Source organism: Bos indicus, chromosome 7 (genome assembly GCF_029378745.1).
Source record: "Bos indicus isolate NIAB-ARS_2022 breed Sahiwal x Tharparkar chromosome 7, NIAB-ARS_B.indTharparkar_mat_pri_1.0, whole genome shotgun sequence".
NCBI lineage: Eukaryota > Metazoa > Chordata > Mammalia > Artiodactyla > Bovidae > Bos > Bos indicus.
The window spans coordinates 60,618,240-60,762,418 of record NC_091766.1 but is presented as its reverse complement, the minus strand read 5'-3'; the positions used below and the strand labels follow the sequence as shown (position 1 = coordinate 60,762,418).

Sequence of the window (144,179 nt, the reverse complement as noted above, 5' to 3'; positions counted from 1 at the left end):
CACCCAAAAGCTTTTGTCTTTAATTGCCCAGCTACAAGGCCTTTCTCACTAATCCCTGTGTCCTCAGAATGGGCTACTTGTTGGCAAGAGACTCAGATGAGAAGGCACCTGATCTGAGATATCTAACCTCTTTTACAAAAACATCTTATCCCAAGGATTCCTTTATTAAAGGCCACTCAATAGATTCTCAACCTCTTCACATTCTCTGATCCATAAAAGCCCTCAAGAAACCTAACGGGCTATATAATCTTCTGCAATTACCGTCCCCTCTCTGAGGCTGTTTCCATACCTGTAGAAAACAAAAGAGTTGGGCTAAATCGACCTCTACTGAACCCTCTAGCCCAGATATTATGGGCGTTTATAGATACCAGCCCAAACTTAACAGTTTCTCTCTTCTGCGCATGTGCCAGACAACTGAGCTTATTATCATCTCAGATTGACTTCAACAACCCTGAGTATTTGGCGGTGTGATATCCATTTTATGACTGAGGAAACAAATGCTTAAAAGGGGTTGAAATGATTAGTCCAAGACCAAGCAGAGACACAGCTGAGATCTGAAGCCAGATCTGTGCACGGTGTAAACCGCAGACCCCAGTCATGACAGATACTTGGTCCCTGTCACCAAAGATTAAAATTCAATAGGTCAACAGAGGGCCCAGGAATCTGCATTTAATAGGTTCCCCTAAATGACTGTGCTGCAGGAAACTACCCATCAGTCAATAGACATTTGATGAGCACCCACTAAGTGCCAGCTGGGATGATGTGAACCATGGATAAATCAGTGAACACAACAGCTGCCACCCCTGCCCACACTCTATTCAGAACAATTGCTTAGTAAATTTTTGCTAGTGAATGGGGGAGAGGGGACATGAGTCTTGATCATCACTGAAGTTTCCTGCCAGCTGCCCACAACTCAGTGATTCTCTGACCCAGGCCAGGGAGTCTGACACACCTATTTCCCACCTATTTCTCCAGTCCCAGGAGGCAGGGACTCAAGCCAAGAGGAACTAAGAAGTCACCCGATTTGTATTGTTAATTTAGAGAGCTGGCTCCGTCTCCTATTGAATTGTAGAACTTGAGAATTGTGGAGTGTATGTTACCCATCAGCTTCGCTGAACACGTAGCAGAATGTGGCCAAAGCCACACACCCCTTCGGGACAGAGCCAGGACTAGAAGCCGGGGCTCCAGGTTGGATGCATCGTGGTCAGGTGTCTTCACAGGACAGACTTCTCATGCTTGAGCCTGTGGAAGAAACCACCCAGCTGTGTCAGTTGAGGGTTTCAGAACTGGGGACTAGAGCTTTCAGTGCTTGAAATTCTATCATGGGACTTCCCTGGTAGTCCAGTGATTATGACTCCATGCTTCCACTGCAGGGGGCATAGGTTTGGGGAGGCTCCACATGCCACACAGTGGAGTCAGAATAAAAAAAAAGAAAGTCCAGCATAAGCAAAGCATTTCTTTATGTTGCCCTCTTCTCCCTGTAGGGCCAACTTATAAACTCACCAGTACATTTAGGGGATACTTAGCAGATCACTGTCTCTTTTACACACTACAAATGCTGAAAAGTGTTCCCAAATCAGCAGATGAGGGGCACTAAACAGCTGTGAAGTTGCCTATGACTGTTTCCCAGTTTTGCAAGTGCAGGTTTTCATTCACTCACCTCTGCCTTGTTAATGACTGTGCACAAAGCATGGGAATAATGAAGTGGGGTAGGAATAGAAACACCTGCTTTTTCTTCATCTGTTCACAGAGCAAAATGATCCTAGACAGGTGTGACAGGTATAATGGTCCCTCATTATACCCATTTGATAGATGGAGAAACAAAGGTCCAGTGATATGAATTATTCTGTTTTTTTACAGAGATGTAAATTCTACCAGGTTACTACATATATATAATATATAATTAGATGTATAAAATACATATATATGTGTATTACATATATAATATAATACAGCAACATTTAAAGAGTTATCTGAATTAAAGGGCAACATCTAAATTTAGTGTCTCTAGCAAATAAGGCAAGCAGATGGTAAGAATGCCTGAGTACCTATTGTTTGTGAATATCTTTATACTCTATCACTTTGGGACCTTTTTAATGATCAACCTATCTGTCCTACCTGACCTAGAATTTTGTGTGGATCAAGTTCACTTACAAAGGACTTTGAACTTCACATTCACTATCCTAAATCATCAATAATGCTCCTTTGGAAACATATCCTAAGGATCTGATTCAAAAACTGGAACTGCTACAGCATAATGTTTATGTAGAGAAGCGGACAACAGAGGATGAGATGGTTGGATGGCATCACCGACTCGATGGACATGGGCTTGGGTGAACTCCAGGAGTTGGTGATGGACGGGGAGGCCTGGCGTGCTGCGGTTCATGGGGTCGCAAAGAGTAGGACACAACTGACGACTGAACTGAACTGAGATAGATAAATAGATAGATAGATTCAATAAATATTTTTAGAACCTGCCAGATGCTAGGCACTGTGCTACAGGCCCACAAATAGTAACCATAATATAATCTTTGCTCTCTTGTAACTCACAGCTGTGATCTCTACAATATGCAGGGGAGAGACTAGTCAACATGCTAGGATGAAATAAGTCTTTTTAAAAAAAGATTATTTCTGAATGCACCAGGTCTCGTTACTGCACTTGGACTTTCTCTAGTTGCAGTTAGAGCGGGGGCTACTCTCTGATTGTGGTACTTGGGCTTTTCGTTGCAGTGGCTTCTTTTGTTGTAGAGCACAGGCTCTAGGCACATGGGCTTCAGTAGTTGTGGCATGGGGACTCAGCAGTTACCGTTTGTGGGCTCTAGAGCACAGGCTCAATAGTTGTGGGGCATGGGCTTAGTTGCCCCATGGCACGTGGAATCTTCCTGGATCCCGATCGAACCCATGTCCTCTGCATTGGCAGGCGGATTCTTAACCACTGGACCACCAGGAAGATCAGATCAGATCAATCGCTCAGTCATGTCCGACTCTTTGCGACCCCATGAATCGCAGCATGCCAGGCCTCCCTGTCCATCACCAACTCCCGGAGTTCACCCAGACTCATGTCCATCGAGTCAGTGATGCCATCCTGCCATCTCATCTTCTGTCATCCCCTTCTCCTCTTGCCCCCAATCCCTCCCAGCATCAGTCTTTTCCAATGAGTCAACACTTTGCATGAGGTGGCCAAAGTAGTGGAGTTTCAGCTTTAGCATCATTCCTTCCAAAGAAATCCCAGGGCTGATCTCCTTCAGAATGGAGTGCTTAGATCTCCTTGCAGTCCAAGGGACTCTCAAGAGTCTTCTCCAACACCACAGTTCAAAAGCATCAATTCTTCGGCACTCAGCCTTCTTCACAGTCCAACTCTCACATCCATACGTGGCCACAGGAAAAACCATAGCCTTGACTAGATGGACCTTTGTTGGCAAAGTAATGTCTCTGCTTTTGAATATGCTATCTAGGTTGGTCATAACTTTCCTTCCAAGGAGTAAGCGTCTTTTAATTTCATGGCTGCAGTCACCATCTGTAGTGATTTTGGACCACCAGGAAAGCCCTGTAATAAGTTTTTTCATGGAAGCTGGGGGAGCTGAAAGCTGGGTGGGGCTGGGAGAAGAGCCCATGGGAGAGGTGGGATCCTGAGCCAAGACAATGAAAGTAGTAGGAGGGATCTGGAAGAGTGAATGGGTGGAGGCCACATTTTAGAGTGCGAATCACTAGGCTTTGGTCATAGATAAGAAATGATGGGCTGATTACAGGGAAGAGCTTCAGTGGATGATGAGTCTTAGAGAAGAGGCAGCTCATAAGGGTTCTCCTGAGTATAACCTCAGATATGCAGATGACACCACCCTTATGGCAGAAAGTGAAGAGGAACTAAGAAGCCTCTTGATGAAAGTGAAAGAGGAGACTGAAAAAGTTGGCTTAAAGCTCAACATTCAGAAAACTAAGATCATGGCATCTGGTCCCATCACTTCATGGGAGATAGACGGGGAAACAGTGGAAACAGTGTCAGACTTTATTTTTTTGGGCTCCAAAATCACTGCAGATTGTGACTGCAGCCATGAAATTAAAAGACGCTTACTCCTTGGAAGGAAAGTTATGACCAACCTAGATAGCATATTCAAAAGCAGAAACATTACTTTGCCAACAAAGGTCCGTCTAGTCAAGGCTATGGTTTTTCCTGTGGTCATGTATGGATGTGAAAGTTGAACTGTGAAGAAGGCTGAGCACCGAAGAATTGATGCTTTTGAACTGTGGTGTTGGAGAAGACTCTTGAGAGTCCCTTGGACTGCAAGGAGATCCAACCAGTCCATTGTGAAGGAGATCAGTCCTGGGTGCTCTTGGAAGGAATGATGCTAAAGCTGAAACTCCAGTACTTTGGCCACCTCATGCGAAGAGTTGATTCATTGGAAAAGACTCTGATGCTGGGAGGGATTGAGGGCAAGAGGAGAAGGGGACAACAGAGGATGAGATGGCTGGATGGCATCACCGACTCAATGGACGTGAGTCTGGGTGAACTCTGGGAGTTGGTGATGGACAGGGAGGCCTGGCATGCTGCGATTCATGAGGTCGAAAAGAGCCGGACACGACTGAGCGACTGAACTGAACTGAATTGAACTGAGTATTTTCAGATGACTGTGGGACAAGAGGAGGCATACAGGAGGAGCACACTGATACCAAGCAAAAAATTGGAAAGAACCTTAGCATCTAGTAAGAAAGAGCAGTTCAATTCCACACCTAGTTACAAACAGTAGACAAAAGCTCACACATGTGTACAGAGAACTGTGTTCAAGGGTGTTCATTGCAGTATTATTAATTATGGTAAAAAAAAATACAGCTTATAGGAAAAAATGAACTGTGGTGAGACCACACAATGGAATATTAGACAACTGTGAAAATTAATAACAGCTGCATGAATCCACAAAGATAAAACACAAAAGCAATGAGTGAGATAAATAGGCAGCCTAAGGATACATGCAATGTTATACTATGCATGTAATGTTTTTAAATATGCAAAATAATTTTCCATTGCATTGGCCAGTACACATATATAAAGTAAAAGCATAAACATGGAACAGCAAAGGCACAGCTCATTTCAAGAAAGTGAGAGGAGAGGGGGGACCTAGGGCTGGCTTTATGGGTGAGCCACCTCACTCTTGAAGTCACACTGGCCTTACACGTGGTTAATTACTCTGCTGCTGCCGACTTGAAATTCATGATGATTTTAAATAAGGGTTCCTGCATTTCATTTTGCACCAGACCCTGCAAGTTATGTAGCTTCTCCTGGTGGGATTACATTGTATGTAAGAGAGTTCCAGTTATACCTGTGATCTTGTTTTTAATCTCAAAAATATTTTTAAAGTATCAGTGTTTGTTAAATCTGTGTAGCGCATTGTTCCTTGTGCTTTTCTGTATGTTTGAAATATTTTATAATTCAAAAACAATGAAGATACTCTGCAGAAGGTAGAAAGCTATATGGAAAATGTACGGGAAAATACGTATAACATTAAGTGAAATAGGGTTATAAAAATGTTTATAAAGTGATTGTAGTTGTGTGCATAAATGTACATTTAAAGTGTATATGTTAGAGTGACCTAAGGAGTGTGAACAAACAAAACATGAGGATGGTGGAAATAATTTCTTTTCATATTTTCATTTGTGTTTTGTTTCAATTTTGTTTTTATAATAAATAAAATTGCCATCTATGTTATTTAAGTAGCCTATCTGCATTGTAACAGGGACATTTCAGAGACTTAAGATCTCAACATAAAGGAGTAGCTCTGATGGAACTGGTAGGAACCCTTCCTAAAATGAGCTTTGAACCGAATGTCAGTTTGGAGTCCCACTTGGGGACCGAACTCACGTTTGGACAAACCTCTTCTCCAGGCTGAGACTCAGATTCCCCCTCTGCACAACAGTGCGCTTGGACTGGGTGGGCCATCCCAAATGCGCCTTGGATGGGTGTGTCCCCCCGAGACCAGGGCCCTGACTGTGAGATGCTCTGATTCCCGCTCCCCTTTGCAGGGGAAATCATTTGGGCCACGTGTAGTTTGGCAGCAGAGATGGTTGGAGTCAGGATCCTGAGCGGAGAATCCAGGTCAGTAGGCCACCCTAGGAGCGTTTTATATGGGGTGGAAGCTCTTTGGTTCCTGGAGCAGCCAGAACTTCAGAGTCCCAGGGAAAGGGGCATGGCCTCACAGGCAGGGCAAGGTATAGACACAGTGTGGTATCATGGGTGCAGCAGAGCATCCTGGGCACAGCATGGTGGGGGCAGCCCTGCGCTCTTCAGCTTCCCTGAAGAATACTGGCAGACAACTCCAAAGATGAAAGATCGGTTGAAAGGGAATAGTCCACCTTCTGTCAGAGTTATTATTTTTCATTGTAATTTATTTTATTACTTTTTGGCCTCACCCTCGGACATGTAAGGATCTCAGTGCCCCAACCAGGGATCAAACCCACATCCCCTGCATTGAAAATGCAGTCTTAACCACAGACCACCAGGCAAGTCCTCCACTACAAATTATTTTAAATTACATGTGATACAATTATTTTTATCCTTGTATAAAAAAACGCAAACAAGAGGCTTCCCTGGTGATCCAATAGCTAAGACTCCATGCTCCCAGTGCAGGGGGCCCAAGTTCAATCCCTGGTCAGGGAACTAGATCCCATATGCTGCAACTAAGAGTTCACATGCTGCAACTAAAGACCCAGGGCAGCCAAATGAATAAGTAAAATGAATATTTTTTAAAAAACGACAAAAAAAATGTAAACAATACAAAGAAAGGACAAGCTTCTGTGATCACCTTCACCCAATATCACTCCTTCCCCATAGGTGCCCACTGTTACTGTTTCATGAATTGCCTTACAGAAAAGGGAAAAAAAAGAGATTTTTTTCTTTGCTTTTTATACATATAAAACCTAGAAACCCTCAAAGTTTCGATTGAGACTTTTAAACAAAATGGAATCCTACTACAATCACTATTTTGTAATTTCCTTCTTAATATGTCTTAGAGGTCTTTCCATATCAGTACATGCAGATCTACCTATTTCTTCAAACTGTTGTTCAGTCACTAAGTCATGTCCAATTCTTTGCAATCCCATGAAGTGCAGCACTTCATGCCAGACTTCCCTGTCCTTCACGATTTCCCAGAGTTTGCTCAAACTCATGTCCATTGAGTCAGTGATGCCATCCAACCATCTCATCCTCTGTTGCCCTCCTCCTCCTCCTGCCGTCAATCTGTCCCAGCAGCAGGGTCTTTCCCAGTGAGTTGGCCCTTTGCATCAGGTGGCCAAAGTATTGGAGCTTCAGCTTCAGCATCAGTCCTTCCAATGAATATTCAGAGTTGATTTCCTTTAGGATTGACTGGTTTGATCTCCCTGCTGTCCTCTTAAGAATCTTCTCCAGCACCACAATTCGAAAACATCAATTCTTCAGCGATCAGCCTTCTTTATGGTCCAACTCTCATATCCATACACGACTACTGGAAACACCATAATTTTGACTATATGGATCTTTGTCAGCAAAGTGATGTCTCTGCTTTTTAATATGCTATCTAGGTCTGTCCTAGCTTTTCTTCCAAGGAACAAATGTCTTTTAATTCTTTCAAATTGCTGCATGGCTCTCCCCAGGGTGAATGTGCCATGGACTTGATTTGTAACTTCTGGCGCATCATGTTTCTAGACTTACATTCTTCAGGTGGTTATATGGTCCTAGTTATATCACTAAAGACTATACAAAGCTGGGGATAGAAAATAATGACAATGGATGCATTCCTTTATTCTTTCAATCAACAAAAGCCTGTGGAATGCTTCCTTTGAGTACAGACTTCATCTTTTAATCAATCAAGCCAGACCTGCATGTATGAGTTTAGTGAATAATATCAATCATTTTACTACATTGTTTGAAACTCATCCATCATTCCTTCATGACCCATCTACTTTGTGCCAGGCATTCTGCTAAGCTTTGTGGGACTATAGAGTATTAGTCGTGGCTGCTTTGGTTGCAATTAATAAAAAAACCCTACTTAACCTGGCTTTAATATATAATATGTTGGCTTCCATTAATTAACACATTTAAAGGAGGAATGTCACCAGGAAGACATGGATGTTCATCTCTCAGCTCTGTTTTCCCCTGAAAGCTTCATTCTGGGACAGGTTCTGTCCTGGTGATGGCAAGGTGGTATGCTCCAGGCCTAAACCCAATCCTCTTAGCAAGTCCAGCAAAGGAGCTGTGCCAGTTGCCTAGCAAAAGACTAGGATTCAGTCTGATTATATCAATTTGGCTCAAATGCCTGTCACTAGGCCAATCCCTGCTCCGATTGGTCAGTACTGGGTTACATGCCCACCTCTAAGTCTAGGAGTCAAGCTGTTTCATTCAACAACCCTGCTATCCCCAAACCAAGGTTCTTAAAAAGAGACCATTAATTTGAATGGGAAATAATTATATCTCTTTCTATTAGCTTCTAACTAAAATTTAGCATTTCCTTCTATTATGAATAGAGCAAACATTTCATAACAGTATTAAAAGTTCCTATAACTTTGGCACTAATAGAAATCACAGATATTTCATATCTCATCACAAAATGTCATTTACATTCATCACTATTTTGAAACTTAGGGTAACTATCAGACCAATTAGATCTTGCTATTCATGTGTTAATAAAGAAATATATATATATTGCTATATCAAAATTTCTTATCATGTGATAACTGTTTCAATATAATTGAGTTTTAAAAAATTATTTGTAGTTGATATTAAGCATTTAAAAACATCAACATGAGGAGGGGTCCATGGCCCACGAAAAAGGTCTAGATATAATATGGGAGAGATATATAATATCTAGATATAATATGATTTCCTCCCCAAAAGGACATCAGGTGCCTTTGCCAGAAGTGCGTCTGCCCCACCGGGAACACTAACCTACACAGCTCAGGAGCAGCTGATCCTCATGACTCTGCTGACTTTATTGTCCCCCAGAAGCCCTGAAGAGGTTCTCCATACCAGGAACCAAAATTTCCTCTGTCAAAGGAGGTGCAAAAATAGAAGGAACAAAATGAAACCTGGATGTCCTTTGTGAAGAGGAGGAGGAGACTTAAGCAAGATGCTTAAGGAGAAGTTCATGAGATCACTTTGCTCTGCAGATGCCTACTTGTCTCAGCATAGAGCCCAGCAATAGGCCTGCCCTTTGACCAGGATTCCCTCTTCCTGGGAGTTCACCTTGGAAACCAGTAGAAGGAAGAGAACAAGCTAGCCAGGCAAAAATATTCACTAAGGTGGGCTGGGGCTAGGGAGGCTGGGTCAGGAGCCTGGAGTCAGGCAGGCCTGTGTTTGAAGCCTTGCTCAAAAGGGTAACCAACACTGCCTGCCACACACGTGAACACTGCTCCTCGGACATCAGGGTGGCGTCTAGTTCTTCCCCTGGATTTCAGACTAGCTTTCTGACTTGATTTGACCAAGAGAACTCAGCAGAAAGGATGCTATCCCAGTACCCGCCCTAGGAGTCAGGACAATGGGAGCTTCTGCTTTCACTCTCCAGGAAGCCAGTCACTGCGTAAAGAAATCCTGCTAACATGCCAGGTAGACCATGTAGAGAGACAGAGGCCCTGAAGGATGCGAGGCCACAGAAACAGAAACCAGCTGACTTGTCGCCATTTTAGCCTCCCCTCCTGCAACACCAGACATCTGAATAAACCCATCTTGGAGCCCCCAGCCCTAGTGAAGCTGCCTCAGTTAGTACTGTGTACAGCAGAGATGACTCAACTCCATCGAGCTCTGACCACACTGCAGAACCATGAACACGTAAATAGTTCTCGTCCCTTAAGCTACCACATTTTCATTTTCTAAGTGAATGAGTCTCTGTTTTGTAAGTTCATTTGTACCATTTCTTTTTAGATTCCACATGTAAGGGATGTCATATGCTATTTCTCCTTCTCTGACTCCTTTCACTCAGCATGACACTCTCTAGGTACATCCATGTTGATGCAGTGGCATTATTTCATTTTTGGTTTTGTTTTGTAATGGCTGAGTACTTACTATTCCACTGTACATATGGGCACAACCTTTAAAAGAATAACATAGCCCGAGGACATGACATAAATTGATTAGAACCAAAGAGGTCCAAGATGGTAGACAAGTCAACTTCCACTAGACTGTGGGCCTCAGTATACACTCATTTAACATATCAGCAAGCTGAATGACAAACCCACAGGTGCCGTAACAGTTCCAAGGCCAGCCATAAAGGTCAAAAAGTGAAAGGTGGCCCAATTCCTGGAAATCCCTGTCGCTTCCCCAAAATAGCTGGAGTATTCCTTCTACTCATTAGCCTATGAAATCACCCACCTCTATAAAAACTGACAACTCCATACCCTGGGGCCACTCTCACCTCCTGAGATGGCCCACACTCTGTCTGTGGAGTGTGTTTCTCTCTAAATAAACCCACTTCTTACCTATGACTGAATTCTTTCTGTGATGAGTTATCAAGAACCCGAGCTTCATTAAGTCCTGAGACCAGGTGTGCGATCTCAGTCCTGGCCAATAGGTTCAAGTCCCATTCTGGGTTTTGGCTGAGTTTGAGTCCCAGCCTGATTAACACAGTTTTAATAGTCAAGGCTATGGTTTTTCCTGTGGTCATGTATGGATGTGAGAGTTGAACTGCGAAGAAGGCTGAGCACCAAAGAATTGATGCTTTTGAACTGTGGTGTTGGAGAAGACTCTTGAGAGTCCCTTGGACTGCAAGGAGATCCAACCAGTCCGTTCTGAAGGAGTGGATTTCTTTGGAAGGAATGATGCTAAAGCTGAAACTCCAGTACTTTGGCCACCTCATGTGAAGAGTTGACTCATTGGAAAAGACTCTGATGCTGGGAGGGATTGGGGGCAGGAAGAGAAGGGGACGACAGAGGATGAGATGGCTGGATGGCATCACCGACTCGATGGACGTGAGTCTGGGTGAACTCTGGGAGTTGGTGACAGACAGGGAGGCCTGGAGTGCTGCGATTCATGGGGTCTCAAAGAGTCAGACACGACTGAGCAACTGAACTGAACTGAACTGAACTGAATAATATGTTATAATTTCCTGCAGGGGCTGAGTTTCTCTAAGTTACTGGAATGACTCTACTGGATAGAATAGCATGGAACCATTAGAAATCATAAGCACAAAGTTCATGAACTTTATTTATTGTATAATTTGAAGTAAAGAGAGTCTGATTCCAATGAAGAAAAAAATTTTCTGAATAAAAGTTGTAAGGCAATAGGAGAAATAAAAACTGTTAGTGTACTTGGGTGGTGGGTTTTATTTACAAATGTACTTTAAAGATTTCTGTAGTGTTATTCTCAACTTCTTAATTATAAATCATTTTAATGCAATTTCCAAATGGGATTAAGTTTTGGATAAAACATGGAGAAATGAAGACTATGTATTTGAGTTTTGATTTTACTGAAAATGTTCTCTACTCAAATTTTCTTTAATTTGATCTTCATAAAAAATAATTTTAGTGCAATTATTAAATAGAAAACTGATCATTGTGCAATTTATCCAGTGCTATTATGAGCCCAGCAGGGAACTAAGTGCTTGTGCTCCTGCATTTATTCAACAATTAGTGAAATCCAGAGCTCAAGAGGAGGGATTTTCATGCTTTGTTCTTTGATGCCTCCCAGCAACTCTATCATGTCGGTGGTGTTATTATCCCCATTTCACAGATGAGGATACTGAGACTCAGAGAGGTTATGTTTCTTGTCAAAATCATTCAGCTTGGAAGTGGCAGGACTGAGATTTGAGCTCAGGTCTCTTGAGACTGTCTTCTCATTATCATTCACTTCTTAGCCCACAGCAGTACAGACTGCTCCGATTAAACAGACTGACTCAGCAAGTCTGTAAGCACTAGGAAGCAGCATGCTTTTGTCATAAAATAACAGCATGGAGTCAGGAGACCTGAACTTGGATCCTGGGTCACTGTGTGGTTATTCCCTCTGTACCTTCATGGCCTCACAGGCTAAATGAGGGATTTGGATAAATACTTGGAAAATTCTGGAAAATAACCCAAAGCATAATGCCTTGGACCTTAACTTTAACTGATTAGAGTAGGTTATTCTTAAAATTGTGATTCAAATGTCCCAATTGTGCTCAGATACTATTCTAAGCAGTATTTGGACTTAAAGTTCCAAGATTTGGGTTCAAAGATTGGCTGTGCTTTTGAGTGATTTGGGGTCAGTTTTCTAGCTCTCTGACTTTCAGTTTCAAGGGCAATAGCAATCCTAACCTCTCTCGTTGATTGTACGGACCCAGTGTGGACCCAACCCAAGTGGAAGAACTGAATAGTCAATAAATAAATATAATATGTATGTGTATATATAGATCTTAAATGAAAGACACTTTAATGAAACCTCACAGTAAAAGTACATAATATATACAATTAGTATAAATCTGTTTTGGTGTTTTATAATCACTTAGGAATTCTTTGACAGGTAGATATATATAATGTGAATGTGTATACTATATATGTGATATAGATGATATATAATATTCAGAAATATATTTTAATATGATAAATGAAAGGTAACATGCCTGCATCTCTGTGATGATAGAATTTCAGTGGAAGCTCCCCCCAGCTCCTCGCCCTACCCCACCTCAAATCTTCCACCCAACATCACACCTGGCTGGAGAGTGGGCTTCCCTGTATCCTAGGCTTACCATGATTAATGCACTAACACATGGAGTGAAAACATTTTCTTCTTTAAGTATCCATTTCCCCCTACAAGACTATGAACAAATCAAGACCAGGAATTGAGTCTTATTCTTAGATACAACAGCCCTCACTGTAAATGACACAGAGTAAGTAAATAAATATTTGTTAAGCTAAAGAAAGTAGGGAAAACCACTAGACCATTCAGGTATGACCTAAATCAAATTCCTTATGATTATACAGTGGAAGTGAGAAATAGATTTAAAGGACTAGATCTGATAGATAGAGTGCCTGATGAACTATGGACGGAGGTTCGTGACATTGTACAGGAGACAGGGATCAAGACCATCCCCGTGGAAAAGAAATGCCAAAAAGCAAAATGGCTGTCTGGGGAGGCCTTACAAATATCTGTGAAAGGAAGAGAAGCGAAAAGCAAAGGAGAAAAGGAAAGATATAAGCATCTGAATGCAGAGTTCCAAAGAATAGCAAGGAGAGATAAGAAAGCCTTCCTCAGCAATCAGTTCAAAGAAATAGAGGAAAACAACAGAATGGGAAAGACTAGAGATCTCTTCAAGAAAATTAGAGATACCAAGGGAACATTTCATGCAAAGATGGGCTGGATAAAGGACAGAAATGGTGCGGACCTAACAGAAGCAGAAGATATTAAGAAGAGGTGGCAAGAATACACAGAAGATCTGTACAAAAAACATCTTCATGACCAAGATAATCACAATGGTGTGATCACTCACCTAGAGCCAGACATCCTGGAATGTGAAGTCAAGTGGGCCTTAGAAAGTATCACTATGAACAAAGCTAGTGGAAGTGATGGAATTCCGGTTGAGCTATTTCAAATCCTAAAAGATGATGCTGTGAACGTGCTGCACTCAATATGCCAGCAAATTTGGAAAACTCAGCAGTGGCCACAGGACTGGAAAAGGTCCGTTTTCATTCCAATCCCAAAGAAAGGCAATGCCAAAGAATGCTCAAACTACTGCACAATTGCACTCATCTCACACACTAGTAAACTAACGCTCAAAATTCTCCAAGCCATGCTTCAGCAATACGTGAACTGTGAACTTCCAGATGTTCAAGCTGGATTTAGAAAAGGCAGAGGAACCAGAGATCAAATTGCTAACATCTGCTGGATCATCAAAAAAGCAAGAGAGTTCCAGAAAAACATCTACTTCTGCTTTATTGACTATGCCAAAGCCTTTGACTGTGTAGAACACAATAAACTGTGGAAAATTCTGAAACAGATGGGAATACCAGACCACCTGACCTGCCTCTTGAGAAATCTGTATGCAGGTCAGGAAGCAACAGTTAGAACTGGACATGGAACAACAGACTGGTTCCAAATAGAAGAAGGAGTATGTCAAGACTGTATATTGTCACCTTGCTTATTTAACTTATATGCAGAGTACATCATGAGAAACGCTGGGCTGGAAGAAGCACAAGCTGGAATCAAGATTGCTGGGAGAAATATCAATAACCTCCGATATGCAGATGACACCACCCTTATGGCAGAAAGTGAAGAGGAACTAAAAAGCCTCTTGATGAAAGTGAAAGAGGAGAGTGAAAAAGTTGGCTTAAAGCTCAACATTCAGAAAACTAAGATCATGGCATCTGGTCCCATCACTTTATGGGAAATAGATGGGGAAACCGTGGAAACAGTATCAGACTTTATTTTGGGGGGCTCCAAAATCACTACAGATGGTGATTGCAGCCATGAAATTAAAAGATGCTTATTCCTTGGAAGAAAAGTTAGGACCAACCTAGATAGCATATTCAAAAGCAGAGACATTACTTTGCCAACAAAGGTCCATCTAGTCAAGGCTATGGTTTTTCCAGTGGTCATGTATGGATGTGAGAGTTGGACTATGAAGAAAGCTGAATGCCAAAGAATTGATGCTTTTGAACTGTGGTGTTGGAGAAGACTCTTGAGAGTTCCTTGGACTGCAAGGAGATCCAACCAGTCCATCCTAAAGGAGATCAGTCCTGGGTGTTCTTTGGAAGGACTGATGCTAAAGCTGAAACTCCAATATTTTGGCCACCTCGTGCGAAGAAGAGTTGACTCATTGGAAAAGACTCTGATGCTGGGACGGATTGGGGGCAGGAGGAGAAAGGGACGACAGAGGATGAGATGGCTGGATGGCATCACCGACTCGACGGACATGAGTTTGATTGAACTCCGGGAGTTGGGGATGGACAGAGAGGCCTGGCGTGCTGCAATTCATGGGGTCGCAAAGAGTCGGACACGACTGAGAGACTGAACCGAACTGAAGCTGAATTGACACGCTGTAGAGCTTGGAGACTCTTAAAAGCAGAAAGTATTTTTAAAATTTGATCTATTTTATATGAATATCAAATAGGCACATGGAAAGATGCTCTATATCATTACCAGTCATTAGGGCAACATAAATGACCATCACAATGCAATACCACTACCCCTTCCCTGTGATAACTGAAATTTCAAAATCTTGCCATATTCAGCATTTGTAACAATGTGGAGCAACTGGAACTCTCATATAATATCGACAGGAATGAAAAATAATTCAAATACAAAATGACACCACTTTGGAAAATAGTTTGCCAGTTCTTTAAAAAGTTAAACATATACCTTCCAAATGATCAAGAAATCTCACTCTACGTATTTATACAAAAGAAATTTTTTTTTAAAGTTTACATAAAGATGCATAGGTGAATCATCATAGTAGATTAACAATAGCCAAAAACTAGAAAAACTCCAAATGGCAGACCAACTAAACAAATTGAATGAATAGACAGATCATGGTAATAGTTATTCAATGAATACTGTTCAGCAATAAAAAAGAACAAACTCCTGACATACGCAACAACAGAGAAGAATCTCAAATTCATTCTGTTAGGTGAAATAATGCCAGACTCAAAAGATTGAATACAGCATCATTCCATTTAAATGAAATTCTAGAAAAGGCACAATTATAGTAAGAGGAAGTAGAGTGCATAGATTGGGAGAAACAATAGATTACAGAGCAAAGTTTGGGGCCTCGTGGTGGTGGTTACATAACTATATATGTTTTTCAAACTAAATGTTATACTTAAATTGGTGTATTTTATTGTATGTACACTTCAATAAAGCTAATTTTTTTATTTTTTATTTTTTTATTTTTTGTGTGTAATAAAGTTTTATTAAAGTATAAAGGAGATAGAGAAAGCTTCTGACATAGGCATCAGAAGGGGGCAGAAAGAGTACCCGCTTGCTAGTGTTAGCAATGAAGTTACATACTCTCCCAATAAAGCTAATTTTTAAACCGTATATCTATTTTCATGTTTTTTATTTTTAAACATGGGTTGCTTTTTAGAGTAGTGAGTGTCCTGTCCCCAGAGAATTCCAAAGACCAGCCAAATGGATATGTGTCAGGCATGTTGTAGACGGGATTCCTGAGTTGGGTGCAAGCCCAGACGAGATGGCCTTTAGCATCGTTACGGTTATGGAATTTAGGCTTAAGTGAGTATTGCCTAATGTGTAGCAGAAAGAACAATGGTCTAGGAGTCAAGAGCCATTCATTCACTCATTCATCATTTACTGAACACCTAACACAAGCCTGGCAATGTTCAGCAGTGTTGAGCTTAAGTTAGTTTAAGTTGGGTTTCTACATAGTCACACCTAAAAAATCCTAACAAATATAATCCCATTGAGAGTGCTCAGTTGCTCAATCATGTCTGACTCTTTGCGGCCCCATGGACTGTAGCCCACCAGGCGCCTCTGTCCATGGGATTTCCCAAGCAAGAACACTGGAGTGGGTTGCCATTTCCTTCTCCAGGGGATCTTCCTGTCCCAGAAATGCAACTTGCATCTCTTACCTTGCAGGTGGATTTTCTACCACTGAACCCCTAGGGACTTGGGATAATCCCATCACTAGGTATTAAACTGGGTGATACTCCTTTGATACTCTTCCTAAGTGCCAAGTGAGGAGATCAGTGAGGGCCTGAGGAGGCAGGGAGACTACCCAGTTTTCTCCCTCTCCATCACCACAGCCTTGGTCCAGGTTGCCATTGCCTCTGACTCTGGACGGTTACATCAGCCTCCTCCTGGGTCTCCCTGAGTCCGCTTGAACTTCCTTGGGTTCATCTTATACACAGCATTCAGAAATCCACCACCTGAAATCCAGATCTGACTCTAAAAATTCTTCCATGCTGTCTCCTTCCCCCAAATTAAAGTCTCAATTTCTCAACATGGTTCCAGGGCCCCCTGTGACAGAGCCCTGAATTGAAGATCAGCTAGGGAGACGTGTGGCAGCACCTATGGGCTGATGTGGGGAGAAAGAGCAGGAAAAGATGGACTGGAGAGATGTTTTGGAAGCAAAAACTGCCTGAGTTCAAGCACTGGCTGTGCTGTTGCCCTGTATAAACTAATCCTCTGTTTCCTGATCATCCAGAGATGAGATGGGTGATCACAAAGGACTGTTTCAGTTCCAGAGTTGTAGGTTAACACTCCTAGGTATGTTTCCTAGCTGCCCCTCCAGCTCTGTCTCTCTGTGTGTGCCTCTCACTCAGCAGACACCTTTACAAAAAATTGTTATCTGTGGATATGAGTCACAGATTATAACTGGCTCAATCTGCAGGAGGCTTCACAGTCCATCCTGCTGACATGATTCTCTGCCCAGAGGAGCTTGAGGGTCATGTTACTGACCTGAAGTGCAAAAGAAAACCTGGTGAGTGTCCTTTGAAATGGGAGAAGAAGGAATGCACTTACAGCCACTGACACTCTCCTGGACAGTAATTGTCCCCTGGACAGCAAAAGGGAGTAAGTGGGAGAGGGAAAGGTCCAGCCTTTCAGAGCTTTCAGATGCTGTGTGTCCAAGGTGCTCAAAACACTACCCTGGAGCTGCTTCCATCCAGTCAAATGGAAAGGTCACTGAACTGGCCATGAATCAATGGGCTACTCAGTTTTGGCTTGACCTTGACAATGTCACTTCACTTCTAGCTCAGTTTCTCTACCAACCAGTCAGACACAGTAACGACAGCTTCAATTCATCCAACAGTTCCCATTATTTTCAATTTCACAAGCAGTACATGTTCCTTAAAGAAAATGTAAAGCATGAATAATCAGAAAGGAAAAATAAATTCCTTAATCTCACCATTCTGACACAAACAGATGTCTTTCTATTTTAATCAAAATGGGACTGCAATTGCACATTCCCTCCTGCACCCAATTATTTTCTTCAACAATACATTGCAAACATCTTTCCACGTCATTACACTTTCCTCCGCGTTAGGATACTCAGATGTGACTGGATACCCACGGGTATTCTCCAATTGAGGCCAGTCTCTGTATTTCATTTCACCCTTCAAAAACACATCCAATCCCAAAAGAACCAGCAGGCACTGCATATTCCACTGAAGACTTCGTGGGCCATGGAGAAGAGAGTTGCATTGCTCACCATCCAGCAAGCACTCTCAAACACCCCACTTGGTAGCTCCATTCTCTCTGTAGTCTGACTTTGCTATTCCCCCAACACAGTCTCTCAAAAACCACCACTAGCCCTTCTGGTCTACTTGTATATGCCACGTAGCAAAACAATAGTAAAGGGGCATTCCTCAAGGATGGCCCTGGGAAATTAATTTGACAGTATTATTTATTTATTCATACCAAACACCTTTATATGATGGACAGTGTTTTGGGTGCTGAGGGAATTTTCATTCAACAAGAGGAAAAAAATCTTGTCTCTCATGGGACCTATTACTTTTCAATATTTACACTGCTGAAGAAGAGAGTCTCATAACGTATTTCAAAAGTCAACTCTTTTTGGACTTGAGTGTTATTTCCCATTCTCCACCTCCTGGTGGTAAACAGTGCCAAAGCGAACATTGCTGAGGCACAGACTCCCATTTTTCAATTTTTAAAGATCTTTATCTTGTTTTAGTCATAGGAATCTACAGAGGCTTTACTGAAAAGGAAGGTAAGGGCCAAGAGAAAACAAGTCATTTCCCCAGGGTTACATGTTTGGTTATTTGGTGGCAGATTAAACAAACAAACACCTTTTCAAGAGGAAAACATGAATTCACAACAGTATGAGTCAGATCACATTGAGTCCTCTCCCCTTGAACAGCAGTAGCTGATGTTTACAGAGCACCTACCATAAGCATGACCCCATTACACGTGTGCTAAGTCATTTCAGTCATGTCTGACTCTTTGCGACTCTATGGACTATAGCCCACTAGGCTCCTCTGTCCATGGAATTCTCCAGGCAAGAATACTAGATGGGTTGGCATGCCCTCCTCCAGGGGATCTTCCCGACCCAGGGATCAAACCCATATCTCTTATGTCTCCTGCACTGACAGTTGAGTTCTTTACCACTAGCACCACCTGGGAAACCCCAACCTCAATATATACATCTCATTTAATCTTCCTTAAGCTATCAGCCCCATTCCACTGAAGGGCAAGGACAGAAAGTGACAGCCAAGGCTTAGACCCAAGCAGGTCTGATACCAAAGCCTACACTCTGAAGTACTCCTCACCTGGCCTCGCTGCTATGTGTGTCCAATTCCAATGCCAGCAAACTTGTCTTTCAATCTTAAAAATTGCACAGATTCCTGCTAGTGCTTCTGGCAGATACCTTTTATAGGCAGACCAGTTGTCATTAGTCTACATGCTGTTTAGCATCATAATATCTTAATGATTTTATATATTATTTTCATTTCCCTGGCAGTTCAATGGTTAAGACTCTGCACTTTCACTGCAGGGGGCATGGGATCAAGCCTTGATTGGGGAACTAAGATCACACATGCCACATGGCCAAAAAATAAACAGTAAAAATAACTACATAAAATAATACATTAAAAAAATCACTCTATGTGACAATTTTACATTTTACAATCTCATATGCCACCATCTCAATTGATCCTTACAACAAATGCTCATTCTCCAAGGCCCAACCAAGCATCTACTTCTCCAGGAAACACTTTTTAATTGCCTCCAGCTGAGAAGTCTCCCCTCTTCAGCCTTACAGGTCACAAGATTGTGGTTCTTTTAGGCTTGTTGTTATTCTCTGTCCCTAAGAATGGTGACCAAGGCTTTTTACCTCCAATGTCAGGCACTATGCCTGGTTCACTCTGTAAAAAGTTTGTGAGCACCACTGCTTACACTTGGTTCCTGGGAAGAAAATGAGGATTAGAAATCAGGGTTCTTCACTCCAGTTCCTCACTGTAAGATTTTTTCCTACTACACTTGTTTTAAGCTCAGACAGTTCAAGTCACTAGAGCCCTGTCTGGTGTTAATGATGCTAAAAATGAAGAGATGAGTGGATAGATGGGAGGGAGGAAGAAAGGATGGATGGATGGATGGATGGATGGATGGACAGACAGTAGGATGAATGGTTGAATGAAAGAAGAAAGAAAGGATAACTGGATGGATAGATGAAATGAAGGAAAGAAAGAAATATAGATACATGATTGGATAGAAAATGATAATGCAAGTATGGGAGGAAAAAGAAGGGGAGAAAGAAAAAAGGCAGGAGGATGAAGAAAGAGGAAACAGGAGAAAGTAGGGATGGAGGAATAGAAGGTAGGAAGGAGAGAGAAGGAAGAGAACTGTGACTTGGGTGAATAGGAAATTCAGGATTGATTTATTTAGAACCTTGCTCGAAATCACACACCCCTCAGAAGATCAAGCATGGAAGACCTTCTCCACTGAGATTTTGCATTCCAGCCAGTAACCAATATTTCACATGCTGGATTAACCAAGGGCTCAGAGAAGTGAAAAGTTTATTCTTACAACCAAGAATTAAGTTCATCTAGACAGTCAAACTGGATACTCGGGACTCCAAGGCTAAATCTCTAAAGGACAATAAAATCAATCTTTAAAGAAGCATTTGCTTTCTAATCTATAGAAGAGACAAAGTTATAGGAGGCACAGAAGGTCAGTAAGGAAACAGAAGTCTTGCAATAAGCCAGGTAGACCTAATAAATACCTTTGTTATAAACCAGCTAGACCTAATAAACACCCATTTGAGTTAAGCAAACAGGATCAATTTTTGTTAAACTTATGTGCTTGGCCTTGGGGACTTTCCCTCCCTGATGCTCTTGAAATGCTTGTACTAGGGCTTCTGAGACTCTTTGTGAGAGAGGAAAACACACTGGGGTGATCACGGCCCAGCCTAGAGCTGCTGCTCAGACCTGGACCATCTGTTTCCCTGAGTCCCTCTGGGTCTCCCCACCCCTGGGACACAGCCTTGGTTGCAAAAGCCCAGAACTGATCAGGCATTAAGTTCAAATGGAGACTGACTGTCACCAATTTGCAGCTACTGCCTCAGAGTGATGGTTGGGGGGGCGGGGGGGTGGGGAGGTCCCCACTATCCTGGAGGCTGTGCAGATGGTAGGGGCCCAGCTCCAGCTCCTGGCCCAGAGGGCCCCCACTGCCCCAAGACAAGCCTTAAGACACAGGAAGCCCTGCCCTTGGTTCTGGGGACACAGAGATGAACCAGATATGGGACTATGTTTTCAGAGCTTCTAGACTATTTGGGGAGATGAAGCCAACAAACACTACAAAGTAGTGTGAAAAGTGACCAGAGCCATGTGAGGGTGTGATGGGGAGGGTCCGTGGGATCTCCAAGGAAAAGGAGTTGTTTCTAGCTGGGACTGGGTAAGGGAGTGTCCTAGAGATGGAGACGTGGAACTAGAGCTGGGCCTTAAATGTTTGGAAGGATTTTACCAAGCTAACAGGAATAGCAAGAGTAAGGGCACCTGGTCCACAGGCCCATAGCAGAGGATGGATACATGTATATGTATGGCTGAGCACCTTTGCTGTCCCCCTGAAACTATCACAACATTGTTAATCAGCTATACTCCACTATAAAATTTAAAAACTTTTTAAAAAGGTCCATAGCAAATTTGGGTGCCAGGAACTTTCCAGAAGGGCTGCAGTGGGTGGTGAGTGAGGTGGGAGGAGGGAGATGGGGCTGGTGGGGCAGGAGAACTGAAGTCCAGCATGGCTTACTCAAGAGCTTGGCTTTAGGGTGAAGTGTGGGAAGACTTCGCAGGCTTTTGAGCAGATATCATCTGCATATATAATCTCTGTGTTTCCTTTGTACACTGGCTTGATGATCAAACTCCTCTGGAGGGCTTGGTAAAATGCAGATCCCCAGACCCAAATGCAGGCAATTTTGATCTAGTCTTTCTGGGAAGTGTGGGGGTATGGAGAAGGACAAGCGTGGTTTTGATCAGTCCCTCAGATCAGAGCTCAGCCTCATGTCTTTCCAAGTCCGCTGTTTACCTCGTGTTAAAAACCTCTAGCCTTCAGTTGTGTCAAGGATTGGGGCAGTAGATAAACAAAGCATGGGGATATTTCCTATGGTGTGATGTGTGGGAGGATCAACGGAGCAATATCTCCCATCCCAGTGACATCAACCCCAGTGAACCTGGCCCAACACTCACAGGGCTGCAATCAACCCCTCTCCCCCGCCACAGCCTCATGGGTGTTGGAGGGAGGCAGCCTGGCCAAACGGCACGAACTTTGGCCTGGTGTTGTTATCACTTTTCCTGAGAAACTCAAAAGTGGCCGAGCAATTCAAAGGTCTGTTATGACCTAGAGGACAAAAGTCAGCTCCAACCATTAGCCATTAATTACTCCTTACCACACCTTGGATGAGATCCTTGTCTCAGTTTTACAGACAGTGTTAGGGTTATTCTAACAGATATGATGTCTTAACATCCTCCCAGGTAGGCTTGTTCAGAGAGAGAAGGCTTCTAAACTCACAACCACTGAAGTTGTGAGTGCTCAGGTTGGAAGGGGTGCTCAAGGTCTCGACCAGCAGAGGGAAGATTTACACTTAAAACCAGGATCTCCATAACAACAACAAAATAGTAATTATGTGAGGTGAAGGATATGTTAACTGCGGTATTGTGGTGACATTTCACAATAATTACATGTATCAAATCATCACATTGTACATGTTAAATTTATACAATGCTATATGTCAATCCTGTAAAGCTGGTAATCAATAGTAAATCAAACCAATATTCTTCCTCTCCTGGCTATAACAATCAATATCAAAAACTTTTTAAAAGCTCTAGATTCTTTGTTTCAGCTATTCCAATTCTGGAGTCTCTCTCAAGGAATTAGTCCTCAGCACAGACAAGCCTTCAGACACAGAGGTGTTCGTTGTAGAACTGTTCATGAGAGCCAAAAAACTAGATCAACCATGTCTATGCTGCTGCTGCTGCTTCTGCTAAATCGCTTCAGTCGTGTCCGACTCTATGTGACCCCACAGACGGCAGCCCACCAGGCTCCGCCATCCCTGGGATTCTCCAGGCAAGAACACTGGAGTGGGTTGCCATTTCCTTCTCCAATGCATGAGAGTGAAGAGTGAAAGTGGGCTAGCCATAGATGAATTATTAACATTTACTGCATTGAGCTGTTGGCAAAGCATTTCACTAGCATTATCTTGCTGAATCCTAGCAGGAACCCTGTAAGGCAAATACTGATATTTAGCCCATTTTGTAGATAAGGAACAGAGAAGGCAATGGCACCCCACTCCAGTACTCTTGCCTGGAAAATCCCATGGATGGAGGAGCCTGGTGGGCTACAGTTCACAGGGTCGCTAAGAGTCGGACACGACTGAGCGACTTCACTTTCACTTTTCACTCTCATGCATTGGAGAAGGAAATGGCAACCCACTCCAGTGTTCTTGCCTGGAGAATCCCAGGGATGGCGGAGCCTGGTGGGCTGCCGTCTATGAAGTCGCACCGAGTTGGACACGACTGAAGCAACTTAGCAGCAGCAGCAGCAGCAGCAGCAGCATCACCTCAGAAGTGTGAACAGAACAACAGAGCAGAAAAGCCACGACTGGGAAAGACTCAGAAAACAAATCTCAGAACAAAATTTCTAAATTGTTGGTCCCAGACCATGGCACAGACCTGGGAGGTTTTCCAACAAGTCTGGAGACAGGGGGGCTGGAGGTGTCTTTGTTTTCCTGTCCCCTCTGCAGGGTGGGGACAGGCAGCCAAACATTGAGTTCTCCCCACTGTCACCATACAGGGGGACAGGGAGGGTGGTCCTGGAGCTGGCTCACTCCTTCATCTCCATCAGTTTCCCCCAACACCTGCATATCCCCTTCTTTAAAATGGACGGTTTAAAAAGGGACAATCAATGTTTGCTCAAAGGCAATGGCACTCCACTCCAGTACTCTTGCCTGGAAAATCCCATGGATGGAGGAGCCTGGTAGGCTGCAGTCCATGGGGTCGCGAAGAGTCGGACACGACTAGCGACTTGACTTTCACTTTTCACTTTATGCATTGGAGAAGGAAATGGCAACCCACTCCAGTATTCTTGCCTGGAGAATCCCAGGGATGGGGGAGCCTAGTGGGCTGCCCTCCTTGGGCAGAGTTGGACATGACTGGAGCCACTTAGCAGCAGCAGCAGCAGCAGCAACCTAACAAAGCATGAATAAAAAATTCTTTGGAAAACATTGTTTTTATTTGACTATAGCATACTATTTGTTCTTTAGTCACTAAGTCATGTTTGACCCTTTGTGACCTCATGTACAATAGCCCTCCAGTCTCCTCTGTCCATGGGATTTCCCAGGCAAGAACACTGGAGTGGGTTGCCATTTCCTTCTCCAGAGGTCTTTCTGACCCAGGGATCAAACCCACCTCTCCTGCATTGGCAGGCGGATTCTTTACCACGAACCACCAGGGAAGCCCATAGCATACTATTAGCATACTGTCAAAGTAAAAATCTTGTGCTTATTGGACAAATATACCTTCCAAAGAACCCCCATGTTCCTCCTAGAGAGGAATCTGAAGCACCTTGCTCTCTGCTGTGTCCTAATTCCACCAGTGAGTCCCAAGGATTAAGGAGACCAAGATGGGGACTGGTGAACAGTTTGCCAGGCAGGAAAGGCCATCCGAGGGCAGCGGGAAAGGCCAGGCCCAGGGTCTGAGCCAAGGAGGCTGCAGAGAGTAGGGCCAGAGGGAAGGGTCCAAGGGCTGCTCGGAGGTCAAGGTCAGGTCAGCACTGCTTCATCAGCAGCTTGAAACTGGCAGCTTTATGTTGAAAAACTCAGTTAATTACAGACCTTTTCCAACATGGAATAATAGATGTCATTATAGAAAATTCAGAGGAAAAAAAAGGAAACGGGATGTTAAAAAACAAATGACCCTTTCTCTGATGCCTTTGTTTTACTGAAAAATATTTTATTGTAAGTATATTTTCCCTTTGAAAGTAAGCTAGGAGTACTCTGTGTATACTTTAAAGATTTCTGTGTTGTTTGAATATTTTTTTAAAATATCTAATTTATGTTAAGTAATGTCTGTTAATTTAGTAAATATAAAATAGGGCGGAAACTAACGAGTGTTTTTTAACCTAAATATTTTTTTTATTCTATGTTTCAGAAACTTTGTTTTTATGACATAAAGCAGGTATGCAGGAAAAAATATATATATCTTTGAAAATCCAGCTACCACATTCAAAAAGTACAGAGAGCAATTGTTATTGCTGTTGTTTAGTTACTAAGTCGTGTCCAACTCTTTTCCGACCCCATGGACTGTACCCTGCCAGGCTCCTCTGTCCATGGGATATCCACTCCAGGCAAGAATACTAGAGTGGGTTGCCATTTCCTTCTCCAGGGGATCTTCCTGACCCAGGGATCAAACGTGCATCTCCTGCACTGGCAGGTGGATTCTCTACCAATAAGCCACCAGGGAAGCCCCAGCTCCAGTTAATAACACTGTATTGTATAACCAACAAGGACCTACTGCGTAGTACAGGGATCTATACTCAATATCTTATAATAACCTATAATGGAAAAGAATCTAATACATAACATATTATACATGTGCATATTTGAATATATATAATGTATATAACTGAATCTCTTTGTTGTACACCTGAAACTAACACAACATTGTAAATTAACTATCATATATTTCAATAAAAAATTTAAAAATAATCCTATATTGCGTATTTGAAAGTTGCTAAGAGTGTAGAACCTAGAAGTTCTCAGGACAAGAGAAAAATATTTGTACTATGTATGGTAATGGATGTTAACTAAACTTACTGTGGTAATTACTTCACATTATACACAAATATAAAATCATTATGCTATATACCTGAAATTAATATTATATGTCAATTACATCCCAATGAAAAATGTTTAGTTTTGATGAACTTCAATTTATTTTTTCTTTTGTTGCTTGTACTCAAGGTCATGAAGACTTACCCCCATGTTTTCTTTTTTTAGGAGTTTCATAGTTTTAACTCTGTTATTTAGATCTTTCTTCCAATTTGAATTAACTTTTGTATATGCTGTGAGGTGGTGGTCCAACTTCATCCTTTGCATGTAGACATCCAGTTGTCCCAGCATCATTTGCTGAAGAGATTGTTCTTTCCCTCATTGAATGGTCTTAGCACCCTTGTTGAAAACCAACTGAAGATGCATAGATTTATTTCTGGACTCTCAATTCAATTCCATTTATCTAAATGTAGGTAATATTTATGCCAATAACATTGTTTTGATTACTGCAGCTTTGTGGTAAATTTTGAAATCAAGAAGTGTGAGTCTTCATACTTGTTTTTCTTTTTCAAGATTGTTTCGGCTTCTTGGAATTCCTTGAAATTTCATATGAACTTCAGAATCAGCTTTTCCACTTCTAAAAACAGAATTTGTGGGATTTGAAGTTTTTTTTAGGGATTTCATTGTATCTGTAGATCACTTTAGAGAGTACTATCATCTTAACAACATTATGTCTTCAACCCACAAATATAGATGTCCATTTATTTAGACTTCCTTTAATTTCTTTCAGCAATATTTTGTAGTTTTATTATACAAGTCTTGCATCTTTGTGGTTAAACTTACTCCTACATATTTTATTCTTTTTTGGTGCTATTGCACACAATTTTTTTCCAATTATTTTTATTATGGTAAAATACATGTAAAACTTATCACCTCATACATTTAACTGCACAGTTCAGTGGTATTAAATACATTCATAATGTTGTGATACCATCATCACCATCCAATTCCAGAACTCTTTTCATCTTATAAAACTGAAACTATATATTCATTAAATCATAACGCCTCATTCTCCCCTCCCCCACAGCCCCTGGCAGCCACTATCCTGCTTTATAATTGTATAATTTTGATTACTCTAGTTCAGTTCAGTTCAGTCACTCAGTCGTATCTGACTCTTTGCGACCCCATGAATTGCACCATGCCAGGCCTCCCTGTCCATCACCAACTAACTCCCGGAGTTCACCCAAACTCATGTCCATCGAGTCAGTGATGCCATCCAGCCATCTCATCCTCTGTCGTCCCCTTCTCCTCTTGCCCCCCCAATCCCTCCCAGCATCAGAGTCTTTTCCAATGAGTCAACTCTTCGCATGAGGTGGCCAAAGTACTGGAGTTTCAGCTTTAGCATCAGTCCTTCCAATGAACACCTAGGACTGATCTCCTTTAGGATGGACTGGTTGGATCTCCTTGCAGTCCAAGGGACTCTCAAGAGTCTTCTCCAACACCACAGTTCAAAAGCATCAATTCTTCGGCGCTCAGCTTTCTTCACAGTCCAACTCTCACATCCATACATGACCGCTGGAAAAACCATAGCCTTGACTAGACGGACCTTTGTTGGCAAAGTAATGTCTCTGCTTTTGAATATGCTATCTAGGTTGGTCATAACTTTCCTTCCAAGGAGTAAGCGTCTTTTAATTTCATGGCTGCAATCACCATCTGCAGTGATTTTGGAGCCCCCCAAAATAAAGTCTGACACTGTTTCCACGGTTTCCCCATCTATTTCCCATGAAGTGATGGGACCAGATGCCATGATCTTAGTTTTCTGAATGTTGAGCTTTAAGCCAACTTTTTCACTCTCCTCTTTCACTTTCATCAAGAGGCTTTTTAGTTCCTCTTCACTTTCTGCCATAAGGGTGGTGTCATCTGCATATCGGAGGTTATTGATATTTCTCCCAGCAATCTTGATTCCAGCTTGTGCTTCTTCCAGTCCAGCGTTTCTCATGATGTACTCTGCATATAAGTTAAATAAGCATGGTGACAATATACAGCCTTGACATACTCCTTTTCCTATTTGGAACCAGTCTGTTGTTCCATGTCCAGTTCTACCTGTTGCTTCCTGATCTACATATAGGTTTCTCAAGAGGCAGGTCAAGTGGTCTGGTATTCCCATCTCTTTCAGAATTTTCCACAGTTTATTGTGATCCACACAGTCAAAGGCTTTGGCATAGTCAATAAAGCATAAATAGATGTTTTTCTGGAGCTCTCTTGTTTTTCCATGGTCTAGCAGATGTTGGCAATTTGATCTGTGGTTCCTCTGCCTTTTCTAAATCCAGCTTGAACATCTGGAAGTTCACGGTTCACGTATTGCTGAAGCCTGGCTTGGAGAATTTTGAGCATTAGTTTACTAGTGTGTGATTACTCTAAATGACTCATATAAGCAGAATCACACAGTATTTGGTTACTGGCTTATTTCATTTGAACTTCCCTGGTGGCTCAGATGGTAAAGAATCTGCCTTCAATGCAGGAGACCTGGGTTCAATCCCTGGGAAGGTAAGATCCACTGGAGAAGGTAATGGCTACCCACTCCAGTATTCTTGCCTGGAGAATTCCATGGACAGAGGAGTCCATGGACTGGTAGAGAGTCCATGGGGTCCCAAAGTGTCAGACACAACTGGGAAACTAACATTTTCACTAATTTCATTTAGTGGAATGTCCTCCAGGTTGTTGCATATGTCAGAATTTCTTTCCTTTTTAAGGCTGAATAATATCCCTTTTGCTTATCCATTTATCTGTCAACAGACACTTGGGCTGCATTCACGTGTTATCTGTTGTGAATAATGCTGCTATGAACATGGGTGTACAAATACTTCTTGGAGACCTTGTTTTCAATTCTTTGGGGTATATATCCAGAAGTGAGATTGCTAGATCATATAATAATAGTTCTCTTTTTAACTGTTTAAGGAACTGTCAAACTGTTTTCTGTAGCGGCTGCACCATTTTATGCTTCCATCAACAATACACAAACTTCATAATTTCTCTAACACAACTTATTGAATCAAAAATTTTTAACTTAACATGGACCTCTTTTCATGTTAATGGTATAGAGGACTACCTTATCACTTATGGCACTTTATGGATATATATAATATGTTTCAATAATCCCTTAATATCGGCTATCTTTTTAAAGCGCTAATGAATTTTGCAAATTGTCCTCCAAAAATGTCAGAACTCTGAACAGCAGTGGGTGAGGAGCCTGTTCCTTACGCAAGATCCAGATCGTTTTTCCCCAGTGTCACTTCCAGAGGAGCAGAATGGGGACCTTCACATACTCCTTCACAAGGCAGAAGCCCTGAACACATCAGAAACAGTACCATTCAACAGAAAGGTCTTCCTCTAGACCTAGAAGGGCCCTCAGCACATCTTTATTAGAATTTTTATTGTAAAGACAATTTGTCTGATTTTTGTTTTCATCTGTTACTTCCTCTAGACTGTAAGCTGCATGTGGCATGGGACTGTGTCTGGCTTGTTCGCTGTGAGTGCCAACGTCTTGCACAGTGCCTGGCACAGGGAAGGTGTCAGAAAAGGTTACTTATTATTAGGATGGGATAGAAGACAGATTACCACAAGCTGAAATTCCCTGAGAATAGGAACAGTGACTATCACTGACTTTTGTGCCTCCAGGGCTGCCACAGCCTCTGGCACGGAGTGGCAAGTGCAGGGGTATTTGTCAAATGAATAAAAGAAAGTGCCTGGCTCTAGAGCGTCAATGGTAATAGCAGATCTGAAGATTTCCTAACCCAGCGCTGTCTCTGCACTCTGCACCCTCTTACTTTTATTTGAATGTTTGTACTGGATTTCTGTCTTTATGGTCCCTTGGTTTCTATGCTTCAGCACAACAGCGATATTTCTGCTGCCAAACAGACAAGCATGGGACATCACCTGTCAGCAGTTCTGAAGTTCCATCTCGCACTCTCAAATGATTTTTCAGTGGTGAGGACCAGGGCGGGAATTTCCCCATGTGTGCCCAGCCCTGGCCCATCTGTGCCCCCTTTGCTTGGATGATGTTCTGCGGGCTGGAGTCAGCATGAAAGCTATTTTTGACTAAGTGGCTACCTAATCTTACATAACCCTCAGCGATTCAGGCCAAGGTCATTCGGCTTAGTACATGAAAGACACATCACAGAGAGTGATTCCCCCTTCCCCAGAGCCCCTCCAGAGCTTGGGAGCTTCGAGGGTAGTGCTAGTGGTTCTAGGTCTTCATTGAGGAGCCCAGCTAGGACCTCCTGAGCACAGCCCAACTTTGCTAACAATCCAAGGGAAATCTTCCCCAATAACTGGTTTCCCGGTCTCTTTGGCACATGTGTGGAATTACAGAACTCAGGATGCAGGAAGTTTGAATACTCCCTCCCCCCGACCACCCAGTTCCTTCCCTAATGGGGGGATGCCTGAGCTGAAGACACTTGAGAGGCCCCATGAGTGGGGAAGATCTTTGTCTCACCTAGGGGAGAAGGGATAAATTCACACCCACATTTTAAATTTGTGCTATTGGAAAAGAGATAGAACAACAACATTCAAAGTCCTCTGGAATCTAATCCCAAATAGCTTTTCTATCTCATCAGCAAACCCTTAGCCAGAAGTCTGACCTGTCATAGATGCTCCCTAAATGCTTAGCGAGTGGAATTCACTGGCTGCTCCCTGAGACTTCCTGCTACACCCAATTCCCTGCCTCCTGCAGGTCGTACTGGTGGACTCTGCACTTTGTATGTGCTGTTTCCTTCACCCCATAAGCCCTTTGCTGCATGTTCCACCTTCCTGGCCCAGTACAAAGCCCAGTGCCTACATACCACCATCAGGATCCTTCTACACAGAATGTGTTGTTCTTTGGTCTATATTTTCCTAGCTTGCCATGGACACTTCTGTTTTAAGCTTCTTATAACTGGTCAGGCATTCATCTGTTTCTTCTGCCAGACTGTGAGATCCTTGAGGGCAGGGTCTGGTCCTTAGTCATCACGGCATCTCCAGCACATATTGCTGGCTGGCACCCATTGGGCTTCCTGTAAATATCCATTTGTTGGATGGATGGATGACTGGAGAGGTGAATGAGGTCTGCAGTTCACAGAATTTTTTGCTTTTCAAATCCCCATGAGCTGGCTGAAGGAGAGAGCCATGAATGACAACATCCCAAGTCAATGTTCTGCACTCACAGAACCAATTATAACTTTTCTCTTTTCAAAAAATTAAATATCACAAACGATTGGTGTCCACTGTAGAAAACACAGCACAAGTGCAAGAAAATCACTTTTAACATTTTAGAATATCTTTTCAGACATTTTTACTCCTATGTTTTTACAGAAATGGAGCCTCACTATGCTTACTGTTTTGTTATCCATTTCCATCACTAATAGGTAGAGGATCACTGAGACTGCTGGTCCAGTTCCCTTTCCTGGGAAATGATGTTTTTCGTTTAATTCAGGAGCTTTCATTATGTCAAAGAGACCCCTCCCCAGTCTTAGTGGATTGGTCCAGAGGCAGGTCTTGATCCAGCTGGGCCAATCACAGTGCCTAGCTGCCCTGCCCACAATTGATTGGCTGTGATTTGAGCACTTGACCTAAGGTAGCCAATATATTCTTTGCTTGGGGTTCCTGGATTGAAGGTTAGAAACAGCTTCAGGTAGACTCTTGTGTTCCAAACCTTGCTCCCTGCTGTCTGGTCTGTAGTGCGAAAGTCAGTCTTGTACACAGGGAGAAGCAAACGTGGCAGATGAAGAGTGAGTCCTGGAGCTGAAACTGGATTCCATTTCTTAAGATCTGGCTACACTGTGGTCCTTCCCAAATCTTGAATGTTCAACTCTCCTTTGGATTCCATGGGCCAACAAATCCTCCCTGTGCCTTTCCCATTTTGAGATGGATTTCTGTCACTTTCCATTTTTTCACTGTGATAAGTAATGCTACAGTGAACATCCTCACAAATTCATCTTCCATGCATTATTTTATCAAAATGTGTTCCTCAATGTGGAATTGCTATAGCAAAAGGTTTTCATATTTGTTAAGCCTTTGTGGCACAGCTTTTGAGCCTCTTGACATTTTCTGACTATTGCTTCTTCCAGTGACACTGTCCACACCATCATTGGACGCCTTCATGGGATTATATTATCTTGGACTGAGTTGGTCCCAGTGAGTTTGACCTTCATTGCTCATTGCGGCAGTGTGGAGGAGGGGGAGAAGGGGTATCCAAGTTTTGGCTCCAATCTGCCTGTAAACCATATCCAAGTACTCTGCTGAAAAAGTAGGTGTGGAGTCAGTCAGGGGCTGGAGCAGTTTCAGAGGATTTTGTAAAGCCAAGGACAAGTCCCTGAGGGCACAGTGGACACCTGGAGTGTAGACCAAAGAATGTCCAGCTTCAAGGTCACTGGTTGGGTCCCGAGGGTTTATTCCAGAAGGCCAGGGAAGAACATGGCTGTGAGGATGTCTGGCATCCAATGTCAGGGGACAGGGCACAGTCCTCAGTCTGGGAGGCCATGGAACAGATTTGTCAACGTCCCTGTGCTGAGTTCTGGGCTCGAGAGCCAGGTACTCAAGCAGACAGGACCCGAGGCCAGGCTAAATGGCCTGTGCTGAGAACTCTTCCCTAAGTGCAATGGGAGCTTAGGAGGGGACAGCATGGCAAGATGCAAGTCATTTCCCTCCGGGGGAAGAAGGGACAGATTGAATGAAGAAGTAACAGTGTGTTTCTGCCCCTGTGGCCTGTCCCAGTGGCCCACACTGGTGGAAACCTTCTCTGCCCATTACAGCGGGGCTTCCGACACCTGAACTCAGCCCTCCTGCAGTGTGAGCCAAATCCAGGGCCTCAAGCAGCCCTCTTGCTTTGGCTGATGCCCTTGTGTGTCACCCAGGCTCCCGGCCCAGAGCCTCCTCTCTGAGTGGATAAATATAGCACGTTCACGGAACAGCTCACGCCTGAGTACATCCCTACTTTCCACATAAAGAAACAACATCCCCCCCGCCCCACCCCCACCTTGCCTCCCATACAGACAGGAATCTTTGTCATGAAATCAAATGGAATGAGATAATGGAACTGAAAGTGCTTTAAAAGGAAAGAGGACTAGAATGGGGGCTTTCAGTTTTGTTTTGTTATTTTTTTTCCTCTTAAGCAGCAGATTCTTTTTCAAATAAAATCTTACTGTACATCCGTTTATCCATCTGCTCCCGTGATGCAGCCTTTGGGGACATCTCACATTTCACGTGTCCAAAACTACTATCCTCTTTAAATCTGCTCCTCCCCTACCTTCTCATCTTCGTTCTGGTACTTCTTCTCACCCACGTGTTCATGCTGGAAGCTGGGGTCGGGGGCAGCCACGATGCCCCACACACTCTCACAAGCTGCCAGTCCCTCCCTATCATCACCCCTCCTGTGGGCTCTTCCCCAACATGTCCCTAATTCATTCTGAGCTCTCCATCCCTCCGCCATCCCTCTGGACCAACCACTACTTGCCTGGCCAAGCTCTACCTTGTCTCCCTCAGACTGCAATGCCCACTTTCTAGTCCAACCTTCATTGCTCATTGCGGGGGTGTGGCAGAGGGGGAGAAGGAGTATCTAAGTTTTGGCTCCAATTTGCCCATAAACCATATCCAAGTACTCTGCTGGAAAAAGTAGGTGTGGAGTCAGTCAGGGGCTAGAGCAGTTTCAGAGGATTTTGTAAAGACAAGGACAAGTGCCTGAGGGCACAGTGGACACCTGAGGTGTGGACAAAAGTATGTCCAGCTTCAAGGTCACTGGTTGGGTCCCAAGGGTTTATTCCAGAAGGCCAGGGAAGAACATGGCTGTGAGGATGTCTGGCATCCAACGTCAGGGGGCAGGGCATACTCACATAATGGCCACAGTGGAATATACACAGAGAGTCATGCATAAATTATAACCGTTAAGTTTGATGAATTTGCCTAAACTGTACACACCTGTGCAACCAACACCCAGCTCAAGAAACAGAACATCACCTGTACCCAGAAGTCCCCATATGCCCCTCCCCTTCACTTCAGTTCAGTTCAGTTCAGTTGCTTAGTCATATCCGACTCTTTTCGACCCCATGGACTGCAGCACGCCAGGCCTCCCTGTCCATCACCAACTCCTGGAGTTTACTCAAACTTATATCCATTGAGTCAGTGATGCCATCCAACCATCTCATCCTCTGTCGTCCCCTTCTCCTCCCACCTTCAATCTTTCCCAGCATCAGGGTCTTTTCAAATGAGTCAGCTCTTTGCATCAGGTGGCCAAAGTATTGGAGTTTCAGCTTCAGCATCAGTCCTTCCAATGAATATTCAGGACTGGTTTCCTTCAGGATTGACTGGTTGGATCTCCTTGCAGTCCAAGGGACTCTCAAGAGTCTTCTCCAACACCACAGTTCAAAAGCATCAATTCGGTGCTCAGCTTTCTTCACAGTCCAACTCTCACATCCATACATGACTACTGGAAAAACCATAGCTTTGACTAGACAGGCCTTTGTTGGCAAAGTAATATCTCTGCTTTTGAATATGCTATCTAGGTTGGTCATAACTTTTCTTCCAAGGAATAAGCATCTTTTAATTTCATGGCTGCAATCACCATCTGCAGTGATTTTGGAGCCCAAAAAATAAAGTCTGACACTGTTTCCACTGTTTCCCCATCTATTTCCCATGAAGTGATGGGACCAGATGCCATGATCTTCGTTTTCTGAATGTTGAGCTTTAAGCCAGCTTTGTCACTCTCCTCTTTCACTTTCATCAAGAGGCTTTTTAGTTCCTCTTCACTTTCTGCCATAAGGGTGGTATCATCTACATATCTGAGGTTATTGATATTTCTCCCAGAAATCTTGATTCCAGCTTGTGCTTCATCCAGCCCAGCATTTCTCATGATGTACTCTGCATATAAGTTAAATAAGCAGGGTGACAATATACAGCCTTGATGTACTCCTTTCCAAATTTGGAACCAGTCCATTGTTCCATGTCCAGTTCTACCTGTTGCTTCCTGACCTGCATACAGATTTCTCAAGAGGCAGGTCAGGTGGTCTGGTATTCCATCTCTTTCAGATTTTTTTCCCACAGTTTATTGTGGTTCACACAGTCAAAGGCTTTGGCATAGTCAATAAAGCAGAAATAGATGTTTTTCTGGCACTCTCTTGCTTTTTCAATGATCCAATGGATGTTGCCAATTTGATCTGTGGTTCCTCTGCCTTTTCTAAATCCAGCCTGAACATCTGGAAGTTCACAGTTCACATACTGTTGATGCTTGGCTTGCAGAATTTTGAGCATTACTTTACTAGTGTGTGAGATGAGTGCAATTGTGTGGTAGTTTTAGCATTCTTTGGCATCGCCTTTCTTTGGGATTGGAATGAAAACTGACCTTTTCCAGTCCTGTGGCCACTGCTGAGTTTTCCAAATTTGCTGGCATATTGAGTGCAGTACTTTCACAGCATCATCTTTTAGGATTTGAAATAGCGCAACTGGAATTCCATCACCTCCACTAGCTTTGTTTGTAGTGATGCTTCCTAAGGCCCACTTGACTTCACATTCCAGAATGTCTGGCTCTAGGTGAGCAATCACACCATCGTGATTATCTCAGTCGTGATGCCCTTCCCTAGTCACCCCCATTACTCTCGCAGGACAATTACCATCCTTATTTCTAATATCATAGATTCATTTTGCCCCTTTTGGAACTTTATATACAAGAATCAATACAATGTGTATTTTATACCACTGTGTTTGAGAGATCCACCCACACTGTTCTCTATATAGTTACAGTTTGTTCGTGTTCGTTGCTGTATAGTATTCCATTGCTTAAATTATCATTATTTGTTCAGTCAAGCACTGAGAGACATTTGAGTGGTTTATAGTTTGAGACTTTCACAAAGTGATGCTGTCAATATTTTTGTCTGTGATGTATGTAAGTATGTATTTGTGTTGGGTATCTACTTAGGAATAGAATTGCCCCATCATAGATTATATGTATGTTCAAAGAGTGATATCTTTATAGCATAAGCAGATGGCAGCATTCCTTCACTTAAATCCTCCATGGCTTCCCGATGGCTTTAGAACAATGTCCTAATTTTTTATGTCAACTCACTTGGGCTTTGCATGCTCCACCTGCTCACTTCTCCCTCCCTGCCTCAAATCCTGCTCTTATACAAGGTGTTTTTCCACCAGACAGATGTTCTAGTCCATTCTTCCACCTTGCCAAGCTTCTTCCTCTGCCAAAGGGCCAACTTGCCTGATGTGCTGCAGTTGCCAACTGGTCAGTTCTTACTCATTCTTTATGTTGCTGGTCAGATAGAATATCCTCAGAAAGGCCTCTCCTGATTCACTAACGTAACTGAGCAATCACTGTTATTGTTTCTCATTGCCCAGCTCATAATTACCCAGAACTGGATGTGAAACTGTCTCATTGTTAATGACTGCCCACCCAGCAGACTAGGCAACAAGGGACTGGGATTTTCATGTTCAATGTTAGATCCTCAACACCTTGCACTAGGTAGGAACATAGTAAGGGGTCAATAAGTAACAATACTTATTGGGACTTTCCTGGTGGTCCAGTGGCTAAGACTCAGTGCTTCCAATGCAGGGGGCCTGGGTTCATGCTCTGATCAGGGAACTAGATCCCACATGCCGTAACTAAGAGTTCACATGCTGCAACTAAAGATCCCACATGCTGCAATGAACACTGAAGATCCCACGCGCAGCAACTAAGACTCAGCACAACCAAATAATATTTAAAAATTAAAAATAAATAAATAGGAGCTTCCTTGGTGGCTCAGTGGTAAAGAATCCACCTGCCAATGCAGGAAACATTGGTTTGATCCCTGATCTGGGAAGATCCTACATGCCTCGGAACAACTAAGCTCATGAACCTGTATTGAGCCTGTGCTCTAGAGCCTGGGAGCCACAGCTACTGAGCCCATGTGCTGCAACTACTGAAGCCCGTGCACGCTAGAGCCCATGCTCCCTAAGAGAAGCCACCGCAATGAGAAGCCCATGCACTGCAACTAGAGAATAGCCCCCACTCTCCATAACTAGAGAAAAGCCCATGCAGCAACAAAGCCCCAGCACAGCCAAAAATAAAAATTAATAAATAAAAATTTTAAGATAAATAAATAAAAAATAGCAACACTCTTACCTGCTCTGTAGAACTGAGGCCTGGTAGTCACACAGGGACCAGGGTGCAAATTTTGGCTCCATTACTCACTACTGTTGTACTGTTAGGCAAGTTACCTAGGTTCCCTGGGCCTCCATTTCCTCCTCTGGAAAACAGGTATAGTCCTGTAGCTTGAGAATGTATGTGAGTACATCACCTAACACAGTGTCGGCCACGTGGTGCTAATTAAACAGCGGCTTTCTATGCACCAGCTCTTTGAAGTCTCACCACAATCCCAGGGGCAGGAACTATTTTAAATCCCCATCTCATAGATGAGGAAACTGAGAAACTAAGGCCCAGGGAGGTTAAATACTTTGTCTAATCATTCTGGCTCCAGGCCCTAAGCCCTCCTTCATGACAGGGTGGGTGGTAGCATGTGAAAGATAATAAAAACAGAGGAGAGGGGCAGAGGGGAGCTCCAAATAGCCAAACCCACTCACTCCCCACCCCTTTGACATCCATTCATCCCCATGAAACCCAAAGGTTAGGACCGCAGCATGGAAACCACTGGGTTACACAAACATCCATGATTATTAATAGCTATGAAGGAAAAAATAGAAAGATCTGATTACAGAAAAAAATTCAAAGTTCTATATAACAAAAGACATCACAAACAAGGTCAAAAGAGAAATGAGCGTGTGGGAGAAAATATCTAAACTTCATACAACAAAGGTTTACTCTGCCTGTTATGAACATACTCCTGCAAATAAACTGGAAAAATACAAATGATCCAATGGAAAAATAGGCAAAGAATATGAACACAAGAGGAAATGACAGTGGTCAACAAACAATGTGTAAGCAGAGAAATGAAAATTAAATAATGAGCTCCTGCTTGTCTCCTAATATTAGCAAAAATGAAAAATATTGGTAACATTCATGCTGATGAAGGCATAAGAAAACTAACACTACAATACCCATCATTCAGCTGTAAAAATATTGGAACTTTTAGGAAACATTTTCTAAAATATTATGAGACAAGTAATATGCAACAACTATCAGAAATTAAAGCAATAATCGATGTTGATATAAATAGATACAAGAATAGTCATTTCAACATTTCTGTAATAACAAGAACCAAGAAACACCTCAGTTGCATCAATAAAGTTATATATTACATAGCTATTAAGTGAGATAGATCCATACATGCCAACTTAAAATTATCTCTAAAATGAATAAAGTAAAAAAGAATGTCAAGGAATAATATCTATGGCTTTAATCTGTTTCACAGAAAATGAAAATCACCCCAAACACTTCTTAAAGCAGTTACTCAGTGTTCTGTGGTGACTTAAATGGGAAGGAAATCCAAGGAAGAGAGGATATATGTATACACGTAGCTGATTCACTTTGATGGACAGCAGAAATTAACACAGTATTACAAATCACCTATACTCCAATTTAAAAAAAAATAAGCGGAGAAAAAGAGTAGGAAAATCAAATTTCTAATTACGGTGTGTCAAAGGAGTCAGACTGGAGGGTTTTGGCTTAAGATATATCTTTAAGTCTAAATTGTTGCAATGAGCATAAATTTTATTAAAAATTAATTAATAAGCCCTGCTCATTAATAATGACTCAAGAAATACTGCCTGCCTGTCTATTCTTATAAAATCTTTCATGATTTAACATTTACTTTGCTTCAATTCCTACAAATAAGCTGCTGGATTGGAGAAGGTGTTAATTGTCTTCTGAACAACTTCCTCTGATTAACCTTTTGGCTTGCTCTGCTGCCCAGGCTCTCAGGAAAAAGAAACCTGATATCATTATTATTCTAAAAAGAAGTCTATGTTCTGAACATACAGTACATGCATGCAGTAGAAAATTCAAAATGAACAAAAGAATATATAGTAAAAAGTGAGTCTTTTTCTCTCCCTAGTACCCAGCCACCCAGTTCTACACCATTTTCTTACATATCTTTTCAGAGATATTCTAGGCATATTCTAGAATGTACATGCATATAGTCTATTTTTTAGAACACTAATGCTGTACATAATGTCTATATACATGGATACATTTTGTGATTTCTTCTAGCCAGAGCCTGATTAGTTCCAAGGCTGCACTTCTTTCCTGCTTGAGAAATCAAATTTCCATAGCAGTGGCGGTTTATCCATCCATTCATCCATCCATCAGTCTATCTGCCCATCCACCATTCATCCAATAGCATCCATTGACAAGGGTTTGGTGGCCACTCACTCTGCCAGGCACTAGGTTAGAAGCTGGAGATAAAGTGATGAAAAGATAAGGTCCTTGCTCTAACCCAGCTGGCCTTCTGTAAAAGTAACAAATTATGTAGAAGACGACAAATAATAAAAGAAAACTAACATATTTCAGACAATGGAACATGCCTTGGAGAGACTCATTCTCAGTTAAGAGAGGACAGAAGGAGGAAAGCTAAAAAGGAGAAGGGAGGGAGAAACAGGGCTTATTATAGGTGGATGGCCAGAGAAGATCTCCCTTGTAAGGTGATGTTTAAGCTAAGAACTGAGTGACAAGAAGGAGCAAATGTTGCTGGTTTCCCTGCTTGATGACTTTAGCATGAGTGATTCCACAGGCAGAGTTTCAGCCTCATCTGAGTGGTGATGAGGGTGGGCTCTGAAGACCTGGTGGCATTCACTCGAACCCCAGCTCTGCCACTAAAAGCCAGGGAAGCCTTGGGCAAAATGCTTAAGCTCTCTGTCCCTCAGTTTCTTCACCTGTAATACAAGGTCATATAAAAGTAGTACCAGCTTAAAGGATCACTGTGAAAATTAAGCAGGTTAAGCAATGTGGGCTGCCCAGGCTGGCACAAAGAAAGTGATCAAAATATGATAAACTTAAAAAAAATTATGTTAGGTATAGCTCTCAGATGACAAGTCAAAAGCATGCTCTGTAAAAGAAGAAAGTCATAAAAGTTTTATCAAAGTTAGAAATATTTGCTCTGTGAAAGACATTGTTAGGAGAATGAACCAAGAAGTTGCAACCTGGAAGAAAATGTTTGCAAATCACCTATTGGACAAAAGGCTTATATCCAGAATATACAAAGAACTCTCAAAACTTAGTAAGAAAACAATCCAATTAAGAAATGGACCAAAGACGTGACCAGACACTCCACCAAAGAGGATGCATTATGCAAAAACATATGAAAAGACATTTAACAGCGTTAGCTTTTCTGACGGAGAAGGCAATGGCACCCCACTCCAGTACTCTTGCCTGGAAAATCCCATGGATGGAGGAGCCTGGTAGGCTGCAGTCCATGGGGTCGAAAAGAGTCAGACACGACTTCGAGGCTTCACTTTCACTTTTCACTTTCATGCATTGGAGAAGGAAATGGCAACCCACTCCAGTGTTCTTGCCTGGAGAATCCCAGGGACGGGGGAGCCTGGTGGGCTGCCGTCTATGGGGTCGCACAGAGTCGGACACAACTGAAGCAACTTAGCAGCAGCAGCAGCAGCAGCAGCCTTTCTGAAAATGCAAAATAAAACCATGACGAGATACCACTACACACCTATTAGAACGGCTTAAGAAGATTCTGATGGGATTTCCCTGGTGGTCCAGTAACTAAGACTCTGTGCTCCCAGTGCAGGGGGTCTGGGTTCAATCCCTACTCGGAAACTAGATCCCACATACCACAACGAAAGAGCCTGCAAGCTGCAACTAAGACCCAGGTGCAGCCAAATAAAAAAAAGTTGTTTTTTTAAAGAATCTGACCTTACCAAAATTAACAACAACAAAAAAGAATCCGACAATACCACGTGCTGACAAGATACAGAGAAACTACAGTCCTCATGTATTGTTGGTGGGAGTCCAAAGTGGTACAGCCACTCTGGGAAACAGTTTGGCAGTTTCTTATAAAGTTAAGCCTTTACTTTACATATGCTCATTCCTAGGTGATTACCCTAGAGAAGTGAAAACTTTTATTCACATACAGACCTATACACAAATAAGCAGCTCTATTCATAATCCTCAAAAACTAGAAGTAACCCAAATGTCCATTAAGGGATGAACAGATAAATATACTGTGGTACGTCCATACTACTAGAGAGCTAAAAAAAACACTACGAACTCCTGATACATGCAACAGCTGAATGAACAGGAAAGGAGCCAGTCTCACACGGTTACGTACTACGTGATCCCTTTTATATGACATTCTTGAAAAGACAAAGCCTTGGAGAGCAATGGAGAGCAGATCAGTGTTGTCAGGGGCAGGTGTGGGGAGGAATGTGACTACAGAGGGACAACTCAAGTGGTCTGGGGCTGATGGAACTTACATGCATCCTGATTATGCTGATGGTTACACAAACCTACATGCACGTCAAAATTCATATAATTATACACCAAGTCAATTTCATCACATGTTAATTTTTTTAAATAAGAAAAATAAAAAATGATTAATGATACTGTCATTCTAACTCAGTCACTCACTCATTTCCAATCTCTCCTCCCTCCTTTCTTCTCATTTTCTGTAGCCAGAAACTTCTTCAGGAAGAGGCACTTCTGTCCTCTAAATATTTTAAGACATCCTTAATAACTTAGGCTTCCCCCTGGTGGCTCAGGTGGTAAAGAATCCGCCTGCAATGCAGAAGACCCAGGTTTGATCCCTGGATTGGGTAGATCCCCTGGAGAAGGAAATGGCAACCCACTCCACTATTCTTGCCCGAAGAATCCGATGGACAGAGGAGTCTGCCAGTCTGCAGCCCATGGGGTGGCAAAGAGTTGGACACAACCAAGCCACTAACGATAACCTGGCTTTGTTTCTCTGCATACAAAACTAATACATTTTTCTTGGAAAGAAAAGAAAAAGGAAGGGAGAGAGGGAGGGAGTCAGGAAGAATTCAATCATTACAGAAATGTATGACGTAGAAAGCAAAAGGCATCAGGAATCCTGCCCTCCAGAATTAACCCCTGGGAGGAGCTTCTGCCAGAACCATTTCAAAGTGATTTTATACGGTTGTTTCCTTACAAGGTTCAGAACCCATATGGTGGAATTTCATTTGATTGATTGATTGTTCAGGGCCCTGGGGAGAATGACCTTGAAAGGTCAACATCCAGTCCATTCTCATACCAAGTCAAGCCTTTTCATAGCTGGATGAAGTCTAGGGTGATCTAGTTCATTAAAGGTCATCCAGTCCCTTCCTGTCCCTCTCTGCTATGACTCCTACAAGACTCCACCATGTCTCTCAAGGCAGCCTGCTCCCCTCACCTTGAGCTCTCCCTCGTGCCCAGGCTACCTCATCCCTCTCACCCAGCTCCATTTGCAATCTCTGTTTGGATCATCCAGTCAACGTGCAACAGATCACTTACTATCTGTTCCTTCCTCCCTTCTTTCAAAGATACTTGCTGAGCACGTGGTATGTGTACTGTGCTGAGGCATAGGGATACCTCAGGAACAAGACCCACACAATTCCCACTCTCCCAGAGCCTCCATTCTAGTCACAGAGACGGCAGCTAACCACAAAATGATTCTAACACGTATTCAAAAAGCATGTGCTAAAGCCTGGAAAATGCAAATACATGACATGGTGGAACAATCCCACCCAGGGCAGGCTTCCCTGAGGAAGGGCAGTTAAGCTGAGACCTGCAGGAGGAGCAGGAGTTGGCCAGGTTCACAGCAGAGGGAAGGAAATTGCCAATGCAAAAACCCGAGAGGTCAGGGTGGATCCCGTGCACCTTGGGGACCAGCAGGTGCTAGGGTCACAGCAGTGGATAGGGCACAATGATTGCTCTCCAGGGAAATGTTTTGAGGACATTTGCCACCGGCTTTGTGGCCTTCCTTGCCCTTTCCTTCCCTTAAAGTCCTGCATCTGAAACAGAACGTTCCCTATAGGGTTTAGGGCATGGGATTTGGAATCGGGTCTAGGCTCCATCACTGCCTACACATGGACAAACAAGCAACAGCTTACTCTCTGTAAGAGTAAGCTCATTTCCCCCCACCTGTAAAATGTGTATGAAGCTGTAACATGGGAGGACTTAATGAGATAACCCACACAGAGTCATATAAAGTCATGACCACAGTGCTTGGTACCTAGGTTGATAGTAGCTAGTGTTATCATTATATTATTAGAGGCCCTGGCTTCTCTGGTGGCTCAGACAGTAAAGAATCTCCCTGCAATGCAAGAGACCCAGGTTTGACCCCTGGGTGGAGAAGCTCCCCTGGAGAAGGAAATAGCCAGCAATCCAAGTATTCTTGCCTGGAGAATTCCATTGACAGAGGAGCCTGGGGGGCTACAGTCCATGGGGTCACAAAGAATTGGACATAACTGAGCGACAAACACTTTCACTTTTCATTAGAGGCACCGTGGTGCCTGACCTTGGAGGTGCAGTCTATATAGTCTAACTCTATTCAACTCTATATAGTCAAATAGAGTTCATACAGAGCCAGGGAGGGGCTCCCAGCCTCTGGATTCCTATAGATCCAAAGTCCAAGTAATGATCCCTTTGGAATGAAATTCTGTGAATCCATCAAGCATGTTTTGGGAGTGGACTTGCCTTTGGCTGGAGAGTAGAGGACAGGGAAGACCCAGAAATGTTCCTTAGATGACAAATGTGTGCCGCCAGTTGACATCAACCCACCCCCTTCTCCTCCTGCCCTGAAGGCTGACCTCTCATCCAAAGGATTCCAACAATGCCACTGGTAATGAGAGCCTCAAGAAGTCCTCTCTGGGCCGAGGAGTCACGGGTTCTGCCTTCCCAGAAAAGCACCTTTGCTCCAGCAGAAGCATGCCTTTGGACTGATAAAGACTTGCCATGTCCAGCTATGGGTAGGAATATTGCAAGGGGGTGAAGCTATTTTTTGCCACATGCTCTATCTCTCCAGCAGGCATAGTGACATTGCTTGGGATCCAAATATCCTCAGCTGTAGAAGGTCACGGAGCTGAAGGCTAGAAGGTCTGGACCTCAAATAGCCAGGCTGGGGGTTGGGGATTATTTGCATCACTGGTTGGAGGGTCCTAGGACCTTGAGCTGTCATCCTTCCATCCTCTGGCCCAGCCCCAACCACTACCCACAGGACTTCTGTTGAACCAATTCCCCTGGGCCCAGAGTCTGGTGGCAACTGTTTATTTTTAGCCTGTGATTCCCTGAGAATGCGGGTGGGCCCCTTGGAGCAGGGGGAGGGAGAAGGGAGGAGGAAAAGTAACTTCAGGGCCTGGAGGACCAGGGAAGACACAGCCCACTCCAAGCCCTTAGCTCAGCTCTGTGACCGGCAGTCCTCTCTTGGTCCACCCCAGCTGAGGATCAGGTTGGACTCAAGCCCCTGCGTTCCCCTTTTTCTCTTCCCTGAAGGCCCTAGAGACTCTGAGCTTTCCGTTCCTTTTTATAGTCACGCTCCCCACATTGCAAGCCCTTGGTCCTTTGGGGTTCCCTTGCTCAACCACAGTGGCTGTGATACAGGACTCCTCAACACCTCCCTTCCTCCTGCCTCTGAAGAGAGGTCTCAGGCCCGTCTCCTTGGGCCAGCCTGGCACCAGAGTCAGTGTTTAATAAATATGGGTAAAAAATAAATAAATAAATATTGGTAGACTGAAGGATGGGTTTCAGGGCTCCTCCATACAAGCAAAGGTCTGAGTAATGGAAGAACAAATAAGGGGAAGTTAGAGGGGATTAGAAACTTACAAAACCCTTAAGTCATTGTCTCTGGCTCTAGTTCCTTTCTCCTTTCTGAGAAGTTCCCTGGAGCCCCTGGGCCCCATCTTTGTCTTGTAACCTAGAGGGAAATGCATCTACCCCTTCTTCCTCTTCACTCTACCTTCAGTCATCCCTGACAAAAGAGAAACTGATGAGCTGACCTCAATCCTGGCACACACTTGCCCTGAGACCCAGGGCAAGAAGCCCTGCCCCCTGCAAGAAACTATAAAGCACTCTTGTGGGACTGTTGTGAGAACTAGTGAGGGTATGCGTAAAACAGCTGGCGTGTAGTTGGTGCTTAATAAATGGTGATTGTTGTTGTATTATCATTAAATAAATGGTGCAGGACACCAAGCCTTTTTTTTTTTTTTTAATATCTTCTTTCATGGTATACCTGATCATTCTTCTTTATAGAGTACATTAATATTTTATAAGGCACTTTCACATCCATTAGCTCTTCTGATCCCCATACAACCCCTTGAAAAGGGCCAAGTTATTATTCCATGATTATTATTCCCATTATACAGATAAAACCACTCTCATTCCAGAAAACACAGATAACATCATCGCATTGTCAGTGTCTAATGCAGAGCCTGGCACAGAGTAGGTTCTCAAAACAAAACAAAGCAAAATCCTTCTGAAGGAATGGCCTATAGAATGTAACCCTATAGGCCATTTTGCCTTTCCTCATGTGTAAAATAGGGACTCATGCTGAAGGATAGCACAGGAAATTCAAAGTCTATGATTCAGGGACTTCCCTGGTGGTCTTGTGGCTAAGATTCTGCATTCCCATTGCAGAGGGTCTGGGTTCCATCCCTGGTTGGGGAACTAGATCCTGCCTGCCACAAAGATTATCAGAGGTCCCACATGCTGCAGCTAAAGACCCAGTGCAGTCAAATAAATAAATATTTTAAAACAAAACAAAGTCTAGCATTCAGCTCCAAAGCAGGGCTTGGTCTTTTTAACAGGCAGAAGGGAATGAGGTAGGTGTGGCACGTCTCTCCCAGAGGAGGTACTCACTTTTTAAGTTTTGGGAGAATAATTGAGAACAGCCTCAAACAGGGAGATGGTTATAGCTCATTCGTGGGAGAGCATCAGAACAGATTCCCCACGTCCCCATGTCCTGGGACTTCAGGTTCTCCAGCTGGAAGCTGAATTTTAGAAAGGAGATGGGCCTATGTGCCTATAGTCATGGGGAGCAAATCCCAGAGGAAGTAGGAAGGATTCTCGGGTAGAAATTAAAATTTCCTCTAACATTGACACCATGGGGAAAAGAGTCTGCCACATTTGGAAGAGATGGGGTGAGGTGGATGAAAACATAGGAGAGAACTTACATATGCACCTTTTTAGGTCAAAAATCATTTTACTGATTTGGGGACCTAAAAATGTATTATGCATAAGTTGATTTTTGCTGCAAAGGATCATAATCAGTATATTACATTTCAAAGTATAATCTTTGTGGTCAGGCAATAACTATAAACCTGTGGCTTATTTTTAATTTATTTAATAAAAAAAATTAATGGACATATAGCTGTTAAATTCTAGGGGATCTCTTCAGTTTGCCCATTAAGGAGAAGCAGAAGTCACTCACACTGAATTTCAAGAAAGCCTTTAATGTGTGGGAGCTTATGGTTTAAAAGAGATCACACAACTTTAAGAAAATTACCAAGACTGTGTAGGAAGAGAAAAACTCAACTCACTGATAACAGCACAGTTTCTCTTGAAACTGACCTCATCACTATGTGTATATTTTATTTTCTAGTGACTGCGAATCACATTTTTTTTTCCCTCAGAATAATTAACAATGCTTTTAGATTCTTGAAATCAGAAATAAAGCTGATGCTTATTGAGCATCTACTATGTGGTAGATAATGTTGTGATGATTTTCCATGCATTTTAATTCATTTAATCCTTATCACAGCCCTGTGACAGAGGTACTATGATTATCCCCATTTTATAGATGAGAAAAGAAAGTTCAAGGAAGCAAAGTAATTTGTCTTAAGGTCCCATTGCTACCAAGTGGTAGAACAAAAATTTGAACCTAGGTTGGGAGCAAAGTGGCAAATAGATCAGCATGAACATTAGGCCCCAGTCAGCCCCTTCATTCAATCAAGTTACCTCCTCGCAGTGAACTTGGGCAAACTACCCACCTGTAGCTTCACCATCGCATGTAACCACATGAACACTCTTCTCCCCAGATCCTGCCCCAACAGGAACATTTGTGATTTAGGGAGCTGAGGAAAACATACCAATGCTCTTTAAATACTGCTTTTTAATTTTTTTTTAACTCAGAGCAATTTTTAACTCTTTAAATCTTTGTCTTAAAAGGATTCTTTCTTTAATCCCTTTAATGAGGTCACGTGTGTGATTAGTTGCTCAGTCATTTGTGACCCCATGGACTGCAGGCTCATCCGTCCATGAGGATTCTCCAGGCTAGAATACTGGAGTGGGTTGCCATGCCTTCCTCCCAACCCAGGGATCAAACCCAGTCTCCCACATTGCAGACAGAGTCTTTACTGTCTGAGCCACCAGGGAAACCCTTATGAGGTCGCAGGGATGAGAAAAAGCCTATTTCTAATTCCCTCCCAGCTCCCGACTTCTGTCGTGCTCTCACTGATCTGTGTGACGAAGCAGAAAGTAGGATCCCATTTCCATTCCTTCGTTCCTTTAAAACTTACTAATGGAGTGCTAAACCCTATCCCAGGTGGCTCTGCCCTCACCCAGTGAACCTTCTCGTGGGTGAAAACTGACAGTAAACAAGGGCACAAAGAGATGGACTAAATTACAGTGACCGTGTCTGTGCTGTGCAGGAAATCTCCTGTGGTTTGCCCTGGCAATGTCAGTGCCCAGTCAAGTTCACAGTCACCACCAGGGAATGGGTGGGGGCACATCCACCACCAAGACTGAAAGTTTCTAAGAGGAAGCCCCAAGCGAGGGGGCACAGACTTCCCTGTCTTGCAACACCAGCAATTTCTGGGTCCCAGAGGAGCTGTTTCCCCTCATTGACCCACACTCGGGTCACCCTGCCCTCAGTGCCCGGGGACTGCCCAGAGACCACACCAGACACAGCTTTGCCTTCAAAACCTCCCTGTGGCTCAAGTTTCAGACATCCCTTCAGGATAGCAAAGCCTACCTGATAGTCTTTGGACAACTGATCTTAAGTGTTTTATTTTGGGGGATTTTTTTTTTTCCAGATTGGTTTCTTTGAAGAGCCGAAGAGGTCCCTGAAATAAAATGACATTTAATCGAAGCTCACACCTCTAACTCCTACCTTCCAGACGAGACCCAGTGGGAGGAACAGGGCGGAGGTCGCCACCTTTTCTAAGCCTGATAAGAGGACTGTCCTGAGAGCCAGCCCCCATTGGCCGGCACCTCGGAGTCCTGGAACATTTTTCCTCTCCGAGATGTGATGTCGGAGAAGGCAATGGCACCCCACTCCAGTACTCTTGCCTGGAAAATCCCATGGATGGAGGAGCCTGGTAGGTTGCAGTCCGTGGGGTCGCTAAGAGTCAGACACGACTGAGCGACTTCACTTTCACTTTTCACTTTCATGCATTGGAGAAGGAAATGGCAACCCACTCCAGTGTTCTTGCCTGGAGAATCCCAGGGACAGCAGGGCCTGCTTGGGCTGCCACCTATGGGGTCGCACAGAGTCGGACACGACTGAAGCGACTTAGCAGCAAGATGTGATGTTAAGCAATCCACACAACACCTGGGAGGGGGAGGACAGAGGCCCTCATCCCCATTTTCAGGAGCAGAGCAGGTCATTTGCTGACATCTGATTTCATGGTTCTAAACCCAGCACTCTTTTTATCATCACAGTGTTTCCCGACCTCCATCACTCAAGTCCTTCCTCTGACTTTTGCCAAATCCCTATATCACCTGGATACCCTGATTAATACATTTCTCAAAGCTGCCTGCTTTTCCCCTTTGGCTTAAATGCCTTTGTTTAAAAACAAAGCTTGCTATCACTGTTCTAATTTGAAATCTGGTTTCACTTACCGTAAATGGAAGGCAGCCATAAATACAAATGCAAGGAAATGTTAGCGAACCCCAGCTAGACTCTGTGGCCGGCTGAAGGCTCTGAGCCTGAGGTCTGCTCTCTCTTTGTAAAACAGGGAGGGCAGCAAGCGTCAGAGGTGTTAAAGACAGGCTAGCTCCCAACTGAGGCTTTCTCCTGGAAGGATGAGGGAGAATTGAGAAAGTGATGAACTTTCTCGCCATGTGAGCCAGCGGACACTAGGCCGTGCCTATCTTGAACGCTGGCCACCGGGAGCACTTGCCTTGCCCCTGGGAAAGCCTGTGGTGCAGCACCCCTTCTTGGGGAAGAGAAGTGGCTCCCTTGCCTTGGCGCCCCTCAGTTTGTTTCCCCCGAGTGCCACCCCCAGCCACCCTGACCTGTCTGGGAGGCCATCTTTGCAAACCCTTTCATCTCTCTGCCTCCCCAGTGTGAGCTCTGTCCTAGGCCCCATCCCTGCCTACTCGTGTCCCAGCACAAGCTCTCTTCTCTCACCCATACCCTCACCAGGGGCCAGAACTTGGCAGGAGTGCTGCAACCCCTTTCGAAACACTCCCTTTTGCTTCCCAGACTCTCTACTGCAATGTGCCTGCCAAGCCAGCCTAGGGGCCTTTCTAAAGCTCGGCCAGACCTGTGGTGCTGCTTCCCTGCTAAAAGCCACTTTATGTCTCCCACTACCCTCGGGATCAGGTCCTTCCTCCCTCACTCTTCCCCACTTCCCTACCCCAGTTCTAGGAATTCACCATGTTGGACTTCTTCATTTCCTTAGCAGTCTCTTCCTTGACTTGGGAATTTCATAAACAACATTCCCTCTGCTTCACCCACACATTCCTCCTATCTCCGATTCAACGTCACTCTCTCAAGGCAGCTGCTCCTGGTCTCCCTCCAGGCAGACCCCGCCCCTTTGATGACCTGTGTTTCTCCCCTGGCTCCCTTGAGCTCATGAGCAATTGGAATTACCTGTGTCTGTTTGCCTTTCTAGCCCAGAGTCTAGCAAAGGTTCTGAACCATGTGGAGCCACATAAATGCTTGTTGATTGAATAGAAGGTTATTATTAATTCCCTACACCTGTCAATCCCCACTCCCACTTTCTACCTGCCCTGCCTTTGTCTTCACCTAAGTTCTCCTTCTCCCAGCCTTGATATTCCAGGTCAATTCCCACCTCCCAGGAAGCCACCCTTACTGCTCTAGCCCAGACAAAATTTACCTTCTATAGAAGCCCTAGCATTTCCTTTGTTGAATGAATGAATGAGACATATTATAAAAAAGGAGTAGTTTGAGAAATGGATGTCATTTAAAACTCACACTCATGGGAATGACTTCTGTTTTTTAAGAGGGAAGGCATAATTTCTATCAATGGAAGAATAAATTTCTAATGATTTCATTGGAGAGGCTGGTGGGAGACAGAGACAACAGGTCAAATCACAAAGCCTTTTTTGGTTTTTCTTTGCAGTAAAGGTGAATTCTAAGAAGAAAGTCTCGCTCAAAATGTTACTTGTTTTTTTGGAAATAAATAACAATTTGCACATGGTACAAAATTCATGGACATGAACTTGGGCAAACTCCGGGAGATGGTGAGGGACAGGAAAGCCTGGTGTGCTGCAGTCCATTGGATCTCAAAGAGTCAGATACTACTTGGTGACTAAACAACAACAATTACAAAATTTAAAAAGCAGGTGGCCTTTCCTTAGCACACCACATTAATGAATCTGAATGTTCGAGGAGATCAGCATACATATGCTATGCTATACTAAGTCACTTCAGTCATGTCCGACTCTGTGTGACCCCATAGATGGTAGCCTACCAGGCTGCCCCGTCCCTGGGATTCTCCAGGCAAGAACACTGGAGTGGGTTGCCATTTCCTTCTCCAATGCGTGAAAGTGAAAAGTGAAAGTGAAGCCTCGAAGTCGTGTCCGACTCTTAGTGACCCCATGGACTGCAGCCTACTAGGCTCCTCCGTCCATGGGATTTTCCAGGCAAGAGTACTGGAGTGGGGTGCCATTGCCTTCTCCATCAGCATACATAGAGGTAGAGAATCCACTGTTCCTAATGACACAGTGGTAGAAACTGTATTCCTAGGGGAGCCCCAACAGTGGAAAAGTGGACTCTAAGGGCAAGGGAGCAAGCACGCAAATATGGTTCTAGGGTCTGTGAATGGGGGTGGCCAGAGAGGAGATCTCAGGGTGGGTGGCCTAAGGACCTCCAGGCCCAGGGCTGGCCAGCGGTTAAGTCACCTTTGCTGCCTTATCGGCTACCAGACCTTTGGCCCTCAGATCCCTGGAGGGACAGTTCAGGGGGCAAACAAGGAAAGATGGGTCTAGTCACCCTGAAATCAAACAGGCTCAGAGAGAGCAGGAACCCAGGGAAGACAACTACCCTGGGGACTTGCGGAAACCTTAGGAGGGCATCAGCCTTCCCACTGAGGAGGAATAGGGCTCCAGTCAATGGTATTTTCGGAGAAGGCGATGGCACCCCACTCCAGTACTCTTGCCTGGAAAATCCATGGACAGAGGAGCCTGGTGGGCTGCAGTCCATGGGGTCGCTAAAAGTTGGACACAACTGAGCAACTTCACTTTCACTTTTCACTTTCATGCATTGGAGAAGGAAATGCCACTCCAGTGTTCTTGCCTGGAGTAATCCCAGGGACGGCACAGAGTTGGACACGACTGAAGCGACGCAGCAGCAGCAGCAGCAGCAGCAGCAATGGTATTTTATCTCAAAGGACACATGACCTCAGCTCACACTGGAGTTATAAGCAGCCTTACTTTATATTATTATCTTTCTTGTTTATTGACACCAGGATCTCTGAGGCCAGAGAATGGGTCTCTTTTCCTCTGGTTCCAAGTCCCATTCCCCTCGCCAATAACAGTGAGCCCAGCACTGAATCCATTTTGGTGGCCACCTGTGACATTCTCATTGAGAGAGGACTGTGATTGTGATTCATATCAACCCCCAAACACACACACACACACATCACCTGGAAACAGCCCAGGGAAGGGCAGAGGCACTGCTGGGCTGCCAGGAGCCCTGGTCCTAGCCTGGCCCCCACTACCGGTGTGCCACTTTGGGCAATCCCAGGGCAAAGCCCAGGACTAATCAGCTCTTGTTGTCCACACCCTCCAATCAACAGCTCAAGGAAACACAAAGCCATTCTTATGGCTGCTGTCCTGGCTGGATTGTGGGAAGGACAAATAAGGCCATTTCTAAAGAATTCCCAACCTGTTCAGATATGAAGGTTATAACAGCCAGTGATTGGCATGAGTGGGGAAGTCCAGGAAAAGCCAGATTGCCAGGGCCCTTTGTAACTGCTTCTGCAGCTGTACTGATCAGGAACCAGCTCCAAGTCAAATATGTGTACAAAGAGGAGGCTTGAACCACTTCTCTCAGCCCGGGCTGGCCGTCTTGCTGCCTCCACTGGAGAGATAAGAAAGCAAAGACTCAGGAAAGTTAACACAGTCATGTGAACATCAACAGGGTAGTCAAGAATTAACTCTATTAGGCCAATACTCATTCCAGACTTCTGAAAGGCTCCAGGTGACTGAATTTCTGCCAAACTGAGGTTCTCATTACTTTCCAGGGAAAAACATTCTCCAAGTGATATCAGCATTATAATAATAGTGTGGGAAGGTTGGGGGCTTATGGGCAGATGAGCTAGCCATCAGCTTGGGATTCTAAATTCTTGACATGGCTCAATTCAAAGTTTTGGTTTTAATTATTTTGAAGTGAACCAGAATGCTCATGGCATGCACTGGTGTCATTTTGTTGTGCCCAAATTTAAATCATAGTTCCAGGAGGCTGGTGTCCTGGAAAATTAACAGTAAGTAAGCCCAGCCTGCTGCCCAGCGGCTACATTTCAACATTGCTTTGTTGTTGTCACATGTCATACACCCTGGAATTCTCAGGAGGTTATGTAAAGAAAAAAAATTTTTTTGACTTTTTATAAAATGTGGTTTCTTGAAAAATAAGCCAAAATGTCGTGGTGATAGAAGGGAGGATTAAAAGAAGTAAACATTCCTGTTGTTTCTTAAGCCAGAAAGCAGAAGTTTTGGCTAAATTCAGAATAGGAGATTGGAAACAGCGGGAGTTCAGATCCTAAAACTGATAAATTCACCTTTTTCTCTAAACAGTAATTTTTTTTTAAAAGCAATTTATAAAACCATTTCAAGTGATCAATGGCAATAGCAATAGCAACAGCAACAAAAACAACTCTTTGATGAGCAAAAGAAGAAACTTTTGAGAAGCTGAAAAGCATTTGATGTGTAGCATGGAGATATAACCCTTCCCACAGAAGGCTCTGTACCCAAGAACTGTCCTGTCTTGTTTAAATGGAAGATCAAAGACTTCCCTGGTGGTACAGTGGATAGGAATCCATCTGCCAATGCAGAGGACACAGGTTTGATCCCTGGTCCGGGAGGATTCTACAAACTGAGGAGCAACTAAGCCCATGCACCAAAAGTACTGAGTCCTGAGAGTTCCAGGGCCTGTGAGCCACAACTACTGAGCCTGAGTGCCACAACTACTGAAGCACCCAGAGCCCGGGCTCCACAACAAGAGGAGTCACCACAATGAGAGGCCCTCACACCACAACGAACAGTAGTCCCTGCTGACAGCAACTAGAGAAAGCCCAAGCAGCAACATCTTTTTAATTATCAAAATAAATAAATAAAAATAGAGGAGAATTAATTTTACACACACACACACAAAACATGTAACCCTTGTTGGAAATGGGATTCTGCAGGAAGGCAATGACCCGAGCAAAGTTTTCCAAACACACAGGTTTAGGGCTCATGAAGGTCTCCAGGTCTTAGTCTGGAGAAGACTGGAAGCCACTAAGGAGTCTTGCCTCACCATCAACTTGCTCATGCTTCCATTTTACCCCCACTCCCAGCCCATTCCAATCAGGATGTCATGGTGGCATGTCATCTAGTGGTTGAAATGATCACTGCAAGTAACTGCCTCAGGTTTCCTGTTTCGATTTTACTACACCTTATTTATTTATTTAATGGATTGTTATGGGGTGCCAAATGTTGAGACTATAATAGAGAATATAGACATGGGCTTTCCTTTAGGAACCTTATAGTCTCCTGAGGGATCAGACACATAAAATAAAATACAAAAATAGGATCATGATATATGATAGGGAGCTACAGAACACTGAGGATGGGACACCTAAACTAGATCTACTTCCCAAAGGAAGTACCACCAACACTGGGACCTAAAGAATGAGTAGAAATTCATTAAACAAAGGAGGAGAAGGAAAGAGCCTTCCAGGCAAAGGGAACAGTTTGCCTAAAAGCCAAGTGTCAAGAGTTCAGTTTCAGTTCAGTTGCTCAGTCGTGTCCGACTCTTTGCAATCCCATGAATTGCAGCACACTAGGCCTCCCTGTCCATCACCAACTCCCGGAGTTCACCCAAACCCATGTGCATCAAGTTGGTGATGCCATCCAGCCATCTCATCCTCTGTCGTCCCTTTCTCCTCCTGCCCCCAATCCCTACCAGCACCAGAGTCTTTTCCAATGAGTCAACTCTTAGCATGAGGTGGCCAAAGTAGTGGACTTTCAGCCTCAGCATCAGTCCTTCCAATGAACACCCAGGACTGATCTCCTTTAGAATGGACTGGTTGGATCTCCTTGCAGTCCAAGGGACTCTCAAGAGTCTTCTCCAACACCACAGTTCAAAAGCATCAATTCTTCAGCACTCAGCTTTCTTCACAGTCCAACTCTCACATTCATACATGACCATGGAAAAACCATAGCCTTGACTAGACGGACCTTTGTTGGCAAAGTAATGTCTCTGCTTTTGAATATGCTATCTAGGTTGGTCCTAACTTTTCTTCCAAGGAATAAGCATCTTTTAATTTCATGGCTGCAATCACCATCTGTAGTGATTTTGGAGCCCCCCAAAATAAAGTCTGACACTGTTTCCACGGTTTCCCCATCTATTTCCCATAAAGTGATGGGACCAGATGCCATGATCTTAGTTTTCTGAATGTTGAGCTTTAAGCCAACTTTTTCACTCTCCTCTTTCACTTTCATCAAGAGGCTTTTTAGTTCCTCTTCACTTTCTGCCATAAGGGTGGTGTCATCTGCATATCTGAGGTTATTGATATTTCTCCCGGCAATCTTAATTCCAGCCTGTGCTTCCTCCAGCCCAGGGTTTCTCATGATGTACTCTGCATATAAGTTAAATAAGCAGGGTGACAATATACAGCCTTGACGTACTCCTTTTCCTATTTGGAACCAGTCTGTTGTTCCATGTCCGGTTCTGACTGTTGCTTCCTGACCTGCATATAGGTTTCTCAAGAGGCAGGTCAGGTGGTCTGGTATTCCATCTCTTTCAGAATTTTCCACAGCTTATTGTGATCCACACAAAGACTTTGGCATAGTCAATAAAGCAGAAGTAGATGTTTTTCTGGAACTCCATTGCTTTTTCGATGATCCAGAGGATGTTGGCAATTTGATCTCTGGTTCCTCTGCCTTTTCTAAATCCAGCTTGAACATCTGGAAGTTCACAGTTCATATACTCTTGAAGCCTGACTTGGAGAATTTTGACCATTACTCTGCTAGCATGTGAGATGAGTGCAATTGTGCAACAGTTTGAACATTCCTTGGCATTGCCTTTCTTTGGGATTGGAATGAAAACACCTTTTCCAGTCCTGTGGTCACTGCTGAGTGTTCCAAATTTGCTGGCATATTGAGTGCAGCACTTTCACAGCATCATCTTTTAGGATTTGAAATAGCTCGCCTGGAATTCCACTAGCTTTGTCTGAAGCTTCCTAAGGCCCACTTGACTTCTCATTCCAAGATGTCTGACTCTCGGTAAGTGATCACACCATCATGGTTATCTGGGTCATGAAAATCTTTTTTGTATAGTTCTTCTGTGTGTTCTTGCCACCTCTTCTTAATATTTTCTGCTTCTGTTAGGTTGATACCATTTCTGTCCTTTATTGAGCCCATCTTTACATGAAATGTTACCTTGGTGTCTCCAATTTTCTTGAAGAGATCTCTAGTATTTCCCATTCTATTGTTTTCCTCTATTTCTTTGCATTGATTGCTAAGGAAGGCTTTCTTATCTCTCTTTGCTATTCTTTGGAACTCTGCATTCAAATGGGTATATCTTTCCTTTTCTCCTTTGCTTTTCACTTCTCTTCTTGTCACAGCTATTTGTAAGGCCTCCTCAGACAACCATTTTGCCTTTTTGCATTTGTTTTTCTTGGGGATGGTCTTGATCCCTGTCTTCTGTACAATGTCATGAACCTCCATCCATAGTTCTTCAGACACTCTGTCTATCAGATCTAATCCCTTGAATCTATTTGTCACTTCCACTGTACAATCATAAGGGATTTGATTCAGGTCATACCTGAATGGTCTAGTGGTTTTCCCTACCTTCTTCAATTTAAGTCTGAATTTGGCAATAAGGTGTTCATGATCTGAGCCACAGTCAGCTCCTGGTCTTCTTTTTGCTGACTGTATAGAGCTTCTCCATCTTTGGCTACAAAGATTATAATCAATCTGATTTCGGTATTGACCATCTGGTGATGTCCATGTATAGAGTCTTTTCTTGTGTTGTTGGAAGAGGGTGTTTGCTATGACCAGTGTGTTCTCTTGGCAAAATTCTATTAGCCTTTACCCCGCTTCATTCTGTATACTCCAAGGCCAAATTTGCCTGTTACTCCAGGTATTTCTTGACTTCCTACTTTTGCATTCAAGTCCCCTATAATGAAAAGGACATCTTTTGGTGGTGTTAGTTCTAGAAGGTCTTGTAGGTCTTCATAGAACCATTCAACTTCAGCTTCTTCAGCATTACTGGTCGGGGCATAAACTTGGATTGCTGTGATATTGAATGGTTTGCCTTGGAAATGAACAGAGATCATTCTGTCGTTTTTGAGATTGCATCTAAGTACTGCATTTTGGACTCTTCTGTTGACTATAATGGCTACTCCATTTCTTCTAAGGGATTCTTCTTGCCCATGGTAGTAGATACAGTTCCAATTTGCCTTGATTCACGGACCTAACATTCCAGGTTCCTATGCAATATTGCTCTTTACACCATTGGACTTTACTTCCATCACCAGTCACATCCAAAACTGGGTGTTTTGTTTTTGTTTTTGTTTTTGGCTTTGGCCCCGTCTCTTCATTCTTTATGGAGTTATTTCTCCAATGATCTCCAGTAGCATATTGGTTGCCTACCAACCTGGGGGGCTCATCTTTCAGTGTCCTATCTTTTTGCCTTTTCATACTGTTCATGGGGTTCTCAAGGCAAGAATACTGAAGTGGTTTGCCATTCCCTTCTCCAGTGGACCACGTTTTGTCAGAACTCTCCACCATGACCTATCCATCTTGGGTGGCCCTACACGGCATGGCTCATAGTTTCATTGAGTTAGACAAGGCTGTGGTCCATGTGATCAGATTGGTTAGTTTTCTGTGATTGTGGTTTTCATGCTGTCTGCCCTCTGATGGAGAAGGATAAGAGGCTTATGGAAGCTTCCTAATGGGAAAGACTGACTGAGGGGGAAACTGGGTCTTGTTCTGATGGGTGGGGCCATGCTCAGTAAATCTTTAATCCAGTTTTCTGTTGTGTTCCCTCCCTGTTATTTGACCTGAGGCCAAACTATGGTGGAGGTAATGAAGATAATGGCGACCTCCTTCAAAGGGTTCCAGGCAAGCACTGCTGCACACAGTGCCCCCAACCCTGCAGCAGGCCACCGCCAACCCACGCCTCCACCGGAGACTCCTACCCTCACCCTAACCCCTAGTCTTAACCCCAAAGAATGCCATGAAGTTATTCTTTACTTTTTTTCTTCCGAGGCATGAGTTGCTCATCTCACATGACCTTGAGGTCTCTTTTCCTTCTGTCAGCAAAGAAGTTTGTTTTGCATTATAATCATTCTTAAGCAAGGGAAGAAATTCAGATCCTGCACAAATAAATAGGTCTGGGAATGCCAAACTCCTTTCTAAGCACAAAGTCCTTGATGAGGAATCATGGCCACTCTGAGGGTGAGGTCCTGGGAAACTGTGCATCTGCAGCCTCTGGGCATTTGTCGAAGAGGTAGCTTCCCAGATCCCACCTCAGGCCTTCTCAGTCCTCACTCAGAAGAGGCCAGCTGTGGAATGGTCACCGGTACCCCATGTGACCTGCTTACCTACCTATTCAGGTAGGAAGCACAGGTACAGGGATCAAGTGCACCAACCTTGGGGTCAGTTCCCTCCACGGTTCAGTCTCAGTTCTGCCTCAACCTGCAAGTGGTTCAGCTGTTTGACCTTAGGCCAACAACTTCATCTCCCCAAACACTGCATCCTCTTCTTCAAAAGGAGAATAAAAATCACAAAACCTGCCTGATAGGATTATGGAGAGAAGTAGATGAGGTTGTAGATGCATGTAATTCACTTGGTGCAGGGTCTGGCATACAAGAAGTACTCAATAAAGATTAAAAAACAAAGACGGTCATGTCTTAGACCCCAAAGCAAAGGGCTTAAGGCAGCAGGCCTGGATAATCAGGAACTGGAATCTAAGATTAAACACACCCGGAGGAGTGGGTTGGTGCTGGGGACAAAGCAGGGGCCTCATGGCATCAGACATGTGACTCTGAGAGGAGAGTGAGAACCAGCAGTCCAGATGGGCAGTTCTCCTCTGGGCAGCTGGGAAAGGGCTAAGACAGGGGCCCAAGTGCACAGCAAACAGGGTAGAAATGAAATCTCTATGGAATAGTCAGAGAATCTGATAGTCTGATAGGAGGCTTGGCTCTGCCAGCTCTGAGTAGGAGTCACAATTCTTGCCACTACAAACCAGCCTAAGCTCATTTAATCTTGGGGTAGCTGAATCTAGTTTAAACAAAGTCATCAACCAGTCTCCAGTTCTCAGCTCTGCTTCCTTCTATGTTAGCTTTGTTGTCAAGCAGCCTTGCTCTTTGGGTTTTCCCAGGTAGCACAGTGGTAAAGAATCCACCTGCCAATGCAGGAGATGCAAGAGACACGAGTTCAATCTCTGGGTTGGGAAGATCGCCTGGAATAGGAAATGGCAACCCACTCCAGTATTCTTCCCTGTAGAATCTTATGGACAGAGGAGCCTGGCAGGCTACAGTCCATGGAGCCGCAAAGAGTCAGAGAAGACTGAGCTCGTGAGCATCTTAGGCTTGCTCTTTATCTTGACTTAAAAGTCAACCAGCAGTTCCAAATGTATCTCTGCATGCAACCCCAGCAGAGAGACAACACCTCTTCTGCCATAACTCCGGCAAAAATCAAAGGTGACATTCATTAGCTTGACCTGGGTCACATGCCCATCTCTGAACCAATCACCATGAGCAGGAAAATGGAGTATTCTGATTGGCCAAGCATGAATCATACATTCAATCTGGAACCCAAACTACTGATACATGAACATAAAAAAGGATTCCCTAAATAAAACAGGGGCCTTGATTCTGGAAGAAGGTGTCAACCTAAAAACAAAACCATAAGAGTTTAGTTCAGAGACAAGGTATTTAATTAGGACCAAAGAACTGCAATTCGGGGTACACAGATTTAGATAGAAAAAAAATTAGTGTCCTCATGATAGCAAAGGGTCTCAGGATGTTTATGGGGAAAAAGAGAGGTAGATGAGGTAAGCTGTTCTTTAAGAAGAGTTCACTGGTGCAAGTCAAGGTAATTCATCAGGTGAAGTGTTCATTGATAAAAGATGAGGTAAATCCAGATTTGTATTACTACTTCACTGGTCAGGTGAAGCAGTCACCAGGTAAAAGTTCACTGATGGATCGTTTTAACAGGACATTCTGGTTCTTCTGCTGATTTGGAATGTTGGTGGTTTTGTCCAGTTCAGAAGTACAGAAAACAGGACATGAAAGGCAGTTCTTCTGGAATGACTGCTTCAGCTTTATTTTATATGGCTCCAACTCATGTCATCTTTCATAGAGAAATGAAGACAAGAGGTCACCTTGTTTTGTCCCTGTGTGAGACATCCCTGTGGCCAGATGTCCCTGGAACTAAGGTACTCGGTCCCCTGAGCATCTGTCCAGTTCTGCTGCAGCCCCCACAGCTTGGTCCTCGGGCAGAGGATTCCAGCTGTGCTGGACAGCAGGGGGGAAGAGTCTCTCCCCCCAGAGAGCTATGACACCACAGATGGCACTTGCTGAGAAAGCAGTGCTGGGGAGAATGAGGCACAGCTGGCTTGCACAAGCCCTCAGCTAGATCCCCCAAGCGTCCTTCAAGAGAGTCTGTAAAGGACAAAAAATGGGGAATCTTATCGGGGGAGGGAAGTGGGGAGATGCTAAAATGCCTCTAGCACTCCAGAAAGCTAGGACTTCTCAACCACAGTGCCCAAAGCCCCCGGGTTGCTGGCAGCCTTGGACTGGGAGGGCACTAGGGATGATGCTCCTGTTCAGACACTCTTGCTCTTATCCCTCCCTCCTTCCCTGGCTATCCTCCGCCCCCACCCCACTACCTTATGAACTATGCAGGCCTGTCAGTGCACTGTCTCTCTCCTGACACTCGCCTCCTGGGCCCTTGTATTCATTAGGTGGCTCAGCGCCCATTGTGGGCCACATTCTGCACCAACTGCTGCAGTGAGTCCCTAGATGTAGCCCACAACTTCTAGGAACACACAGTTCTAGAAAGCATGCATTCTTTACTTTTAACTGCACAAGTTAACATCACAAGTCAAGTTAGCTTGACTCTTGACTCCACCTTCCTCAGCCACTTGTCTTCACTCTCCCCAGCCAGTCACTCCCTCCAAGAAGCCTCAGTTATACATTTGATGTCTATCTGTTGAAACATTTTTCTACATATATACATCATAATATGTTTACTTGCAGAAGCATAAGCTAAGCCAGAAGTTAGTTTTTTTGTTTTGGTAACTGCTAAAAATTAGGTTCAGGAATGTCCCTGATGGTCCAGTGGCTAAGACTCCACACTCCCAATGCAGGGGACCTGGGTTCAATCCCTGGTCAGGGAACTAGATTCCACATGCCACATCTAAGAGTTTGCATGCTGCAACTAAACTCCCCCACACCAAAACGAAGCTCAAAGACCCCAAGTGCCACAGCTGAAAGAAAAAAAGCTTTGGCAAAGCCAAAGAAATAAATATTAGGGGAGAAAAAAGGTTTAAAAGGGTTTACCATGAAAGGCTTCCCTCCAACCCCATCCCTCAGCCAGGGATGAGCAATCCCCTTTCGAAGCAGCCAGCCAGGTCATCGGTTTCCAGTGCCTCCTCCCAGATAAGCTAGGCCGGAAGTTGACAAATCTTGTCTGGAAAGGACCAGATGATAAATATTTTAGATTTGGTGAGCTTATGGTCTCTGTCACAACTACCCAACTCTGCCAGTGTATTGAGAAAGCAACCATAGACAATACACTAATTCATGAGCATGGTGTGTGCCAATAAAGCTTTGTTTGTGAACATTGAAACTTGAATTTCATATCTTTTTTGTATTAACACTTCACTGGTCAGGTGAAGCAATCACTAAAATCAGTAAAAGTTCACTGATGGATCGTTTCAACAGAAGAAATAATACAAGAACACTGGAGTGGGTTGCCATTTCCTACTCCAATGCATGAAAGTGAAAAGTGAAAGGGAAGTCACTCAGTCGTGTCCGACTTTTAGCGACCCCATGGACTGCTGCCCACCAGGCTCCTCCATCCATGGGATTTGCCAGGCAAGAGTACTGGAGTCTATTCACAGAAAAAACCACAAGTACCCATAAACATTCTTTCTCCTCTTCTTTCCATAAGGGGACATGCTATACACACTGTTCCGTATATTGATTTTCTCACTTGGTGATACATCATTTTTTAAAAAACAACTTTATTTATTTATTTATCAGCTGCTGGGTTTTTGTTGCTGTGAGGACTTTTCTAGTTGCGAGCAGGGGCTACTCTCTGGTTACAGGACTTAGGCTCCTCACTGCAGTGGCTTCTCCTTTTGTGGGGCACAGGCTGTAGCGCACAGGCTCAGCAGTTGTGGCATGTGGGATCTTCCTGTATCAGGGATCAAGCCTGTGGCTCCTGCACTGGCAGGCAGATTCTTTACCACCGCACTAAAGAGAAGTCCCATTATGCATCTTAAAGATCATGCCATGTCAGTTCATACAGAACTTCATTTTTGCCTTTGGCATAGTATTACATTTTATTCCATGGTGGTACATTTACAATAACGTACTTATTGATGCATATTTAGGTTTTCTTTTGCTATTTTAGACAAAATTTCATTCAAAAAATTTGTATTTATTTGTATGTGTGGGCATTTTGAGCTTTATTGAGATACAATCCACACATCATACAACTCATCCATTTTAAGTGTACAATTAAATGGCTTTTAGTATATTTACAGAGCTGTGCACACAGCAGTGCATTCAATTTTAGAACCTTGCCATTACCCCCAAATAAATCCCTTACTCTTTAGCTGTCATCCCCTACAAAGTTCTAGGCAACCACTTAACTACTTTCTGTCTCTCTGGATTTGCCTATTTGGACTATTTATATGGAGTCATAAAATATTGATCTTTTGTGACTTAGCACAAAGTTTTCAAGGTTAATCCATGTTTTAGCATGTTATTGCTATTTCATTGCTATTTATGGCAGAATAATATTCTATTGTATGGCTATACCACATTTTATTTATCCATTCATCAGCTTTCGAGTATTTCAATTGTTTCCACTTTGGGACTATTATGAATAATGCTACTATGAACATTTGTGTACACATTTTTTTGTGAATATTTGCTTCCATTTGGGCCTCCTAGTTTTTACCACTAGAGTGCTAGTGGTAAAAACCCACCTGCCAATGCAGGAGATGCGAGAGACACGGGTTCGATCCCTGGGTCAGGAAGATCCCCTGGAGAAGGAAATGGCAACCTACTCCAGGACGCATGCCTGGAAAATTGCATGGACAGAGGAGCCTGGTGGGCTACCATCCATGGGAGCACCATTTTATATTCCCACCAGCAGCGCCTGAATTGCCAACATTTGCCATTATCTGCTTTTTTATTATAGCTATCCCAGTGGATATGAAACAGTATCTTATTGTATTGCATACATTTTTTTAAGCCAAGTATATTGTTCTGAGATTTAAAAAATGTATTTCTATATCTTGGGCTTCCCGCCCCACCCCCGCCCCATATATACATGTAGATCTTCTTTGTGGTTGTTAAATGCTAGGTAGTATGCCAGAGAAAAACTGGAGCCCAGCTCAGTCGTTCCCTCCTGATGGCTATCTAGGCTGTTTCCAACTTTTTATCAGTACAAACAGCATAGCGATGCACATTCTTGTTTTACATCCTTGTGCAGAGAGTAAGCATTTCTTGAGGACAGTCTTTGAAGTGGAATTGCTGGATGAAGAAATATGCACATGTGAATTTTTTTTAATGTCACAAACTATCCTCTGGAAAAACTCTACCAATTAACATTCTACCAATAGTGTACGAGAGTGTTCATTTCACTACGTCCATGCCAGCCCTGGATATTACCCCTTTCACTGGTGCTGCATCTAGTTTTCATTTGCATTTCCCTCATCAATGTGAGGTTGACTATAGGGCCATATCCCAACTGTGCTTCTCCTCCTCTTGGGCACCAGAGTGCTGCCCATTCATCTCTGTCTTCCATACTGCCAGCCCAGAGATGAAAGAAGCACCTACTGATAAATGCTGGAGTCAGGCACTGTGACTTTTGCAGTCCTATCTGACAAAAATGTGTTCTGAGACCATACAAAATTTTACAGTGTTTTAGTTCTCCAAGATTTCATTGCAGATTTTAGATCTTCTATCTGAGCTGCGCTGTCTTCTAAGCCTTAAAGAAATCAGGAATCCTTGACTCCTGGTCTAGAATGCAATTTTTTAGTGAACAGCAGAACAACTTGAATACCTGGTCAGGCTGGAACACGGGAGTATTTCAAAACAGGTCCTAGGATCCTGAGGAACAAGAAAACTCTTTGGCTAGAAACCTCCTGATACCATCATTCAAATGGAATGGAAAAAAACCTTAGGGGTCATTTAAAGCTATCTTATTTGTATAAATCAGGAGACCAAGGCCCCAGCTAGAGAAGTGATTTGCTGCAGGTCACATAACTAGTCAAGAACAGAGCTGTGAGTGCAGCCAAGATTCTGATTCCAGGCCAGTGCTCTTTCCTCAAAACATGTGGAGTCAGAGAATTCACATCTAAACCCCTTCCAAAGCTCCTCTGCTCCTAATTGGAGAGCATGACCTTTCTCAAAGCAGCACAGAGTGGGGATTAAGGGCCCTGTTTTTTGAACCAGACAGTTATACATTTAAATCCCAGCACAGCCACCAAGGTTTAGTAACTTTGCTCTTTGATCCTTAGTGTCTTCTTCTTTAACAGTTAATACTACCTACTTCAAGGATTATATTTGTAGTTATTATTATCTACCTTACAGGACTACATCAGATTTTGTTGTTCCATTGCTCAGTTATGTCTGACTCTGTTACCCCATGGATTGCAGCATGCCAGGCTTCCCTATCCTTCTCCAACTCCCAGAGCTTGCTCAAACTATGTCCATAGTGTCAGTGATGTCATCCAACCATCTCATCCTCTGTCATCCCCTTCTCCTCCTACCTTCAATCTTTCCCAGCTTTTTCTAATGAGTTGGCTCTTTGCATCACGTGGCCAAAGTATTGGTGCTTCAGCTTCAGCATCAGTCCTTCCAATGAATATTCAGGACTGACTTCCTTTAGGATTGACTGGTTTGATCTCCTTGCAGTCCAAGGGACTCTCAAGAGTCTTCTCCAACACCGCAACTGAAAAGCATCATTTCTTTGATGCTTAGCTTTCTTTATGATCCAACTCTCACATCCCTACATGACTTCTGGAAAAACCAAAGCTTTGACTAGACAGACCTTTGTTGGCAAAGTAATGTCTCTGCTTTTGAATAAACTGTTTAGGTTAGTCATAACTTTTCTTCCAAGGAGCAAGCATCTTTTAATTTCATGGCTGTAGTCACCATCTGCAGTGATTTTGGAGCCCCCCAAAATAAAGTCTGTCACTGTTTTCCATTGTTTCCCCATCTATTTGCCATGGAGTGATGGGACTGGATGCCATGATCTTAATTTTCTGAATGTTGAGTTTTAAGCCAGCTTTTTCATTCTCCTCTTTCACCTTCATCAAGAAGCTCTTTAGTTCCTTTTCACTTTCTGCCATAAGGGTGGTGTCATCTGCATATCTGAGGTTATTGATATTTCTCCCAGAAAGCTTAATTCCAGCTTGTGCTTCATTCAGCCTGGCATTTTGCATGATGTACTCTGCATATAAGTTAAATAAGCAAGATGACAATATACAGCCTTGATGTACTCCTTTCCAAATTTGGAACCAGTCCATTGTTCCATGTCCAGTTCTACCTATTGCTTCTTAACCTGCATACAGGTTTCTCAGGAGGCAAGTAAGGTGGTCTGGTATTCCCATCTCTTTAATAATTTTCCACAGCTTGTTGTGATCCACACACTCAAAGGCTTTGGCATAGTCGATAAAGCAGAAGTAGATGTTTTTCTGGAATTCTCTTGCTTTTTCTATGATCCAACGGATGTTGGCAATTTGATCTCTGGTTCCTTTGCCTTTTCTAAATCCAGTTTGAACATCTGGAAGTTCTCGGCTCATATACTGTTGAAGCCTGGCTTGGAGAATTTTGAGCATTACTTTGCTAGCATGTGAAATGAGTGCAATTTAAATGAGCCTAATTCAGTAAGCACTCATTAAACTGTGCCTTTAATTTTTCCCCTCTAACTGCCTCCTCTCTTGGGTGATTCAGCTATGAGGATATAAAGATTAATTTATCATAGCATAAAGAATTCCTGGTTCAGACTGCATGCAGTTGGGTGGATCATGTGTCCCCCACTTTGTTATTTCACCTGGGTTGGCTTGAGTTGCCACCCCCCAAGTCATTCCTTTATTAAACCAACATTCACAGCAGAGGGACTGTCCACATCCTTGTTTATCTCCACTGTATAAATTAGAAGGAGCTGAGAACAGTGGTTTGGTTTGGTTTTGATCTCAGTGGTTCTATCAACCTTCACTGCTGTTAGAATCATTTGGGAGCATTACAAAAGCACCAGAGATGGACCCCATTCCTTCACTTACCCCTTTATCCTGATCAGATTGCTTAAAAGTTCCCCTGATGATTCTCACTGAAGTCAGGCTGGAGAGCTACTGTTCTACATGAGTGCTTCTCAACTTTAACATCCATGTGAGTCACCTATAGAGCTGGGCCCCTTCCAGTCAGTAGGTCTGGAGTGGAGTCTATGATTTGCAGTTCTTACAAGTTTCCATGTAATGTGGATGCTACCAATCTGGGGAACAGTGCTTTTTATTTTTTATTAAGTATTTGTTTATTTTTGGCTGTGCTCAGTCTTCACTGCTGCAAGGGCTTTTCTCTAGTCATGGTGAGCAGGGGCTACTCTTCGTTGCAGAGCATGGGCTTCTCATTGCAGTGGCTCTCGTTACAGAGCACTGGCTCTAGTGTGTATGGGCTTTGGTAGATGTGGCCCATGGGCTCAATAGTTGTGGTTCTCGGGCTCTAGAGCACATGTTCAATAGTTGTGGTGCACAAGCTCAGTTGCTCCACAGCATGTCTAATCTTCTCAGACTGAACCCATGTCTCCTGCACTGGCAAGTGGATTCTTTACCACTGAGCCACCAGGGAGGCCCTGGGGAACACTCTTTGATAACCGCTGATATAGATGAACCTGAGTGGACCTTTGGGTTTTTTTCCTTCCCAGCGTCATTTTCCACTCTGGTAAGAGCTCGTGACTTGCCTTTAGTGAACTACGCATCCTCATATCTTAGGCCACAGATGTAAGTGGCCTCCCAACTTCAGAGGCAAGAACATGACCAATTCTGGCCAGTAAACAGAATCTGCACCCTGGCTCCAGCGAGTGATTGGTTCAGCAATGGGCACGTCACTTAACAGTCAAGTGAGAGTCAGCCCTGGTACTTTTGGTGGAACTCTTGGGAAGAAGCGCTAAGCTGGTAAGATGGAAGCCTGGGGCTGCTTGGGAAGACCCTGCCCAAGGATGAAGCAGGCAAAGGAGAGCAGAGGAGACTAGAAGAGACCAAGTCCTGATGATAACCTTCTTATCTCCTGGATCCAGCCAAGCCTGAATTCAGACCTAAATATTGCAGTTATCTGGGTCAATAAATTCCCTTTTGGTACATCACAGGGACTATAACCAACATTTTATAATACCTTTCAGTGGAGTATAATATATAAAAATATCAAATCACTATGTTGTGTATCTGAAACGAATATAACATTGTAAATCTACATTTCAACAAATAAATTCTCTTTTTAGCTTAGGCCAGTTTGAGGTAGGTTTTGTCATGTGCAGTTCAAGAAGTGCTGGGAATTACCTGGTGGTCCAGTGGTTAGGACTCTGTGCTTTCACTGCCAAGGGCCTAGTTTTGATTCCTGGTTGGGGAACTAAGATCCCGAAAGCCATGCCACTTAGCAAATAAAAGAAAGAGTGCTGCCTACATGGAATATCTAAAGTGCCTTCCCACCCAGAGACTGGGTGGGACTCCAGGTTCTATCCTGGTTGCTGCTCCCATTAGGCAATGATCTTCCAAAAGCCACCAGAACGGAGCCGCAGAACTCCTAGAGGTCATTTAGTGCCATTCTCCTCCTTGTTTCTGTGGGGAGACCTGGGCCACAAGGAGGGGCGAGGTCGTGTCCTGAGTCATGCATACAACAAAGCCGAAAGGATATCAGATCTTGGCTCTGTCAATAAATCCACCCAAACCAGTGGGTGATAACAGCCACCAGTGCGATGCCAAAACACTGACAAGTCTCCTTCTCAAGGACACCCACGGAGGGACGGAGGCTCCCTCCTTCAGCATGAGAAACAGTGTTTCTGTGTCTCAGTTTCTCTAATTGCAGTTGAACAAACACAGAGGTAAATTCTATTGTTCTTAATAAAATGGAGTTTATGGAAATAGGGAAATTTTTTTTCAGGGGACAAATATGAGCAAAAAGAGGAAAATAAAACCCCCAGTAATCTCACCACTTGTGCCAACATTGACAACATTTGAGGAGCGTGTTCCTTTGTGTTTGTTTGCTTTATCTATAAAGATTTACGTCAGGTAAGGTGGAGACTGGCCCTGAGAGACCCAAACTACCTTCAATCAGGAATGAATTGGGGTGAGTCTTAGAAGTGAAAGAGGAGGAGATTTCTTCCAGTCTTGGGGGTTGTATCAGACAGGGTTCTTCGTGCAAGCACCAGAAATGAGAGAGGAGGGGATTCTTTTGGAAGACCAATGGGAGCTTACATAATTGATAAAAGACTAGAAGAGCAGACTTGGGTCAGCAGGAGTTAAGGAAACTCTGAGGGTCAAGAAGAAGAAAGTAGGAGAACCGTCATTCACTTGATAGGGACATAGGTCAGGATGCTATCCGTGATCCACCATGGCTATTGCCACAAAGAGAATGACCAGAAACCATTCCTCTGTCCTTGCCAGAGTGAAAGTCTTGAGGAAAGAGCATTTGAGACCACATGTTCCCCGCTAGTTCATCCAGGTAAAAAGAAGAGGGACCTGATCTCTTTGACTTCGACTGGAGGAGGCCAGCCGTGGAAGGAAGGATTCAAGAAGTACTGCTCCCTCAAAATAGTCAGGGAGGGACAATTTTCCTTAATGAAACTAGGGTGCCCTGAGGAGGGGGATGGGTGGGGTACAGCCTCAAACCAAGAGTTACCTTCTAGAGAGCTAGAGAGGGGAAGAGCTTCAGGGCTGCTGCTTCTAGGGCCAGTTTATCACTGATGCTGCATATCAGTCTCAACCCACTACCCCAGCACACTGTTGACACCCCTGGGAAATAAAGCAACCATTTTTGAGTGTAAGTGGAAATAAAGAGCCATAACTTTGGGTGTCCAGGCTATGTGTCATAGGGTGTGTGCAAGAAAAGTTTCTTCCTTTTCCCAAATCCCCCTGGGAAGCACCTGCAGGACCAGTGAGATGGAATTTGCCTCCATCAATGAAGTGGTTTCCTTAGAGGGCAGGGGCTGTACCTGGTGCTGGGTATTGTTGACTGTGTGTCCCCAGGCTCTGGAGATGTGTTAGAGGAGCACTGACTGAGGGCAACCCAGCTGCCCGTTTTTAACAGTGTCCCCATGTGGCAGAATTCAGCAACTGCAGAATACACACCTGTCAGGCTTCCAGGTTTTTCTCCTTCAGGAGATGACAATGAGAACTGCCCCTTTGGACTAAGTAACTGCTCTGAGAAGGCAATAGCACCCCACTCCAGTACTCTTGCCTGGAAAATCCCATGGACGGAGGAGCCTGGTGGGCTACAGTCCATGGGGTCGCTGAGGGTCGGACACAACTGAGCAACTTCACTTTCACTTTCCACTTTCATGCGTTGGAGAAGGAAATGGCAACCCGCTCCAGTGTTCTTGCCTGGAGAATCCCAGGGACGGGGGAGCCTGGTGGGCTGCCATCTATGGGGTCGCATAGAGTCGGACATGACTGAAGTGACTTAGCAGCAGCAGCAACTGCTCTGAGAGTTATCCTGGAAGGGAGGACCCCATGTTGGGGAGAGAGTCATTCTCAGAAGAGATGAGATGGGAACTCAAGTCATTCAATTTCAGTAGTAAAAATCACATGACACAGCATCCTTCTACACAAAACCCAATTCACCAAGATCCTTCTGTTACTGATCTCCTACTGGCTACAATCTATCCAGCTCTCCTTGAATCTGTCTCACAGTTTTCCATCATACATAACCATGGGAATAGCATGCATCTGCTTGTCCACTGTCTTGCTCAAATTTAGACGTACGTGCTAACTTGCTTCAGTCATGTCCAACTCTTGGCGACCCCATGGACTATAGCCCGCCAGGCTCCTCTATCTATGGGATTCTCCAGGCAAGAATGCTGGAGTGGGTTGCCATTTCCTTCTCTAGGGGATCTTCCCAACCCAGAAATCAAGCCTGCATCTCGTACGTCTCCTGCATTGGCAGGCAGGTTCTTTACCACTAGTGCCACCTGGGAAACCTATGTTGCTGTCATTTCCTTGTCAAAGAGGGACTTAAGGGGCTTACTGAAGGGAAGTGAAGGTACTGAATCCCTGACATTCAACGTCCCCTTAATTTCTGTGGGTAGTTTGTTGGAGACTCACATTGCACTGGAAGTTTGGAGTCTTGATCCTCGTCTCTAGCTCGTCCATTAACTTGCTGTGTGATCTTGAGCAAGTTGCTGGAGCTTTCTGAACTCCACATCCTTCCACATTGTCCACTTTAGGGGCTGTTCATTGGTTTGAAAGAAGTTAACGTTGCAGAAACCTAGAAAAGACAAAACAAATAATTATTAACAACAAGTAATACGGGGAGATTTTCTGCTGCAGTACTGGCTTTTCTGTGTCTGCAGAGCTAAGGAAACAGGAAATAGGATTTTGGTTCAGAAAAACTGCTGTTAAGGGATATTTCTGTGTGTTGGTGTACATGTATTTGAATGTCCCTCCGATTCATATTTCTCTCTGGGTGTTCCTCTGTGTCTCTATCTCTCCCCTTCCCCTACTCCTTCCGGACCTTTTCCCAGTCTTACCCCGGCCAGAGCCGAAGTGTTATCATGAGTGATAGTCCCCTTAAATCAGGTCTGTCCTGCCCTAATGGTTGCAGTAGGCAAAATCAGGCCAAGTCAAAACAGTCTCTGGGCTTTTCTGGCTCCAGACTTGAAAGACAGAGCTTTTCAGTCTCTTGCAAGTCCTAGTTAAACAGGACCTCAGTGTCAGATCAGGGCCGAGGAACTCCAGGCTGCTGTACTCGGCTCCTGGGGATTGGGGTGAAGAGACAGGAAGGGGAGGGGAATTTGCCAGCACTTGGAGACTGACAGCTTCTGGCCAAGGTAGGCAGCACTGATGCCACCAGCTCAGCCCTGCCTCTTGCCCACCCAGTGGCCTTCACCTGCTTTCTGCCTCTAGAGCCTCTGGGATCAAGACAAACCTGGGTGCAAATCCTGACTCCCCCCACCTATTCAGTATGTAACCTTGGGCAAGTCATCATTAACCTCTAAGAATTCGGTTTCTTTGTCTGGGAAATGAAGATGAAAAGAGGTAAGGTATAAGGACCGGGTTGAACAATAGTATAGCATAGAGCAGGAGTCAGCCAATCATGGGCTGCCTACCAAATCTGGCTCACTCTCTATTTTTGTGTGACCCTGCAAGCTAAGAATTTGTGTTTGTGTGTGCTCAGTCATTTCAGCAGTGTCCTACTCTTTGAGACCCCATGAACTATAGCCCTCCAGGCTCCTTTGTCCATGGGATTATCCAGGCAAGAATACTGGAGTGGGTTGCCATTGTTTCTAAATGACTGGTGGTGGGGTAGGGAGGGGACAAAAGAAAAAGTAATATTTCCTGACTCTGAACATGATATGAAATTCAAATTTCAGTGTCTCTAAAGAAAGTTTTATTGGCACACAGTCACGCTCATTTATTAATGTGTTGTCTAGGACAATAGAACTGAGTCATTGGAACAGGGACTGTATGTGATACTCAATACCTAAAGTACTATCTGGCCCTTTACAGAAGAAGTATGCATACCCTTGGCACAGGTTTAAGAGTATAAACCACCTGGGTTCAAATCTCTGTTCTGTCATTTCCTAATTTCGTAACTCTGGGAAGGTCACTTAATTCATATGTGCCAGAATTTTTTCTTCTGTAAAATGCAACTAACAATTGTGATTAGAGGTTGTTTTCAGGATGAAATGAGTTAGTATTTGTAAAGCACCAGGACCAATGTCTACATGCAGTAATATGTAAGCAAACAAACAAGATCATGTATATGAGGAATTAAGCAATGATTTTGTGTTGTGTATTTGGTTGGAAGGAAACTCAGAAGCAATGGTGGCTTTATCCTTGATACCGTCCTGGGCAACAGTTTTTTTTGGTCAGAAACCTCAATAAAGAGGTAAGACAGTGGAATGCATGGAGGGTATGGTTGGGAGTAACTGGGGGAGGGTGGAATTGGACTCCTAGAGACCCTGTCAGGAACCAATGTATGGACTATACAGATAACAATTTGGAGGGCAAAGCCTATGTGTGGCTGATTACAGAGATACTAATGTCTGTTTTGTCATTTTTTGTGGGGGGGGGTGGTTTTGCTGCTATTGAATATTAAAAAGAAAGAGAGCTGGTTTCTTATCTCCTCCTTGATCACCTCACCTCTTCAAGAGCAGAAGACTTTTGATTCATGTAGTCTTAAAAAGAAATTGAAGGGTGGAGGCAGTTCTGCCAAGGTGGGAGAGGGTTTGGAAGACTTGAGGTGACTGAGGAGACATGACCTGGTAGCAGCACATATAATATCCATTTTAATACAAAGCAAAATGTGCTACACCAAAGTGAGTACACTGTCAGGCCACATTAATAGAAGTAGGTATGGTAGAAAGAGGGCAGTTATGTCTTTCTACCTACTATGGGCAGCCCATTTCCTACCCTAGGCAATTTAAGAGAGATTAGAATAGATGGGAATCCACCTGCCAAAGCAGGGGACACAGGTTCGATCCCTGGTCCAGGAAGATTCCACATGTTGCAAGGCAACTAAGGCTGTGCAGCACAAATACTGAGCTCATGCTCTAGGGCCCTTGAGCCACAACTACTGAGCCCGAGTGCCGCCACTACTAAAGCCCGTGTGCCTAGTTCCAGTGCTCCAGTGCTCCACAACAAGAGAAGCTGTCGCAATGCAAAGACCATGCACCACAACAAAGAGTAGCCCCCACTCACCACTAGAGGAACCCTGTGTGCAGCAATGGGAGAAGACTCAGCACAGCCAAAACTAAATAAATTAATTAAAAAGCCGTCTACATTTGTTGGCATCCCCCACCTTCTTGTCAGTTGCACTGGGTTCCTCCCCACCCTCGTCATTCCTGGTACATAGGAGCAGTTGGTAAATGCCAGTAGCTCCCAGCTTCCAAACATTCTCAGTTATGCGGAACTCACCCACTCTTTCCTGTGAAAGGCGGGCCTGGAGGATGAATCCCACTGCAGATCAAGAATTCTACTTTATCAGTAGCTACAAAGACATTAACCTGATCCCTGGGCTTGGGTCGGGGCGGGGCGTTGGTCAAAGTTTAGCTTGTTTGGGAACTCTTGGAATCACCTGGCCTCAGGAAGTCCTGTGTTCCCCAGTGGTCTCAGAGAGTGAGTGGCCCATCTCAAAGTCTTCAGTGACCTCTGCCATGTGTCTATAGCCTGATTTCCTAGCCTTATCTCCCATTACTCCCCTCTATACTTGCATGACTCAGCCAAAGGAGAGCACAGTTCAGCTTTTTCAAAAGCACATGCTATATTAGTTGCTTTTTGGTTGCGAGGGGCAGAACGCCAACTCAGACTGGGTTGACCAAGAAAGGAAGACTCATTGGCTCATGTCACCAAGATGTACAGAGCTGTCTGGCATCAGGCCCAGTTGGATCCAGCACCTTAGGATCTCTCTATCTCATTCTCTCGGCTTAGTGTGAGCTTCATTTGCATACCAACTTTCCTTTAGGAAGTCGTAAAATGGTTACTGAAAGCTCTAGGCTCAAATCTGGAACTCAACAACCCTAGTATAAATAGAATTTCACTTCCCCAAGAGTTTAAGCTCAAGGCTCAGGAAGTGGCTCTCAGAAAACAGACTGGGGTTATTGTCCATTCCAAATCAAGTCCTGTGGCAAAAGGCACTGAACAGTGATTGAACAGGCTCAAGTCACATGCCCCAGGGTGCAAGGGAAGAGACCCCGTTAACAGTTGGGAGTGGACTTCCCTCAGACAGTAAAGCTTCTGCCTGCAATGCGGGAGACCTGGGTTTGATCCCTGGGTCAGGAAGATCCCCTGGAGAAGAAAATGGCAACCCACTCCAGTACTCTTGCCTGGGGAAGTCCATGGACTGAGAAGCCTTGTAGACTACAGTCCATGGGGTTGCAAAGAGTCAGACATAACTGAGTGACTTCACTTTCACTTTTCCAATACAAGGATTACAGGTTCAATCCCTGGTCAGGGAGCAAAGTTCCCACATGCCTCTAAGCCAAAAAAAAAAAAAAAGAGTTAGGGGTACAGTGAGAGTCAGTGTTGCTTACACACATGATCTGAGAGTGGGAAAGGGTGATCCTTAAAGACAGTGTGCATTCTGTGCTTCAGAGGAGGGGAAATGGGTGATGGGCATGCAGTAGCACAGGCCCACAACCACACATGCTGTACCACTCCTTCTGGCTACCTAGTGAGCTAGCATTAGTCTGACAGAGAGCAAGGGAAGTAAAGCCAGGAGGGGCATCTCTGGATGTTGGCGGGTAAGTCCTGTGTTTCTTTAGGACACCTTGCTAGCTCTGGGAGGGGAATGGAGGGGAGGATGAGGAAGCCATGGGGAGGATTTTGAAATCTGAAAGTCGACCTTCCTGCAAAGATCATGACTAATGAAAAGAAGGATGCCTCTGGAGCTTGGGCCCAGAATCAGGGAGGAAAATCCAGGGAATTGGGGAGGAATCGTGGAGCAGACACTACCCAACACACTTCCTCCCCTTCCATCCTTCTCGAAGAGCCCTCTACTGTTCAGGTGTCCACTCAGCCCAGACTCACGGTGCATCAGATTGGTCCAAGCTTATCACAATGCCCCACCCTTCTTGCCAACAACTGAACTAAGTCTGAATGTGTGATGTAGTTCTGACCAATGACCAGTGGCTTTTCAGAACCATTTTCTTTACAGACAAAAAGAAACACATAGGAAGACTCAGACCATCTCCCTGTGCTGGACATTGTCATGTTTGGAAGTGCAGCAGCTATCTTGTAGCCAAGAAGAGAGTCAGACGGAAGGCCTTGTGACTCCTGAAGAAGACAGACAAGAAAAATTGAAAGAACCTGAACCTTTGCTTATTACACTGAGCCCCCAAATTAATCAATCCTGGAATCATCCTACTTTGGGCTTCTTAGAGTGTAGTACAATAAATTATCCTTGTTGCTCAGGCCCATCACATTGGAGTCCTCTCTTACTGTGGCCACAGGACACTAAGTGACTCAGATAGGCTCTGATTATTGAAAGAGCTTCTGAAGAGAGAGGACATTTCCAACACTGGGTGTGGAGGCTCTAAGCATGTTGCACAGCCCCTCTGGAACACATAGAGTAGTAGAAAAAGGATGTACTTCAGAGACTCGTACGCCTAGATTTGTCGCCTACTAGCTGTATGCCCTTGAATACATTCATTCACCACCTCACTAGGCCTCAGTGTTCTCATCTGTAAAATAGGAAGAATAACCTGTACTTCATCAAGCTGTTGTGAGGGTCAAGACCATGTACAGAGTTCTGACATATAATGGCCACATATGGAAGGATCACTTTTGTCTGTACATCATTGGACAAGGATCTCAATGATGTCCACACAATGATTGATAAAGTAGTGACCCTTTATCAGAACCCCCTCAGAAGCTTCTTGAAGAATCCAGATTCCTGGACTCCATCAATGGGAATCAAGAGTCAATAGATCCGAGGTGGGGTCTGTCTGTGTATTAGTCTGGACTCTTTCAGTCACAAATTGCAAAAATCCAACTCAAAGTGACTGAAGCAAAAGCCAAAAAAAAAAAAAAAAAGGAGAAAGAAAACAAAAAAAGAAAATAGTAATTTATTGGCTCATGCATTTGAATAGCCCAGAGGAGTAAACTTCAGACATGGCTGGATCTAGGTGCTCATAACATGTTATGAGCTCACTCTCTCTCTCTTGTCATTCTTTGTCACAATTTACCTCTGTGTTGATTTCATTGTTAGCCAGCAGTTCCAGTCTGACAGCTACCAGCCTCTGAAAAAGAGAGTATCTTTTCCCCTACAGCTCTGCCAAAATCCTGGGGCTGCCCACTCCAGCCTAGTTTAGACGCCTAGGCAGATTACTCTGTGACTGGCCCAGCCTGGGTAACATGCTCACCCCTGGAGACCACCCAAACTCCGTGGGTCTATGTGAGGCAACAATAGCTCTCTAAAATAGGGGCTCTTTTCAGAAGAATAGGAAATGAGTGTTGAGCAGATGAACACACTACAGATCTCACAATCTTTTTCACCAAGTTGTCTGGTTGATTCTGACACACAGGCAGGTTTGGGAATGACTGTTGGACAGATCACTGGTTTTAGGACTCACTAGAGCCATGGAAGGCATGAAGGCAGAAGGAGAAGGGGATGACAGAGGACGAGATGGTTGGATGGCATCACTGACTCAATGGACATGAGTTTGAGCAAACTCCTGGAAATGGTGAAGGACTGGAAAGCCTGGCGTGCTGCAGTCTGTGGGGTCGGAAAGAGTCAGACACGACTGAGCGGCTGAACAACAGAGCCACAGAATCCCTCTCTTCCTAGAAAATCTTAAACAGAAGCATATAAACAAAATAGACCCCGAAGTGGTCCTTTGGGGTGGAAAAGTGGGCTTCTATCATTCCCCAAGCAGCCCCTAAAGCCCCCTAAAAGCTCCCTGCTTTCACTGTTTGCTGAGGTCCCTTTCGCTCTTACCCTCCAGTCCTGCATTTGGGTGCAGTGGACTGGATGGGGTGGGGTGAGATCTCAAAGAGCTAACCTAACGCTGTCCCCACTTCCAGCCCCACCCGCGCCTCGGCAGTCAGTGCCAGAGGAGTAAATAGGGCCAGGAGGGGCCAGCGGCTGACTTAGGAGGTGCGTCAGACATGCCACATCGGATGCTTCTAGCTTTGAAAGCCCATCCTGGCCCGAGGCCAAATGGCTTCCAGGGCTCTGCAGAGCGCTGGGCCCTGGGGCTGCGTGGGCGTTGATGACCTGCCTGTCTGCCAGTGACAGAGGGGATGGCGGCAGCACTGTGTCCGCGGTGGCAGGAGGAGACGCTGCGGGACACACTTGCTGGGGAGGCATGGTGGGGGATGAAGTCAATTTCACACTTTATTAGTCAGTCTGGGGCCAACTGAGGCCATCCTGAAACTGGGCTGAGGTCCCTCCTCCCTTTGCCAGCAAGAAAGGCCTTTATCGCCTGAAACTCTTCTTGTTGAAGGAGCAGTATTTTTTTTCCTCCTCAAAACCCCACAGCATTCAAACAAGGAGCTGGAATCCCTTTTGTTCTGCAAGAGACCAAGGCAGAGGGGTGAACAAATCCAGTGTGTGTGTGTGTGTGTGTGTGTGTGTGTGTGAGATGTGAGGCAGGGGATGTTGAACCATGTTGTTTGTTTATTCTTGCAGTCTTCCATTATCTATTCAACAGATTTTCATTGAGAGCCTACTATGTGCCAGCAAACTGAAGCCAGTACTCAGTACAAAGAAACAAAGAAGGGAGCCTTCATTCATTACCCAGATTTCACTGAGCACCAACCAGGTACCTGACCCCAGGCCAAGCTCTGGGGATGCAGTGTGAATAGGCAGACATAGCCCTGCCCTCTTGGAGCAAAGGAGAGGCCCTCAGGTAAAAAGGCAATTTCAATAGAGAGGGATAAGGACCCAATAGAAGCATACAAAGGAAGAGCACCTGAACCAACAAAAGGAAAGCTTCCTGGAAAAATTGACTTGCCACTGAGATTTGAAAGAGGATTGGTAGGAGGAGAGGGGAATGGGAAAGGGTGCACCACCCAGGTGAAGGAGTGAGTTCGAAGTGGACCAGAGAGAGCAATGTAGATTGAGCTCAGCCAGAGCACAGAGTTCAAGGAGGAGAAGGAATGAGCAGGGGCCAGACCATGAAGCTGACTCTGGTGGTGGCTTTGTGAAGGAGGTCCCAGCCTGGGGGTTTGCTAGCAGTGGGGATTGTCAGAAGTGGGTGTCTTTGGGAGGTCTGAGGGACATCATGCTCTGGAGGGGGCATTCTCTACAGAGATCAGAGGTTGAGTACAGGGGACAAAGACTCCACTGGCAGTTAGATGAAGCTAAGTTCAGAACCTATTCATAATGCCTGTGACCTTCAGCGAGTACCTGTGCCTCCTTCATAAAATGCGACTCCATATCCATCTAATGAGATAGCAGTGCATGAAAAGCAGGTACACAGGGTATCTGTAAGGGACATGAAGGAGTTTATGAAGAGAATGGGAAGAACTCAAAAGTCAGTCCACACGAAGACATCTCAATGCAAGCCTGTCTGCTTTCTGTCTTCTTCAAAGCAATCACAGATCCAATGTTCTTTCTTTATAAACCAGGGTTGAGATCCTAGCTCTGGACCTCTCTCTGTGGCTTTTCTTATAGCCTCAGTTTCCTTGTCTGTAAAATGGGGATGACAATATCAACTTAGTAGGCTGTTGTGGGGATGGCCTGAGAAGATGTGTGTAAGTTGCTTAGCACAATGCTTAGTACATAGTAGGTGCTGACTAAACAGTCATTAGGGTTCTCATTAATATTCTCCATTCTTGTCATCACTCACACAGGAACCATGAGGACTTCCTTTGTACCAGATCCTGTGCTGGGCATCAGAGATGAGCTGAAAATAATAAAGATGTCTGTAAATATTTATTAAATGCTTATCTGATCTAATGACTTCTTATGTGTGTATATAGAGACATTAACTAATTAAGTCCCCATATCAACCCTATGCTGTAGCTACTATTATTGTCAACACCATTTTACAGAAGAGGAAACTGAGCTCAGGGTAACTGGGGAACTTTTCCCAAAGTCACACCATGGGTGAGGAAAGCTGGATTTGAGCCTGTCTAGTTTGGCTCCTGAATCCACACATGCTGCCAACCTGTCCCTTGAGGGTCAGCAGTCCAGTGAGCCACTCAGGACCCCCTTGATTATGAGTGAGGGCTGCTCCACGTAGCAGTCAAGCACTGCCTGGGTTTGAAGCCCAGAGTCTGCGTGAGCATGAGCACGTTATTTAACTTCTCTGTTCCTCTGTAGAGCAAGCGACAGTAACACCCTCATAGAACTGTGAGGTGACAGCCTAAAAGAGACAGTGCCTCCAGAGAGCTTGGCCCAGTGCCTGGCGCACACAAGTGCTCGAGAATGTTGGCTACTATTTTGAAGTGAAAGGGGGATTTATGGGTACCTGTGAACAAACAAGCGACAGAAAGGACGGGGTGGCACTGACTCTGGGTGGGTCACTGAGAGACGTGAACCCCATCAGAGGGTGTCTACTGGTCTACCTGTGACTCTTTTGTCTCTCTCTTGCTCACTCATTCTCTACTGCTGTCCTGTTCTGTCCTTGTCTGTCGGTCTCCCTCTCCCCCACCCTCTCTCCTGTCTCATTTTCTCTCTTCTCTTCACATACTGGTTTCATTCTATTGGGACCATATTCCCAAGATATGGGACCATGAGTATCAAGCAGGGTTGCCAGTTAAATTCAGGGCACCTAGTTAAATCCAAATTTCAGATAAACTATGAATAATTTTTTTAGTACAAGCATGCTCCATTTGGGACATACCAAAGACTATTTGGATTTAGGACTGAATAAGATGGATAAGGCGATGGCACCCCACTCCAGTACTCTTGCCTGGAAAATCCCACAGACGGAGGAGCCTGGTAGGCTGAAGTCCATGGGGTCGCAAAGAGTCGGACACGACTGAGCGACTTCCCTTTCACTTTTCACTTTCATGCATTGGAGAAGGAAAAGGCAACCCACTCCAGTGGTCTTGCCTGGAGAATCCCAGGGACGGGGAGCCTGATGGGCTGCCGTCTACGGGGTCTCGCAGAGTCGGACACGACTGAAGCGACTTAGCAGCAGCAGCAAGATGGATAAAAGGGCCTCCCAGGTACCTCAGAGGTAAAGAATCTGCTACCAATGCAAGAAACATAGGAGACTCGGGTTCAGTCCCTGGGTCAAGAAGATTCCCTGGAGAAGGAAATGGCAACCCACTCCATCATTCTTGTCTGAACTATCCCAGGGAAAGAGGAGCCTGGCGGGCCACTGTTCATAGACAGTCAGACATGACTGAGCAACTGAGCATGCATACATGCAAGACGGATAAAATCCTTACCTTTGGGGAGCTTACTTTCTAATGACGAAAGCAAACAACAAACAGATAAACAAGAAAATAAGAGGGAGGGGCATGGTCTATTATGACAGGAAGACAGGGTGATGAATAGTGAGTATTGGGGTCAGGGTGCAGAGGGTTGGAGACTACCCAGATGGAGTGGTCAGTGAAGGCATTGCTGAGGAGCTGACCTGTGTGGCAAGAAGCCAGCCAAGGGCAGATCTGGGACAAGAGTGTCCCAGGGAAGGGAAAGGCCAGTGCAGTCCCTGAGTCAGGAAGGAGCTTAGAGTAATTGAGGAATAGAAGGAAGCAAGCAAGTGTTGGCCGAATTACAGTGATCAAGGTGGAGGGTGGTACGTGATGCTGTGGGAGGGAGGCAGGGTCCGTTATGCAGGGCCGGTTAGGTCTGAGTAAGGAGTTTGGGTCTTGTTCAGATTTAAGCACAGGTGTGACATTCTCAGGTGTGACATTCTCTAATTTAGTTTTCCGAAGGATCACTTTGTTCTATGGAGAGTGGGTGAGGGGGAAACACAGGGGTGGGGATTGAGAGAGTGTCAGGGGGCTCCTTCAGGAGCTCAGGCAAGACAGGAGGCGTGGAGGAGGTGGAGAGGGGAAAAGTGGACTGGCTGGGAAGGTTCTGGAAGTAAAGTTGACAGGCCTTGTTGAAGGACTGAATATAGAGGGCTGAGAGGAAGAGAGGAAGTGGGATGAATCCTGGGTTTTTGGCATGAACAACTGAGAGAAGACTGCAGGAAGAGTGTTTCTGGGCTCACGGTGGCAGATTAGGTATTTGTTGGCACTGTCCCTTATAGGCGCCTAGGGAAGTGTGACAGGCTCTTAGGAGAGAAAGAGATACAATTCAAATTCCATAGTCAATTTTATTAAACATAATATATCATGTGCATATTGTAATACACGAAGAAAGACAAAAGGCACATGCGAAAAGTGCCTTTTCACAAAACTGTGAAAAGTAAATCTGGACCAAGTGCTTTTGGTGGAAAATCCCACGGACAGAGGAGCCTGGCAGGCTACAGTCCCATGGGGTCGCAAAGAGACGGACGTGACTGAGCGATTTCACTTTGCGCTTTTTCAGGTGGGGATGGGGACACATGACTCCTAAGGGAAGTGCCATGCCTTGGAGTCTCTGGCTCGGGAGGGGGCGCTGGGGGGCGGGGGAGTGTAGAGGGGAAGAAGATAGATGCTAAGGTTCTTCCAGTTGTGTACATGTCATTGTGTTTGTTTGTTTATGTTTGCTGCTCTGCCTTTTATCAGAGGGGTGGGAGAAGGGTGAAAAAGAATTTGAGAAAAAAATATTTAGAAATGTGGCAGGGAACAAAAGTCAGGAGAAAGTATATTCACAAAGGTGTATCAGCAAGGCTATCTCCACTGCTCTGCCTGGGCTCTGAGGACGCTTCCTGACAGGGTGGAGTTCCAGGATGGCGCGCTCTAATCACCACGGAGTAGGACGTGGTCACATTATGTTCCCAGGGGGACAACCTTTGGCCTCTTAAGACATCCACTTGCTTTCTGTTTGGAAAGAGCTCACGCAGTGAAGGGGTATTTTTTAAGAGCCTGAGGTGGTGAAGGGTCAGGAACACAGATGTTAGAGCAAAGGTTGAATGTACTCAGAGCATTAGCCCAGAGAAGACTCGGGTTGGGGTCATAGTGGGCAAACCTTGGGAAGAATCCTTTGGAGGGGGTGGGAGTCAGCAAAACTGGCTGTGTCTCTGAGGATCATTCAAGCAGTGTTCCTATGTCACAGACACAGGGCTAATGCCTCCATGCTGCTGCTAAGTCACTTTAGTCGTGTCCGACTCTGTGCGGCCCCATAGATGGCAGCCCACCAGGCTCCCCTGTCCCTGGGATTCTCCAGGCAAGGACACTGGAGTAGGTTGCCATTTCCTTCTCCAATGCCTCCATGAAACAGTGCTAACGCCTCCATGAAAGATCCCATCTCGACATTCCAACAGCCCTTTGAGGTAGGACTATTTCCTGGTTTACCCACAAAGAGGAAAGTGAGGTTTTAGGGAAATGAAGTAACTTGTTCAATGAGGTCATACAGCTGGTGGGTGTGGAGTCGGGATTTGAATTTGGACATTTTTCAATGTGAAGTCTGGGCTCCTGACCCCCAGGGCCTCTTCGTCCCATACCCTCTCCATCCCAGCCCCTCGCCCACAGGCAACCCATCTTGTTCCTTAGGTTCAATCCTGTCCTCAGACGTGAGAGTTTCCAGCAGCTCTGGCCCCTAGGGCTCCAAATGAAGTTCCTTGTGCCCAGTGCTGAATCCTGCCTCCTGCCAGTTCCTGATTTTAGTGGACCTGATCGCTAAGTCCCCAGGGCCTAGTACTTGAACTTCAACCCAAAGACTGGTACCCACTCTCTGACCTGGCCTTGATATCTTTCCTGGCTGAACATGAGGTGATATTTGTCCTTAAGTGCACCATTGCAGTTCTGGACACCTACTATCTGTCCCCATATCTCTGGGGCGTGTGTCCTGGAATCACAGTGATCTCCCAACCTCACAACTTGTCACCCGACTTGACCCACTTCCTGGCCCTGGCAGCTGGGACTGTGTTGCCAGCCCCAGACACGCTCCAGGGGAGAGGCCTGGGTTTCACTGCAAACTAGGCACCAGCCTATTCCATGAAATGCCTACAGAATAAGGTCCACATAGGGTGGTTGCTGTTGAGATTTGTAGGGGTTATTTTTTGGTTTTTATTTTTCTTTAGCTTGCAGATCTTGAGAGCTTCCAATGTGCCAGCACTGGATTAATCATGTAAAGTGGATTCCCTCACATCACCCTCAAACAGCCCTCTGAGACATGAACAGAAGCTGCGGTGATTGCTATTACTGTACTGGCCTTTTCTCAGGCCAGAGACTCTGCTGATGTGCCCAGAATCACTGAGACCCCGGAATCAAGACAAGCAGGCTCTTCCCTGGCCAGAAGCCCCACCTCCAGTTCCTATCTCACTGCCCCTCCCGAGCCTGGGCCAGACTCAAGGCCCTATGGCTAGAAGGAGGTGACCCCCTCCTCCTGCATGCAGCCTGGCTCTGCTCTCACACAGTGACCCATGGGTCTCCTCTGGGTTTGCTTCTCTGGACCCTGTAGGAACAGCTTCAGCTGCCCCAAACAAGGGTTGATCTGCAGATTCTCACAGCCACTGACCCTGAGCCTGACCCACTCAGCTGCTGTCTACAGCTGAACACTCTTTCAAGAGCTCTGGGTGGAGAGGGCCCAAACGTTCCCTGACCCAGAGAAGGTGTAGCAGACTTGGTGATGCTCCCAATCCCCTCTGAAGGCTGGGCAGCCCGAGGGGCAGAGGTATCTGGAGCCCCAGCTCCACTATCCACCACCTCCCTGTTCCCTTAGCCACTAAGCCACATAAGAGTCACTGTCCAGTCAGAAAGAGAACCACTCTATGCCTTTTGAACAGAGGGACATGGTGAGGGAGTTACACAAGTTAAAGAAGATCCTAGAAGCACCACAGGGATTAACAATAGCAAAAAGACATTCCAGTCTGTAGGTTGGAGGAACGCAGGGAAGCGGCAGTGTTACTAGTGCCGGTATCTGAAGCTACCTGACAGAAACTGGAAGCACAGCCAGGCCTTCCCAAGGCCAAGAGGGAAGGAACATCCAGTGGAAGCTGGAACTATGAGGAGACCAGCCAAGGCAGAGATGCAGCCTGAAACTGAGAGAGGGAGAAATATCTAGAGTTCTCCTCTCCTCCTTCCTGCCAGTGTCTCCCATTGGCCAAACATACCAGAAAATCAGAGGTCAGAGGAGCCTGGGAAATGTAGTTCTCTGTAGTACACAGCAGAGCTGGTCAGGGAATAAATGTGAGAGCAAGCAAGCAAATGACTAACCTCTGGAAATGTGAGCTGCTCAGAAGGGGTGGATGCAACTCCTACACCTGCTCTGGCCTCAATTTTTCTGAGGCTCTAGGCTGTTCCAAACCTTCAGCCCCTGAGCTCCCTTCCTATGCATAGGCCTCAAGGCTGCCCAGACCCCTGATGACAGATGCATGGGTCCAAGCCAGGGAACCCAGAACCACCACCCTGAGGTGCCCTGGAAGCATGGGAGCTGCCTGAGCCCTAACGGAACGGCATTCACTAGTGCTCCTGAACCCAGCATAAATCAGAGCCTGAGAGGACAAATCTAATCTCCCCCTTTCTTTGTTCCTGAATCTGCTACTGGAACCTCCAGCAAGGAGCTTTGGTCCCCAAAGCTGCTGGGTCTCCTGGGAACACCCTGAGAAGATGCTTCTGGATGCAAAGGGCCTTAAGCCTATGAGCAGAGTCCTGCTTCAGTGCACCTGCATGCCTGATTATCACCTGAATCCCTGAATCGCTGCCTGAGTTGTCCTGATGCAGTGAACTGCAGAAAGTCCTATCACTGGGGAGAGACAGGAGAATCTAGGACATTCCTGCCCGTGACTGGGATTGTCCTGGATGGGAATGCTGCCCACCCTGACCCAGATGCAGCACCAGGGATCCAGACCAGGGGAAGTCCCAAGAATGCCTTTGGGGTGTAATAGCAGCCTCTGAGGGAAGGGCTGGAACCAGGGAAGGGCCCTCACGAGCCAGGGGCTTCATCTACATAAGGGAGTGGCCAGGCCTTGTCACCAGCCCCTATACTGAGAGAAAGACAGGCCCTGCAAACCTTCCTCCAAATGTCATGTCATCTTCCCTCACATCCCCATAATAATAAGTATGTTTACTGAGTGCTAATGAGCCAGGCCCTGGCTCATTTCTTCCTCAAAAGAACCTTGTGAAACAGGTCCTGTGGAGATCCTCATGGATGGTCAGAAAATATGGCCCACAATCTAACAGAAGTTTGACGACAACAATAGTAACAATAGCATAAAAGAGAACGGTGCTCCCCAGAGATCCAAGGAGGAAAATTAATGTCTGATGAAGTAGTGAGTGAAGTGGAGACACATGAAGGGCTCTCACAGGAAATAGACATGAAGCTAATTCTTCAGAGGAGATTCTCCACCAGGGCAGCCAACCCACACTCTGGCAGATGTACTGGGGGGGACCTCTGTGACCCGCACAATCTCCACACAGAAGAGTTCACATCAAAAAACAAAACAAAACCCTGGTATTTGACTTCTCTCAAAAAATCAGAAAGCCTGGCACCATGCGGCCCTCATTCTGATGTGGCAGCACTGGCCGAAGCCGAGCAGCTGCAAGATCCTGTAGCTGGAGTGTGTTCGCGCTGGTCCATCACAGTCCCTGCCACTCCCTAGGGTCTTTCACCTGGCCCTTCCTCCCATCTGCACCACCTGCCTGACAGCCTCAGTATTTCAATTTGACCGGGGGCGTTTCCAGGCCCAATCTCAGCTGATAGAGCCCTGCTGCCACCTAGTGGTCAGAGTTCACAAGTTCCCTCACTACACAGCAGTGACGCTCCCATTGTGATCAACCACCGTTCACAAGTGTTTCCTTCAATCCTCTCACTTGCCCTGTGAGAAGAGGAATTGCACACACTTTACAGATGAGAAAAACATCTAGGACACTCCAGCCCATGTCTTGGATTGCCCTCAATGGGAAAGGTGCCCACCCTGACTCAGAAAAAGGAAGTTCAAAAATTATTGATAAGAAAAACAGAAGACCAAGGGGAGGGCTGGGGACCCTCATCAAACTTCTTCCCATGCAGAACCTTGTAGTAAATGAGTTTGCTACTTGCCTATGGCCAGGTAGGCCCTGAACTCAGGGGTTTTAAGGCCAAGTGCTGGACACTTACACCACGATGCTGCTTCCCTGGGCCTGAGAAGTCTTCCCTTTCCCCTTCCCCAATCCTGTGTGCTTAGTCACTCAGTTGTGTCCGACTCTTTGAGACTCTATGGACTGTAACCTGCCAGGATCCTCTGTCCATTCTCCAGGCAAGAACACTGGCATGGGTAGCCATGCCATTCTCCAGGGGATTTTCCAACCCAGGAATCAAACCCAGGTCTCCTGCATTGCAGGTAGATTCTTTACCACTGAGGTACCAGGGAAGCCTGGTGGCTCAGTCAGCTCCCCAATCCTACTTATCCACAAACCCAGCACCAGCCCCACTTCCTCCAGAAAGTCTCCCTGACCCCCTCAGCATCCCCAAAGCTCCTCCTTGTCTGAACATCTAGAAGCCTGGGCCGTAACAACTTCTGGGGCTGACAGCATTCTGCCCTGTGGTACCAGGTAATTGCTTGATGCTCATATGTCCTTTATAGCTGGATGGGAGATACTTGGAGGCAGGCTTTGGTGGTCCGATCCCATCTGGGTGTTATCTGAGCAACGTGTATTGAACATCTGTAACTTGAGGCATGTGACAGATGCTTAGGGAGATCCAGGGATGAACTAGAACTTGCATCCTAAACCGCAATCCCGGCGTGTCACTCTTCTGCTTGAAACCCTTTAGAGCCCCCTGACTGCCTTCACAATAAACCCCAAAGCTCCTTACCATGCACAGCTCACTAAGCCATCTCCCACTGTGCCCACCACCCCTACACACAGCATGTGTTTCAGCCTTACAGCATCTCAGCTCCCTGATGAGCCGTGCTTGCTCTTATCTCTGGACCTTTGCACATGCCCTCCCTCCCACCTTCATCTATTCCATTTCCCGTCAGCTTGGATATCACTTCTTTCAGGAAGCCCTCCTTAGCCAAGTCTAGGTCAGCAGCTGCACCCCCCTCCCCCCGGGCTCTGGTGGCACCTGTTATCACCCATAACAACTAACACTGTGTGTAACTGTTGCCTTGCCTGCCTCCTTCATCAGACTGTAGGCTTTGGGAGGGCAGGGCCCCGATCTTGGACTTCACTGCATCCCCAACAGCCAATTCCTGGAGGCACTGAAGGTATGCAGTAGACACTCATTAAACGAACACATGAATAAATGAGGTGCCATTTTTATATACAGCAAGTGTCTAGTGAACAAAGGTCACATTGACTGGCCCTCCAATGGTGAGAGTCACACAAATTTCAGCGATATTTCATCTTTAAGACCTTTATTCCCAGCAGTTGACATCAGTTATTCACCAAGCTAGAACTCAGCACATTAACCAAGAATTTGCTCATCTTTTTGAGCATTGAGATACTGTAATCTGGTCCCCATGTCTAAAACTAGGTTGGAGCCCAAAAGGTTAAACTCCATTGCAGGGAGCAAGAGGCACCCTCGTGAATCAGTCTTCAATTCTTGGAAGTGTTGTTCAAGTCATAGGCAAATACCTTTGCGAGTCTAACATGTGATGGCCCAGCACTGAAATAAATAAGACACAGTGCAATGGTTCTAGGCATCTGGAGGGGAAAGGCACATTACACCGAGTCCTCTGGAGAAAATTCAGGCCATTCTCCATATTCTCAGTTGTGCATTTCCTCACCCTTCAGTGACTTTTAATCTCATTCCCTGGTATGAAAAACCACAACCCATGTGCTACTGAATACATTTTTATTTTCCTTTCGTGAGACAGATTTGGTTCCAAGTATATTTCGGTTTTCTTCCTTATGCCTACAAGAACATCCAGTTTTGTTCAGGTCCCTTTTAATGGCACTTAATAAATATACATTCTAGGACCTGAAAGAACAGGCTGTCCTGTTTCAAACCTCCTCTCAAGCTGCCTGTTTAAAGCATCTCAGCAAGTACAAAGTTAGGATGGGGCACATTCTAGGTCAGAGCTTGTGACCATTTCTGACCCTAGATCTATCTCGACCAGCACTGAGTGTCCAGGGCAGAGGTCTCCAACCCTGGCCACACACTGGAAGTACTTGAGGAGCTCTCTGATTTCCTGAGGCTGGGCCACACTCCAGACAAATTGCATCAGCATCTCTGAGTGGGAACTTCGCTTCAGTCATAGTTGAAAGCTGCCCCAGTGCAAACAGTAGGCTCTCAAAAGTACTGTAGAACCACACTGGTTCTACCACAGCTGGATTTCCTATTTTATTACCTGTTCTCCTGTGCTTCTTGTTTGCATCAGAAATCTGAGCAGGGAAGAGAAAGGAAAATGAGTCATAAGCATCTTAGAGTCAATTTTGTGCTGGGTGAAAGGTTGTGGGGACTGAGTTTCTCTTGCATTATGTATGCAGCCTTCATGCTTTCACAAGCCCAGAGGAGGTAAGTTATAGACTGTCTGACACAGACATGTATACACTTATTAAAGGCTCTCCAAAAACCAGAGATAACAATTTTAGGCACTACAGTTATAATACAGAGGCATTCTTGGACTTAAGTCTAAACTGTCACCTGTTTTTACATATAATCTAATGTGGATTTGTTCTGAAATTTGTCATTTGTTTTAAAAGGTACACTGAGTCACCTTTTCTCTCTCCTGTGAGTCTTGCAACTTATCTGAGCCCAAAGCAACAACTTAGAAATGATGATCCAACAGCTGCTGCACCCAAATTTGCCCTGGTAGTCAGTCTTCCTTGAACAGGAACTCTTTTGAGAGGCTTCAATTTCTAGGTTCTAGAAAGGGATGGCAATTAATGTGATCTCACCAAATTCAAAAGTTTGGTTACTTAGAATGCAGCACTGGGAGGGATCCTGGGTTTAAAGCAAAGGATGCCACACTGATTATTAATGTTGGTCATGGCCATGGGCATGGAGAGTGGCCAGTTGATGCCTGGGGCCATCCTGAGACCACTTCCTGCACATCCTGCAATTTTACTTTTATGTCACACTTCACGATTCACAAGGAGCTTCCACAACTTTGGCATCTCCTCATTCTCATCACAAGCCTGAGTTAGGTCTTAATAGATGTTAAAACTGAGGTTGTGTCCTATGTCTGAGGTTCCACAGCCAACTGACATCACCTCCACTGTGGCCTCCAGGCCCTCACCACCCTCCTGAAACCACCGGGGGTTCCCCTGGCTCCTTCTTCCAGAAATAGGAAACCAAGTCATTACCCACCCACCAGGTCTTTAGTTACCTGCTTCACAGTTTCCTCTGTGATTTGCATGGCCCTTTGTCCCCTAGTTCAGAGAACACAGCAGCAGTGTACAACTGCTGCCAACCTAACACACACCTCAACTGTACAACTTCACACACCCCACTTAACACACCCTCAAAAACCCCTCTCCCCTGGGGCAGCCTCTGCATTTGCCTACATACATTCCAGAATCGTGACTTGCTCACACCCACTCCAGGCCCAGCCAAAAGACTCCTGGGAACCTTTCTACTGCCCTGACAAGCCCTCGCTCCCTGCTAGAGAAGGGTCCTGTGTGTTCACTGCCCAAGGTAATTCAGCTCCCACTGTAGAGAAATAAAAGCCGACTGGTCAGCTATGGTGTCTCTATATCACAGGAAGGAAGTGAGCTGTCAGACCAGGTAGTTCTGGGCTTTCCAGGGGCCCTCCATGCAACCACATAGCACACAGGTAATGCTCATCTAGGTGACCCACTCCCGTGGACAGGCTGGGGCAGGAGCACAGGTAAGACTGGCCACAAGCAAGTCCTGGCGCATCAGCTGGGACCTGCCATCCAGGGTGCTGTGACTCAGGTTGAAACGCCCTCTTCAGGCAAACATAATGAGCTGCCCTGGTTGGGGCCTTTCGTGCCCACCCACACCAGGCGTTCCGCAAGGCTCATCTCCCTCTTTTGGCTACCTTCTCCGTGCCCTTCACCCCACCCTGACCTGATCTCCCCATTCACCCCCACCTTCTCTTTGCTTCTTTTCCTTCCCAGGGTCACAGCCTCTAACCCTCCTGGAACATAGACTTAAAGGAGGGCACCCTAAGAAGGCAAACTCCAGCCCCACGGAGCTGGACTTGGGGCCCTGGCCAGGAAGCTGGAAGGCACATAGCCCCTCTGTCCGTTTACTTCCACGAGGCTCCATTCTGGGTTCCCCTTCTTGTCCTGGGCCTCCAGCACAGTCACCCGCTGGCCTGCCTGCAGACTCACTTCATGGCTGCTTCTGGCCATGAAGGGGTACATGGCCACCACCTGAAACACATGGGGAATGACACAGAAGTGGTCAGGGCGAGAGCACGGACAAGCCCAACCCAGAGAAGCTGTTTACCCTCTTCCCTGACACCTGACTCAGTGGCTGGGCAGTCACCTCCCAAATGCGTCCTTTGTCCAAAGATGTCAGCTACTTCCACTCTGCTAATACCTAGTGGATGGCAGGCTCTTTGCCTGGTTTTGATTTTCACAGTTCTATAATTCTATTTCCTCCTTTTTTCAGATAAGGAAATTGAGACTCAGAGACGTCAAGGAACTGATTCAAAACCACAGAGCAGTGAAGCTGACCTGTCTGACCTCAGAAGGGGTGTTCTCAGTGCACTGCTGCCGTCCTACCCAGCGGAAGACTCAGAGTCCCTTCCTCACTACCCTCCTCAGATCCAAGGGTGTCATCTGTCCAGACCAATTTCTCAGCTTGGTGTAGAGACAGGAGGGATGGTTGGGCAACTTTATTACTTTTTAGGTAAAGGGTCCCCCAAAAAAGACTATAATGGAGGGGAGGGCACTTAGGATAATATTTTACCTCCCTGGGCCTCAGTTTCATCATCTGTAACATGGAAGTATGATATCCTTCCCTCCAGGTAATCATGGGAACTTAATGAATGAATGCCTGAGCCTGGTACAGAGTAAGGGCTCAACAAATGCAGGCTGCTTTGACTTCCTTGGTGGCTCAGACGGTAAAAGCGTCTGCCTACAAAGTGGAAGACCCAGGTTCGATCCCTGGGTCGGGAAGATCCTCTGGAGAAGCAAATGGCAACCCACTCCAGTATTCTTGTCTAGAAAATCCCATGGACGGAGGAGCCTGGCAGGCTACAGTCCGTGGGGTTGCAAGGAGTCAGACACGACTGAGCAACTTCACAACAAGTATTATATTATTTTGGCCATGCTGTGCAGCATGAGGGATCTCAGTTCCCTGACAAGAGATGGAACCCAGGCCTCATGAGTCAAAGTGCCAAGTTCTAACTACTGGATGACCAGGGAATTCCCTGCTTCGGTTATTTCTACCATGACTTCTATTGTTTGGCTGCACTGGGTCTTTGTTGCTGTGATTTTCTCTAGTTGCTCTGTCTCTCTAGTTGTGGTGAGTGGACTTCTCATGGAGGCTTCTCTTGTTGCAGGGCACAGGCTCTAGGATGTGCAGGCTTCAGCGGTTGTGGCTCCCAAGCTCCAGAGCACAGGCTCAACGGTTGTGGTGCATGGGCTCAGTTACCTCACGGCATGTGGGATCTTCCCAGATCAGGGGTCAAACCCGTGTCTCCTGCATTGGCAGGCGGATTCTTTACCACCGAGCCACTAGGGAAGCCCCTACCATGACTTTTATTACTATGGGCCAGGAATAGTCAGAGGCAACAGGGGACTGGAATGACCCCATGTGAGTCCCACTGAGCAGACCCACAAGCAAAGAGGAAGCAGCTGATGTCCCTGGGCTGATGGACAGCTGAGCTCTCCACATGAGCCCCTAGGTGGGGGCTCTGGGGACACCATCCACACTGGCTGGCGATGGGGTTGAGTTGGGTGGCCAGCCTCCCTTGTGGGACCCTATGGGTCCTTTGCCGATGGGTGGGTGTGTCCAGCTGGAAGCTGCCCTGGTGTATCACTTCTAACTAATTCTCCCGGCACTGGCCTGAGAACCTTCTCAGCATGTGCCAGAGCTGTACATCACAGCTTCCACAGGCTTCTGTGCAGCCCTCCCTCAGCCCACTCCAGGCTCCCCGGCTATTCACTGCAAGCCTCTGGGCCCCTGGCCCTGGGCCTGGGTCCTTTCTGCTGCTCATTCATCACCTGTGGAGTTCCTCCTCCATAACTGTGCATGCTGCCTCCATTTACTGATGCTCCCATGTACCAGCCACCAACTACCTCAATCAACCCTCACATCGACCCCACTGACCCTTTTCCCCCTAGGATTTGGCTCTGCAAAGCCTTCCCATCACTTATTGCTTTGAGATATAATTCACATACATACATTCCACCCTTTCAAAGTATACAATTCAGTAGTTTTTAGTATGTTCTCAAGGTTGTGCCACCACCATCACTATCTAATTCCAGAACATCTTCATCATCCCAAAAAGAGACCCTAGACCACTTAACAGTCACTTTCCACTCCCCTTGCCCCGAGCCCCTGACAACCACTGGTCTACTTTCTGTCCAAATGTAACTGTCTATCCTACACAGTTTGAATAGAGAATCACACATTACATGGTCTTCTGTATAGAGCTACGTGTGGTGGTATGTGTCAGAAAGTCATTCTTTCTCTTGGATGAATAATATCTGAAATTGCATGGATACGTCAGATTTTGTTTATTCTTTCATCAGTTGACAGACATAGATTGTTTCCACTTAGGGCTGTTATGAATAATGCTGCGATGAACATGCATGTACAAGTTTCCCATGGCTTTTTATGAGAAAGACCGACACCCTTGCCAAGGCCACAGGCCCCAATGGCTGGCCCCACCTCACCTCTTCAACAGCACCTCGCTGCCCCTACCTTGCTGGCTCCCCTCAGTTCCTTACTAACCGTGTCTTCCCCAGCCCTGGGCCTTTGCATTTGCTGGGCATGTTTTCAGGGAAGCTCTTCCCATTCACACCCCTTTATCCAATTACTTCCTATTCATCCTTCAAATCTGAGCAAAAGCATGATTCTTTTCAGAAAAACCTTCCCTAATCCTCTCCCTCACTTAAGGCTCTGGCACCTATCAACAACAGAACTTTAAGATCATTTATATGATTATTTTATTAATCACTGTTTCCCCCACCTCCTAGATTGTAAATTTGAGGAAGGCAAGGGCCAAGGTTGACCTCTGCTCATCATTGTATCTCTCATCTAACACAGTGCCTGGCATATACTGAATAATTAATGCATGACTAAATGAATGAATGAAATGAATGAATGAAATATATGAATGAAATGAAATAATGCTGTGCTTACTAGAGAGTAAAGGATTAGCTCTCTGCTCTTGACATGGCAGGGACAAGAGTCTGCTTTCTCCAGGTACACACCTGGCCAGGAAACTGGTATGGCCACTGACTCCTGGCCCTGGCCCCTCCACAGGGTAGTAACTCTTCCTGACAGGATGAAAATCAAAGCCCCGCTCCAGATGGCCCCCACCCCTCTTCTAGGCTCACCTGGGTCACAGCTGGGACAGAGGGGACCGGGGCTGAGATGGGCTCTGGTGTCTGATGTTGGGAGTCTCTGTGAGGCCTCTCCTGCCCTCTGAGCTCCTCCTCACTGGGGACCACATGGTACACCTCCAGTTTTCCTGCTGGCACGTACCCTCGATGTCCTGCAGGACATACAGAATGTTATCTGGCTGTGGATCACTCCTTTCAGTGGTAGAGGAAGTCACCACCATTCATGGATGTGACTGCGTCCAATACAGCTTCTCAGCACTACAGTGGACCTTGGAAAGTCATCTCAGAACGTCACAACACCACTCACCCCACCCTGCGCTCACTCTTTCTAGCTTCTGCTTGTTTACCCCGGTGACAGGGAGTTCATTCCCCACAGAGGCAACCCAGTTCATGTGGAACAGCTCTGGCAGAGACAAAAAGTTCTTCCTTGGACTGGAACGAAAACTGTTTTCCTGGTGCTGGCACCTCTGGTCCCCTGTCCAAGCAAGGCTACTCCTCACTGCAGGACTGTCTTCCCAGGAGGCAGAAATTGCCTTTCCCTTCTCCAAGTGCCCCCCGTCCCTTCTTGTAATAGCTACCCCAGGGGTGTTCTGGCTGCAGTTACTGTGAATGGCCATCACCTTCTGAGAGCTTGCCTGGTGCTGAACTGCACTGGACCACCTGGTCTTTACATCAGCTCTCAAGGTCAGTATCGTTATTTCCATTTTATTGCTGAACCAACGGGGCTCAGAGAGGCTCCATAACTCTTCTGGGATCATGCAGTTATTCAAGTGCTGAGTTGGGATCCAAACCTGGTCTTCTTGACTCCAGGGGCCTTGTTTTAATCTTCATTCAGCTCAAGTTTTTCAACTTGAGCCCAGAGTTTCCCCTTTTATGAATTTTCCCAGATCTGTACCATCTTTTTAATAAACTCACTTTTTAAAACTTAGAGTTGTACTATACACTGATAACAATGAATAAAATCATGGGTTTCTGTACTAGTTATATTTTTTCTAATATACATTAAAATACTGAATTAAAATAAAGTATCTGAAGTGGGGAAAAACTGTCTGCAGATCCCCTCCCAATAGTCCTGTGTAACCGTCATCTGTGGATCGCATGCCCCTCTGTGGAAGACACTGGAGATACTGGGGCATCTCGTCCTGGGTTCATGGTGCCCCTTTCTTCCTGCCCTGCTGTCTCCTGGGGCCCCCACATCTGAGCAGCACACCCAGGAACCTGACCAGAGCAGAGGGAGCAGGACAACATCAACTTCATTCTCGATGTCAGACTTCTGTTCCCACAGTTGGGATCCAAGTGTTCCTTCTCCACATATCGCCATTCTTCAAGGTGATCCACAGAACTGCGTCTACACCAGTGACTTGTGAGGTCCCCAAGGCAGAGTCCTCGCAAGTCCTTGCCCTCCTTACACAGCACCCAGCACATAGTAGGTGCTTGATACGGATGATGCAACATATGACAACTTCTCTTTTTGGCATGTCATACACCACACTAAGCTGGCTATATCCCCAAGCCCTCCATGTTCACCTGTGTTCATTCCCACACTGGATCTGCACAGCCAGACCCCACCCACAAGAGCACCCGTGTCTCCCCACTGGCTCTCGTTGGGTGGTTTTCCCAAAGGGCGGGGAAGTGCCCCCTGAAGTCCCACATACCTCCAGTGTCCACCAGCCATCGGCTGCTGTTGCCTTTGGTGTCCTTGTTTTGAAGGAGGGCTACGATGTGGCCCCGCGGCAGGGTCAGGTCCAGAGTCCCAGCCCCGCTGATGTTGCTTGTCACCTGGTACAGCTTTCCCGGGCCATACCTGCTCAGGAGCGCCTGCACCTGGCGTTCAGCCCCTGGAAGGAGTGGCTGGGAGAGGGAGAGAGACAGACACCAGTGCTGGAGCTGGAGGGTTAAAGCTAACACCAGTGCTGGCCGACATGCTGACAGCCAGGAGTCCTGGGCCAAGTCCACCTCTGCTCCCCACAGACCCATCCCAGTCAGGGCAACAGCCTCCTCAACAACAAATGGATGCATCAGATGAGAAACACATGCTCTTAGTATCCAAAGGCATTTCAGAAGAAATGCATTCAGAAGAAAGGCATTTTAGAAGAAGCTTCTAAAATCCTTCTCTGGTCTAAATTTCTTGAGATTTCTAAAATCCTAAGTCCGTTTCTGAATCTCCCAGTTACAGAACTCCAAGACTGGGCCCTAAATTCTGCCCATAGCATTAAGCTAAGCTGTCCCACAGGAAAATGCCTTACACACATCTTTCAACACCAATGAGCAAGACTATGAGTGTCATGTCAGAAACAGCCCTTACTCACCTGGGATCTTAAATAGCCAGCACAGGGCTGACACATGTAGACCCCTCACACACGGGTGAACAAAGGAAATTCAGTGTTTTGTTCCATGGGTTTTGAGTCCACAAGCCTTTATCGAGCCGCCTACCATTTACAAGGCATGGTAAGCCTTGTGAGTGACAACAGAGTTTTTCTTTAATGGAAATTGCCATGTAGCTAAGGAGAATGATTCAGTGCACTTTCAGAGCATCTAGAAATTTGGCCCTGTCTTTGTTTTTTCATTCACTGCTTCCAACTAAAGTATTAACAAGAAGAGACTCAGATTGTCCCCTTTTGTAAAACAAAGAAGCTAAAAATATTGAATATAGATTTATTATATATCCTCTCTCACTAGATATATATGGATGGACATATATTCACTATATTCTATATAGCTATTTCCAGGTGGAGAGGTGCTAGATGTAGGGAGGTAAGCAGAGATGCCCTTTAGGGACACTTGGGCATGGACTCTGCCATCTCCCTTACTTCCAACAGGTTCCTGAATCAGGATCAAGAACCAGGAGAATCCCAGGTTTCTAAACAGGCCCTCAAACAAAAGTGTAGAGGCACAGTAGCTCTTTTTCAGAATGGTGGTGTTAATGCAAGTATGGGGTAGCAGATGTTTGTCTTCTTTCTCAAGTCTCTGCCCCTCCGTGTGTGAAGAACAGCAGCGCTCCCTGGAGGCGCTGGGGAGGCCTGCAAAGATCGCACTGGTTCTCTCATGTCCTGGGGGTGGCGCCACTCCTCTGGGATCTGTACTCGTAGCCAAATAAGTCATAGGAATTTGTAGGAAGGTGTGTGTCTGTGTATCTGTGTGAGTCTTGCAGGGGTACATGAGAGGAGAGATGGGAAAGCTGGGGGTGGGGCTGGGGTCATGGGAGTCCCTTCTCTTCCTACCAATTTGCAACACATCAGGACTATGATGTTCCCATTTCTTTCTATTTTTATGTATCTTCTCTTCTTTTTCCTGCAATCACCATGGCTTGCTTTTCCAATAAGAAAAAATGTTATTTTGTCTTAAGTAGAAGAAGATAGAAGTTTCCATGGCTCATCTGAGTGGCGACTCCGTTCTTGATTTCCTCCACCCTTCTTCCCCTCGGGTCGCAGAGCCCATGTAACAGCCCGAATGAGTCCTCTGCTGGGTATCTCAGGGTGGGCAACGAAGTGGGGACAGCTCACTCCCAGGAGGAGGCCACCACACTTGAAGTGCACACACCCCTCTGAGGCTCTTGGTGCAAAGGCCACCTGTCTCTGCCCAGTCCTTCTGGGCTCCTTTAATGTTCCCCCATGTCTCTTGGGCCCCCTCCTCCCTTTGGGGGAATCTTGGACCTGTCTCCTGACCCTCACTTCACATCTCACATGTGACTGAATATAGTTTCAGTTTTCTCAAACCCAGGTTTCATCACTCTCTGAGAGCCCCTTTGCCCTTCAGCTACATCAGTTACTAAAACATACATAATATTTTATATATTCTTTTTAAAATTTTTTTAAGTTTATATATTTTTAAAATTATTAGGCTGATTTTATTCTTTCTTATGGTTTTGTCTTTTTATTTAATTGGAAGATAATTGCTTGATAATATTGTGTTGATTTTTGCCATACAACAATGCGTATCAGCTGTAAGTGTACATATATGCCCTCCCTCTTGAGTCTCCCTCCCACCCTGCCCATCCTACTCCATTATTTTATATATTCTTGAAGAATTCTTCAAGCAGACTGCAAGATACCCTTTCATTATATTTTAGAGGAAAACCATTTTACCCCCCAAAAAAGCCTTTGGCCAGCCAAAGTTCTGTCAACCACAATGCAGCTGAAACACTGTCTTTTGCAATTAAAAATTTCATAGCAAAAAGAAAATCTAAATTACTTCTAGTGCAAACATTTCATTTGTCCTGAATGCTCATATTTGAAGCAAGTTCTATGGGAAAGTGATGAGGAAACAAAGTTAATTTTGCTGAAAAATCTGAAGAAGTTGCAGGCTTCAGGGTGTTCATGCCACTTGTCTGTTGTGATGTCATTAAGAGCAAAATGTTTAGGTTATCTTCTTAACCTGCTTTTACACTTATCAACCATGAAGAGAATGTGTGTGTGTGTGTGTGTGAGAGAGAGAGAGAGAGAGAGAGAGAGAGAGATTTCCACCCCACCCCCACCCCCAGGTCACAAAAAAGAGAGAGGGAAAGGCAACGTGTTTCTGGGGTAACAGGGAACAACTGGGGAAAAAAAAAGGGGAAGGAAATAGGGGGCTGACCTCACCCCACTGGCAGGTGAAGGACTGGCTAGTCTTTGAAGGGGAAGGAGGGACACTTACTTGTGTGGTGGGAGGTGGCAGCACTTTCTCAAAGTTCTCTTGAAAGGAGCGAAGCTGGTGACTGGTCTGGCCTAGTGCATCCTCCACCAGCTTCCTGAAGGCCGGCTCAGACAGGTGGTGGTGGGGGAGCTGGGGGGCACAGACACTGTCATCAGAGCCCTCCTTGGCAGAGAGGAGACCCTGACAGCCACACTCCAGCCCCAGCTGTGTTAGGATGGGCCTTTATGTCTTTGTCTTGGTTTGGCCTGGGTACTGCCCCACCTTCCTTTAAGAAAGCATCCCTCTACAGGGGTCCAGGGGTATTGTCCCTCCTGGTGCCTGGCCACAGGACTGGCAGTCACAGCATCCCTTTTCTTATCTACCGTGATTGGTCAAGGAGTGGACAATGGACTAGAGCAAGGCCATTCGGAATGTTCCCATCAGATTTAGTACATGAAGGCTGAGAGTGACAGGGTGATTCTTCTTTTAGATCCTGAGATGTTAAGGTAAACACCTGGAGCTGTTGAGAGCCACTCTCTCCCACCTTGCAAAAAACACCTGCTTGACAATAAAGCCAACCCAGAGAGGGAAACAGCCAGGAGATACAGTGCAAGCCAGAGCCTCAACAACATTGTTTGTTGGGTCTCCAGGTTACACAATTGTATAATATGTTCTTTATGCCTAAGCTGGTTTGGAGCCCAGGGAGTTCTGAATGATGCTCCATTCTGGGAACCTGGCCCTGCTGGGCAACTCTTGCATTTTCATCAGACAGTCTAGAAGTGACCAAGGCCCCACAGCTAACAGAAACATGTCCTCTCTGCTGGTCACCAAAACCACCAGGGCCTTTCCTCTGCCTGAGAGATTGAGGTTCTACCATCTGGGCCTTTCCCAGGTTCCAGGAGACTGTCCAGGAGAATGGGACATGGGACATAGACAGGAAGCTGTATTCAATCATTAACAGGCCCTAAGATTCTACATTACAAGATCAATCGAGAAATGCCCTCTTTCTGGGACTTCCATGGTTGTGGTCCAGTGGTTAAGACTCAGTGCTCCCAATGCAGGGGGCACAAGTTCAATCTCTGGTTGGGGAACCCAATGCCACATAGCACAGTCAAAAAAAGAAAAAAAGGAATGCCTTCTTTCTGCTCTTATGAAGTTGACCTCCCCACTACAGTATCCTAGAATACTCCCCAGCTCTGCATAGCCCAGTGTAAACACAAGAGGGTCTGGCTGCCCTAGATAGAAGACTAGAGGGTGAGAAGAGAATGAGAAGATTATCTGATCAGATTTACCCTCTGCCTTCAGGAAAGAGAACAGCTTCTTTTTGCAGATGGTTTGGACTTAATTCAAAAACAGTGTCTGAGGATAGAACTCTGTACTAAATGCTGTGAGGGCCAAAAAGAAGAGAAGCTTAATGAGGGGAAACAGCTTCATCCATCACCTCAACAGGATGCAGGCTCTGATAAGAGCTTAAGAGAAGCACATCCTGAGGGCTGCTGGAGTACAGAGGATGGGGAGATGGGTTCTCCCCCCTGGAGAAAGGGGATTCTGAGAGCTTCATGGAGAGATTCATTCGCCCCTTATTTGTGGAGGTCCTACCACATGTCAGGCACTGTGAAAGGTATGGGGGAGACAGGGAGGGACATTCTAGGCTGAAGAAGGAGTCTTAGCAAAGTGGCTGTGATCGTACTCAGAAGTGGTGGGAGGCTGCAGCTGCAGAGTGAGACTATGGGCTGGGAAGGTAGTGCTAAGAGTTCAGTTCAGTTCAGCTCAGTTGCTCAGTCATGTCCAACTCTTTGTGACCCCATGGACTGCAGCACGCCAAGATTCCCTGTCCATCACCAACTCACGGAGCTTGCTCAAACTTGTTCATCGAGTTGGTGATGCCATCCAACCATCTCATCCTCTGTCATCCCCTTCTCCTGCTATCTGCAATCTTTCCCAGCATCGGGGTCTTTTCCAGTGAGTCAGTTCTTTGCATCAGGTGGCCAAAGTATTGGAGTTTCAGCTTCAGCATCAGTCCTTCCAACAAATATTCAGGGTTGATTTCCTTTAGGATGGACTGGTTCGATCTCTTTGCAGTCCAAGGGACTCTCAAGAGTCTTCTCCAACACCATAGTTCAAAAGCATCAATTCTTGGGCACTCAGCTTTCTTTATAGACCAACTCTCACATCCATACATGACTACTGGAAACACCATAGCTTTGACTAGACAGACCTTTGTCAGCAAAGTAATATCTCTGCTTTTTAATATGCTGTCTAGCTTGGTCATAGCTTTTCTTCCAAGGAGCAAGCGTCTTTTAATTTCATCTTTTAAGTAATGGCTGCAGTCACCATCTGCACTGATTTTGGAGCCCAAGAAAATAAAGTCTGTCACTGTTTCCATTTTTTCCCCATCTATTTGCCATGAAGTGATGGAACCAGATGCCATGATCTTAGTTTTCTGAATGTTGAGTTTTAAGGCAGCTTTTTGACTCTTCTCTTTCCCTTTCATCAAAAGGCTCCTCAGTTCCTCTTCACTTTCTGCCATAAGGGTGGTGTCATCTGCATATCTGAGGTTATTGATATTTCTCCTGGCAATCTTGATTCCAGCTTGTACTTCATCCAGTCCGGCATTTCTCATGATGTATTCTGCATATAAGTTAAATACCCAGGGTGACAATATACAGCCTTTACATACTCCTTTCCCAATTTGGAACCAGTCTGTTGTTCCATGTTCGGTTTTAACTGTTGTTGCTTCTTGACAGATTTCTCAGGAGGCAGGTAAGGTGGTCTGGTATTCCCATCTCTTTAAGAATTTTCCACAGTTTGTTGTGATCCACACAGCCAAAGTGGTATCACAATGGTAAGGGTCGGGGGTGGAAAATTTCATCAGGATTTTTATGCAATAAACTGGATGGAGAAAGCTGAGCTGGGGCACATGAGGCACAGGAAACACCATGTGGAACGAGCAACACTGACATTTCTGCAGAGCTTAGACCCACAAGCCACTGAGCTCTGATGCTGATATCAGAGAGAGACTGAAGAACAGTTGAGTGTTCTTTCCTATACCAACCCCAGTGTTCAAAATCCTAAAATCAAAGTTTACACTTGGAAATTTATTTAAGCCTCTCTGTGCCCTATTTATGCATTCAGCAGATGGCTGTTTTTAACAGGCTGTCGGGCATTGTGGTTCAGGCTCTAGAGTTCACCTGCCAGGATTTAAATTTAGCCATGAGCTATACGGCTTGGGCAAGCTGCTTAACATCTGTGGTCCCGGCTTCCTTTTGAAATGAGAATAATAACAATACCTACTCTGTGGGGTTATAGTGAGGATTAAGTGAGACAATATATGGAAAATGTTCCAAACCCAGTGTGCAGTAAAGGCTCACAGGGAGGCAGCTGCTAGAAGTAGTAGCAGGGGCAGGAACACCAGCTTGAAGCATTTACTCCTGACTAATGTAGAAGGGGCCCTGTCTCTTGTCACCTGCTTCTAATACACTCCTGGGAATGGCCCCAAGGCCTGTTATTTTCCCAGGCGAGCCTCCTGTGTTTCTGAGTCCCAGAGCCTGCAAGCGGCCTAGAGTCCCAGTTCTATATTACCCTTTGCTTCCATGGTCTGACTCTATTAAAGGAGGGAGAATAGACATAAGAGAGATCCAGAAGGTCCCCATGGCCTCCTCCTGAGCACCTGGTAGCCTGTTTGGGAGGCCCAACTTCACTCCACTCCAGCCCCTTCCAAACAACCTGCTGAAGGGCTGAGGAGGCCCGTCCAGCAATTTCCCAGACACACCCCAGTCCCAGAAGCCTTACCTGGGCCAAGCTGTCCTCTGCCCTTTGCAGCACTTGCTTTGCAAGGTCCCTCTGGAGAATCACAAATGTGCACAGGATCTGGCCGAGCCACCTCATGGCCAGCTGGTTAAACTGTGGGAGTTCAGCCACTAGCAGGGAGTTGAGTGCCTGGTACGTGTGCCGGGCTGCCTCCTCCTCGTAGGTCACACTGCCCACCTCCAACAGCTTCTCTTCCACCCTCTCAAAGTCCAGTAGTTTGTCCAGACGCTTCTTGATCAGGTTCTGAGGCCCTGCCAAGGCTTTGGCCAGGCTGCACAATGGCTGCCACACCTGGGCTTCCAGTTGCTGCTTCTGTGGGGAGAGGTGAGCTTGGGAGTTGAAGAAAGAAGTGGCAGAGGGTGGCCACAGGAAGCAGGAGCTTTGGAGAGAGGCTCCAGTGCCACTCTCACCAAACAGCTATGACCTCTAGCACGATATCTAACCTTTCTGGGCCTCAAGGTGCCCATCTGAGAAATGGGGACAATGCATGTAACAAGCTTAGCAGAGTGCACAGAACAAGTATTTAATATATGTCAATTCTTAATATGGTTACTGTGCAGAGATGTTGAAAAAATTTGGTATAGGATGGTGATCAAAACCATAGTCGTTGGGGCTGAGATCCTAGCTTGCCATTGATCATCTGAATAACCTGGGAGGTCACCCTTTCTGAGCCTCATCTACAGAATGGAGTTATTAACAGTATTTACCCTGTAAGCTATGTCGTGAGGATTAAATGAGTAAAGAATGTAAAGACTTTAGCACAGTGCCTGGCAGATAACATGGCTCAATAAACATTAGCTGGCCCTATTTTTATCAGGAAAATGCACTAATAATAATCTCCACCCTGCTGACTACCCAGGACAGTTATGGATGTAACCATCGAGGAAAGGGCCTCACTTCTAAATATGATTCTTATAGACTCTGCCACCTGCCTGAAAAAAAGAAGAGAGAAGTTCCACTCACAAACTCTGGGAAGGCCTGGAGCTGCAGGTCTCTTGCCAGGTAACAGTACTGTACCACAGGCCCCTCGGGGATTTCCAGATTGTAGTCCTGGGGCCGGAATCGGAGGAAAGCCTAGATGGGGGTCAAAGGAGAGCCAATCACAGCCCACTGAGACCATCTCACACCTGAAAGCCCCTCCACGACATCCCGGAAAAGGTTGCCCAGGCTGTCTGCACACCCTCCAAGTGTCTGCACACAGCTAATCTATCCTTGCACAACTCGGGTGATTAGAATCTTCTTTCTCTAAGCCCACATCTTTCTCCCTATTCCAGTGTTGCCTCCAATTCACACACTTCTCATTATCACACTTGTGAATTTTTTTTTCTGCCATGTCTGCTCCTCATGTTCTAATAATACTTTTCCTTAAATCAACCTAGCATCCCTATTTAAATCAGTGCATTAAAACAAACAAACAACAACAAAAAAAAAACACCTTATGGGGAATTCCCTGGCAGTCTAGTGGTTAGGAGTCTGTGCTTTCACTGCCAAGGGCCCGGGTTCAATCCTTGGTCAGGAAACTAAGATCCCACAAGCTGCATGGCATGGCCAAAAAAAAAAAACACCTTATGATCCTTCCATAAAGGAAAAGCCAGTAATAATTGCCATAAATAAGCATGTTAAAAATAACTGCTATAAAAACAATGCTATTAAATTCTGTCTGGGCGTCATGGCCAGCTGAAGGCTTCCAGCCTGAGACTGGTTCTGCTGGTTTATTTACATGCCAGCAAAAGAGGCTTTTCCTGGACTCTGAGGATTAAGAGAGAGAGTCAATTTCTTGCTATGGGATTTCATGTCAACCCTGTATCTGTCATGTAAATCCTGCATTCAGGGCAACACAGCCTTAATGCTTCTAAGTATCTGTTCTTCTCTGCAAAGCCAGACATGTCTCTTTGGGGCTTCTGGTTTCTCTCTCTCAAGGCCCCTCCATTCTTTCTCTGAGGGCCTTCCGCTTCTCACTCACTGTGCTGTTATCTTTCTGTGGGGACTGGGGCAAGATGGAGCAGGAATAAGCAGGGGGTGTGCCCCACACAGAAAAGCATAGAGCTACAACCTCTCTCCTTCTACACACTTCCAATAATGTCACTCCAAATCCTATTATCCAAAGAGCCTGTTCTCATCTGACTGAGCTGGTCTGTGCAAATGGATGTGACTGAGAACAAAACCACGCAAAAGGGACAGAGTGGATGGAATGAGTCAGCAGCGATGACAAGAATGAAGTGGGAATTTGGGCGCAAGGAAAGTAATGTGCTGGTTGGGAATGCAAACTGGTGTCCCTGTGGGCTTAATCTGGCATGCAAAAATGTATTTTGTTGGGCCCATATAACATTTAGATTCTTATTTAATTAGTTGCTTACATGGACACATCATGAGATTTCACCAAAAGGTCTCAATTTTCAGTTTTCTTCTTCCTTAAAATCAGAAGAACTGGCAGCATTGGGTCCACACTCCCATGCAGCAACAACTCCCATGAGACAGGGCATTTAATTTTATTTTATTCATTTATGCATTTATTCAGTCATTCAAACTCCAAATATTACTACATATTGAACTCTACCTAACAGTCTCATAAATAGACAATAGGCCTACACACCTATACACTTCAGTCAATAATATTCCCTGCCTGGTCCCTTTGAGCATCTGTTTGTCACTCCTGCTCTAGCACCGGTCTGGCAGGGTTCTTCCAGAGGACTCTGCTTCCAGTGAATTTGACTCTGCCCAGTGGGAACCCCAGTTCCTGAATACTCAGTGAACTCAGAAGCTGCCCCAGCCAGATAACCTCTAGATTAAGGAGTGCTTCCCCAAGGCCCTTCTCTGGCTTCCAACCAGCAACTATTACGATCTCTTCCAATTGGTCCTTGAAGCTGGTGCCTTTATCAGGGGCTTGTTCAATGGGCCCTACGTACCTGTCCAGGTATCCCAGCCTGCCCCCCCCCCGCCCCCCGCCCCACCACACACACACACACCATTATTTACCACAGGGTCCTCACCTCCAAATTATCCAGGTAAGCAGCCACATTGCTCTTCAGCTCGGTCACACACAGCGACACCCAGTGGAACCTCTCTTCTAAGTCATCAAATTCCTTGTCTTCCGTCTGAGAGTAAAGTTACACTTATGAGGGCCGAGAACATCCACATAGGGGCAGTGTACACCTCTGTCCCAAGTCCTTGCTAGGAACCACACACACACACCTTTCCACAGACCCGCATATCAGAGCCATTCCTCCAGTCTCCAAACTGAGTGGGATGGTCAGAGGCAGTGAGTGCGGCTTAGTGGTTTTGTATTCAGACCATGAAATCAGACACACGAGCCCTGGTTCACTTGCTTCCTGTCTGTGTGAACTCAGGCAATTGTTTTGCCCTCTTGGAGCCTGTTTCCGCATCTGCAACATGGGGATAATGTGAACATTTACTTCATTGTGTGGAACCATTAATGCCTGGTTCAGAGTAAGCACTCAGTCAACCTAAGTTTCTACTAGTAGCTATTTGAGGCTGGTTCCTTGCCCAGGCCCAGACATAAGTTCTCCTATCTGCATCAAGGGGCTTTGCTGGTGGCTCAGAGGTAAAGAATCCACCTGCAGGGCAGGAGACACAGGAGATTCAGGTTTGATTCCTGGGTCAGGAAGATCCCCTGGAGGAGGAAATGGCAACTCATTCTATTATTCTTGCCTAGAGAATACCACTGACAGAGAAGCCTGATGGGCTACAGTCCATAAGGTCGAAAAGACACAACTGAGTGACTGAAAACACACACACACCTGTATCAAAAGGCCCCGGAGAAAGAGCAGCACAAGGCGCAGAGGAGAGAGCCCACCCTGGCTATTCAGAATCAAGTGGAAGGACTTCCCTAACTTCCAGGGTAGGGGTGTGGGTTTGATTCCTGGTTAGGAAGCATCACTACGAACAAAGCTAGTGGAGGTGATGGAATTCCAGTTGAGCTATTTCAAATCCTAAAAGATGATGTGGTGAAAGTGCTGCACTCAATATGCCAGCAAATTTGGAAAACTCAGCAGTGGCCACAGGACTGGAAAAGGTCAGTTTTCATTCCAATCCCAAGGAAAGGCAATGCCAAAGAATGTTCAAACTACTGCACAATTGCACTCATCTCACAGGCTAGCAAAGTAATGCTCAAAATTCTCCAAGCCAGGCTTCAACAATACATGAAGCGTGAACTTCCAGATGTTCAAGCTGGATTTAGAAAAAGCAGAGGAACCAGAGACCAAATTTCCAACATCTGTTGGATCATAGAAAAAGCAAGAGAGTTCCAGAAAAACATCTACTTCAGCTTTATTGACTACTCCAAAGCCTTCAACTGTGTGGATCATAACAAACTGTGGAAAATTCTTAAAGAGAAAGGAATACCAGACCACTTGACCTGCCTCCTGAGAAATCTGTATGTAGGTAAAGAAGCAACAGTTAGAACTGGACATGGAACAACAGACTGGTTCCAAATCGGGAAAGGAGTATGTCAAGGCTGTATATTGTCACCCTGCTTATTTAACTTATATGCAGAGTACATCATGAGAAATGCTGGGCTGGATGAAGCACAAGCTGGAATCAAGATTGCCAGGAGAAATATCAATAACCTCAGATATGCAGATGACACCACCCTTATGGCAGAAAGTGAAGAAGAACTAAAGAGCCTCTAGATGAAAGTAAAACAGAAGAGTGAAAAAGTTGGCTTAAAACTCAACAATCAGAAAACTAAGATCATGGCATCCGGTCCCATCACTTCATGGAAAATAGATGGGGAAACAATGGAAAGAGGGACGGACTTTATTTTTTGGGCTCCAAAATCACTGCAGATGGTGATTGCAGCCATGAAATTAAAAGATGCTTGCTCCTCGGAAGAAAAGTTATGACCAACCTAGACAGCATATTAAAAAGCAGAGACATTATTTTGCCAACAAAAGTCCATCTAGTCAAAGCTATGGTGTTTCCAGTAGTCATGTAGGGATGTGAGAGTTGGACTATAAAGAAAGCTGAGCACTGAAGAATTGATGCTTTTGAACTGTGATATTGGAGAAGACTCTTGAGAGTCCCTTGGACTGCAAGGAGATCCAACCAGTCCTTTCTAAAGGAGATCAGTCCTGGGTATTCATTGGAAGGACTAATGTTGAAGCTGAAACTCCAATACTTTGGCCACCTGATGCAAACAACTGACTCATTTGAAAAGACCCTGTTGCTGGGAAAGATTGAAAGTGGGAGGAGAAAGGGACGACAGAGGATGAGATGGTTGGATAGCATCACTGACTCAATGGACATGAGTTTGAGTAAACTCCGGAAGTTGGTGATGGACAGGGAGGCCTGGTGTGCTGCAGTCCATGCAGCTGCAAAGAGTCAGACACAACTGAGCGACTGAACTGATCTGAACAGGAAGCTGAGATCCCACATGCCTTGTGGCCAAAATGCCAGGACATAAAACAGAAGCAATATTGAAATAAATTCAAACAAAGACTTTAAAAATGGTCCACAGCAAAAAAATCTTTAAAAAACCAGCAAACTTTAAACAAAGGAATCAAGTGAGGGTGCCTACTCTGCCCCTTCCTGGCCTCAGTCTTCTCATCTCTGAAAGCAGTCTAAGACTCCGCCTCACCACCGCACCATCTTTCCCCTTGGGATGGCCGGCATACAGCCCTTCCTCCAGTCCATTGCTCACCCTGGGAACGAGCCCCGCCTCCTGCTTCAGCAGCTGGCTCAGCCGGGTGGTCTTCTTGGAGAGGGTGTGTGTATTGATGCGAGCCAGTCGCTCCCGGAGGCTCAGCGGCTCCACCTTGGTGTACTTGGAGGCTGCACCAACAGAGGAAAAGGAGGCACAGGGACCAGAGCTGACCCAGGAAAGTAAGAGACCCTGACATCCCAGCTGGGCACCTCTTAGGCCCTCTTCTCAAACGTCAGGGTCACACTCATTAGAATGGCAAATCTTGGAGGTAAAACATGGGGCTCAGAGTCCTCACTGACTGAAGAGGTTCATACCAGCTTGATTTCTTGCGCCTCAGTTTCCTCATCTGTAAATGAGGCCAACCACTTCCCAGGATTGCTGGGAGATCACAGAAGATGATGGAAATGAAGCAAATGACTTAAGCTCTCATTTTACCCAACTGTGAAATGAGACTAACAGTGCCAACCTCAGGACTATCGTAAGGATCAAACAAAATAATAAGTGAAAAAAACAAGTCATAGCTACCCCTTAGTAAACGTTAGCTAAATTATCGTTACTATACTGTCTTAGTTGTGTAAGTTTTTCCTCTCCCTAGGACACTGTGACACTCTGCAGACCTTTCTGTTTTAGCAACTTGAGAGGCAACAATCTCCCCACTTTCTCCTCCTACCCTCATCCCTGATACATACACAGCTCTTTGCCTCCCAGTATTCATTTCTCCTTAGTATAGCAGCCATGTGGTTTGGATAAGAATGATTTCACTTTAGTTCAGGGAGTGGTTGCTGACTGTTATAAGCCAATTCACACAATCCCCACTCCTTTACCACAATGACAGGTTCAAAGAAAGGCTTACAACCCAGGCATAAGCCAAACAGTTCATGGCATACCCCTAATCATGGCAACTGGTTCAGGGTGCGCATATGACTCAAATAAATCCTATTAGAATGAAGCTCCAGTTTAGTGTTTACAGCTAAGCGGAGAAAGGGTCCACGTTCTCCTGGAAGGTGTGGTGTTCAGACGTGAGTCTTAGGACAGCAATAGCCACTTACTGTTATGAGGGAGGCCAGCTTGAAGAGGCAAGTGACACATAGTGAAGGTCAGAGACAAGAGAATTATAGGGAAATGACACCAGCTCCCAGACTAAATCCTACTTAAAGCCCACGTTACCTCTGGACTTGTAGGTTACATAAGTGACTGTCTTCCCTTTACTAGTGAAGCCAGTTTGAGGTGAGTTTTTTGTTAACTAGAAGCATTCTCACTAATGTATCACCTAAATGCCCCAAGTCCTTACCCACTTCTTTGCGCCTCTTGTACTCATTGATGTTGGTGACCACATCCTGGAGGGCAGAGGTAGCCCTCTGAAGGACAGTGTATGCACTGGCATCAGGGAGTGTGTTTTCCAGAATTTTCTGCAGCAGCAATGGGTATTTGGTAATCCTCTGCAGAGGAATTACCAGCAAGAAACTGAGTCCTGAAGGTCCCGCTTGCGGCCTGAGGGAGAAGGCTGGTGTTAAGTAGGTCAAGTCCACCCTTGGGGGCACCAAAGGGCCTGGGGTCTAGTCCCAGCTCTGCTATTTAACTCGCTGTGTGATCTCAGGCAAGTTGCCCTCCTTTGGGGGTCCTCAGTTGCCTCACCGGGTGCTGCTAGTTCTCACTTTACACTTTTCTGGACCTCGCTTCCCCATATGTACTAAATCCAAAGGTCAGTTCTCTGTCCTCAGCTTAATCGGTCTCTCAATAGCAGACACAGCAGACCATTCCCCTCTTTCTCAAAACACTTTCTTCTTTTGGCCCCAGAGATGCCCTTTGTCCTGTTTCTCTCACTCCACAAGCCACTCCCCTGGCTTCTCTCCAATGCTGGAGTGCCCAGGGGCCTCCTCTCTCCACTCACTCTCTTCCTGAGCTCCTTTAGTCCTACGGCTTTAAACACATGGCAAACCCAGATCTCCATTTCTTCTGCCCAGAGCTCCAGACTCACGGTCAACTAGCCTACTTGAGATTTCCACTTGGGTATGTCTCAAGCACAACTCCATCTGCTGGACACGCACATGGTATTTCATTTTAAAAAATGGTCCTGCTGCTTTAAAAAAGAAGCGGTTTTAAAATCACAGGAACTTGGGAAATCCCTGGTGGTTTGATGGTTAGGATTCAGTGCTTCCACTGCTGTAGGCCCAGGTTTAATCCCCAGTGGAAGAACTAAGATCTCACAAGCCTTGGGGCACAGCCCCCTCCAAACTTTTTTTTTTTTAATCATAGGAATTTAATGTTTAGAGAGGTATGTAAAGTATTTAAGGGTAAAGACTCATTGTATCTGTAATTTCCTTTAAATTACTCAGTATAAAATTAGATGCAGCAAACAGAAGGCATTTATACTTGCTCATTTCAGGTGACGGGTGTGTGTGTTCATTACATTATTCTATTTTTCTATAGGGCTTGAAAATTTTAATTTGAAAAAGGAAAATACAAAACACAGGAACTAATAGTGTCAAGGTCCCTTCCAGATGTACCATTTGATGCATAAATGATTATTTCTAGCCCCCTTCCTGATGATGTCTGGAAGTTGCAGAAAGAGTGCCCAAGTCCATGGCATCTGGGACAAGGCTCCAACAGTCTTTCTTTGATCACGACCAGTAGCCCTCAGACCCACCTTCTGAGAAACACGTGAGGGTTTCAAACATCAATGTCTAAGCATGCCTCCTCCATGAAGACTCACAAATACCTCTCATGACCATTATCTGGCTCTCTACAGTACCTTTGCCTCTTACTGTTCTTCCTATGGAAAAAACCTCCAGACCAAATGTCCAAGAAAGATCAGCCACAAGGCCTGGAACAGACAGAGCAGGTGGGAACTACCCCCTCCCTCCCATTAACTGCAGAAGGTTGGAACACAGGGGTTGAACTATCTGTCAGGATATGTCTGTGCTGACCATCTGCTCTCACCAAAGGTTTCCTAGTGCCTGGCTGACTGTGGGCAGGAGAGGTGGAAACAGTGGTCAGATATTTGCAAAACTCTGTCCTCTGGGCTTACTTTTCATGGGAAAAGGATAACTGCCTCATGGGGACAACTATTGCCTCACAAGTCAGAGATGAAATAGGGCAGGGAGCCTTCAAAGAGATGATTACTTCTCTTCTCCACAATCATCAAGAACTACAGAATTACAGCAACCTCTTTCTTTACAGCTTTCTAAAGTAATTTGGAGAAAACTCTTTTTGTAGCCTATCAGATGGGCAATAAAAATTTAAAGACTTGGGACTTCCCTGGTAGTTTAGTGGTTAAGACTCTGTGTTCCCAATGCAGGGGGTATGGGTGCAATCCTGATTGAAGAACTAAGATTTCCCATGCCACATGGTGTGGCCAAAAAAAAAAAAAAAAAATTGAAAGACTCACCCAGAGTTGGATGAATATGGGGAAACCAGTCCTCTTACATTCTATTGGTGAGAGTATCAGTTGGTGGGATCTTTTAGAAACTAATTTAGCAACTTGTGAAATATACAATTCCCTCAATCCTACTACAGAAATCTACCCACAGAAATATTAACTCAAGTGAGCATGGATAAAGGTAGAAGTTATTCAGCAATTCTGTGACAGTAAAATTTGGGAAACAACTCAAATATCCATCAACAGGGGATGAGCTGACTATAAGCTGCCCTGGAAAAGAACCCTATATAACCATTAAAGAAGAACATGGTTAAAAGAGGGAAAAAAAAGGAACATGGTAAAATAATTCATGGCTATGGTGAAGTGAAAAAACAAGTCCTAGAATCTAGAGTGGGAGTCCCTTAAAAATTCATTAATTCATTCATTCTTTCTATTTATCTAACCATCCATCCATCCATCCATCCAACATCTAGATTTTCCCATGGAAAGTCTATTTCTTACCTGTCTGTAAATACACAGAATCAAATTTGGATGGACATGTTAACTACTAGGGGGAGGCATGGGAAACAGGAAACCAAGGGGGAATGGACTTATACTTTTTACTTTACATAATCCGTGTATTGTTTGAAACTTCCTTTTTTCAATAAGTATGTTATTTTCATACTTAAACAAAAAATGCCAATAAAGGAAAACAGATTATGTGTCTTCTCCCAACACTCTGCCTAAGTTGTTGTGGAACTGCGGGTGCTTTGTGTTAGACTGATCCACCTCTCCTCCCCACTGAAAGCTGTGCCATTAGACTGGTCTCCCTAAGGCAAAGCTTTCTGTGGCTGTAAGGACAAGCCTCTGATTCCATGGGCCACCAGGTGGGAAGCACTGCCTTAAGAGCTGCTGCTGCTGCTGCTGCTAGGTCACTTCAGTCATGTCCGACTCTGTGCGACCCCATACACAGAAGCCCACCAGGCTCCCCCGTCCCTGGGATTCTCCAGGCAAGAACACTGGAGTGGGTTGCCATTTCCTTCTCCAATGCATGAAAGTGAAAAGTGAAAAGGAAGTCGCTCAGTCGTGTCCGACTCTTAGCGACCTCATGGACTGCAGCCTACCAGGCTCCTCCGTCCATGGGATTTTCCAGGCAAGAGTATTGGAGTGGGGTGCCATTGCCTTCTCCAGCCTTAAGAACTAGTATAAACTAAACACCTCACCAACTCATCCACCCAAATAAAAAGTGGGAGGTAGCATATATTTTGGAATCACAAAGATCTAATGAGATGGTGCCATTTATCGTCTCTGGATATCCAGCTGGTGTGATCCTAGTCAGCCAGGCTCCAGAAAGAGCCCCATGATCATCAGCACAGAAAGCCAGGATGACTGTTTCAGGAGGAAGGTGATTAATAGTTCTAGAGCAGCATACATAGTAGGAGCCCCTTAAAATTCATTCTATCTATCCATCCATCCACCCACCATCCAATGTCTATACTTTCCCGTAGGAAGTCTATTTTCTGTCTTCCTGTAAATACACAGAGTAAAATTGGGATGACCGAAAGGATGTCGTTCCTGCTGCAACATTAGACCAAGGGATTTCATTGAGGGCAATCTTAAAACCTGCAGGCTCTGGGGTGCTGCAGGCATTTAGTGGACAGGGTCCCAGGGAAGCAGAATACCCTGCAAGGATAGTCTTGCATTATGGAGAATTGGTCTACGTTTCATACGCCCCTCTCAACATTCAGAGACTGAATGAATGCCTTGAAACGGGCTGCAGTTTCAAGAACTGAGATATTTTTGTGACACCTGGACCCCATCCAGTCACATATCTTCACACTGGGAATTACTATGATACTACCTTTTGTAAATACAACACAGGCCATCTGTAAGAACATCATTCCTCATTTTCTCTGCCTCCCAGTATGTAATATTATCCCTACTTCAATTATGTTGTTTCCTTCTTTCTCTTATCATACACAAGGAAGTCAAGTTTGTGTCATTCCAGGGTACACATATTCTCTGCTCTTTTGTTTTTCTGTACTTCGTGTACAGAATGGCTTCTGACTCTTTTTCGCTTATAAGCATGTGATTGCTACTGCAGCGGTGCCCAAGCATTTGCATACATTACATTATACATATTATATATTACATATGTAATACATATTACATTATTAGAAATTACCTTTTATTTCTCTTTTAATTATAGCTAAGCCATTATGTTTATTTTTTCAATTATGTATATGGGCAGGAGTATTTTTTTCAGAATGTAACTCAGGATAATAAATTTGTTATAAAAAGGGAGCACTGGGACTGAAGGAGCAGAGAACTACAGTGTGGTCTTAGGGAAGCATAATCCCTTCCTAACCAAGATAACTACCATAGCTATGGTCTTACTAGGGAATTACTGAGTATTACCTGCATGCAATGAGTCTACATGCAATGAGAAGGCAATGGCACCCCACTTCAGTACTCTTGCCTGGAAAATCCCATGGACAGAGGAGCCTGGTAGGCTGCAGTCCATGGGGTCGCTAAGAGTCGGACACGACTGAGCAGCTTCACTTCAATGAGTCTACATCCCCATGAGCTATTGCTTTTACTCCCACTCTACATGTAGGGAAACTAGGTTCTGAGACACTAAATGGCTCCTGCCAAGGTGAATAAAGAGCAGAGAGCTTGATTCGTTGCCAGGCTGCCTGGCGCCAAAGCCCATGAGAAATGTCTGGCCTAGTTGGGAAAGACCAGAGTGCAGAAGATGTGACAAAGAGCAGCCTCTGTGCCAACTAGGGGCCCCACACAGTGCTTCTAACATGTCTGAACTAGATGCCAATATTTAACACTGCGGAGACTTACATCAAAGCTTCTGGTTTCTCTTGAAAGATCAGAGGATCTGGCCACAGTGGAATCATATTTCTACACAGCAACTGAGGTAGATGGTTTACAAAAAAATGGCTGCAATTACTTTACTCTCTGTATCTATACCCTTTGAACATGACGTTGAAGCTTCTCCCACCAAGAAGTGGGGACTATTTTTCCACCTCCCGAGCCTGGCACAGCATGCCAGTTCTAAGCCAAGATCTCAAAAGGCAGAGCTGAGTCAGCTTGTGTGTCCCACGTTCATAGGAAAGTCCAGCCAGCATCAGCAAAGCTGACCTATGGTTGATCACAGACATGTGAGGGAGTTCAGCCAGGACTAGAAAAATCATTTACTGAGTCCAGCTAAATTGCTATCATGCACAAATGTGACCTTGAGAAATATTTGCTTTAAACACATTTTGGAGATGATTTATATTTTAAACCACTATATTTGGGGTGATATGCTATAGCAAAAGCTACTTGATGCAACAGTGATCAGCTGAGGCTGGGCTGCAGCTACACTCTATACAGGGACTGCTGGCTCTGATTTGCCACAGCCTCCATTACTCCCTTTTGTCTCACAGCTGGCGTCCTGCTTCCCTCATTTCTGTTACTTGCCTCACTCCTGTAGAAATGTATTTAGTGACCCTTACAAAAGCCTAAGTTTGTAAGATCCATGAAGGGATCAAAGGAATAAAAGAAAATGAAAGTAGGCTTTTTTTTTTTTTTAATCATTTATTTATTTTAATTTGGCTGCACTGGGTCTTAGTTGCTGCATGTGGGATCTAGCTCCTTGTCCAGGGATCGAACCCAGGCCCCCTGCATTGGGAGCAGAGTCTTAGCCACTGGACCAACAGGGAAGTCCCGAAAGTAGGCTTTTTTGAAGGCTGGGAGGGGCTAGGACATGGCTACTTCAAAAGAAGGCTTCAGGGGGCACAAGAGCTAAGGATAGATAAGGGAGAGAAGGAAGAGAGATAGCAGGAGGATCCACATGAGATAATGCTAGCTTTAAAGACCAAAATCTACACTCTCTTGGGTGTAAACAGGAAATGCCTAAGTAAGATGAAATAACAATAATAACCTCTGTTCCTCCTATACTATTCTGATTTCCAGAAGATGGCCTTCATCTATCTTCATTTGGTAAGCTTGGGGAAGATATAGCTTTTTTTTGTTTTTGACCATGCTGCATGGCATGCAGCATCTTATTCTCCAACCAGGTATTGAACCTGTGCCCCCTGCATTGGGAACACGAAGTCTTAACCACCGGACCGCCAAGGAAGTCCTAATAGAAGTCTTTTTAAATATATGATGATCCACTTTAATCATAAGAAGATAAATACAAAATGAAACATTACTGAGATGCCATTTTTCACCTATCTCAGTGGTAAATACTCTGAAGTTTCACAATGTACTCTGCTGGCCAGGCTGAGGGGAAACACCTTTATATTTGTTCATGGGAATATCAACCGGTATTACCTTTAGAGTGAGAAATTTTGCAATATTATCAAAATTATTAACACATACTTCCTTTAATCTAGCAATTTCACATCTGGAAATTTAACTTATAGATACTTTTATTTGCACCTCAGTAAAATAATATATGTTCGTGAATAATCACATAGCATTATCTGTAATGCTACAAAGAATAGAAACAAACCAATATCCATCAATAGAGAGCAGTTAAATAAACTGGAACAACCACATGGTAGAAGAATACATAGCCATTCAAAGGGTCATACGTATATATATTGAATTAGAAAGACCTCCAAGATATAACATAAGTGAAAAAAATTATAAACTTTTATAAGAAGATGGGAAAATAAGAGTATATATTTAGATTTACTTGTATAGGTACACGGAGAAGGCAATGGCACCCCACTCCAGTACTTTTGCCTGGAAAATCCCATGGACGGAGGAGCCTGGTAGGCTGCTGTCCATGGGGTCGATAAGAGTCGGATAAGACTGAGCAACTTCACTTTCACTTTTCACTTTCATGCACTGGAGAAGGAAATGGCAACCCACTCCAGTGTTCTTGCTTGGAGAATCCCAGGGACAGGGGAGTCTGGTGGGCTGCCGTCTATGGGGTCGCACAGAGTCGGACACGACTGAAGTGACTTAGCAGTAGTAGTAGTAGTATAGGTATACAGGAACTCTACAAAGATCCATAAGGAATTTAAAAGTGGTTACCTTGACTTTGCAGGTAGTAGCAGCAATTGGATGGATGAAGGGACAGGGGAGATCTTTTGCTTTTACTGTTTAAATTCAGATGTTTTAAAGCTTTTAAACTGTGTTAAGTGTACCTGTTCAAAATTTTAATTTAAAAAATTTATTCTCTACATATCTCTATCCCGAGCTCCCACTCATTGGTGCCAGCTCTGGGCTGCGAGGCCCCTCAAGGCAGTTCTGATCCTTTTCTGTGGGGCAGGACTCCAGCCATCTATAGAAAGGTCTCCTCAGGTGGTGCAAGCCTGCTTCCTGCCACTGCTGCTTACAGCACATGGTTCCCACCATCTCACTGCCCTCCCTATGGTGGGCACAGTGCTGTTCACCAAATGTTTCTGCTTTTCCACCTCTGAACACATGGCTGGAAGGCATGCCCTCCTGGTACTGGATTAAGTCAGGTGATTAGTTCTGGACTCTGAATTATGAGAAGCAATGGATATTACTTCTGGCCTGGAACATTTAGTAACCAGTGTGAGACCCTCCAGAGTTCTTTGTTCCTTACCAAGTCACCAGCCATGTTCCAGACAGTGGCTGGTGTCAGCTTGAGTTCCAGAGTGAGCATGACACTGGGAAGAGCCCCAAGTTAACCCACATTGGAGCATAAGGAAGGTGGAAACCTCATTGGCTGAAACCACTAAAAGAGTTGGGGGTTGTTTGTCTCTGCAGCATAGCCTAGCCCAGCCTGACTAGGACACTCCTGAAAGAGTGTGAGCAGCCCCAAGCTAGGGTGAGACTTTAACAGCCCCTGACCTTGGCATCCATAGGGATCATTCTACTCACAGCACTGCCTCAATGATGCCCTGGATCTCCCGCTGCAGCTCTGGCTCCTTCCGGTAGGTCTCTACCAGCAGCAAGGCCTGTTCGTAGCTGGCACAGTACACTTTATAGACTTGCTCCAACTCCTCTTGGAATTCCAGAAATGCGTTACCTGACAGTGAAAAGGCAACAAGTTCTCAAAAGCGTTTCTGCATGTCCTCTTGCTTAGAAGAGGGAGGCTGTGAGTGACACAGCTAAGCGCTTTAGCTCTGACGTAAGACTGCCTGGCTTAACCAGCACTGTAACCTTGGGCAAGTCACCTCATCTTCCTCAGCTCCCACTTTTTCATCTCACTTTCAAAAGGCTGCTGTAGGATTAAGTGACACAATGATGTAGTATGTGTGGTTAATAAACAGTATCTATAATTACAGCAATAATATTGATAATTCTCACATTTGGACAATGCTTTATAGTTTACAAAACACATTCATGTTATATCTTTATAATTACCATGTATGGCAAGTACAATTCCAAACCCTGTTTACAAAGACACCCTACAGCACAGCATGGATAGTCAAAATGTGGGCTTTGGAGTCGGAGAGAAGTAAGGCCAGATCTCCAGCCAACCCTTTCCCAGTAGCATAGTCTAGGGTGAGTATCTTATCCCTCTGACCCTCCATATTTTCATCTATAGATGGGAATACAAATAGTACTCACCTCCAAGTGTTCACTGGGATGATTAATTTTAAAAATGCACATAAAGCACCTGACACAAACTTCATTTCCCCAAAACTTACCAACTACTTATCTACTGACTGTGTATGAGGCACTCTTCTAAGTTCTTTGAATGAAATAATGACCCTGCCTCATGGGGCTGATATTCTCATGGGGAAGACAGACAATAAATAAATATATTTATTTATATATTACATATGCAAGACGATCCAACCAATCCATCCTAAAGGAGATCAGTCCTGGGTGTTCACTGGAAGGACTGATGTTGAAGCTGAAACTCCAATACTTTGGCCACCTGATGCGAACAGCAGACTCATTTGAAAAGACCCTGATGCTGGGAAAGACTGAGGGCAGGAGGAGAAGGGGACGACAGAGGATGAGATGGTTGGATGGCATCACCAACTCAATGGCCATGAGTTTGGGTAAACTCCGGGAGTTGGTGATGGACAGGGAGGCCTAGAGTGCTGCATTTCATGGGGTCACAAAGAGTCAGACACAACTGAGCGACTGAACTGAACTGAACTGATGCCAGGTAGTGATGAGTACCACAGATTTAAACAAAGCCAGATAGAGAGTTAGAGGTATCACTGTGGTCAAGAATCTGCCTGCCAATGCAGGAGACACAAGAGACGTGGGTTCGATCCCTGGGTTGGGAAGATCCCTTGGAGTAGGAAATGGCAACCCACTCCAGTTTATTCTTGCCTAGAAAATTCCATGGGATAGAGGAAACTGGCAGGCTACAGTCCATGGGGTCGCAAAGAGTCAGACATGACTGAGCAACTAAGCATACACACAGATCTATTTAGGAAAGACCTCCATAAAGATGTGGATGTTAATCACAGTCCAAAAGAATCCATCCCTGGGAAAGTCTGAGGGAAGAGCAGTGCCAGGCTTAGGGAAGGACAAATACAAAGGCCTTAAGGCAAGTAAATGCCTGACATGCAGGTGACACAGAAGGCAGGTGTGGCTGGAACACAGTGAGCAAGGGCACAAAGTAGAGAAAATAAACAGGAAACTGAAGCCAGATTATGTACGGCCTTGAAGTAAGTGAATACTTGAAGTAAGTAAATACTACACTTACTACTAAGTGTAGTAAGGTGTTCAGGCTTTATTCTAATGGTGACAGGAAGTAACTAGAAGGTTTTGAGCAGGGGCAAGAATGATCTAGTTTTTGTTTTAAAAGGATCACGCCCATGCTCAATTTCAATAGCACTTACACTAAAGTTATAACAATACAAGAAAGACCGGCAGTCCCCTGCACACGAATGACACGCCAAGTTGTAACATTCTATATTTTAAAAAAAACAGAAACTTATGAGATTAGTTACTTACTGGGGAGACAGAATGGGATGGAAAGAACAGGGAATGGGGTAGGACAGTAGGGATGAGAGGGGAACAGTGCTTTACTGAATATACCTTCTTATATAGTTCTGATCTTGGAACCCTGGTAATATTTTACATACTCTCAAAATAAACATACAGCTGAGACCAACCAGGATGTGGAAGGAACCCCAAATAGAATACAAACAATAAGGAATGAACCTAATTCTATTACAAATGAATAACATAACCACACTGAAGGGTGTATGAAAAAATTAACATAAGTATTTTGCACAAAAGTACAGGCTAGTAATTTTTATTAAAATATAACATAACCAAAAAAAAAAATACTCTAAGTGACTACTAACTTCGAACACATAAGTAAATATACTGTAGATAATGGCAACCATTTCTACCTGTCACAGAAAGATGCTGCAAATAAGAAAAGAGGAAAGATTAGAATGAACCCTGAGATACTGGACTGGAATTGGAGGTATTAGTAGGAACTCATGGTTTTATGTATTTTAAATATATAAATATAGATGGGCTTCCCTGGTGGCTCAGTTGTAAAGAATCCAACTGCCATTGCAGGAGATGCAGGTTTGATCCCTGACTCGGGAAGATCCCCTAGAGAAGGAAACGGCAACACACTCCAGTGTTCTTGCCTGGGAAATCCCAGGGACAGAGGAGCCTGGTGGGCTATAGTCTATGGAGTCGCAAAAAGTTGGACATGACTTAGCAACTAAACAACAACATAGATGGACAGATATAGAAAGAAATGGAGATATGTGTACATGTGTGTGTTGGTATATATACACGTATTTCCTAAATATCAGCTAAGAGGACCTAGAAGCAATGATACCCGAGGAGTAATAAGCACACCAAAGGTAGGAAGCAGGTTTCCCAGGAGAAAAGCTGATCGCAAGGATAGGGCAGGGAAAATACAAGATGAGCTGAGAACACCTTGTGGTGTCAGAAAGCAAGAAAGTGCTCACACATTGTTAGAGACACATTGAAAGGACGCAGGTGTCAACTGGAAAGAGCTCCCTATGGCCAAAGCTGGTAAAATTTGAGCAAGAAAATGAATAACAATAGTACTGGCTTCTGACTCATGGAATAAAGCAAATATCCATGAGTTTATACTTATATAAAAGTTGAATAAAGAAACGAATGGGTACAGCACAGGGAATAGAGCCAATATTTTATAACTATAAAAAATCAATAACTATAACCATTAAAAATTATGAACTGGTGCCACAACTACTGAAGTCCACACAGCTAGAGCCCATGCTCCACAACAAGAGAAACCACTGCAAAGACAAGCCTGAGCATAACTAGACAGAAGCCAAAAATCACCTCAACTGGAGAAGGCCTGCATAAAGCAATGATGATCAAACACAGCCATAAATAAAATAAATTAATAAAAATTGTGAATCACTATGCTGTACAATTAAAACATATAACACTATAAATCAACTATACCTAAAAATTTGAAAACTAAAAATAACTTTAAAAAATGAATGGAAGGGACATTTCTTGCTTATAGAATAAGAATTAATAAATGTAGGTGGACAGGGGAATTGGGGGCAGGTCAAAGCCTTTGACTGTGTGGATCACAAAAACTGTGGAAAATTCTGAAAGAGATGGGAATACCAGACCACCTGACCTGTCTCTTGAGAAACCTATATGCAGGTCAGGAAGTAACAGTTAGAACTGGACATGGAACAACAGACTGGTTCCAAATAGGAAAAGGAGTACATCAAGGCTGTATATTGTCACCCTGCTTATTTAACTTATATGCAGAGTACATCATGAGAAACGCTAGGCTGGAAGAAGCACAAGCTGGAATCAGGATTGCCAGGAGAAATATCAATAACCTCAGATATACAGATGACACCACCCTTATGGCAGAAAGTGAAGAGGAACTAAAAAGCCTCTTGATGAAAGTGAAAGAGGAGAGTGAAAAAGTTGGCTTAAAGCTCAACATTCAGAAAACGAAGATCATGGCATCTGGTCCCATCACTTCATGGGAAATAGATGGGGAAACAGTGTCAGACTTTATTTTTTGGGCTCCAAAATCACTGCAGATGGTGATTGCAGCCATGACATTAAAAGACACTTACTCCCTGGAAGGAAAGTTATGACCAACCTAGATAGCATATTCAAAAGCAGAGACATTACTTTGCCAACAAAGGTCCATCTAGTTGAGGCTTTGGTTTTTCCAGTGGTCATGTATGGATGTGAGAGTTAGACTGTGAAGAAAGCTGAGTGCCGAAGAATTGATGCTTTTGAACTGTGGTGTTGGAGAAGACTCTCGAGGGTCCCTTGGACTGCAAAGAGATCCAACCAGTTCATTCTAAAGGAGATCAGTCCTGGGTGCTCTTGGAAGGAATGATGCTAAAGCTGAAACTCCAGTACTTTGGCCACCTCATGCAAAGAACGGACTCATTGGAAAAGACTCTGATGCTGGGAGGGATTGGGGGCAGGAGGAGAAGGGGACGACAGAGGATGAGATGGCTGGATGGCATCACTGACTTGATGGATGTGAGTTTGAGTGAACTCCGGGAGTTGGTGATGGACAGGGAGGCCTCGCGTGCTGCGATTCATGGGGTTGCAAAGAATCAGACACGACTGAGCGACTGAACTGAACTGAACTGAAAACGGTTAAAGTGGGTCAACTGTTTGGTGTCAAATAAAAACTAAATTTTCAGTTGTGGGCACACTGTAGTATATATAAAATCAAATGAAATGTTGTACACATGAAACTATTAATATATATTAAGAATATTATAAATCAATTTTAATGCCATCAATCAAGCAATATATGTAGAAGAAAAATAGAGTCCTAACCACTGGGAATTCCCTCTACTTAATTTTTCTGTAAATCTGAAAGTGCTGTAAAAAAAAAAAATGTCTATTAGAGCTATACTATATTGAGACTAAATCAGGAGTAAAACATGGAAAGAGGAATAGCTATTAATAGGCTACTACAGGACTTCCCCGATGGTCCAGTGGATAAGAATCCTCCTTGCAATTCGGCGGACACTGGTTTGATCCCTAGTCTGAGAAGATCCCACGTGTCTTGGGGCAACTAAGCCCATGAGCTGCAACAACCGAAGCCCATGTGCCCTAGAGCCTGTGCTCTACAACTGAAGCCACGCAATGAGAAGCCTGTGCACAACAGAGAGTAGGCCCCACTCTCTACAATTAGAGAAAGCCCACGCAGCAACAAAGACTCAGCGCAGCCAATAATAAATAAATAAATGTTTTTTTAAAAAAGCAAGACTATTTGTATAGTGGTGAGGGTGAAGAGAAACGTATTAGTCACAAAAGGGCAAGTAAGCCACAGACCACAGGAAGCCCAGCTAAGCCTAAAGCCTGCTGATGCTGTGTGTTGTACCTGTGAAATGTACCCGGCCCCCCTTGAGACAGGGAGTAACTGGACTAGCATGGTCCAGCTCTCAGCAAAGGCTCCCACAGCAAGACTACCACCACAGGAAGCAAAACCCCTCCCCAGTGCTGGTCAAGACAATGCTCAGAAAGAACTCCCTCAGGAGAAGCCCCCAGAACAAGGGAGAACGTGACCAGGAAAGACTACCCAAAACTGCAGTCAGGCAGAATGCATAGGATAGGGAGGTCAGCTAGCTGCAGAGATGACCTCACTTGGAGACAGCGTAGCCCTGAAACCTGGGGCGGTTCCCACATTCTTCTCTACTTAGGTTCTTCTGCAGGAATGTGACTTTTGCCAAAGAAACTGCATCACACCAGCATGGCCAGGGGCAGGGGTGTTTCTATAACTGAAGGTGGAGGAAAGCAAACTTCCCTAGAGCATAGAGCAGAGCTGTCCAACAGGCAGGAATACAGGGACACCAAAGACTTATTTCTTCTCCTCTTGTCTTCCTTAGTCACAGATTGGAAAGAAGTCACAGCAGCTAAGAGTTACTCTCAAAAGGCCACTCTACCTCTGGCTGGAGAAATGAGAAAGGGAGGCAGGATGTTGTCTGACGGAGCTGCTCAAATCATGACTCTGCCTTGTCAAGCTGTTTGACCTTAGGAAAGTTACTTAACCTTTCTGAGTCTTGGGTTTTTCTTCAATAAAATGGGGATGATAATGTTTTTGTTCAGTCACTAAATTGTGCCCGATTCTTTGGGACCCTATGGACTGCATGCAGCATACCTAGATCCTCTGTTGTCCACTAATAATAATAATCAATAAGTAACAAGGTCATGAGAATAAAAAGGGCTATTTCATGTTCAGTTCAGTTGCTCAGTTGTGTCCGACTCTTTGCAATCCCACGCACTGCAGCACGCCAGGCTTCCCTGTCCATTACCAACTCCTGAAGCTTACTCAAACTGATGTCCATCAAGTCGGAGATGTCATCCAACCATCTCATACTCTGCCGTCCCCTTCTCCTCCCACCTTCAATCTTTCCCAGAAGTAGGGTCTTTTCAAATGAGTCAGTTCTTTGCATCAGATGGCCAAAGTACTGGAGTTTCAGCTTCAGCATCAGTCCTTCCAGTGAATATTCAGGACTGATTTAGGTACCCATAGTCATGGCTGGCACCGAAATGGGTACTATTTTCATACAGATGGCATGAAACTGAGGCTCAGAGACGAGATGTGGGTGACAGAACCTTGCAAGTCAGATTCCAAAGCCCCTGTTCTAAACCACTTGACCTATAAGCCACGAGCCATATATGACTCCTGGGAACTTGAAATATGGAGAATCCCAATTAAGATGTGCTGTAAGTGTAAATGACACTGGATTGCAAAGACTTTGTACCAAAAAAAGTAGAATGTATCACGAATAAGTTTTATACTAATTACATGTTGAAATATTATTTTGATATATTGGGTTAAATGAGATATATCATTAAAATTCATTTCACTGCTTTAGTTTTTTTAATGGAGCTACTCAATAGTCTTAAGTTAAATTCATGGCTCACACTGCATTTCTTTTAGATAAGACTGAACTAGAACACGGTGCCTTCCAGTGACAGGAGCCCGTGGGGGAACTCCACCGGGAGCTGCATTTGAAATCATTCATAAGAACACGGAACCTGACTCACTTGGGAAGTTCATGCCTGATGTCCAAAAATCTTTTAAAATGCTGTGGTATGGAACTGGGATAAGGGCCTCCCTTGCATAGCTGGGCCTGGGGGCTGAGAGAGGAATAGGAAGAGCTGGTTGAAACCAGCTCAGCCATGATTAAGCACAAAGTTGCACCTAGGAAAACAAAAGCCCGTGTGGATTCTCTGTATCTCTTTTTGGCTAACCACAAAGGGCAGAGGATAAGAAGGCTATTTTCTGTACACTCCGGAAAGGCCAGGGGACAGGCTTGACAAAATGTGGGGGGAGGGGCGGGGAGGATGACACATAAGATGCTCAGTTAAATTTGAACTTCAGATAAATAACGAAAGTTTTAATATAAGTATGTCCCAAGTATTCCATGGGATAAACTTAGTATAATTCAGTAAACTTAGTATAATTTTCATTGTTTATGTGAAATTCAAATGTAATAGGGCATCCTGTATTTTATGTGGCAAATCTATCCGGGAAACAGGGAAGCCAGGGAATGGAGATGTCACCAGGCATGGACCAAGTAGCATCTTAACTTTTTACAGGTTAAGCTGGAAGGCAGAGATGAACAGGTAAGGACTCTTAACAAGGAATTAGTTGAATCTCAAACCCATACCAACAGAAGATGCTGACCTCAGAGTCCCCACATCCCTGGAGCATCTTCAACCTGAGGCTGTAACAATTTCTACTCAAGGGACTTCCCTGGTGGTCCAGCGGCTAAGACTCTGCACTCCCAGTGCAGGGGACCCGGGTTTGATCTCTGGTCAGGGAATGAGATCCCACATACCTCAACTAAGAGTTCACATGCTGCAACTAAAATCCAGTGCAAATAAAATGTAATAAAAAATCTCACTCAAATAAGTGGTCACCATTAACAGAAATATAGATAAAGTGATAAAAGGTAAAAATATTACCTAGATACTGTTAAAAAAAATCTCGTTCCTTAATTTTGTATTCCTCTATCATTTAAAGGAAATAGTCGGGCTTTCCTGGTGGCTCAGTGATAAAGAATTCACCTGTCAATGTAGGAGACATGGATTCAATCTCTGGTCTGGGAAGATCCCACAGGCCATGGAGCACTATGCCTGTGCATCACAACTCCTGAGCCTGCACCCATCTACCTTTCTGAGCCCATCCACCTTTGTCCTCTGACTCCACCTGAAAACATAGAAGTTTCATTAAGCAGCCCCAGAACAGGAGACAGGAAGGGGCTGCAGAAGTTTGAGGTTTACACCTACTCATTCCTCCTCCTTTATGTCTGGTCATCCTAACTATTTCAGAATCAGGAGTCCACCTCCATCTCTCACCTAGGTGAAGGTAAAACCACCAGCTGATCTCATTACTTCCACTCTTGCCACTCTTTCACAATCCACTGTACACAACTACCAAAAGGATCTTTGAAAAAGAAATCTGACCATATCACTCCCCTGCTCAAAATTGTCCAGTGAGGTCTCATCACACTTAGGAGAAAATCCACACTCCTAGAAGGCCTTGTAGGATCTGGTCCTTCTCTGCCTTTTCTATCCTATCTCCCATACTCTCCCCTCACTCATTGCCCTGGAGCCTTACCAGCCTTGTCCATCAAATATCCCAGGCTCATCTCTGCCAAAGAATAGGCCTCTGCATACCTATTTTCTCTACTCTGTCCAGATCATCTCATAGCTGGCTCCTCCCTAACAGGTCTCAGTTCAAATGTCCTCTCCTCAGGAGGCCTTCTCTTTTCTCAAAAGTTACCATATTTGTTATTCTTTAAATTACAAATTAGTACTTAAAATTCTCCTGTTTATCTGTGTATCTTCTGTCTCTCTCACTCACTAACCCAAAAGAACAGATGATCAGACCCTCTGGTTGACTGGACCCTTCTGTTACCTCAGCACACAGCACAGTGAATGGCACACGGCAGGTGATCACTAAGCACCTACTGAGTGAATGACTGTGAAAAACCCTGGGATAGAGTCTCAGCCACACCACTAACTAATTATGTGTCTATCAGTATGTCCTCTCTGTCGTGAGGCCTCAGTCTCTTCGTCTATAGTGATGGGGTTGGGCTGGATATCATCTGAGGGTCCTGCCAGCTCTGACATGCTGTATTTCAGGGACTCCCAAAACAGCCTCTCATTGAGCTGCATCTCCCTGGAATGCTGGGGAAAGTACAGCAATGACCACATGCCTAGAACAATTCCACGGGAATCTCAGGCTGCCAACTGCCTGGTTTTTTGCTCACCGATCAGCTGCACTTGTTCTTCTTCCCTGGAGGCTGTCTCCTGCAGATCATGAAGCAGTCTGCTGTTCACCTTGATGATGTCATCAATGTTTGAGAACAGGACATCCAGATCTCCCTGTGGCAGCTAAAAGGAACAAAGACTCCGTGGAAGGTCGCTCAGGAGTTCGATAAGAGTGATTTTTTGGTAGGTTTCGGACAGTAGTCCAGAATAGTCACGCCATCGGGGTTCCATCTCTCTTGGGAAGACCGTTTCAGAGGAATGTTTGAAAGGACTTTGAAATTTTATAAGTTAGGTATTTTTATTACTCTAAGAGAAGAGAGGAAGAGATGGAGCACTCACCATGAAAGGAAAGCTGAACTGCATTATCCTAGGTCTGCTGCCAACTATAATTTTTCTTCTCTCATTTCCCCGTCTGCCATGTAAGTGTGGGAAGTTGGACTTCTTTCCAGCTCTGACACACTTGGCACCTACCACTATTACCTTTAGATACATTCTGAACTCCAGCCCCTATGAGCTAAACTGCACCACTGTTAAAAGGATGCAGGATATCTACATATGTTGACTGTGCTCAGTTGCTTCAGTCGTGTCCGACTCTTTGCAACTCTATGGACTGTATCCCACCAGGCTCCTTTGTCCATAGCATTTTTTACACAGGAATACTGGAGTGGGTTGCTATACCCTCCTCCAGGGGATCTTCCTAATCCAGGGATTGAACCCACACCTCCTGTGTCTCCTGCACTGCAGGCAGATTCTTTACTGCTGAGCTGCCAGGGAAGCCCTATATAGGATATATATATAGATAGAAGCCCTGGATGCACAATCAAGTGGGAGAAGCTAACTGTAGAAAAATATCTAGAGTATGCTTTATTTTTGCTAAAATAAGTAACAATCTATATTTGTTTGTTTAATGCCTCCAGAGGAAATATCCCAATTTCTGGAGGGTAAAATAAAGGAGGGTTTTCATCTACATTATCTGCTTATTTCATTTATTCAATAAATAGTCATTGGAGTCCATTATTTATATGTCAAGAACTGGAATACACTGAACTATTAATAAACAGCCTTTCCCCTTATGGACCTTACATGCTGGGGGATAGTTGAAATTTTAGAAAGAGAGCCTATGTTATTTCTGAAACTGGGACGAAAAAGATGTAAAAAATGAATACTAAACTAGAAACCCATGTAATGATAACTTTTTCATGTTACCACCCTCTAAATGAGACAATTACAAATAGGTCACTTAAAACAATCTGTTCTAAACTAAATAAAGGGCTATATTATCCATTAGCTCATTTAATTCTCTGAGGTGATTCCTCTCTGCCCATTTAGCAGAAGAATATACTAAAACTGAGCAATTAACACTTTTTATATTAAGGCTCCAAGGTGTCAAAAGCCTTGCTGAAGGTTGCAGGGCCAGTAGTAGAAGTACCATGACTTCACATTCACCACTTTCCCCTCCATCAAGCCTGCCCCAGGAACAGATGTGAGGTCTCAGAAGCCGGGACCCATGTCTGCCTCTCTAAAGACAAGCTGAGTGTGGTCCCACCCAGGTACCTGCTGCAGGCGGCTCCTAATGTCAGAGGCACAGAGCTGGAGCACGTGCAAGTAGGAGACCTCAGTGTCGATGAGTTCCCTGACAGCCAGCCTCTGCTGGAGCAAGGATCTGTCCTCAGACAGTCGATCATCCCCATCTGGAGCACCAGTTCTAGAGGACAGAGCATCGTCCCCATGATTCGTCATGTCAGCAGGTTCTGGAAAGACAGACACATCCAGATTCACTTCTGGGAGCTCTACTGGAACATGCTGCCTTTAGTCCAGAGACAACTATTCACCAAGTGGCCTAAAAACATCTTTAGCTGCCTACAGAGTCAAGATGAACTATTTATTAGTATTTGAACAAATCTTAAAAGGTAGAACACAGCTCAGATAATTGTTGACATTTTAAATTCATTTCCCAGGATTAAGACAATGTGCTTGCTTGGCTTTTTCTTCCTTTTTTGCTCCCCCACCGCCCCCCCATCCCACCCCCTGCAGCTCTCAACCCAGATTTCTTTATCTGGTTCACTGACTCTCTCACCCTCTTTCTCCCAACTCTTCCCTCCTTTTCACCTGCCACTACCCCATTCAGACCATACTACCTATCACCTTGACTATTTCCACAGCCTCCAGAATCATTTTTTCAAATCCAAACCCCTCTCCCACCTGCTGCCCCCCACACCCATTCATCTTGTATATGCTCCCAGTGTAAACTTCCTGAAACAAAGCTTATGATCTGGTATCCTCTGCCTCTGGCCTCATTTTTCCTCTTCCCTGACACTCCAGTGAAAGAAAGTCACAGGCTTTTCTCCATTCCTGCATAGTCATTTCCTGCCTCTGTGCTTTTGCACCTGCTGTGACCCCTCCCATGCCTCTAGGCTCTGACATTCATCTCTAAGGCCTTTCCTGATCCTCCCAGCCAGATGTTCTTTTCTCTTCCATCTCTAAGTTTAAAAAGTACAAATGGCAATACTATGGAAAAGAAAAATCTCCCTACTACAAAACACCTAGAAATGCAAGATCAGCTATAACAAACTGCCTTTTCACTGGATGGCAAGTATTGCAAGAAAGTAAAGGAAATCAGCAGGGATCCCCAACCAGAGGGAATGGAAAACCAGAGCAGGAACAGCTAAGCTGATGCAGCTGTAGCCAAAGTGGACAGGGTGGGCAAAGAAGAGAGCACTGCCCAGCTCAGTGATTCAGAAACTTGGGCATTAGTGCCCAGGGAGAATCAGGAAACAAGCTCCTTTCCTCAAGCACACTAGAGAAATGGGGGAGTAGAAAAGAAATGCCCCTCTACCTACACAGAAAATGACAAAGATGTTTCTTCATCTTGACTTGGGTCCTGAGTAAAGGAAAAGTTCTTTCTGAAAACTCATAACAGGCCTGCTTTCACTGGATCGCAGGTTCAAATGTATACTACACATGTGTTCCAAGGAACTCAATGCTGAGAAATATGCCACAACAAAAAAGAAGTCCTGGACTAATGCTAGTATTAATACCCACAGAAAAACTAAAATGTCTCCAGGAGGACACATTCTTAATCTAGGCCACATGGTACTCCAAGAGATAACCCTGTCCTGAAGATGAGCTTAAAATCCAAAATTACAAGAACTCCAATGTAAGTGAGCATCATCAGAGACAGCAAGAGCAGGATTAGATCCCCAGAACATCAGACAATCAAACCGTCAGAAACTATAAAATAAGCAGGAAAAGAAAAGACACACAAAAAATAAAGACCTGTATGATTTTTTAAAGCACCAAGCAAAACTTACAGATGTTAAAAATTTAGTCTTCAAAATTAAAAACTAAATGGACACTTTAAATATTTAGGAAAGAGAAATAGGAAAGGAGCAGATAGATATGAAGAAATTATCCAGACTGCTAAAAAGAAAGTGAAAATCATGCAAAATACGAAAGAGAATTAAGGGATGTGGATACTGAAATAAGGTCATGTACCAACTCTGTGTTCCAGGGGACAAGAATAAAGAGAGTGAGAAGAGGCAATATATGAAGAGATGAGACTAATAATTGTCCAGAATTTATAAAAGATATTATTGGTTAGATCTGGGAAGTACAAGTCCCAAGCAGGGTAAGTTTTTTTTTAAAAAAAATCAAATCTAAACACACTAGGAGGAAATTTCAGAATCCTGAAGGCCTGGAGAATCTACCTTATAGTTTCCTTGTCAGGAAACTATGTTCTACCAAAATAAAGAAATAAATCACACAAAAAAAGACATGAGATACAGGAAACTGGTAACCTAATATGTGAGAGAGACCAAGGAAATTCCCAAGATAGATCAAAAGAAATCCTAAGTTTGACTGTTGGGGACAGACAGCAAAAAGTCTGGGCTAGATACTAGAATGTCTTGAGGACAAATTTACTGAAACAGCAGAGAATATGGTCCTTATTTAGGCAATTACATAGACAATACATGGTGAAACTAAGAAATAAACCAACAAACAAAAAAATTATTCAACAAGATTGTGCAGAAAAGATAAAAGTAATTATGCGTCACTACCTGATTCAACTATAAATAGAATCTACGCAGGTAATAATGCAAGTGATCTAATTCATATTATGTACTGAGAGGACAAGGTGTTGGAGAAGGAGTCAAAAAGAGCTAAAGTCTAATCCTCCATAGTGAGAATCAAAGAACAATGCCTAAATTGTACTGCTCAAGAAGGAACAGTACATGTGTGCAATCAGCTAAAATCAACAGTAGGAACTGCCTGGTAGTGCCTGGAGAAGGCAAGAGAAGAGGACAAGGTGTTTTTTATAACAAACACTGTACAACAGAATTACCTGTTTCTCCTTCTCATCACAAATGTAGAACTATCCATCTCTTTAAATTATATGCTTTTATAGCTTTGAAGAGGTTTCCCAGGTGATGCTAGTGGAAAAGAATCCGCCTGCCAATGCAGGAGACAAAAGTGATGTGGGTTAGATCGCTGGGTTTGGAAGAGCCGCTATAGTAGGAAATGACATCCAACTCCAGTATTCTTGCTGGAAAATTCCATGGGCAGAGGAGCCTGGCGGGCTACAATCCATGGGACTGCAAAGAGTTGGACACAACTGAGCGCACACGCACACACACACACACACACACACACTGCTGTGAAGTGAACTAAAAATTAAATAATGAAGGACAGAAGTGGTACGCACCTAACAGAAGAAGGAAAGTTATGACCAACCTAGACAGCGTATTCAAAAGCAGAGACATTACTTTGCCCACAAAGGTCCGTCTAGTCAAAGCTATGGTTTTTCCAGTAATCATGTTATGGATATGAGAGTTGGACTATAAAGAAAGCTGAGTGCTGAAGAATTGATGCTTTTGAACTGTAGTGCTGGAGAAGACTCGAGAGTCTCTTGGACTGCAAGGAGATCCAACCAGTCGATCCTAAAGGAAATCAGCCCTGAATATTCATTGGAAGGACTGATGCTGAAGCTGAAACTCCAATACTTTAGCCACCTGATGCGAAGAACTGACTCACTGGAAAAGACCCTAATGGTGGGAAAGATTGAAGGCGGGAGGAGAATGGGACGACAGAGGATGAGATAGTTGTTGGATGGCATCTCCGACTCAATGGACATGAGTTTGAGTAAGCTCTGGGAGTTGGTGATAGACAGGGAAGCCTGGCATGCTGCAGTCCATGGGGTCGCAAAGAGTTGGACACGACTGAGCAACTGAACTGAACTAAACTGAACAATTAAACATAAGAAAAAGTGAGAATTTCTCAATTTTGCTGGAGATCAATATTCCAAAATAAATTATATTCCTGTGCAAATCAACAACAATTTTCAAGAGTTCATTTAAAGAAAAATAGCAGCATAAGAATAAAAAGATTCAATAACAACGTGTTATTTATTCCTTCCTAAATATCTTAATTTAACAAAAGATGGGGAATTCCCTGGCGTTCTAGTGCTTAAGATTCCAGGTTTTCACTGACATGGCCTGAATTCAGTCCTCAGTCGGAGAACTGAGATCTCATAAGCCACACATACAATTAAAAATAATAATAATAGGTGTACAAAATCTTTATGGAGAAAATGATAAAGCTTTATCTAAATATATTTAAGAACTAACTAAGAATTTAAGAATTCCCTGGGGGTTCAGCAGCTAGGACTCTGAGCTTCCACTGCTGAGGGCCCGGGTTCAATCCTTGGTTAGGGAACTAAGATCCCACAAGCCATGCAGTGCAGCCAAAAACAAAATCAAGCAAACAGAAACATAACGAGATACCATTCTATGTTGAAGAGATCAGCAAAATATGAAAATAAAATGTTGGTGACTCTGTATGAATGGGAAATCTCATATACTGATATGATGATATAAACTGTTGCAACCACCCTAAAGAGCAACTTGGCAATATTTAGAAAAGTTGAAAATTCACAAACTATCAGGCCAAGGAGTGCTACTCCTGGATATACCCCCACCTCTGAGAAACTTCTCCATATACACACAAGAAATATAGATGGGAATGTTCACTGCAGTACTGATGAAATAACAAAAAATCAGAAAAAAACATAAATGTCTCAATGCAAGTGAATAAATAACTTGTGGTATAATCACATAATAGAATTCTGAACAGTAAAAAAAAACTATTGATTCATGTATCAACATGGATATACTCACAGATGTTGTAAACAGGAAAAAAAAAATATATAAGCAAGTCCCAGAAGGATATACAGTGTATGTGTTAGTTGCTCGGTGGTGTCCGACTCTTTGCAACCCTATGGACTATAGCCCACCAGGCTCCTCTGTACATGGGATTTCCCAGGCAAGAATACTGGAGTAGATTGCCATTCCCTTTTCCAGGGGACCTTCCTGACCCAGGAATCTAACCTGGGTCTCCCACACTGTGGGCAGATTCCTTACCCTCTTTACCTGGGAAGCCAGAATAATACTATTTCTTGAAAGTTTAAAATGTAAAAGGAAAAAAAATTAAAAAGTTTTTAAAAGTTTAAAATATGTGAAATAATGCTAGATTTTGTTTAGGGACAAATACATGTAGCATAGGCATTAAATATTTTGTAGATGTAATTAGCAATAAATCCAGGTAATTAAAGAAATTTTCACATATTGAGGTATAGGGAAGTCATTCTGGCTTATACATGATTTAACTTGATTTTCTGCTACCTAAAATGGGCTGTTTGTGACTTTTCAGACATACACTGTCATATCTGCTTTAATTATTGAAGAAAATGGCACAATGACCACAAGTAAAGAATGTCTATGTTAAGGATTAAATGCCTCCTTTCCTGGAATACCAATGTTGGTATGCCTTCGATGATAAGACTCCCTCCCCAGGAGCCAAGGTCATACTGACTTACTGTGAACATGCTGATCTGTTGGACTTTTTTCTTTAATAATTTATTTATTTATTACTGTGCTGGGTCTTCACTGCGAGGGGCATTTCTCTAGTTGTGGCAAGTGGGGGCTACTCTCTAGTTGCAGTGCTCTGGCTCCTCACTGCAGTGGCTTGTCTTGTTGCAGAGCACAGGCTCTGGGGCACGTGGGCCTCACTAGTTGCGGCACCCAGGCTCTAGAGTAGTTACGGTGCACAGGCTTAGCTGCTCTGCAGCATGTGGGATCTTCCTGGATCAGGGATCAAACCTGTGTCTCCTGCACTGGCAGTTGGATTCTTTACCACTGAGCCACCAGGGAAGCCACTGATCTGTTTTTTCTGTAACCTTGAAGGAGTATATTCCTGACCTCTTTGATGTTCTTTATTCTGACATAATAATGTAAAACTGTGCTGCAAACCATGCTTCTCTGCAGCAGCTCCTCAGAGTTATCTGAGGGGCTGTCTCCTAGGCTAAAGTCCTCAGTTGGGCTCAAATAAAACTTCTTCTTATTCCTATTATATTTTGTTTATTGATTTATTTCCATCAACACAGGATAAAAGTAACCTCTGCAAAGGGAGCTAGAGCAATGGAATTGGGAAGAGTATCAAAGGGGAGAGGCTTTTTAAGTTAAAGTTTTAATTTTGAGATAACCAGAGATTCACACACAGTTGTAAGAAATAATGCAGAGGTTCTATGTGCCCTTTACCCAACTTCCCCAATGACATCATCAGGGAAAACTACAGTACACTGTCACAGCCAAGATGCTGACACCAACATAGCCAAGATGCAGAACAGTTCTTTCTTGAGGATCCTTCCTTCATGTTGCCTTTTTACCCACTTGGTTGCAGCCCCATCTCATCCTTGCTGCTGCTGCTGCTGCTAAGTCGCTTCAGTCGTGTCCGACTCTGTGCGACCCCATAGACGGAAGCCCACCAGGCGTCCCCATCCCTGGGATTCTCCAGGCAAGAACACCGGAGTGGGTTGCCATTTCCTTCTCCAATGCATGAAAGTGAAAAGTGAAAGGGAAGTCGCTCAGTCGTGTCTGACTCTTAGCGACGCCATGGACTACAGCCTACCAGGCTCCTCCACGCATGGAATTTTCCAGGCAAGAGTACTGGAGTGGGTTGCCATTGCCTTCTCTGATCTCATCCTTAATATCCAGCAAATAAGAATCTGTTCTCCATTTCTGTACTCTCATCAGTTCAAGAATGTATGCAGTGCTGATGTATGGCAAAAATCATCACAATATTGTAAAGTAATTATCCTCCAATTAAAAAGATAAATAAAATTAAAAAAAAGAATGTATGTAAGGAGTTCCCTGGTGGTCTAGTGGTTAGGAACTGGTGCTTTCACTGCCTGGCAGGAGTTTAATCCCTGGTCAGGGAACTGAAATCCCACAAGCTGGGCAGTGTGGCCAAAATAAATGAATAAATAAAATTTCATTAAAAAAAAAAAGAATGTATGTAAATCACAGAGTATCTATATGTGAATTACATAATATATAACCTTTTGGGACTCACTTTATTCACTCAGCATAATTCCCTAGAGATTGATGTAAGCTGTTGTATGTTATTAATAGGTCCTTCCTTTTCATTGCTGAATATCTAAGATGTTCTATTTTTTTAAAAAAAACTAAAGCAGATATGACAAAAATGCCAAAATTAAACAAAGCTAGGTAGTAAGAACATGGGCATTTGTTATTTTGTTCTCTGCTGTTTTCTGAACAGACGAAATAGTTCCTAATATTTAAAGTGGCATGTGTCCCATTCAGCCTTGTACTCGGGTTACCTAGGGCTATGCCTCATCTAGACACTAAGCTCCTGGAGACAAGATGAGCACCCATTTATTGTGTCTTCCTCTCTGTCTCACAATGCTGATACATATATGAATATGTATTTGCATACATGAATGCTCCTTTTCATGTATTAGTAGCAGAAGTTTCTGTCCTGACACTGACCCATGGATCAGATAACTTATACAGGTGCTTGGCAAGAGCAAGGTTGTTCAGAAGGCAGAAGGCCCAGAAGAGCCTGGAACATACCTGTCTGATGCATAGCTCTAGTCCAGCTCCTGAATGCTGCCTGTGGCCCACTAACCTGTCCCTGGCCTGAATCACTGACATTTATCATCCAGAGCATTGCTTCTCTAGAAAGATTCCGACAGGATTTCAGGAGACCTATTAAGGCTACTCTGAACTGTTGCTAAATTAACAAAGTGAAAGTGAAAGTGAAGTCACTCAGTCGTGTCCGACTCTTTGCTACCCGTGGACTGTAGCCCACCAAGCTCCTCTGTCCATGGGATTCTTCAGGCAAGAATACTGGAGTGGGTTGCCATTTCCTTCTCCAGAAGGAAAAGCCATAAGTAATACTTCAAGCCTTAAGTAATACAAAAGCCATAAGTAATACTTCAAGCCGTAAGTAATACAAAAGCCGTAAGTAATACTTCAGAGAGAACTGCTCAATATTTAAAATAGCACTTACAGTAATTGCAATCTAGACCTCCCACCAGGCCTGGGACACTCTCTCAGAGCAGCATCTTGTTGTTCTCTTAGTTTATATCCCATGTAATGGAAAGAAGCACATTTTTATTTCTTTAAAAATATTATATATTATTTGGCAATGAAAAGGAATGATGTACTAATATGCGCTATGACTACAATAAATGAATCTTAAAGACATTACGCTAAATGAAAGAAGTCAGTCACAAAGGACCACGTATTTGATGATTCTGTTTCTATGAAATGTCCAGAATAGGCAGATCTATAGACATGGAAAATGGATTAGTAGCTTACAGGGCTGAAAGCATAATGATTTGGAGTGTAGTGGCTGGATTTCTTCTGGGGATGGTGAAATGTTCTAAATTTATTAGTGGAGATGGTTGCACAACTCGGCAAGTATACTAAAAACCACTGATTTGTACAACTTTAAATGGGTGAATTATATGATGTGAATTATAACTCAATAAAGCTGTTACCTACCCCATCAAATTAGGAAACACTGGCAAGGATGTGGAGAACTGCATCTCTTGTACGTTGCTGATGGGATATAAAATGGTGCAGCTACTTTGGAAAATAGTTTGTCTGTTTCTTTAAAAACTAAAACATACACTTAATAGCAGTCGCACCCAGGGCATCTATTCCAGAGGATGAAAACTTACGCCTATACAAAAACCTGTCTACAAGTGTTTGAGGAAGTTTTATTTGTAAAAGCTAAGAACGAAACAATCAAAATGTTGCTTTAATAGGGGGATTTAATAGGTAAGGATAGCTAAAAAAAAAAAAAAAAAGTGGTATATCCAGTATCACAGAATACTCAGAAATAAAAAGGGATGAACTACTGATAGACTGCAACAACTGGATGGTTCTTGAGGGTATCATGCTGCCTGAAAAGAACCAACTTGAACAGCTTACTGTGTGATTTCATTTATAAAACATCTAAAATGATAGAGAAAACAGAGTAGAGATCGCCTGGTTAGAGATGTTGGTGGAGGGGAGGTGGGTGTGACTATAAAAGAATAGCACAGGGAGAATTTCCTGGTGATAGAATACATCTGTATTATTGAAGTGGTGGTTACAGAAATCTACAGGTGATAAAAGGACATCTAAAATTAAACACGTGAATTATATCAAAGCCAACTTCCTGGTTTTGACATGATGTTACATTGAAATAAGATGTAACCACTGGAGGAACCTGGTGAAGATATACCTAACCTCCATACTATCCTTGGAACTTCGCTCTTGACCTATAATTATTTCAAAATAAAAAGTTAAATAAACAAAGTATTAGATAGCTTAAGTTAGCCACTATCTTTGCAAATGCAGCTTAAAAGCCTAGGAGAGCAGGATGGGTGTCTCTCTTCTACTTCTTGGTCTGGTCTGATAAAGAGGCTTGTCCTGGAGAATACATTTGGGAAAATATGCCTTTCAATAGAGTCTAGTCTATGCTCAGTTCTGAGATCTCCTTGATGTCCTGTGATAGACAATTAAGAACTAAAGATAAAATCACTCTAGTACATGAAGTGAAGTGAAGTGAAAGTCGCTCAGTCATGCCCGACTCTTTGTCCACGGAATTCTCCAGACCAGAATACTGGAGTGGGTAGCCTTTCCCTTCTCCAAGGGATCTTCCCAACCCAGGGATCAAACCCAAGTATCCCGTATTGCGGGAGGATTCTTTACCAGCTGAGCCACAGCAAAGTTCAAGAATACTGGGGTGGGTAGCCTATCCCTTCTCCAGCGGATCTTCCCAACCCAGGAATCAAACTGAGGTCTTCAGCTTTGCAGGAGGATTCTTTATCAACTAAGCTATGAGGGAAGCCCCAGTCTAGCACACAGTAGGTACCAAAAGAAAAGTGTTTGTTGAATGTTATGCAGTGATGGCATCTGAATCTAGGATAGGATAAAACATTTAATTCTCTTCTCTTCTCTCCTCCTCTGTACACACTGGCACAGAAAATTTGGGCATTCACACATTCATTCAACAAATATTTGGAGCAGCTATTTCCAAAAATCCTATTGTTAAGGATTTTTCTGGGTTATGAGGATACAAATAAAGGGGGGAAAGGGGGTTCTACAATAAGGGTAGGGCATTTAAAATATCTGGTTATTTGTTCCAAGGTTCATTCCACTAAAAGCAGAGGGACTGAGTAGATGGACATCTTGGTCATTTCACCCCTTTAAAGATAGAAGTACCAGGGGAAATGAGGGACTTCACTTGCGGTCCAGTGGTTGGACTCCAAGCTCTTATTGCAAGGGGCCCAGGTTCAATCCCTGGCCAGGGAACTAGACCCCACATGCCATAATTAAGAAGTTCACATGCTGCAACTAAGACCCAGCACAGCCAAATAAATAAATATTAGAACAAAACAAAACAAACAAGGGAAATGATACTCTGAACCTAATTCTGACCAGTCAGAAGTGAATGGAGAAATGGAAGTAAGCAGGTCCCAGAAGAAAGTTCACCCTAAAAGTTCCTTCAGAAAGTAAAAATGTCATGGCAGGAAAAGATGAACATCCATCAGTCTTCCACCTCAAGTTAGAGAGGGAGGTCAATTTAAACATTCAAGGGGGAAAAAAATAGATATAAAACCTCTAGGGATTAGGGCTCATGGGCAGGCTAACAAAGAAAAAGTTAAACACACACTAACAAAAGACTGTTGAAGAATAAAGGGAGGAAATACCTATAGAAATGAGAATGGCAACAGAGGGATCCTGGCTAATGAGCCTCATTTATACAAGAGTCAGAGTGGAGGGTCCTGTACAAAGAACTTCCAGAACTCTAAAACCCAGAAGGATCTGGGATTAACAAAACTAATTCTGTAATTCCAAAGTTCTGCCCCTACTATGATTGCCAACTAAATTTTAACATTCATGTTCAGAAAAAGTAAAAACTAGGCACATTGTTTGATGACTTTGTTTTCCTCTTCTTAGCCCTAAAGAGTGACTGCAGGGGTCACTCTTTTAAGATTAGGAGCCCAGACCCTGGAGCTAAAAAACCTGATTTCAAATTCTGATTCTGCGATCAATCCATGTGGCCTTCCTAGGATAACTAAATAACCTTCCTTATAGGGTTGTTATAAGATTTCATAAGAATCCACGTAAAGTGTTTAGCAGAGTGCCTGTTATGTAATAAGCTTTCAATAACAGTAGCTGTTGTTTTTGTTACTATTATTGTTAAACAGGAAAGATTAGCATGACCGTGGATCAGAGGAATGACATCTAAAGACACTTGGCTGATCACACTGAAGCAGATGGTGAAAGCACCTAATCATGATGATTATAATAAGAACTACATAGCAGAGTATGACTGACGATGCAGCTAATACCAATGAAACGGAGCTGAGAGATGGAGAGACCATGAGACTGAGCCCTGAAAGCATTGCTTAATCCAGCCATGATGGAGAATGATTCCCTTTGGGTTTGTTTTTTTTTTTATATGAGCTAACACATTTTCATTCCCCACCCCACTTTGGCCTAACCCACTCTGAGTTGGGTTTCTGCCACTCGAATAAAACAGACAGTCTATCAGCCCTTGGAAAGGGAAACAGAGATCACTTGGAGCCACCACAGGTTAACAGAAAAAAGACAAACAGGTCATGCCAGACTATCCTCATTCCTTTCATGAAAGTCGACTAGATCAGTAGAGCAAAGGAATACCATAAGCTAGTGGAACTGGACTAGGAAGTTATTGCTGATCTCTGATGAAATCCTTACAAATAAGGAATAAGATGAGATAATGGCATAAGATGTGGTCATGGCGGCTGGGGGAGAGGGGGAGGCAATAGGACAGTAATATGGACTAAAAACCAATAAAATACCCAATTCAAAGAGTGTTGATCAGTGTCAACCTCTGGGATCTTCCTTGCTTTTTTAAGGATATCTATTATTTCTTTTAGTGCTTCCCATCTCTGAGACCACCTGAATCTAAACCTCTACCACCTTTCTCCTGAATCAGTACAACAGCCTCCTGACCAATGCATAGCACCAGAGTGCAGTGGTCATTCTTTATGTTTTTCATAAAAGTGACTGTTTTACTTCTCTATCGAAACCAAGACAAGTCTTCTCTGACTCCCATCTCCCTTCCAAGGAACCACTCCCTTCCCCAGTAGATGCTCTAGATGCTCAATTAATTGAATTAATGAATGAATGACCTGGATGAACACTGGCAGAACAGTGATCAAATTGCCAATGACACTGTTACAAGTGAACTTAGACACACAACTCTTAGAAACCACCACAAAGTTTGAGGTAAGGTAGAAGAACTCCCCTTGAATTTTATATTGTAATTATACGATACATATGCTTTATCTGGCTTTTTCCTTTCAGCAAAATTATTTTGACATTCATCCATGTTATAGCATGTATCAATAGTTCATTACTTTCTCCTGCAAGTAGTATACTACTACTACTACTACTACTACTACTACTACTACGTCGCTTCAGTCGTGTCCGACTCTGTGCGACCCCATAGATGGAAGCCCACCAGGCTCCCCTGTCCTTGGGATTCTCCAGGCAAGAACTGGAGTGGGTTGCCATTTCCTTCTCCAATGCATGAAAGTGAAAAGTGAAAGTGAAGTCACTCAGTCGTGTCTGACTCCTAGTGACCCCATGGACTACAGCCTACCAGGCTCCTCCATCCATGGGATTTTCCAGGCAAGAGTACTGGAGTCGGGTGCCATTGCCTTCTCTGGCAAGTAGTATAACATTATATAAATATACCATAGTTATCTACACACTGAATAAAATTTGGTTGGTTCTTGTTTCTCTATTACAATAAAGCTGGACCTAGGAATGCAACGTTTGTCACTTTTTTTTTAGGAATGCAATGTTTAGATTACAAGATAGGTGTATTTTTTTTAGTATTCATTTTATTTATTTGGCTGTGCCAGGTCTTAGTTGTGGCGGGTGATATCTAGTTCCCTGACCAGGGACTGAACCCTGGCCCCCTGAATTAGGAGCATGGAGTCTTAGCCCCTGGACCACCAGGGGAGTCCTGATGTATATTTTTAAAAGATGTCATACTTTTTAAAAAGTGGTTGTACCATTTTATATTCCCACCAGCAGTGTATGAGTTCTATAACCTCAACAACACTTGACGTAGCCAGTCTTTGCATGAAGGGTTATCTGCTTGTGGTTTTAATGTTCATTTCCCTAATGATCTTTAGCGTCTTTCCAAGTGTTTATCTGCCATCAATATATTTTCTTTGGCCATCATGAATTTTTTGTTTGTTTAAATTACAAAAGACTTCCCTGGTAGTCTAGTGGTTGAGACTCTGAGTTTCCATGGCAAGGGGTACGGGTTTGATCCCTGGATGCGGAAATAAAATCCCACATGCCACGCTACATGACCAAAAAAAAAAAAAAAATTTACAAAAGAGGTTCTCATTTATTATATAACTAGACAAAAAATACAGATGTATGTAAATAATAGTCTCCACCTCCAACCCACACATAAGCAACCAGAGGTGCACTTACTAAGCATGCAAATTCTTTTGTTGTTGTTGTTGTATATTTCTTTTTAATTTTTATTTTGTACTGGGGTTTAGCTGATTAACAATGTTGTGATAGTTTCAGATAACACCAAAGGGACTCAGCCATGTATATAAGTATCCATTCTCCCTCCGCCACACCCTTTCCATCCATGCTGCCACATAACATTGAGCAGACTCTCATGAGCTATACAGTAGGTCCTCGCTGGTTGTCATCCATTTTAAATATAGCAGTGTGTACATGTCCATCCCAAATTCTCTAACTATCTCTTCCCCTCATTCTTCTCTGCAGCAACCATAATTTCTTTCTTTAAGAGGCATGCAAATTCCTGCTCAGCTCTTGACAACTGTGATTCAGTAGGTCACAGATGGGGCATTTTGACAAGCCATCATGAATTGATTTGGTAATTCTGATGCAAGTGAGCTATAGTTTCTTAAGAAGGTCTGCTCTTACTCTTGTCCTCTTAAGGAATAGTTGAAGGAAGGAAGTCAGTGAGTCTGAAGAGGCACATCCCTTCCGTACAGGGTGAGCCCATGTACCCTGTAAAGAAGGTGTACATGGACTGCCTTCAAATAAGAAACTTTGTCTAAGTGAATGAGTATATGTGCTCTGTTGTCCCATAGAGCACCAAGAGTTTGGAACCTAAAGATCAAATTAAAAAAAAAAAAAAACCTTTCTAAGAGAGTTATTTTGAAACAAAATTAGGCAACAGAGCCAGCAAGGTAACTGCTACTGCTACTGCTAAGTCACTTCAGTCCTGTCGGACTCTGTGCGACCCCAGAGACAGCAGCCCACCAGGCTCCCCCGTCCGTGGGATTCTCCAGGCAAGAACACTGGAGTGGGTTGCCATTTCCTTCTCCAATGCATGAAAGTGAAAAGTGAAAGGGAAGTTGCTCAGTCGTGTCCGACTCTTAGCGACCCCATTGACTGGGGTCTACCAGGCTCCTCCATCCATGGAATTTTCCAGGCAAGAGTACTGGAGTGGGATGCCATGGTAAGGAATTTGCCAAATTCACCAAGCTTGCAGAAAAAGGACTTCTCTGGGTTGAGAAATGACTGATTGGGGGTGAAGAAGAGAGTGGACAAGACACAGTCCAGGCATACACATACACATTCTCTCTTTCCTTCTCTCTCCCTGAGGAAAAACTGCCCTTTATAAATACACAGTGAGGAATGTAACCACCATACAGGTAGTGTGTGTCTTAACCCAAATTAAACAACAGCTATTTGCCCTAAGCCATACTTCCCTGCCTCTGTTTGCAAGGCCTAAAATGGTAGAGAAAGGAAACAACACGGTATTTGAAAGGGCTGTTCCTTTTATAGATAAATTGCCCAGGCCCTGTCCTCATAATTTTGGATCCATAGATTTTAAAGAGCTTAAGCCTGTCAATAGGCTTTGGACAATCAAGCTCAGCAAAAGCCATTTTGCTTCAGTTACAGCACCCAAACAACCACCCTCCCTGATCAGTTAAATAAAAAGCCATTTATCTGTTCTAGAGCAGAATCAACCAAGGCACTGTTTTCCACAGCAAGCTACTGATCCAAGAGGGATCTGAGCCAACTGCCAAGTAACTCCTGTACCCTGGCAGAAACTCAGCTGAGCCTCCATTGGTGGGCAAGATGAGGGGGGAGCCCCGCTTCCCATGTATGTCCTCCTCTTTTTTCTCATTTAAAAACAATTATACAGATGCTGGCTCCATTCAAAAGGGGCATGTGAGGCCCAATAAACAGTCCTTGTTAGAATGTCTGCTGGTTTCTACCTTCAGCATTTGACCTTGGGTCAAATATTGAGTATAGTACATTATTCTAAATTTGTTGTTTAGTTGTTAAGTCCTGTCTGATCTTTTGTGGCCCCATGGACTGTAGCCTGCCAAGCCCTTCTGTCCATGTGATCTCCCAGGCAAGAATACTGGTGTGGGATGCCATTTCCTTCTCCAGGGATCTTCCTGACCCAGGGATCAAACCTGTATCTCCTGCATTGCAGGCAGATTCTTTACCACTGAGCCAGCTACCAGGGAAGGATTATTCTAAATAGGTGCACTCTTATTTAGGTTACCATCACCAAGGTATGTGCAGTCATTTGTAAGCCACTATAGGGCTGACTTTACATTTGTAAATTTTTAACTTGTAACTTTTGTTTTCTTTTACTTTGGATACAGCCCATTTTTCCCCAGTTCATCACCCTTTCTTAAATGGCATGGCTTTGACTCACTGGGTTGTGTGCACCAGCCTTTTTATTGATCATCCATTACTGTCAGGCACTGGACTTAATATTCATCTGTAGTCTGACAACAATATGAAAGATGAAGCAATCTTTCCTCCAGTTTACAAAGAAAACAGGGCCTTGGAATAGGTAAAGACTGTGCGAGATCAGGCAGCTAGGGGCCTCAGGACGCTGTCTCAACTCAGAGCAGGAACACTCCTTCACCAGCTGCCTCCCTTTAAAGCAAATAAACTGCTCTGAAACAGTGCAGCCTGAGGGCCAGCGTTCAGTCATTCCTCACAGCAGGAATGCTTCATCCTGCTGTCAAATCTGAAACTATGTAAGGTTATGTGTGAAACCTGGGAAGGAGACTCAGGTTTTTAAGGAGTCAGTGATCCCAAGAAGGTCACGAGCCACTGCCTGGGCAAGTGGTCAACTTACCCATTCTCTTAAGTTCGTGGTGCTTGATGTCCAGGGAGTACTGCAGTGGGAGCCAGAAGTTCTGGCTTCCAGTCCCAGCCTTAGCACTATTTCTCTGAGGGCTCTCGGCCCAGGCAGCTCACCTACGGACCACAGATTTCCGTTCTCTTTTCCCCTGGCCTTGATTGCCTATTTATAAATACACTTTCCTTGTCAAGGAAAGTTTTTTTTTTTTTAACCATCGTTTGTATTATTCCATTGTTTTAACGTATATGGAGTCTCATTAAAAGTCCTCCCCAATTTTACACTGAAGCAGGGAGGGATAAACAGACATAAGGAACAATAATTCGTTTTTACCAAGCCAGCTTACCTCTCTGGGCCTCAGTTTTCCACCTGTAAACTGACCCAATTGGGTCAGACGTATCAGATTGCTCGCATTCCCACTAGGCTCAAGACACAAAGCTAACTACCCAGCAACCAGCAACCCGGACCGGCGTAGTCGCTCGCGCGCTCCCCCACCTCCCTTCCAGGATCTCAGCAGCAGCTGATTTCCCAAGAGCCTCCCTGGCCCTATCCTGCCATCCCAATCGCCCGAGTGGACTCACCGCGCTCGCAAGGTGCCAGCTCCCACGGGGAGCTCGGCTGCCCTGGGGACTGCGCAGCCAGGGTGGGAAAGGCGCAGGACTCCCGGACCCGCGCAGCGCTGGAGCCTGCGCGCACTGTTCCCACAGAAGGCCCGGGCGGGCGCGGCTCTGCCCACTGCCTACGTGCGTGCGCCAGGAGGCGGCGGCCCTGGCTCCTGCCTTTGTTAATTGTCCATATGCAGGCAGGTTGTTTTCAGCTGGGTGCTCCCTAGAGCGGGCCCCAGCTGGGGCGACCGGGCGACAGCAGCAACAGCCGTGCGCTGGCCCGGAGCCAGAAGGAAGCCATGTAAGTGGGTGTCGGTGCAGCACCGGGTGACCCGCCCATCCGCCGTTTCTGTTAAGGCACCTACTCCTCCCGCAGGCTAGCCAGCCTCAAAACAGGGACAAGCAGTTAGGCCATCTGGTAGCAATAGTGACCCCAAGATCACTGAATATCTGTGCTCTCGCCGGAATCACCAAATTTTAGGGCTGGACCTTTATTTAATTCTCAGTGTTGACTGCCCAGGACTTCTGGGCTCCTATCCTAGCTCTCCTGGGAGCCCTTTGCGCAAACTTAGATAAATCTGCCAGTTTCCTGAGAAGGTAACAGGCAGGAAGAGGAGGGGTCTCCAATCAGAGGAAATAGGCTGCAAGTGTCTTAAAATTCTGTGTTGCTATGAGGACACCTGGTTCCACCTAACCTTAACTTTTCTCAGTCCTTGAGCTAACCAATGCGTTTTTCTTATGGAAATGTTTTTCTTAAGCTACGTTAATGAAACTATGTATTTGCTTTGGAATTTGCCTTTCTTCAAAATTGTTCCACCGAAAACTAACTTTTGGCTGATAATAGCTCAACAAACCAGAATTCATATCAATTGTTTTAAGGCTGAGGGATGACGCGCCTTATGCCATCCTATCTCAAAACTGCATATTGTGAGAGGGGCCTGGTGAAGCTCCGTCAGCCTTGAGGTGTCTGTCTTTTCTGATGAATAGCTTTCTAACAGACATAAAACAGCTTGCTAAAACTAGCAGGCGGGGGCACTCTCCGTCCCCCTTCTGATGTCTGTGTCAGAAGCGTTCTCTGTCCCTTTTTCACTT

General features: G+C 44.5%; 1 protein-coding gene across 3 annotated transcripts; it reads right to left on the bottom strand.

Moving 5' to 3' along the window:
* Window positions 1-86,236: 86,236 nt before the first annotated feature.
* Window positions 86,237-143,366, bottom strand: ARHGEF37 (Rho guanine nucleotide exchange factor 37). 3 transcript variants are annotated; one of them, XM_019965220.2, is made up of 13 exons: window positions 143,064-143,366; window positions 126,520-126,716; window positions 124,965-125,088; window positions 115,630-115,777; window positions 107,704-107,903; window positions 106,410-106,540; window positions 103,741-103,845; window positions 101,714-101,824; window positions 100,733-101,062; window positions 96,962-97,090; window positions 93,985-94,180; window positions 92,324-92,481; window positions 86,237-89,182 (listed from the first exon to the last, which is right to left on the bottom strand). In XM_019965220.2, exons 2-13 carry the CDS (start codon window positions 126,703-126,705, stop codon window positions 88,973-88,975), a joined length of 2,028 nt encoding a protein of 675 aa, XP_019820779.2. In that variant the 5' UTR covers window positions 126,706-126,716; window positions 143,064-143,366; the 3' UTR covers window positions 86,237-88,972. The 3 variants fall into 3 exon arrangements, with proteins under 3 accessions (XP_019820779.2, XP_019820780.2, XP_070649941.1); XM_019965221.2 differs by lacking the exon at window positions 143,064-143,366 and adding an exon at window positions 142,829-142,969; XM_070793840.1 differs by lacking the exon at window positions 143,064-143,366 and adding an exon at window positions 142,480-142,717.
* Window positions 143,367-144,179: the final 813 nt, after the last annotated feature.

Bases quoted from the DNA above. Each gene is read 5' to 3' on its own strand.
- ARHGEF37 (XM_070793840.1), bottom strand. The intron at 115,778-124,964 runs GTGAGCAAAAAA...TTTCACTGTCAG, and splicing joins AGAACAAGTGCAGCTGATCG to GTAACGCATTTCTGGAATTC. The intron at 107,904-115,629 runs GTGAGTAGAATG...CTTCTCCCTCAG, and splicing joins GGCATCATTGAGGCAGTGCT to GCCGCAAGCGGGACCTTCAG.